Source organism: Myiozetetes cayanensis, unplaced genomic scaffold (genome assembly GCF_022539395.1).
Source record: "Myiozetetes cayanensis isolate MyiCay16 unplaced genomic scaffold, myiCay2020 scf17, whole genome shotgun sequence".
NCBI lineage: Eukaryota > Metazoa > Chordata > Aves > Passeriformes > Tyrannidae > Myiozetetes > Myiozetetes cayanensis.
In genome coordinates, this window is record NW_026087378.1 from 7,763,812 (window position 1) to 7,895,047 (window position 131,236).

At 57.9% G+C, this 131,236-nt stretch overlaps 14 protein-coding genes across 28 annotated transcripts; 7 read left to right on the plus strand and 7 right to left on the minus strand.

Annotated features, from left to right (window-relative positions):
* Positions 1-615: 615 nt before the first annotated feature.
* EIF4E1B (eukaryotic translation initiation factor 4E family member 1B) lies at positions 616-2,804 on the minus strand. Of its 3 annotated transcripts, none has more exons than XM_050311944.1 (7): positions 2,074-2,804; positions 1,840-1,925; positions 1,642-1,737; positions 1,442-1,505; positions 1,141-1,254; positions 892-1,062; positions 616-773 (listed from the first exon to the last, which is right to left on the minus strand). In XM_050311944.1, the coding sequence occupies exons 1-7, from the start codon at positions 2,103-2,105 to the stop codon at positions 659-661; spliced, it is 678 nt and encodes a 225-aa protein (XP_050167901.1). In that variant the 5' UTR covers positions 2,106-2,804; the 3' UTR covers positions 616-658. The 3 variants fall into 3 exon arrangements, with proteins under 3 accessions (XP_050167901.1, XP_050167902.1, XP_050167899.1); XM_050311945.1 differs by having other exon boundaries at positions 892-1,031; positions 1,840-1,928; XM_050311942.1 differs by having other exon boundaries at positions 1,840-1,928.
* Positions 2,805-2,956: 152 nt separating this feature from the next.
* Positions 2,957-7,173, plus strand: SNCB (synuclein beta). Its single transcript, XM_050312234.1, has 6 exons — positions 2,957-3,100; positions 3,245-3,372; positions 4,848-4,886; positions 5,237-5,355; positions 6,133-6,222; positions 6,419-7,173. Exons 2-6 carry the CDS (start codon positions 3,252-3,254, stop codon positions 6,449-6,451), a joined length of 402 nt encoding a protein of 133 aa, XP_050168191.1. The 5' UTR covers positions 2,957-3,100; positions 3,245-3,251; the 3' UTR covers positions 6,452-7,173.
* An 8,090-nt stretch (positions 7,174-15,263) lies between these two features.
* On the plus strand, positions 15,264-20,472 carry GPRIN1 (G protein regulated inducer of neurite outgrowth 1). Of its 2 annotated transcripts, none has more exons than XM_050312295.1 (3): positions 15,264-15,410; positions 16,971-17,064; positions 17,267-20,472. In XM_050312295.1, the coding sequence occupies exon 3, from the start codon at positions 17,307-17,309 to the stop codon at positions 18,690-18,692; it is 1,386 nt and encodes a 461-aa protein (XP_050168252.1). In that variant the 5' UTR covers positions 15,264-15,410; positions 16,971-17,064; positions 17,267-17,306; the 3' UTR covers positions 18,693-20,472. The 2 variants fall into 2 exon arrangements, with proteins under 2 accessions (XP_050168252.1, XP_050168253.1); XM_050312296.1 differs by lacking the exon at positions 15,264-15,410 and adding an exon at positions 15,835-15,903.
* Positions 20,473-20,785: 313 nt separating this feature from the next.
* CDHR2 (cadherin related family member 2) lies at positions 20,786-31,900 on the minus strand. Its single transcript, XM_050311933.1, has 33 exons — positions 31,795-31,900; positions 30,807-30,872; positions 30,304-30,362; positions 29,856-29,921; positions 29,622-29,764; positions 29,331-29,384; positions 29,026-29,115; positions 28,297-28,386; positions 27,852-27,974; positions 27,631-27,774; positions 27,431-27,506; positions 27,129-27,235; positions 26,819-27,049; positions 26,576-26,731; positions 26,183-26,350; positions 25,854-25,915; positions 25,520-25,760; positions 25,180-25,416; positions 24,832-24,901; positions 24,130-24,744; positions 23,796-23,867; positions 23,476-23,525; positions 23,210-23,361; positions 22,903-23,005; positions 22,739-22,827; positions 22,436-22,510; positions 22,244-22,321; positions 22,103-22,163; positions 21,870-21,994; positions 21,597-21,710; positions 21,350-21,427; positions 21,168-21,228; positions 20,786-20,973 (listed from the first exon to the last, which is right to left on the minus strand). Exons 1-33 carry the CDS (start codon positions 31,815-31,817, stop codon positions 20,854-20,856), a joined length of 3,999 nt encoding a protein of 1,332 aa, XP_050167890.1. The 5' UTR covers positions 31,818-31,900; the 3' UTR covers positions 20,786-20,853.
* A 497-nt stretch (positions 31,901-32,397) lies between these two features.
* RNF44 (ring finger protein 44) lies at positions 32,398-49,115 on the plus strand. Of its 7 annotated transcripts, none has more exons than XM_050312026.1 (11): positions 32,398-32,533; positions 44,266-44,446; positions 44,832-45,048; positions 45,536-45,703; positions 45,877-46,053; positions 46,239-46,400; positions 46,478-46,602; positions 46,760-46,847; positions 46,990-47,111; positions 47,220-47,319; positions 47,567-49,115. In XM_050312026.1, the coding sequence occupies exons 2-11, from the start codon at positions 44,340-44,342 to the stop codon at positions 47,627-47,629; spliced, it is 1,329 nt and encodes a 442-aa protein (XP_050167983.1). In that variant the 5' UTR covers positions 32,398-32,533; positions 44,266-44,339; the 3' UTR covers positions 47,630-49,115. The 7 variants fall into 7 exon arrangements, with proteins under 7 accessions (XP_050167983.1, XP_050167985.1, XP_050167979.1 ...); XM_050312022.1 differs by lacking the exon at positions 32,398-32,533 and adding an exon at positions 33,053-33,152; XM_050312023.1 differs by lacking the exon at positions 32,398-32,533 and adding an exon at positions 41,433-41,451.
* LOC126638515 (basic proline-rich protein-like) lies at positions 40,917-42,485 on the minus strand. The gene is made up of 2 exons (XM_050312470.1): positions 41,227-42,485; positions 40,917-40,932 (listed from the first exon to the last, which is right to left on the minus strand). Exons 1-2 carry the CDS (start codon positions 42,483-42,485, stop codon positions 40,917-40,919), a joined length of 1,275 nt encoding a protein of 424 aa, XP_050168427.1.
* Positions 49,116-51,681: 2,566 nt separating the features above from the next.
* On the minus strand, positions 51,682-66,356 carry FAF2 (Fas associated factor family member 2). 2 transcript variants are annotated; one of them, XM_050312012.1, is made up of 11 exons: positions 66,124-66,356; positions 60,146-60,214; positions 59,605-59,739; positions 58,832-58,908; positions 57,552-57,690; positions 56,178-56,263; positions 56,005-56,096; positions 54,443-54,620; positions 53,383-53,554; positions 53,050-53,193; positions 51,682-52,501 (listed from the first exon to the last, which is right to left on the minus strand). In XM_050312012.1, exons 1-11 carry the CDS (start codon positions 66,184-66,186, stop codon positions 52,319-52,321), a joined length of 1,338 nt encoding a protein of 445 aa, XP_050167969.1. In that variant the 5' UTR covers positions 66,187-66,356; the 3' UTR covers positions 51,682-52,318. The 2 variants fall into 2 exon arrangements, with proteins under 2 accessions (XP_050167969.1, XP_050167970.1); XM_050312013.1 differs by lacking the exon at positions 66,124-66,356 and adding an exon at positions 62,874-63,720.
* Positions 66,357-66,944: 588 nt separating this feature from the next.
* Positions 66,945-73,220, plus strand: CLTB (clathrin light chain B). 2 transcript variants are annotated; one of them, XM_050312106.1, is made up of 6 exons: positions 66,946-67,212; positions 68,747-68,793; positions 69,990-70,107; positions 70,381-70,492; positions 70,892-70,945; positions 71,415-73,220. In XM_050312106.1, exons 1-6 carry the CDS (start codon positions 67,029-67,031, stop codon positions 71,584-71,586), a joined length of 687 nt encoding a protein of 228 aa, XP_050168063.1. In that variant the 5' UTR covers positions 66,946-67,028; the 3' UTR covers positions 71,587-73,220. The 2 variants fall into 2 exon arrangements, with proteins under 2 accessions (XP_050168064.1, XP_050168063.1); XM_050312107.1 differs by lacking the exon at positions 70,892-70,945 and having other exon boundaries at positions 66,945-67,212.
* Positions 73,221-73,566: 346 nt separating this feature from the next.
* HIGD2A (HIG1 hypoxia inducible domain family member 2A) lies at positions 73,567-74,563 on the minus strand. The gene is made up of 2 exons (XM_050311977.1): positions 74,413-74,563; positions 73,567-74,236 (listed from the first exon to the last, which is right to left on the minus strand). Exons 1-2 carry the CDS (start codon positions 74,525-74,527, stop codon positions 74,070-74,072), a joined length of 282 nt encoding a protein of 93 aa, XP_050167934.1. The 5' UTR covers positions 74,528-74,563; the 3' UTR covers positions 73,567-74,069.
* Positions 74,564-74,692: 129 nt separating this feature from the next.
* NOP16 (NOP16 nucleolar protein) lies at positions 74,693-77,323 on the plus strand. Its single transcript, XM_050311937.1, has 5 exons — positions 74,693-74,829; positions 74,970-75,078; positions 75,726-75,795; positions 76,611-76,717; positions 76,969-77,323. The coding sequence occupies exons 1-5, from the start codon at positions 74,723-74,725 to the stop codon at positions 77,110-77,112; spliced, it is 537 nt and encodes a 178-aa protein (XP_050167894.1). The 5' UTR covers positions 74,693-74,722; the 3' UTR covers positions 77,113-77,323.
* Positions 77,324-78,084: 761 nt separating this feature from the next.
* Positions 78,085-85,433, plus strand: KIAA1191 (KIAA1191 ortholog). The gene is made up of 7 exons (XM_050311835.1): positions 78,085-78,195; positions 78,272-78,462; positions 79,649-79,775; positions 81,299-81,423; positions 82,638-82,744; positions 83,062-83,198; positions 83,654-85,433. The coding sequence occupies exons 1-7, from the start codon at positions 78,168-78,170 to the stop codon at positions 83,860-83,862; spliced, it is 924 nt and encodes a 307-aa protein (XP_050167792.1). The 5' UTR covers positions 78,085-78,167; the 3' UTR covers positions 83,863-85,433.
* A 1,070-nt stretch (positions 85,434-86,503) lies between these two features.
* SIMC1 (SUMO interacting motifs containing 1) lies at positions 86,504-94,768 on the minus strand. Of its 2 annotated transcripts, none has more exons than XM_050311831.1 (10): positions 94,647-94,768; positions 92,472-93,212; positions 92,014-92,231; positions 91,290-91,419; positions 90,753-90,898; positions 90,149-90,316; positions 89,534-89,662; positions 88,421-88,577; positions 88,259-88,343; positions 86,504-86,970 (listed from the first exon to the last, which is right to left on the minus strand). In XM_050311831.1, exons 1-10 carry the CDS (start codon positions 94,755-94,757, stop codon positions 86,750-86,752), a joined length of 2,106 nt encoding a protein of 701 aa, XP_050167788.1. In that variant the 5' UTR covers positions 94,758-94,768; the 3' UTR covers positions 86,504-86,749. The 2 variants fall into 2 exon arrangements, with proteins under 2 accessions (XP_050167788.1, XP_050167787.1); XM_050311830.1 differs by having other exon boundaries at positions 92,014-92,234.
* THOC3 (THO complex subunit 3) lies at positions 91,418-98,254 on the plus strand. Of its 2 annotated transcripts, none has more exons than XM_050311833.1 (6): positions 91,418-92,036; positions 95,467-95,623; positions 96,345-96,549; positions 96,879-97,040; positions 97,127-97,227; positions 97,533-98,254. In XM_050311833.1, exons 1-6 carry the CDS (start codon positions 91,917-91,919, stop codon positions 97,694-97,696), a joined length of 909 nt encoding a protein of 302 aa, XP_050167790.1. In that variant the 5' UTR covers positions 91,418-91,916; the 3' UTR covers positions 97,697-98,254. The 2 variants fall into 2 exon arrangements, with proteins under 2 accessions (XP_050167790.1, XP_050167789.1); XM_050311832.1 differs by lacking the exon at positions 91,418-92,036 and adding an exon at positions 94,855-95,052.
* A 1,085-nt stretch (positions 98,255-99,339) lies between these two features.
* Positions 99,340-115,069, minus strand: CPLX2 (complexin 2). Of its 2 annotated transcripts, XM_050311836.1 has the most exons (5): positions 114,928-115,069; positions 110,271-110,368; positions 101,607-101,714; positions 100,941-101,116; positions 99,340-100,770 (listed from the first exon to the last, which is right to left on the minus strand). In XM_050311836.1, exons 3-5 carry the CDS (start codon positions 101,635-101,637, stop codon positions 100,573-100,575), a joined length of 405 nt encoding a protein of 134 aa, XP_050167793.1. In that variant the 5' UTR covers positions 101,638-101,714; positions 110,271-110,368; positions 114,928-115,069; the 3' UTR covers positions 99,340-100,572. The 2 variants fall into 2 exon arrangements, with proteins under 2 accessions (XP_050167793.1, XP_050167794.1); XM_050311837.1 differs by lacking the exons at positions 110,271-110,368; positions 114,928-115,069 and adding an exon at positions 103,760-103,804.
* Between the last annotated feature and the right edge of the window lie 16,167 nt (positions 115,070-131,236).

A 131,236-nucleotide genomic window follows, 5' to 3' on the forward strand; every position in this document is an offset into this window, starting at 1 on the left:
AGCAAAGTCCCAGTGCTCTACAGACTGAGGCTGTGAACATGTAGGTCTGGCACCAGTAAAGCCTTGGGAAGCAAACAAGCTTTGTACCACCTGTGCTGCAGGTGTCTGTGGGAGGTGATGCAGCATGGGGACAATGCTGTACTGCAGCCCCAGCACCCACTCTGCAGGGATGCTGACAGCCCTCAGCTGTGGAGATGATCTTCCTGGGAAGGCAGAACCCCGTCTCACTGACGTGCAGGGCTTGGGAGAGATGGGAACCAGCTCACCAGGCTGAGCTGACCCAGATGAGCTGAGCTCCAGTACTCCCTCCCATGCCCAGGCTTGCGGGGCAGTGAGCAATGCCTGTGCCTTGGCCAGAGGAAGACAGAACCCAGCATCTATCCAGGGTCTCCCAGAGCTGAGAAACACCTCCACAGCCCCAGGGAGAGGGGCACTCGTCCCAGGCACTAGAGGAGACAGGGGAACATGCCGCAAACCACAGTGCTCTCAGCCCTGCTCACCCAGAAAGCGGGGAGAAGGCGGGGAGCAACACATCATCCCCCTTCCCATCCCCAAATAAGAGCCACCTGAAGTTTCCAGAGCCCTGGAGACACAGACCATATTCAGATGCAGCCATTCATTCTGAGACAATACATGGGGACCCCTGCTACCCCCACAGTCACAGCACAAACTTGGTGTTGGGGAGGGAGTTGCTCTTGGTGGCCGTGTCTGCGTGGGCCTGGTACCCGATGGTCACCTTCTGTGACAGGCCCAGGTGCTCCTTGTAGACACGCCTGCCAGAAGGAAGGGGCTGCATGAACAGGGCAGCACTTCTACCACTGGCTCCCTGCCCAGAGACCCCATTCCCCCTAAAAAACTGGTCCCGTACAGCCTCCCTTGAAGCTGCATTACCCAATGTGGGTGACTCCTTCCTGGTTTTCCGCTTCCCGGGTCCAGATGGCAATCTTGTCCCCCTTGGTGCGGATGTTGATGACGGCCCCGCACACCTCGTCGCTGTACTCATCAAACATCTCCCCAATGAGGCACAGCAGCTGCCAGGAGGAAAGGAGCCCAGGACAGTCCCTGCTGGGGCTCAGTCCTGAGGCAGCGGGAATGCCACAGCCAGAATCCCCAGGCCAGCCTGAGCAGGGCTGCACTCACCGTATCCAGCCAGAAACGGTCCAGCTCGGTGTGCCGCTGCTGCTTGGACAGGGTGACAAGCCAGCGCCCACCACACTTGTTCTGGCTGTCCTCCCACATGGGCTCGATGCCATCCTAGGGACGGGCAAGGGGATGGTCAGGGGCACCAAACACCCAGCCAAAGCTGACTCTGGGAGCTGTGAACATCCAGCCAGATTTCCCCTGCCATCTTACAGCCAGTGCACCCTGCCAGCCCCACCAGCACTCAGTGTGCCCCCATAATGCTGGGCACGGTGGGGACTGTGAGAATGGAGCATCATACCTTGAAGAGGGAATAGTCACAGCCAGATGAGAGCTTGCTGGCGGGCTGGATGTGGCTGTACAACCTATACCAGGTGGAGACAGAAGCCAGGTGAGAAAAGGTGCCTCAGGGACCTCCAGCACCCTCCTCTGGCCCAGACCTCCCCACCAGAACATCTCCAGAAGGGGCACACTGCGTGTGCCCACCCATGGGACACTCACGCCCAGAAGTCCTCCACAGTGCTGAATTTGGTGACGAGGCGCAGGTTTGCCTGCCACATCTTGCTCTTGTCATTCTTGAAAAACCACAGTGCCCATCTGGGGAGGGAAAGAGTGTTCAGCCATGCTGGAGACCCCCTCCAGCCCCAGCTCACCCCTCCCAGAGCTGGGAGAGGCTGCCCATGGCTGGGCTCCCCATACCTGTTCTGCAGGGGGTGCTTGTCCAGGATCTCTTCTGGGAGTAGCTCTTGCTGCCGAGCCCTGCGCCGGCGCCGCTTCTCCGGCCTCTGCTGGGGAAGGAGGGACAGCCCTGAGGAGCCCCATGGCCACCCCAGCAGGGAGCCTGCAGCCCCTCAGCCACACTCACACTGGGAGACCCAAAGGACAGCAGGGCTGCCTAAGCCTGCCTCCCCAGCCCCCAGGGCAAACACCCACCTGCTCCCCTGTAGCCATCCTGCCCAGCACATGCTCCCCCACACTGCCCCTGGCTCTTAAATGCCCACAGGCGGGAAGGATGAGGAGCTGCAGCTGGTGGGGCAGGAGGGTGGTGTCCTGGGAGGGGGTGTCAGGCCTGCCCTTCCTGGAGAGCAGGGAGATGGAGGATTCCCCTCTGGGGCAGGGAGCTGGGGCATGAGAGCAGGCGCTCAGAGTGGGATGGGATCAGGATGGAGATGTGGAATGGGGTAAGGTGGAGACCATATATGAGGGAGATTAAGATGGTGTGGTATGGGCAGGGCAGGATGGTACACAAAGAGGGTGGGGTAGCATCAGATTGGAGGGTAGGGATGGGATCAGGTTAGGAAAGGATGGAACAACATGCAACAGGAATGGGATGGAGAGGGAGTGGGTAGGGGATGGGATCAGAATTGGATCAGGTACGATGGGAAAAGAGTGGGATGAGATGGGAAGAGGACATGATGAGAAGGCCATCACTGATGGGAATGGCACAGGGACAGGATGGAATGTGTTGAGAATTGGAGAGGGATAAGGATGGGATGAGATAAGGATGGGATGGGATAAGTACAGCTCGTAGACAGGAGGCGATGGGATCAGAATGAGATGGGATCAGGGTCGGGAGGCGAAGGGACAAGGAGGGGGTGGGATAGAATGTGATGGGGATCCAAACAGAATAGCATGGGGATAGCGTGGGGTGGGATCACGACGGGGAGGATGGGGAGAAGGGCCGTGACGGGGTGCTGAGCAGTGCGGACTGGGAGCCCGCGGGCTGGGGCGGCGAAGAGCCGGGGGCGCCGCTGCCGTGCGGGGCGGTGCGGGGGCGGCGGGGCACGGCTCGGCACGGCCGAGCACGGCTCAGGCTGGCTCAGCCCGGCGCGGCGCGGTCCCCCGCGCATCACGGCGCAGCGCGGCGCAGCGCGGCCCCGGCACAGCCGCACTGAGCCCGCCCCGCCGCAGCCCGGCCCGGCCCGGCCCGGCCCGCCCGTCCCCGCCGACAGCGAGCCAGGTCGGGCGGGTGGCGGGGTCGGGGGCGCGGGACCGGGATGCGCGGGGATGGGATGCGCGGGGAAGGGATGCGCGGGACCGGGATGCGCGGGGCAGGCGGGCGCGGGGCCGGGGCGGGGTGAAGCCGTACGGCCTCTCCCCGCAGAGCCGCCATGGAGGTGTTCATGAAGGGCTTGTCCAAGGCCAAGGAGGGGGTGGTCGCCGCCGCCGAGAAGACCAAGCAAGGGGTGGCCGAGGCGGCCGAGAAGACCAAGGAAGGGGTCCTCTATGTCGGTAAGGACCGGCTTGCTCTGCCAGCCCCCTGCCAGCCCCCTGCCAGCCCCCTGCCAGCCCCCTGCCTGCCCCCTGCCAGCCCCTGCCTGCCCTCCTGGCTAATCCCTGCCCGTTCCTGCCTGCACCTGCCGGCCCCCTCTGTCTGCCCTTGCCTGCTCCTGCGTTTGCCCTTGCGTCCTCCTGCCCATCCCCCTGCCGTCCCCTCTCCGCCTCCACCTGTCCCCGACCCCGCTCCCCCTTCTCCCGCCTTCCCCTGCCCCTTCCCCGACACGACCACCCTGCGGCGGGGTGTCCTGGGACAGAGGGTCGGTGCCCGCAGTGCCCCCCAGCCCACCGGGAATCTGCAGGCGGGAGGGTGGGCTCTGCGGGCAAGAGCAGAGCCGGGGCTGGTCCCAAGGCTGAGGCCATGGGCCCCCCGGGGACTGGACCCCCTGTGGTCCCCGGTGGATGCTCTGGGGCAGGAGTCCAGAGGGACTGTGGTAGAGGTGATGACCCCTGTGCTGGGAAGTACCCAGCTTGGGGCAGCAGGGCTGGGACCACGTTTTTCCCCCTTGGAGAGGCAATGCCCTGGAATGCATCCCATGCCAGGAGATGCTCCCCTGCTCCCAGTTGGTGACTAAGGAGTCCCTCTGTGCTGTCCCTCTGTGCTGCTGGGGTCTGTGTCTATTTGGGGCCAAGTCCTAGAAGATACGGCTGGCAGGAAAAGCAGATCCTGGGCAGGCTGTGTGCCTGGCTGTGGTGTTGGGATGCTGGAGGCAGGAGCTGAGGCCACCCTGGCCTGGAGCAGGAGGCACAGGGCTGGGGCTCTGTCCTGTTCCAGAGGGCGTGAGCTTTGTGGGAATGCTGAGGTCCCAGAACTGTTCCCTTGGGCAGTGGTGGATGCCTGCTCTGGACCCACACTCTGCCCAGGGTGTGTGTGCTGGATGGGGGTCCAGCAGCCTAAGGAGTGCCCGGAGGCCCTATCCTGCAGGAGCTGCCCAGTCCCTGCCTTTCCTTCCATCCTAGACACCACAGCCCCATTCCATGGGGTGTCCTGAGTGGTGTCACTCTGCCTGTAGGAGCCTGGCAGGATTATCATGGCCAGCAGCAGCACCCAGCCCTGGGCACTCTAGCTGTGAGGCTTCCTGTGCTGTATTGGCACCAGCTCTGGGTTTGGATCCTGGCTCCTGTGGGAGGTTTCACTCAGCAGCATGGTTGGCGTTCAGCCTGCCTGGCTGGGCCCTGACACGGTGTGGGCCCTGGGGTCTCTGCCCTGCCAGGCATGGGGCCCACTCCTGAGGGTTCTGCAGGGACCAGAGAAACCTAGCAGGGAACCAGGCAGGTCCCCAGCCCCCAGGCTGCCCTGGCGTGGCTAGGCTGGCTTGTGGGCAGGATGATGCCCTGTCTCAGAGCCCTGCAAGGGTCCTGGCCACAGCATGTGGCAGAGCCTGGCCACTGGCCTCTCTAACCTGATCTCCATCTCTTTCTACCCACAGGGAGTAAAACCCAAGGTGTGGTGCAAGGCGTAACCTCAGGTACAGTCCCCTCTGTCTCCCCGCTGCCGTGCCCCTCTGTCCCTGAGAGTGTGGCCGCACTAACGAGATCAGAGGCTAATTGAGGGGCTGATGTCACTCTGCTAAAGCCTCTTATATAATGGGGCCCGCAACCAAGGATTTGCAGCGGCAGCTCACACTCCCTGCCCAGCTGCAGAGCAGTGTCCTGGCCCCCTCCCCTCCCCAGAGCCCGGGCAGGGAAGTGGGAAGAGCCTGACCCTGCCCAGTGACTCCCCACCAGCTCCCCCCGGATGGGGCAGGGCATGAAGTCACAGCTGGGCTCCCCTCCCTGGCACGGGGAGGGCACTGATGGGCACCCCTGGCTCTTGCAGTGGCTGAGAAAGCGAAGGAGCAGGCGTCCCAGCTGGGCGAAGCGGCGTTCTCTGGTGCGGGCAACATCGCGGCGGCCACCGGGCTGGTGAAGAAAGAGGAGTTCCCTGCGGATCTGAAGGTGAGAGCCCCGCTGGGTGCTGCCGAGGAGGCTGGCATGTGCCCACGTTTGGCGGGGAGCCCCTTGGCCACCCGCCAGTCCTGGGGGAGGGCCCCTGAGGGTGCCCAGGTGCCCTGTCTGTGCCCAGGGCAGGCGGGCATCGCGGCCCCGAGCGTGCGGGCCGCGTGTGCGGCCGCGTGTGCGGGGCGTGCGGACGTGTGAGCGCGCGGGCCCCGCCATGGCGGCCGGCGGCGCGGGCCTGCGGCGCATCGCTCCGGCGGCTGCGAGGTGACCTGACAGCTGCGGGAGGGGCAGCGGGTTCCAGCTTGCCGCCCCATGAGCTGTTGGCTTCCAGCTTAGCCCAAAATAGCATCAGCTGAAGAAATGAGGCCACCGCCGCCACCGTCGCTGCGCGGCGGGATCGGCTGCCCCCCTTTCCCTCCTGCCAGCCCCGGGGAGGGGTTACCCAGCACCGCCCTCCCCTGACAGGGATGCAGGATGCTCCCGGCAGCACTGCCAGCCTCTGGAGTTCGACGGGGCCTGCACGGTGGTGCCAGCACCCGTTGCCTGCCCGGGGCCAGGAGAAGCACAGGGATGTGCACACACAGCCCCCGGTCCCACAGACCTGTACATGTCACCTCCCAGCTAAGCAGGCTGCTGTGTGCCCAGGGTGCTGCTGGTTCCCTCCACATGGAGCCCCCTGTATGCTGGGTGCATTGCTGGTTTGGCAGGGGCAGGGTGGGTGGGCGCCACGTGGGGGGCTGTGCACATGGGACTGACCCCGTGGCTCACTCCCAGGCAGAGGAGGTGGCCCAGGAGGCTGCGGAGGAACCACTGGTTGAGCCGCTGCTGGAGCCAGAGGGGGAGAACTACGAGGAGCCCCCGCAGGTGAGGGGATGCGGTGGTAGGGTGGGCACAGGGCACTGTGGAGGGCACAGGGCACTGTGGAGGGCACAGTGTGACAGTGTTCTCGGCACTGGTGGCTACCGCTGTCTGGAGCAAAGATGGCATAGGGCTGGGGGAGAGAGGGGGTCTGTGCCCCACCTGAGCTCTCTCATTAACTCTTTCTTTACCCATCCCACAGGAGGAATACCAGGAATACGAGCCAGAGGCATAATGGACCCCCATCCTTGCCTCTTCCACCAGCAGCACAACGAACCGCCGGTAGCCCCCTGCTCCTCCCCAGCCGGCCCCGGCCGGTGCCTGTGCGCCGGGGAGGAGCAGGGGTGCCCCTGCCCCGTTCGCTCACGAGTTCTTCCTCCAGTTCCGTTCCAAGGGACCGTGTCCGTGTCTCCGTAACATGTCTAGCAGTGAGAAAAACCCGCTGTGTCCAAGCCCCCGAGCCCCGGTGTGAGCCCGAGCCGTGGGTGCTGCCCGCAGGGGCTGCTGTGTGTGTGCGTGTGCGTGCGTGTGTGTGTCCATGAAGCCCGGGTTTATGGCTCTGTATCCCTCCCAGCGCCATAAACCCCGGCTGTGTCCCGGCGTGTCTGTGTCTGTACAAAGCATGTTTACCTGCTCGCGGGCTGCTGTACATTTCGCTTGCACGCGTGTCCCTGTGGTTCTGCTCTGGTCATCGTGGAACTATTTTTTTTTATATATATCTCTATCTATCTATGGGTGGACGGGTCTTTTGCCTTTGTGAACCCCTGGCGCCCAAGCCCGCTCTCCCCAGCCTGCTGGGTGGTGACGGTGCCTGCGCCCCCCCCGAGGTCCCATAGTGCCGACGCTGTGTTGTGACGTGGCATGGATATTCCCCCGTCGCTGGATGTGCAATACGAGGGCAGCTGCCAGTGACACAGCTGCCCCCGTGTCCGTGAATAAAGCCAACTCTTGTCTGTAGCCCCCTGGTCCTGGTTGCGGGGTCCCTGGGGAGGGGAGTGGCCCCGTACTTTGGTGGTAGTAGTTTTGGGAAGAGGAATGGGGCTGGCAGTGAGGGAGTGGGTCAAGGCGGGTCTTCACGAGGACAAGGTACCTTTCTGTCCTCTGGCTGCTGTATCAGCAGCAGGTCACTGTGCCCCGGGCCTCCAGCCAGGCTCTGGTTGAGCCTTGGGGCTGTCCCTATGCCAACTGCCTGTCTGGAGGGCTTTGCATCTGCAGGTGAAGGCAGGGGGCCCTGTGGGGCTGAGGACCACAGGATGAGCCAGGATGAGGCTAGACACAACCCTGGGCTCCAGCACTGGTTTCCCCCTTCCTACCCTCAAGAGGTCGGGGATGTAGCTGGCACTCACAGCTCACTCAGCTGCACTGTGACCACCTGAAGGGCAGGTGGGTTTCACACACTGCTAAGGGATGTCCACCATGGCAGGGGGTCCTGTGTGCACCCCAGAGCACAGTCCTTGGGCCTTCAGCTCTCCTGGGGCAGGACCACCAACCCAGCCTACTTCCCCAGCCAGCCTCCAGCCCCTTGACTGCAGCAAGGCCGGTGTGAGGGGCTGGGCTGAGTCTCCCTGACATGAATATCAGATTAGATCCCCCACCCGTGCTGGCTCACCAGCTTTGCCAGCGAGGAGCGAAGCTGCAGCAGTCAGCACGGACACACAACAGGTTTGCTGATGCCTGCAAATCCCCACCCTGGCTCTGCTCCCCGTGCCTGCGCTGTTTGCAGCAGTGCTTGTAGCGTGCGTTATTAGAAGGACTGAGAGAACTCTTTGGGGTCTGGCTGTTCCCTGGGCTGCCCCCTGCCCTGGAGCTAATTGCATTTTTTTCTTCCCTTGTCCAATTGCCGTCCATAGGCAAGCAGACCCAAACCAGCATCAGCATGGCTTCCCTCAGTGCCAGAGAGGCTGTAAAGGGGCTAGGGCAGAGAGGGTCTGGGGGAAGACATCTCTCTCCCCAGGAGAGCTGGGAGCCAGAGAGCAAAAAGAGAACTTGATCAAACCAACCCTTTATAGACAGCACCAACCCTTTATAGACAGCAGGGTGCAGCACAAAGTGTCCTGGGCATCCCCTGCACAGCGGGATTGCGACCCTCATCAGGGCAGCTCTGGTAGGTACAGATGACCTCATGAAAGTGGTGAACACCTGCTCCAGAGTCTCTGTCCAGACCTTGGTTGTACTTTGCAGTCATGGCCGTAATTTTCTAGAGAGAGAGAAAGGAGAGCTGCGAGGCCGGTGTGTGCTGGGAGGGTCTGGGACAAGGCGGGGCAGAGGTCCCCATGAGGAGGGTGGAGGCAGTGCCAAAAGTACAAGCACCAGGCACAAGACCCCCAGCTCAGCACTGCACCCCAGACTCATCTAAGCAATCCTGGAAACGGGGCACATGGGAAGAGAGAGAGGGACAGGCACCCAGCAGCAACAAGGAACATTGCTGAGCACGAGGTTTTATCCAAAATGCATGAAGTTAGCCCTGGAAACATGAACCCAGGCCTTGTGCTGGCCTTCCAGGAGTGGTGATGGGGTGCTGTGGGTGGGTACCCCTCAAATACAGCCCAGAGCCTCTGCAGTGAGACAAGGGCCCCAGAGCCAGGGTGAGTGAGGCAAAGAGCCCTCAGAAACCTTGGCTGACTGCTCCATGGTGTAGGACAGCCCTGAATACAGTGGTGGTGGGAAGCTGGTTTTTGTAGCAGTCCCCTGCTTTGCTCACTCTTCTCTGCTGCCCATGATTTTCAGTGCCAACACCGTGACACCCAGTACCTTTGAGAGCATCACCTCCTCGGCTCTGGGGAAAGGTCTGATGCAGCAATGAAGGCTGAGGATGCAGAAGAGCTGCCCAAGGTCACTCCAAAGATCCTTGCTCCGTGCCAGCAAAGTGAAGGGCTTGGGCTTTCCTTTCCCCTAAATTATGTAATCTGCCACCTCCACCTCATGCTCCATCTCTCCAGCACAGTGGGCAAGATGTCAGTGCAGTGATGTGGCATCTCCCTGGGGTGCTGAATTTCTAAAGCCAAGGTTTGGCTGCGCTGCTGCCACTCGCACACCCATGCAGGGTCTGTCGGGAGCGTGTGGCACAACTGGTCTGTCCCTTTGCTTGCACCAGGGTGTGTTCTCCCTCCTGAGCTGATTCCTAACAGCGGCAGGGATGATGATGTCATGGCACACCTCCAGGATGCTGCTATCATAGGGATCTGCTTTTGGGAAGCCAACTATGATGCTGTGGCCCTGGAATGAGCAGGACAGTCCTGCTGGTCCTGGGCTAGCAATGTTGAGCACTGCCCTTAGAGTTGGGCTCTGCAGGACACAAGGGTCAGCCACGTTCTCTGTGGGTGTTTCAGAGACAGGCACTGACCACCACCCCTTTTTAATAAGAGGGACTGGGATGACTGGGCTCAATTCACCTGCTTGTATTCTTCTAGTGCCTTGGGACTGATCCCTCTGGGATTGTAAATGGCTCTGCCTGTGACCCCTACACAGATGCAGCAGGTTGTGCAGGTGTGCAGCCCACTTTGCCAAAGCTCTAGAGTGACACGGAGCAGAGATGGTGTGGGGAGAGGAAAATTGTGGGACAGACACTGAATCTGACCCTCTGTGCTGGTAACAGCCCCCTCTCAGGAGCCTGAACTGAGAAGCACAAATGGAAACCCCAGTGTGGCCATTCTTGATGAAGGTTTTGGCTGGGTAGAGACTACTACCTGGCAGGGCAGAGATCTCCTTGGCCAATGAGAGGGTTTCGAAAGGTAGAGCCTATGGGATAAGGGCTTCCAGCTCATCTTCCAGCTCAGTCTGTCTTCATCACCTTCAGAGCTCCTGGACACGATGTTCCAAGCACAGCATGCTCTTCAGTTCCTAAGAACCAATCCTGATAGAACACAGCTCCATTGAGAAACACAGTCCCTTGCTGGGCACCACTCCACATCCAGGCACAATCCTGCACCTCACACTGAGGGGGTGTGATTAGCTGGCACGGCATCAGCACAGGACAGGGCCATGGGAGAGCTCAACTCTCCTTATGAGGACAGAGGGCTCTGCACTCTCTGCTCTGAAGCACCTACCAGTTTGATACAGCTCCTAAAAGCAACACTGACACTGCAAAACCAGCCCCAAAACTCAGCAAAACTATACACACAGTAGCTGAGGAACTTCAGCTGTCTTGTTCTCTGCCACATCAGTGAAGCATAGGGATGTACGGAAAGGAAAGGGATGAGCAAAGGCAGGGCCGTTCCCGAGGCCACTGTGGGCAGCAGCTCAAGGTTCAGCCTCAGTTCAAAGCATCCTCCCTAGGGCAAGGAGCTGCTTCAGAGAGTGAAGGCTTGGAGGGAGACACAGAGTTGCAGCTGCAGGCAGGACTTCAGCTGTGTGACTTCCAGTTTATTCCCTCCTGGCAGAAAGCAATGGCCTCAGAAATGGGCAGCTGCAGGCACTGGATCGGGGCAGCAGTGCCTGGCCGAGAGCAGGAGCTCCTGGAGTTACAGCAGGGGGAAGCACCTCACCACAGCTGTGAGCTGGACCTGGGCTGAAGAAAGGGAGTGAAGGTCCTTCCTGGGAGGAGAGGTCTGTACCCTCAGGGTCCTACTGAGCTCTTGGGCTCAAACTGGCACTGTCAGAGCTTACCTGGTACCCCAATGTGTGGGTGCAGGTGTCTGCTATCCAGGACACCTCCCACTCCCCAGTACTGACATCAGTGGCCAGCATGTCAGTCTCAGGCCTTGTGGAGGTAGAAAAATGTGTCATATCCATTGATTGCTGTGCTCCAACCAAAGCACTTGTGCACCCCATACATCAGGGCCTCCCCAGCTTCCCTCAGGTATGAATGGCTTTGGCTTTCACGAGGTCTTTGCCTTGTGACCAGCACCCACTGAGCTCTCTGTCACATTCTGAAGCAGAAGAGACTTTCACTTCCTCCCTGTGTCTGATCAGGCCAGCAGGAATGGAGGATAAATCCCAGTGAGACCCCTGCCCAGCAATATGAGCAGCCTGAGGGTCACTCTACTCCAAATTCACAGTGCAGGCAAAGTGGTGAAGGGACAGCAGAGCACTGAGGCAGTGGTGGAATGGCAACCTCTCTGCTTGCCTGGCCAGTAGCTGCTGCCTGCTCCCCTGACTGCCTGCAAACACTGTTTACAGAGCTGGGACAAACCCTCACCTACAAACCCCTTCTTGACCTTTTCTACAGTAAAATGCCTCATTATTTTCTCCAGCTTATGTTCCTGTGCAAGAACAACAAAACACAGTTGTTACTGCAGGCCCCAGGAAAAATCACAGAGCCACAGTACAGCATCCGGCAGCTGCCCTGCCCTGCCTGATGACTCCAGGGAGTTTATTCACAGCAGCTGGGGACCCTGGATGGAAAAAAAGAGATATGTGAACTCCTGCTCCCTTTGCTCACTGCCCTTCCAAGCTCTTGATAATTTACCCCTTCCCCCAGCACAGCAGGCAGTGGCGGGAGCATCCCCACACCAGGCTCCTTCAGCTTGTCTCTGGCCAGATGCACCGACCCATAAACCAGAGTTCACCCCCTTCTCCCCGCCCCGAGCTGCTTTTCACAGTCTCTGTAGTGTTACTCACTACAAACGTCTCCCCCCACTCGTCAGAGCGCATCGCTGCGATACGCATGGAGAGGGAGGGCTGTGCAAATGGAGCGTGAGTTATGGGCTGTCGGCAGGGAAACGGGAGGAGTGAACTCACCCAGTATTTCCTTGGATTGATCCTCACACCCACCATGGCAACACCAAAAGGAACATCTGGAAAAGACCGGGTAAGGCAGACAGATGTTCTCTGCCAGCTCACCCGCTCCCCAGAGGGAGGAAGTGACTATGGCAGTTGTGACCCGGTTGGTGTCAAGGGGCCACGGCTTCTCCACACCACACATGGCTCCCCACTTATGCCATGCGGCCTCTGCAGAGTGGAGCTGAAGGCAGGACAGGATATGCACCCTGAGTCTATCACAAATGCCACCAGCCAGAGCTGAATCCATGACAACCCAGGCACAGTGACTGCATCTGAGAGGCACAATGCTTGACACTTCCTGATTAACATGAACATTCCGGGCTGCCAGTGGCATGTTCTGTAGCGAGACTTGCCCTCACACATCAGTGCCCAGAGAAACATCCTGCACTTCCAAAGCCCTTCTGATTTTCACAGCATCTAATGAGCTTTTCTGTCTCATAGCCCCATCCCAATGCCTAAGTCACCATGTGCTTTATGTTCCCCTTGTACTTACCCACTACAGTGCATTTTTGTGCTGTTAATGCAGCCAGGGCTTTCACTTCATCAACACGGATTGATCTGCCAAAATGAACCCCTGGGAAAGGAAAGAGAAGTAGTGAAGAGCCCCTGCCTTTCTACCACAAAGGCACAGAGGCACTGTGGGAAAGGCTTTGACTCTTCTGAAACAGCAGCATCTAATCACAATAGATGATTTCATTGATGATCAGAGAGCAGGAGCATCTCTAATATGGAGACAGGCTGGGAGAGTAGGGGCTGTTCAGCCTGGAGAAGAGAAGATTCCAAAGAGACCTTAAAGCCCCTTCCAGTACCTAAAGGGGCTCCAAGAGAGCTGGAAAGGGACTTTGGACAAGGACATGGAGTGATAGAGGGAATGGCTTTAAACTGAAAGAGGTCAAGTTTGAATTGGATATTAGGAAGAAATTCTTTACTGTAATGGGTGGTGAGGCACTGGAACAGATTGTCCAGTGAAGTTGTGGCTGCCTCTTCCCTGGAAGTGTTCAAGGCAAGGTTGGATGGGGCTTGGAGTAACTTGGTCTAGTGGAAGGTGTCCCTGCCCTGTGACAGGGGGATTGAAATTGGATGATCTTTAAAGTCCCTTCCAACACAAACCATTCCATGATTCTATGATTCTTTGTGTTGGTGCCTTCTCAGAGTTATCCCTCATCCTGTGCTGAGAGGCTGGACGTGTGACTGGGCTGTTGCCCACCCAGCTCTGGTTCATTGATGCCATGCTCAGACACAGAGCTTATGCCTCTCAGTGGCACAGAACAGCTGGCAGGGCTGGGCCTCCTTGTGCCTCTTTCTCTGCCTCTGCTTCCCAGTTGACCCTGGGGCCATATCCCTGTCTGTATCCACGAGTGTCCTGGATGATGTACTCGGCCACCAGACTGTGGTGTCCTGGACAGTGTCCTCTCACCCCACAGGGTTGAGGCAGGGCTGTGTTTTGGGGCATCTGGGACAGAGGATGCTGGCAGGGATCAGATACACACCCCCCCCCCAGCACGTCCACACCAAGGTGGCTGGGAAAACAGTGCTGGTTTTAGGGTGCTTGATGCTTTTGGATCTCCAGTTGATGTCCCCATCATCACAAGGCACTTGCAGCTCTGGACATGCTGAGAGTCCTCCTGCTGGTGTCACGACCCACGGGATAGCATGTAGCCAGAGCTGAGAGCCTGACGCTCCCAGGCATCCCCTGCCTCTGCCATTTGCCAGCACCCCACCAGCCCTGAAACCGGCACCTCTGCCCACCGATACTGTGGGCAGCCCGTGCGTGAAGGTGGCTGCGGGAAAGCCACTGCCTTCCCACCAGGGCAGCGCGGGAGGAGTCACATTCCCAGCCGGACCCTGCCAGCTGTGTTCCACAGCTCCCTGGCACAACGTGGCACCGGGGAGCCGGGCGCGGCGGAGCCCAGCCCGTGCTGATCCGTGTACCGGGCGCGTGTGTCTGCTCGCTCCGGCGTGTGCGGGCGCCGGCGGCTGTGGGGGAGCCCGGTGTGCGTTCACGTGGCGCTGCCCGTGCGGCGTGGGAGGTGGGCCATGGCGCCCGGGGAGGGGGTGCCGTGCTACCTGCGCCAGCACCCCCTCCGCCGAGGGAGAACGCGCTTTTCAGGCAGCTGCCTGGCTCCTCCCGAGCCGGCAGCGCGGGAGTGCGTTGCCAAGGCAATGGGGACCATCTTACTCATCCTCCTCGCTATTGTTCTCCTGCCAGCCCCGAAGTGCCCGGGCGGGAAGAGGAGGAGGAGGAGGCAGCCAGCCTGGGACGAAGGCTGCCTGTGGGGAGGGGAGGATGCTCGCCACGACCATCCTCCTCCCCCGCCCCCCCCGTGCCAGCCCTGGTGGGACGGGGACATGCTGGGTGGCAAGATGCCGATGGGGATGGGGAGAGCCGCTGCCGGTGGAGCTGAGAGCAGCAGGTGGAAGCAAATGGCAGTAGGATGCGACCCGTCAGCCTCCTGCCTGCGGCAAAATCCCAACCAGGGACCAGGGGTCGTTTGTCTCCTCCTCTGCCGGGACTTGCCCCAGTCCATGATGTCCCTTGGACGGGATAGGGCTGTGCTTGGACGGGATAGGACTGTGCTCAGGATTGGGTCTAATCCCACACAGGGCAGCACGGGATGTAAACCCATACCTATGCCCCACACCTCTTTGCTGCAGGCGGGCAACTGGGTCCAGTCAATGCTATAGAACTGGACCAGCAAGCAGGACCGAGGCACTTAGAGGAGGGGACACACTGGTGCGGTGATACACCCCCCACTCAGTCACTCCAGCCATCTATTGGGGTGCCCAGTGCTGACATGGAGGTGCCTCACTTTGCCCCAGGGAGGAGAATTAAATTTTATTTAATTTCCATATCCTGCCTCCCTATTTTTAGCCTTTGGGGTTTTGTTCCAGCCTGGCTGTTTACTGAAAGAAGCATTTCCAACCTCTCTTGTCTCCAAGCAACCAGGTGTGCCAGCTCCCCTAGAACCAGCCTTACCCTATAGATCTATAGGGCGGGGGACAGGTGCTAACGTCAACCACAGGATGGGCAACTCCCTCTAACCTTAGCACATGCCCCTCCAGGCCCTATAGATCTATTGTTCCTGTCTGTGTTGACATCCTCCGGTCACCAAGGGGACCCTGATTCTATAGGGTGATGGGGGGGGGGGAGCTTGGGGGGTATGCTGGATGGTTTTGGGGAGGATGCAGGGATGCAAGCGAGGCGAGCAGGCCGCCTTCCCCCCCGCAGCGCGAGCGGGAGTGCGTGGGAAGGAGTTAGACAAAGCCTGAGCCCGGGAGCAGAGGCAAGCGCTGCCGGGAGCGAGACGGGGCCGTTCTTCCCTCCCCATCCTCCCCCACCCTCGGGCGAGGGGTACGCGGGAACCCACCTCCATCCCGCCGCGGTGGCACGTTGTCCCGGTCCCTCGGGCTAGTTGGGGTGCAGCCCCCTCCCCGGTGATGCCCGGGAGGGAAGCGGCCGTCTCCATCACCAGGTAGGAGGGGGACTGTGTTCAGTGTCGCTGTGACCCCCACCCATGGGAGCTACGCTAAGGGTTGGGGACCCCCTGAACAGGCCGGTCCTGACCATATGTCCTGCTGCGCACGGGTGCAACACGGGGTGCCGGGGTGCTCGCCCATGGGACACACGGGGTGTTGATGCTCTGGGTGCCGGGAGGGGCGGGGGGGCTGTGGGACGATGGGGGGCTCCCAGGGCTGGCCGGTGGGGGTGACAGCGATGACACCGGGAGGGATGCGGTGTACCGGGACCCCAACGCCCCCCGTGTCAACCGGCTGTCCCTCGCCTGCCCACCGCTGCCGGGGGCGCCGGGGCGGGCGGCAGCCGGGGGGGAGCGGCCCGGGGCACGGTACCGCCCCCGCCGCCGCCGCCCCACGCATGCTCGCCGCTGCCGCCGCCGCGCCGAGCCGAGCCGAGCGGGACCGGACGGGACGGGACGGGACGGCACCGGGCGGGAGGATCCGCCGCAGGTACCGGCGGCCCCGGGGCGCACATGGCGGGGTCGGGCCGGGCGCTGCCGCCGCCCGTCCCGGGGCCGTAGCCCACCCCCACGCGGGGGTGCCGGTACGGGGCGGGCGGTGGCGGCGCGGACGGGTCGGCCTCCCCTGGCCGGGACTGCCGCGGGGGCGGCTTTGTGCGGGACTGGGCCGGGGAAGCGGGGCCGGGGCGTGCACACGCGTGTCCGTGCGTGCGGGTGTGCCCGTGGCCATGTGCTGGCGTGTGCGTGCCCGTGCGTGTGCACACGCGTGTGCCGGGGGCTCGCAGCTCCTCCGCGGAGCATCAGTGGCGGGCACGGCGCCACAGCCCCGCGGGAGCGGGATGCTGTCGAGGCAGTTCGGAGTGCGGGCGGCACGACCCCCTCGGGGATCGGGGTTCTGCGTGGGAACGTGCAGACGGGGCGGGGGTCGTCGCCTTCAGGCCCGGCTTTGCTGGGAGGGGTCTGTGCCTGCCTGATTCCTGCTCCTGCCTGCCGCCTCCCTTTGTGGGGACTAGCTCGGCTCCATCTGAGTCCACTCGGCTCTACCCTCTCTGGGACCCGCGAGGGGCCATGTCCGGAGGCGTGGAATGCCCCATGGCTGCGGGATGCATGTGCTCCCAGTTCCGCAGGGACTCACTGGCACTAGCAGAGCTGGGGGGCTCCCGGAAAGCTTGGGGCTTCCCACCCTGCTTCTGCCCCATGGGGCCAGGAAGGGTTAGGGGACAGTTGGATGAGACTGGACGGTGTTCCCCTCATGTGTGGCACGGCCGGGAGCTCAGTCACCCTCGGCATGGCATGTGGATGCTGAGCTGGGGGTTACTGTGGCCGGGGACACACGTCACTCCCACCTTTGGGGATGCTACTTGCTACAAGTGGAGGGAAGAGCTTGGGCTGCCCCATGCTTCTGCCCTGCCCTGCAGCCCCCCTTGGAACCCGGACCCAGCTTGCTCTCACCCCCTGCTGCAGCCAGCTCCCCACTGACAGGTGGGGGCTGCCAAGCCCCCCTGGGTTCTCAGCCTGGTGTCCAGGGCTGAACTCCAGCTGTTGCTCTCTCCACAGGGGTGTCTGGACCGTGTCCCCCACTCTGACAGCCACAGCAGCTCCTGGATCCTGCTCCTGGTCCAGCTGCACTGGGAGAAGGCTGACTTTTACGGTAGGCAGCCAACACCATTCCTCCCTTCCTGTATGGCCAGGCACCGAGTGCCACCACACAGGCTGTGCCAGGGACAGCGAGTGCTCCGGGTGGCCGCCCAACCTGTTGTCATGGGCGGCAGGGAGAAAAACAATCAGCAGTTGAGGTGGACTGGGGGTCCATGTGCTGCTCCTTCCTCACTGCCCCATCCTCTCTCTTGCAGACCCACAGCAGGACTAGCATGGGAGAAGCCTTCCCTGGGCATGGGCAGTGCTAAGGAGCCCGAGGGGCTGCAGGTGCTGAGTCGCCAGGCTGGGGCTGAGGACACCTGTGACCCCAGTGCCACCTCCCCCGGCTGCTCAACGGTGGGTGAGTGCCTGCCTGGCTCTGGTTGTGCCGTGGGAGCCCGTGCCATGAGGACCTGCTGTGTGGCTGAGTCAGAGGCTCAGGGCACCACGTTGGGCTCAGCAGCAGAGAAGAAGGTGCCATCACCAACGGGACCAGCTCCCGGCACGCTCCTCCAGGACACCGGCACAGAGCAGAGCGTGGCAGTAGCAACAGCGAGTTGTGGGGGACCAAGTGGCACTGCCCCTGCCTGTGGTCCCACAGGGATGGGGGTCCCCAATGCCCAGAAGGAGAATGCAGCCCCCACTTCACCCCTGCCCGATCCCTGCCTCAAGGCGACCAACAAGGACATTGGAAGTGCGCCGGCTCCTGCCAAACATGTCGCGTTTGTGGAGCCCACCACAGGCACTGGGACAGCTGAGCTGCCAAGCCAGGAGCAGCCTCAGGGTGGCATAGGGACATCCCTGGGTGCTGCACCGCAGCTGAACAGCAGTGAGGCTCCCAAGCATCCCCAGGGAGGCACAGCAGACCCCCCCAGCACCAGCACTGTGGGGATCGGGGGCCAAAGCGGGACAGAACCGAGCTCCACCACCCTAGGCCAGGGCAAAGCCAAACGGAGCTCAGCCCAGGGTGTGGATGCTGGGAGCAGCCAGAAGCCCCAAACAGCCAAGCAGCTCTACGAGTCCTACTCCTTTGAGGTGACCCCACCGCAGGATGCCGGAACACAGGACATGGGGACGCAAGTGGACAGCCGTGCGTCCCTGGTGTCAGTGGCCTTGAGCCCCATGAGCCCCCCGGGCGGGGCTGCTGCCTTCACCTTCCCCAAGAGAGAGATGGGCTCTGCAGCCCCACGCCTGGAGCCCTCCAAGAAGGACGCAGAAATGCAGGTGTCTATGCCCGTGGAGACGCGCTCAGTGGCCACTGGGCCAATGACACCAGTGGCCAAGTCTCCACAGACCTCGTATCCTGAGGTGCAGGTGAAGGGGACGGTGGTGGAGGTGGTGGAGGAGGCTCCGGAACCCATCCGGGAGGTGAGCTGGGATGAGAAGGGGATGACGTGGGAGGTGTACGGGGCCTCCATGGAGGTGGAGGTGCTGGGCATGGCTATCCAGAAGCACCTGGAGAAGCAGATCGAGGAGCACGGGCGGCAGGTGGTGGTGACCCCACAGAGCACCCGCACCGGCTCCGTCAAGGGAGGCTCCCGCAAAGGTGAGGCCAAGAGGCAGCCCAGTGTCTTTCGGGCTCTGCTGCAAAACGTCCGGCGGCCCCGGTGCTGCTCCCGCACTGGCCCCGCCATGGAGTGAGTTGCTGCCCATGCTGGCAGGGTGGGGGTGCCAGGGGGTTCTCTGGGCAAGTGAAGATGGGTCCCTGCCCCGCTGTCCTGAGACACCTGGTGCCAGTGTGTGGGGCTCCTGGGGCTGAGGCAGGTGGTGGTGGAGCACTGCACGCTGGGGCAAGGTATCTCCTTTGCTGGGGTCCCTACTGCCAGCCTGGGGTCCCTCCATGAGTGCAGCCTCATGGAGGTGCCCCAGAATGTGAGGCTGGTGCCCTGTCTCTGTGTTTGGTTGCTTTTTTCAGCACGAGGAAGCACGTGGCTCCTTCCAGATGGAGGCAGCTGCTCCCGTGCATCTCCTGCCTGTGGCACAGGTCTGGAGATGACTCAGGGTGGGTGCTGCTGACTCCCATGAGCTCTGGCACCCCAGGCAGCAGCATCACTTCCCGTGCTGGAGAGACACTGGTGCATCACCCTGCCATCGATTTGCCTGCCCAGGGCTTGGCCACGCTCTGACCAGCCCATGGCCATGCATGTGCGGGTGCCCACAGCTGCCCAGGGCAGGCACCATCCCCTCAACAGCCCTGTCCTCTCTGCCCTACTGCTGTGTCATGGGTGCCCTGGAGCTGGGAGGATGTGGCCACATAGGGCACTGTGACAGATCTCAAATGGGAGAGACTGAGGCCAGCCATGCCTGTGATGGAAAGCCGCTCATCCCTGTTGCCGTGGCTGGAGGCAGCTGGGGAGTCTGTCCCCATGGCTCCCTTACTTGGCCTGCCTGGGAGTGACCGTCAGAGCCCAGGGCATGTCCTCACCACGGCTGGTGGTGGAGATGAAGCTGCCCTGCTGCCAGGCCCATCCAGCTGCCCTGGTAGCACCGGAGATGCCCCACGTGCTGTGGACGTGGGCACTTGTCCCCGTGTGGGTTCCTTCAGCCCCACTGGCTGCTCTTCTCCGACGGCAGCTGGGGATGCAACGACTGCAAAGCGCTGCCACTTTTTACAGCTGGGGTTTTACAGGCTGGGGGGAGGGGGGCTTTTATTGAACTGTGTTTGCATTTTTGGAGCTTTTTAAGAGACACTTTCAGCCATGTGTGTCCTGCCTGGAGCCACCTCTTTCCCGGTGGCTTGTGGGGCTGAGACCCTCTTTTCAAACACTGTTCCTACATGGCTTGTGCTCTGCTGGGCTGAAGAGCATTTGGAGTGAAGAGTCAGTCTGCAGGGGTGAGCATTCCTGTGGCTGGGTCAACATCCCTGTGGCCGGCAGCACTGAGGTGTCCTGCTGAGACACAGATCCTGGCCCCCCAGCCTGGCTCCATAGCAAGGACCAGCTCCACAGTGCTGCAGCACCTGATGGGCAGAGGGGTGCTTGGGAAGCTGCACTATCCCCTCTGAGCAGAGATGCAGGAGGGCTCGAGGTGCCAGGGTCACCAGCGCAGTCTTTTTCCCTCATTAAGGGTCAAGTCTTGCCCCTCCAAACCCATGTTGTACATGCTGGACTTGATTTTATTCCTGGGGGGCTGCAAAAGGCTTACTGAAGTGCCAGCTGGCAGCCAGGGCCATGGCAAGTGCCCACTCCATGCCATGGTGCTCACCAGGACCTGGCTCTGCTCAGTGCCTTGGGCTGTGGGAGTGGTGCCATGGCCATGCCAGGAAGACCAGGAACCCTGGGGTATCCCACCCTACCCCAGTCTGTGCCCACCTCCAGCCCTGCACTGCCAAGCTGTGGCACGCCAGCGCTGCAGCTTCATCACCTATTTTCTTCTTTTTTTTCCTCTTCATTTCTTTTGGGGAGGGGGGGGGAGGGAGGAAGGGGCGGGAGGACCAGTCTGTCAATATGGATGTTGGGTAATAAAACCTTACACAAATCTCTGCATGGAGCTGCCTGCACCTCCCTCCCCTGGGGCTGAGAGGGGCCAGTGGGGCAGCCTGGGGAAGGGTCCTGGGGACAAGAAGCCAGGCTGGGCCCCACAGTGCCACTCACTTCCCCTCTGGCACCAGCCTGGCACAAACCCAGCACTTCATGCTGGGAGAGATGACTCCAAGCTGACTGAGCCCCCCCAGGCAGATGGGCTGATGGCCACACAACACCATGACCTCTCTGGAACAGGTTTATTGCCAGACACTGAACACATCATCACCAAAGCAGCTGCCTGAGTCCTGCTCCAGCCCGGCTGCACCCCGTGAGCCTGCTCACAAGTCCGTGGTGGTGAAGGTGGTGTTGATGTACACTGTTTTGGTGGGCTCCTTCAGGTTCAGGGCGGCCACCAGCACCTCCTTGTCAGTGGCGTCTGTTGGCTGCACTTTGACCTGCTGCAAGTGGAGAGCATGGTCAGAGGGGATGGGGGACAGAGAGGGGGGAGAGGGATACTTGTCCTTCCCAGGAGCTGAGGGCTGCCAGGGGGATGCAGAGGAAGGGACACAAGGGGTCACAGCAGAGAGAAGGGGATGCTGTTTGCTCTTGTCAGGACTCCCTGCTTAGCAGTGGCAGCTCTTTGCACACTTACCTTGACCTCAAAGTCATCATCCGCAGGTGCATTTACGGTGTTTTCATCCAGGGAATTCATGCTGTGGAGAGTGAAGGGTGTGGGTAGAAGAGGACCCAGGAGTGGTACGTCTCCAGGCACTGGAGAAGTGGGGGTGTAGGATGATGGCCCTGTGGCCTTTGGGACTTGCCCACAGAGCTCACCTGGTCACAGAGATGGAGTCCTCGTGGAAGCCCAGGTCGTGTGAAGGATCAAGTGGGTGGTTCAGTATGGGGTTGGCCCTGGTCAGGGATGGGTGGCAGGTGAGTGCTGTCCCATGGGGCTGTGAGGTCAGCCCGGGCCAGCTGTGTCCCCCAGGCAGGAAGGGGTGTGACAGCGAGCCATGCAAGCTCCTGGGTGTAGGCACATGCCTGGCCTCTTCCCTCCTGCTGCAGGGAGCCCCCCACTCACCCCTCGGCATTGTACTGGTTGGTCCCAGGAATGCCGGCTCCCTGCTGTGCTGTGGCAGGATTGAATGTGGTGGCCACCTTCAGAGCCTTCATCGCACTCAGTTTTCTCTTGTAGCTGCAAAGCCCAGGGATTGGGTGGTTGAGAGGGGCAGGGGGAGCTGGACCATGGGATAAGGTGGCCAGGAGCAGGATGGAGGGTAGGGATGGGTCTGGGGGTGCTGGTGAGGATGGAGGTGGTGGGGGGAGGCAGGAGGAGGTGCAGGCAGTGCGGTACCTCCTGGTGGTGAGAACCAAGACCAGGGTCATGATGAGTATGAAGATGAGCAGGAATGCTGCCAACCCTGCGATGATGCCGATCAGCTCCGTGTCCCTGGTGGGCTTTGTCACCTCCCCAGGGCCCTGGCACAGAGCAGGGGTGAGGGCATAGTCCCAGGCAGTGGAACCCTACTTCTAGCCCCACCTGGGGTTGGTGCCCTCTCCCCATGCCCCTTGCCCGGCCCCACTCACGATTATGGTCAGGCCCAGTTTCACCAGCTCAGCCAAGCCCAGCGCGTCGGACAGAATGAGTCTGTCAAGGAAAGTGGAGGCATAAGCAGCTGGGCTGGGCCAGGCACGTGGCAGTGCCTGTGCACAGCCCCCAGCACTCACGTGGTCAGCTGGTTGACATCTAGGGCAGTGCCATTGCTGTACACGAAGTACGCCTCCATCACTGACTTGGCTTCCACCCTGCAGGGTCACAGAGATGGGGTAGTGGGGTGCCAGGGTGCAGGGCATGGTGCCCTACCCCAAGGTGACCCCCCCAAATGCCGCCACCATGTCTTTTTCCCCACCACCACTCACTTGGTGTCAGGGGTGTCCTCCACGGTTCGGATTGCCACCACATAAACCGCTGCCTTGGTCACAGTGGTCAGGGCCCTAGGAACAGGAGAGATGGGGGGAAGCTGGGCCAGGTGTCCTGCTGTTCCGCTTGTGGGCATGGGAAGTAGCTGGACCCCCTGCAGACCCCTCCTCTGGTGGGGACCTGCCTGCCCCATCCCCTTCAGACCGTGAAGCTGGGAGACATGACCAGTGGGCCCTCGCCTGAATGTCCATGTTCCCCGCTGCAGAGCTGTGCACCCCCAGCCCCAGCCTGGCACCCCTTACAGTTTGATGCTTTCGGAGTTACTCTGGACGTCTTCCACCGTTGTAATGAACTGGAGGCGAATGCGGTAGGTGTTATCCACCGTGAAGATCTGTGTGTGGAGAGCAGGGGTGAGCGGGGCTGGGCAGGACGCAGGGTGCCCCAGGATGGGGGGGTGTGAACTCACATTTAGCACTGTCTGTGCTGAGTGCACTGGTGCCTCACCGTCCCGAGCCTCCACTGTCACCTGGTACTGCCCCTTCAGTGACTCATCGAGGTTGCTGGCCACCCTGTGAGGACAGGGACATCAGCAATCCCGCTGGGCTGCGCAGGATGTCCCTGTGATGACACTGCCATCCTTCAAGCTCCATCCTGCCTCCATGCCCAGGGCAGGACCCCAGGATGGCTTTGTCCCCTTCCCAGCCTGTGCTGGCCCTGCAGTGGGCAGGAGCTGAGCCACATCCCCCCACCCGAGCCCAGATCCGTGGCCTCACTGGATGCTCCCGATGTAAACCCCTTGGTCAAGCGTTGTCACCACCCTGAAGAGGTTCCCAAAGGGCCGGCTGACCCCGTTGTCCTCCAGGAGCACCACACTGACAATTGAGAAGGTGATGGTTCCCCCCAGCCCTGAGTCAGCGTCTGTGGCCTGCAGGGACGGAGCATGGCAGGAGCACGGGTGGGAATGGTCACCTCCTGCCCACAGTGGGGATAGGTAAGCAAGGTTCAATAGACTGACAGACACATGCAGGCAGTTCCTCACCTTCACGGTAGCCACTTGCAGGTCCACAGGGGAGATTTCAGGAACAACCACTGCCAGGGACAGATAGAGGGATGGTGGAGTCATGCTGGTGTGAAGCCAGACTTGCTGCAGACCCCATGCCCACACAGCCCTGGGGCTCCAAGCACCCTAACCCTTGGCCCCATAGCCTTCATGGAAACACTGAGTAATCCCAGCCTGGTCCCTGCACCACTCACAGCCCTGCCCCAACCTGGGGGAAGGTCCTCGCTGCCAGCAAGTGTGGCAGAGCACGTATGGGTGCAGTGAGGACCCCATGGGATGAACCACCCCTGACTGCTCACCAAAGGTCTCCGAGATGGCCTGGAAGACCGGTGTGTTGTCATTCACATCAGTAATGAGGATCCTCAGGGTTTCTGCAAATGTCCCAAAAGCAGAGCTCCAATCACCAACAGAGCAGCCCTGCAGCACCCTCCTCTGCTTTCCTCAGGAGCTCTTAACTCCCAGAAAGCTCAGGTTCCTGCAGCAGGGATCAAGAGAGCTGGGGACACCCTCTCCCGTGACCAACTGTCCAGCTCCTGCCCTTCTCCCCATAGCTTCTCCTGGGAGGTGGCAGAGGCAGGTCCCACCACCCACCATGCCCAATGGTGGAGGAAGGAACAAGGAGCGGGGCCCTACCGTTCTGGCTGTAGCGGTTGCCCTTCTCAGTGTACAGGTCCTCAGCCCGCAGCATGAGCAGGACCCTGTCACACACCTCGTAGTCGATGTCTGAGCTGTTGACCAGCAGCGAGCCATTGTGTGCCAGCACGAACCAGTCCCCACACACATCCCCAGCACTGCTGTCACCCTTGAAGCAGGTGACTGCCAGCCCCTCGAAGACCAGTGAGTGGTTGGTGTCTGGGTCGGAGGCGTTCAGCGTGTGGACCACACCCTGCTGCGTCCCGTTCTCGGCCACAAACACGTCCTGCAGTGAATCTGGCAGGACGGTGGGGGACTCGTCATTGACATCTAGGATGTGGACCACCACCGAGACATTGGCCTTGTCGCCTACGTTGTCCGCAGCCGTGTTCTCTGCCACCACTTCCAAGGAGAAGAACTTCTGCTGCAGGGTGTCATAGTCCAGGGGCACGTCAGGGTCTACAGACAGATCCCCGCTGTAGTTCCCTGGCCCCAGGCGGGATGAGCGGATCAAGAAGTTGCTGGAGCCACTGGTCCTCTGAAGTAGGAACGAAATGCGGGAATTGATCTCTGTCCGGTCGGCATCTGTGGCACTCACCTCACCCACGGAGGACCCTGAAGGAGGAGACAATCACTCAGTGGGCAGCAGGCACTGACTCAGGGCCACCACTGGTTGCACAAGCCTGGCCAGACAACTTTTACCTGGAGAGTCTTCAAAGACTGAGAACTCATAGGACTGGTTGAGGAACACGGGAACGTTGTCATTCAGGTCCTGCAGGAAACAAAGCCCGTGGTTGTAGCCCTTCCACGAAACAGGGTTCCCCACAGCAGGCTGGGGACAGGAGTGTGGGCACCTGCCTGCCCACAGGGAGGAGCTACACAAGCCTTCTACTGCCTTGCTGCATCATCTGTTCACTCTTCCTGCACAGAAAGCCTGGGGACACAGTACCTCTGCCACAGCCAGGGATCCCATGTCCCTGCCCTGCCCATCCATCCCAGTTCCAAGCCCCAGCCTGCCCCAGCATGTTCCCGCTTGTGCCCAGGGCTCACCCCCACAGTGATGGTGACGTTCACTGGGGTGCTCTGCTGTGGCTCGCCATGGTCATACACCTCCACCGTCACCACCATCCGTCCCCGCTCATCTTCCACGGCCTCGCGGTCCAGCGGCTCCTTGCTCTGCATCTTACCTGTGTCTGCATCGATGGTAAAGTTGTCGCTGAACAGTCCTGGCAGGATCTTGAAGCCCAGTTTGCTGTTGAGGTTGCCAGGCTCATCGTTGTCAATGGCCTGAAAAGGTCACCGGTTGGAACGGGGTTCTTGGACACCTTGGGGACAGTCCCTCCTCCTCTCTGACAGCCACATCAGCCCCTCCACCTCAGCTGATACATACCTGGATCTGTGTACTGATGTTCTGCCCCTCTTCCACTGAGATGAAGTAGGAGCCGATGATGACGGGCGCCATGTCATTGGCATCCAGCAAGGTGATCTCCAGCACCGTAGTGCCCACCTGGCCACCCCCATCCCTGGCCTGGAGGGTGGCGTAGTAGGCAGAGCGAGTCTCCCGGTCCAACAAGTTCCCATCCTTCACCAGCAGTGCCCCAGTCATGGTATCCACCGTGAAGACTGTAAGGCTATGGCATACACAGAGCCATCACCGGGGCTCAGGCCTGGAGCCCCCTCGCCAGGACGATGCCCCAGTCGTGGCTGGCTGTGCCCTTACGTACAGGTTCTCTGGGAGCAGCTGATAGGTGATCTGACCCCAGACACCGCTGTCTGGATCGTAGGCCTAAAAGACAGAAGAAAGACTGACCATCTGATCAATCTGTTTCAGCTCCCAGAGGAGTGATGAGTCTGAGACAACGACTGCCAGCAGTGAGCACCCCAAAAATGTGGCCCTAATAGGCAAGAGATCCCACACCTTGTGTGCCCACTGGCACTGACTCCTTTCTATGTGCATGGAGAAATCAGTGCCCACAGTGCAAGCTGTACTAGAACTGCCCAGGGCCCTGCTTAGGGGATATAAGCTGTGCCTGCTCCCTGCCCAGCTGCTGACCGTGATGTTTGAGGAGATGATGGTGCCTTCAGGGCTGTGCTCCATCACACTCAGGTTGTAGGTGCTCTGGGGGAACTCAGGGATGTGGTCATTGGTGTCAATGAGGTCGATGGTCACGGTGGCCGTGGAGCAGCAGTTTGTGGGGTTCCCTGTGTCATTAGCAATGATCTGCAGGATTAAGAAGGGACTGTGTCTCACACGGGTCCCCAAATATTACAGAGAGACCTATCACACTCTAGCCCAGCTGCCCTGCACCAAACAGGCTGCCAGGGCAGAGCCATGCTCTACTTTGGCTCCTGAACCCTTCAGGAGAAGGGCTATGTCCCCTCTGTGCCCTGGCATTTGCAGAGAGCAGGAACTGCCCCCCCGACAAGCCAGACCTACAGGTCCCACCTGCACCACCATGACATGGCTTATCTCGTAGTCCACTAAGGATGGGTCGTACACCAGGAGCTGGACCTCCCCTGTGCCCACGATCATTTCCGGGGACACATTGAAGGCGCTGGCATTTGGACCCTGCAGGCTCAGCTTAAAACTGCTGTTGATGCCCTGCCGGGGAGAGACAGAAGTGAGGGTGAGTGGTGCAGCCAGGACAGACACCTGCATGCTGGCCCAGCCCCATGGACAGGCTCCTACCTTATCTGGGTCGTGGGCAACAATGTTGAGGTTGGACACAGGCAGCCTGGTGGAGGAGTGCTCTATGATGCTGCCTCTGAAGTTGTCCTGGACGCTGGCAGAGAAGTCGCAGTTGGAGAGGGAGCAGTTGTAGAACTGGGGCTTGTTGTCATTGATATCAGTCACTGTGACTGTCACCAGGGTTCTGGTCTGAGCCACCTCGCCATAGATGTTCAGGTTCTTCTCACGTGCCTGGGCAGGAGGAGAGAGTGGGTTGGAGGGGCCCAGGGAGAGGAAAAGGATGGGGTTCCCCTTGCTGCCTCCTACTTACCATGACTTCCAGCAGCACTTCCTCGCTTGGCAGCTGTTCACGGTCCAGGGGCTCACTCACAGTGATGGTGCCCGTTGTGGCACTGATAGCAAAGGGAATGCTGGAATCTAGGACAGGGGGACAGTAGGAACCAGTGGCAGCCACTTGGAGAGGCAGGCATGGTCCTCTCTCTCTAACAGCAGGGCAGGCTGGCAGTGCCTGGGTGCCCAGAACCAGTCCCCTTGCTGCCTGACCACCTCTCCTGCCTGTCCCACCTTCCTGCTGCTCATCCCCTGCCCATCCCATCATGCCCCATCACTCACTGGTGATGCTGTAGGAGATTTCATCATTCACCCCCGTGTCTCTGTCCAAGGCGGTGACAGTCAGCACAGTGGTGCCCTGTGGGGACATGGCCATCAGGGCAGGACCTATGACATCTCCAGCACCCCCTGTGCCGGGTAGCCCAGACCCCCCAGGGAGGGCTGGGGCAGGGAGAGGACATTGGGGCAGGCAGGCTCCTGACCAGAGGGCAGTTCTCAGGCACAGAGCCTGAGTAGGGCTCATTGAGGAACCGCGGGTCCAGGTTGGGCACGTCTTCAATGGTCAGGGACAGATAGGTCAAGCTCCACTGGATGATCCAATTGTTGTGCAGCAATCCCCCGCCGTCCTGGGAAGCAGAGCACCTGTAAGTCCCAAAGCCCCCTTACCTGGCAGCCCTGTACCCCTGGCCCAGCTTGTCCCCACCTCAGCACGGATCTTGATCTGGTAGAAGGTGTTCTTGGCATAGTCCAGTGAGCCATTGAGCACTACACTCCCATTGGGCAGGATGTAGAAGAGCTGGCGATTCTCCGTGCTGTCTGGGATCACCTGGGTAGGGCACATCACCCTTTGTCACCCAGGCAGGGAGCAGACCTGTCCCAGAAGACATGGGGACTCAACCCCCATTCTTCTACCAGGCTTGACCCCCTACCACCTGGCTCATCCCCAGCCTGCAGATTCAACACCTTGCACTGGTTGTCCAGCGGGTGCAGAGCCAGACACACAACTTGGCCCTAACCTGAGACTCTCCTGCTCTCCCAGAGAAATGGGGCTGCCCTGGCTGTGTCCCCCACCACCTCAGCCCCAAGGGGGTGGCCCAGGGGTGGGGTTTGGATCTGACATGCCCCACCCCTCAGTGCACTCTGCTCACCTCCTCGATGCTGTAGCTGACTCTGGAGGCGTTCCCAGTGTCACTGTCATTGGCAAACACGCTGTAGATGATGCTGTGCAGTGTCGAATTCTGGGCACACAGGGGAGTGATGGTGGGAGAGCAGAGGGGTGATGCTGGGCTGAGCACCTGCCAGCCCTACTCTGGGGTGCTGTGACCCGGCAGGGCTGCAGGCACTGCCCAGTGCCGTGGGACACACACAGATGAGCTGCTGCCCTTGCTCAAGCTGGGCAGAGGCTGGATCCCCCCATCACCCTCCTTGGGGCTCCTTGGGAGCAGGGGCTGCACCCCACCCAGTCCTGGAGTTGCTGCATGGGGCCAGACTCAGCCCCACACCCCATCTGCACCCTGATCCAGTGTCACCCTGCCCTGAGGTGAGAGGTAGCTCGGGCACACCCTGATCAGAAGCTGCAAGGGCAGAGTCCCATCCATGTGTCAGCGCCTCAGGGTGACACAGAAGCACCCACAGGGAACTGCCCCAGCACGGAGCACTCCCAGGTGCTGGCTGCACCATCGCCCCACTCCCAGGCACACCATCAACAAATGCCCAGGTGTGGGGTCACAGGGTTCCTGGTGCACTGTTACGCCCAGGTGTGGGGTCACACAGTTCCCAGCACACTGTTGTCCCGCTGCTGGCACACCCATCCCACAGGAGCCACCCAGCACCCCTGCCCTGCTGCCCGTGGGAGCCAGGAGGTCCCAGGAAGGTACCTCAGGGACGATGGCGTTATACGGCAAGTTCCAGAAGACCGGGGCATTGTCATTACGGTCCTCCACGATGATGGGGAGTGTTAGGGAGACCTACCGGGTATCAGGGAGGACATAGGTTGGGTATGGGAGATGGTGGCCAGCAGAGATGCGTGCAGTTCTGGCACCCCATGCCCACCCTGGCTCCAAAAACCAGCCAGCATCACCCACCCACCTCCAGTCCCCTTCCTACTGAGCTTTGTTCATGGCCCTGTTGAGACCCTGCTCCCCTCCCACTGCAGACACCCAGCCCATGCCCCAGCACTTACCTCATTATTTACACCATCAGACACTGTGGCAGTGATGGTGAGCCTGGCCTGGAGCTGAGGGAACACAAGGCAGGACTTGGTCAGGACCAGGTGAAGCTCAGTCCTTGGATGGCTGAGCCCCAGCCTCTGTGTGGGATGCTCCTCCCAGACAACTCTCCCCCCAGGAGCTGGGTTTCGGGGCCACAGTACTGCCATGAGTAGCTCTCTCACAGGATTCATGGCTCTGCCCTCTGTCCCCATCACCCCAGACCCCCAGTCAGGCAGGGTCATCTGCCCCATCTCTGCCCACACCTCGCGGTCCAAGGAATTCCTCAGCGTCACATTGCCTGAACTGGAATCGACCAAGAAGTAGAAGGAGTCTGTCCCTCTGATTCCATAGGTGAGGATGTCGTCCTTGTCCAGGTCATAAGCCTCCAGCTTGAAAGCAAACTGGCCTGGGGGCACAGGCAGTGTCAGCTCCTGTCTGAGGAACCTCCAGCTGCTCCTTCTGCAATCCAGAGCCTTCCTGAGACTGCCCCTACTCACCCAACTCCAGGTCCTCAGGCACATAAACAAGGCTCATGTTGAAGATGGGGACTGTGTTGCCTGAAACTACAAGGAGCAGGAGCTGAGCACTGAGCTGTGCCAGCAGCCCCACATGTGGCAGCACCTACTTAGCTCCAGCCCCAGCTCCTGACCATGGTTTGGTTCTCCAGGGAAGGCAGGGAAATCCATCACCCCTCATATCCTTGCGCTCATCCCACACCTCCAGACCATGCTTGCCTTCCAGCTGCAGCCCCCTTGCTGGATGCTCTCCCCACTGCCCAGCCCTGTCCTGTTCCAGGGCAGCAAAATTACCCTTGGTTCTTCAGTGGGGTGAACAGCTGTTATGGGGTCCCAGCTGCTCTCAGGGAATTCAGAAGGAATGCTGGGGGCTGAAAGCATCTCCATGACCCCCCGCCCACCCATGCCAGATGCCAAGAAGAGTCCTTACCTGTTGCCAGGAGGAAGGGGAGCAGCACCAGTGAGTGCCATGCCATCCTGCCAGGAATCCTGTGGGCACACAACAGAGAACAAGCGGCTGAGGGCTGCCCTCCCCACATCCCTTCTGGGGAGCAGCTATCAGGGCAGGAGGGGTGTTGGTGGGGACAGTGCCTCTGCTGAGCTGGGCTGGTGAGCAAGCACCAGGCTCCATCCCACACCCCTGGGCACAGGCTCCCTGGGGACATACAGTAGGGGTGCAGTATTGACCTCCAAGTACTGGAGACCGTGAGTGTGCCTGGGGACTCCAGGAGCCTCCTGGCTGGAGGTTCCATTGCTCACGCCCAGTGTGGCTGCCCCAGGCAATGCTGGGAGTCCGAGAGCAACCCATGGCACCACTGTGGGGTCTCCCTCCTTGTGCCATGGGCTGTGGGCAGCCCCACAGCCAACAGACATGCCCCCCTCCCCCCAAAATGGCCCGTGGTGCCTTTAGGGGCTGGGGCTGTCATCCCTTACCTGTGGCCCTGTCGCTGGGGATGCTGCCTCTGCACTCGCATCCTGACACCGCCAGACCTTTGCCTCCTGCAGTAAACATGTTCATCAATCATTAACTGCAATTAAGGGGTGAGAAATCCCTCTCTCATCTTCCTTATTTCTTGTGGCTGTCCTGCCGTTCCCACCCAGCCCAGCCCCACGCTCAATCCCCAACACCAGCCCCCCAGGTCTGGGTCACCCAGACTGGGTGACGTCCCTCAGGATTCAGACACCTCATCCTGTGGCCATGGGACTCCGGCTCCCAGAAGGGGTGAAGAGCCTGCAGGGATGCAGAGGGATCACAAAGCATACCAGGAGACCAAAGTGAGGCTGGGGAAATGCTCTGCATGCCCATGTGCCTGGGCTGGGGATACCGGGGTCCTACCAGGACAAGGGGTGGGCATCAACCTGTGATGTGGCCACTGGGGTGGGTGCCTGGGGCCCTCTGCACCCCCCTGTCACCCACTCCCCTCCCCAGGGGCTTGGTCCAGCCTCCCTGACCTACTTCAGACCTGCTGGGGACAAGGACAGATTGTCCAGCTCTGCTCAAGCAGAAGAGGGCTGGGAGGTGGCGGGGGGGCATGGCTAGCACTGGGCCTGCTGGACCCCCACCTCCATGGCCCTGGGCCCCTTCACCCCTATTATCTAGGGAACCTACAGGGTCAGGATGCTAAGGAAGCTCTGGGGTTGCCCCAGGCACTCAGCCTGCTCTGAGGTCCCCATATCACCCCACATCTGGGTCAGGGAGCCCTCAGACAAGGGGCTACAGGGACTGTGACCCCCCTCCCCCCCAGCAAACCTCTCCAGAGCTGGTCCAGCATCACCCCAGACCCTGCAAAGGCTGCCCCGGCACAGCCCCACAGATCCCCACTGCCAGGGCTAGCCCACTATGCCCCTTCTGAGACCCCCGGGTCTGGTGCTGGACACCCCTCTGAAAACCGGCCCTGGCTGTCCCGGGACACTTCCACACCTTCCAGAGCTGTCCCGGGACATCTACAACTTCCTGAAAGGAGGTCGTAGCCAGGGGGGGCGGCTTCTTCTCCCAGGCAACCAGCGACAGGACAAGAGGACATAGTCTCAAGCTGCGCTAGAGAAGGTTTAGATTGGACATCAGGAGGAATTTCTTCACAGAAGGGGTGATTAGACATTGGAACGGGCTGCCCAGGGAGGGGTTAAAGTCACCATCCCTGGAGGTATTCAAGGAATGACTGAACGTGGCACTCAGTGCCCTGGTCTAGTTGACATGGTGGTGTTCGGTCATAGGTTGGACTCGATGATCTCGGAAGTCTCTTCCAACCTAACTAACAGACTCCGTGATTCTGTGATTCCTGTGTTTTCTGTGATCTTCCCCAGCACACCGCCGGGCTGGCGTGGATTGCGCTGCCATTCGGAGCATTACGGCTGGGCCGTCCCGGCGCGCGGTTTCGTTGGCGCCGCTCTTGGGCGCAGTACGGCAGGAGGCGGCGGGCGCGCCCATCGGCGCGGCGCGGGGGGGGGGGCCGGCGTGGCGCGGCCGGTTCCATCGGCGCGACGGGCGCGGGGGCGCCATGAGGCGGGGCTGAGGCCGGAGCGGGAGCGGCACCGGCACCGGGACCGGCACCGGCACGGACACGGAGCCCGGCGGGCCCGGCCGCCGCGCCATGCGAGCGGGCTGAGCGGCGGGCAGCGCCGCGGCACGGCACCGAGCGCCGGGGGAGCGCCTCCCGCAGGTACGGGGCGCGGCGGCGGCCGCAGGCCCGGGTTGCGCGGGGCAGGGCCGGTGACCCGGGGTGGAGGCGGCGGGCAGGGCCCGGGCCCGGGGAACGGGGAGGGCAGCGCCGGGGCAGAGGGGCGGGGAGGGCGGCGGGCAGGGCCCGGAGCGATGGGGCGGATGCAGGGCCGGCGGAGCGAGCGCGGCCCGGTGCGCAGAGCGGGCGGATGGCCGGGGCGGGCGGGGGCGGTGGCGGCTGCTCGGGGCACCGGGATACCGGGGGAGCGGCCGTAAAGCGCAGCTGGGCCCGGTGCGACCGCACGGCGGTGGGAGGAGCCCCCGGTGCCCACGGGGAGAAGGGGCCCCGCGGCGGGGCCTGCGCGGGGCAGCGGGGAGGGGGCGATCCCTGCCGGGGCCTGCCCCGGCCGGAGCCCCTTCTCGGGGGCTTCCGCGGCCCCGGCCGGGCGGGGGTCGGGGGCTCCTGCCGAGGCTGGTGCTGTGTCCTCGCCCTGTTTCGCACCCCGGGGTGCCCCGTCCGCTGTGCCCCTGCACCCCGTGAGCTGTGCAAGCCCCGCCGTGTGAGAGGGGACGGGAGGGGAAGTGGTGAAGCTCTTCGGAAAGTTGCGTTTGGGGAAGAGGTAGGAAACAAATGAGCCTGAACTGCCGGGGCGGTGATGGTGACACCCGGGGTGGAGGCAGTGGGACAGGCTGTGCCACCGGCCTTGCAACGTCTGTGCTGGCAGCGTGGGCTGTGTGCGGGACCCGTGGTTTCCCTGTCCCACAGACGACGTGTGGGACCAGGCTGTGGGCAGCTGGGATGGGTCCCCGCGTTTGCTCTCCCGAGCACTTGAACCCTGCGGCAAGGCGGGTGCTGTCCCTCCGAGTGGGGACAGCCCTTCTTCCCACGTTGCTCGGTTCTGTGCTGGTGCCCTGTTCGTCAGCTCTGCATCAGCCCTGTGCTCCAGCACAACTGACCGTGTGTCCGCAGCTCCGGAGCTCGTCCCCGTGCTCGCCTCCTCACCGTTCTGTGCCACTGCCTCGCTCTGTCCCTCTGCCACCTGTGCTCATGTCCCACTGACGCCCCAGGACCTCGAGGTCCCCCTCGAGGTGGGGCCTCGTGCCCCGGGGAGAGGGGCAGGGCAGAGACTGGCAGGGCAGGTGGGTCCCCGGGGCCAGGCAGGAGCCCCGGGAGGAGGAGCAGCTGTCGGAGGGGAGCCGGCTGCGTCTGATGTCACTGCGGTGCATGGCGGGTAATTATGCACGTTGCAATGAAAATAATAAGGCCGGCTCCATAGTGGTGTCTAAAAATACTGCTAATGCGGAGTGCCTGCCGAGCGCCTTTGTTTGTCACCTTTGGGTGGCTGCTTTGGGGCTGGCTGGGTGGCGTCACGCCCCTCAGCAGTGGGTTTGGTTTCACAGGTGGACTGTGGCCTTTCCATGCCCTCCCCCAAGTGGGAGTGGAGACAGGGCAGGTGTTGGCATGGGAGGTGAGGCAGGAGGCACCGGTGTGTGTGTGTGTGTGAGGCTCCAGTGTCACCCCCCTACAGATGGGCAGGGAGTCTCTGTGGGATAGCAGGGCTTTGTCCCCCACCAGCTTTGCTTGGAGTGGGTGCTCCGATGGGTGGCTGTGCTGTGTCCCAGTGACCATCCCTGATGTCCCCTGGCAGGTACCAGTGTGCCAGCGTGCCCGAAGGTGGACTGGCACAGATCAGGGTTTGGGCCCTGGTGGTGTGGTCTGTCTATCACTGGCATTGTGTGGACAGGGCAGAGCTCTCTGTGCCAGGGCTTCTAGATCTGCCCTCTGGGGCTGCCTCCACGATGTGTTCTGGCATGACCAGGACTGTGGCAACTTGCTGCTTTCTGGCTGAGCAAAGGCCAGGGGAGGGAGGGATACTTGACTGGAGTGGAGGGAAGTGGTGTGATAGATGCTGGGTGGCATGAGGGTGCTGGGCCGGGGCAAGGACTGCCTGGCACACTGATCTCTGCTCTGTGGGCTCTGCCTGGCTGCTCTCTGTGCAGCTCTGGCTGCTGCTGTGATCCCTCTGTCTGCTGCCAGTGCTGGAAGCTCCCACTGCGGTGGAGGGAGAGGCTTCCAGGGGTGATGAGAGCCATCTAGAGCCCACCAGACCGGCAGGGTGAAGGTGGTGTGTGGCAGGGCAGCAGCAGAGGGCCAGGAAGAGCAGGAAATGGGGAGTCTGTGTGCTCTGGTGTCTGTGACGAGCCTCTTCCGTTTTGTGTGTGGGGAGGTCGGAGTTGTGGTGGCTGTTCTTGGTTCTCAGTTGATGCTTCTGGTGGGCTCTGATTCCAGCTGTCAGTCATGGGAGCTGAGCCTTGTCCCTCTTCACTGTGGAGCAAGCGGGGAGGTGTCACCTTGCCTGCGTGCTGTGTTGCTTTGCCTTTAGGGTCATGGCTGTGTTTTTGGGGCCCCATGCTGGGCTCTCCCTTCACTGGAGGGGGAGAATTGCTGCTGCCTCCACTCTTGGCAGGTGCTAACTCCGTCCTCTGAAGCCACACATGACAGTGGTGTTCCCTTGAGCAGTGAAACACACCATCCCTACCTGCTGCGCCGCCTGGCTCCCTCTGACGAGTGAGGAACAAGGAGTGGGGAGAGGAGGCTGCGAATCCCCATTGATCTGCACCGTGGAAGCCGTGTGTTTGCGCCTGCCTGCCCGGGACTGGGGCTCTGCGAGGGGAATTGATCAAGCTGTAAAACCCAGAGCCAGCTAATGAAATAGGGACTATAGATTTTTATTTTAAATGGAAGAGAGTTTAGGGGAGACTTAATTATCCTTGGTTTATGGACCTGTTAGAGGAATGAAATAACAGCTGGCAGGTAGGGGCTGGGCTTTAGCTCACAGCACTTTTCTCCCAGGTGTCTGCAAAGCTGGTCAAGTCCTGCCACCCAGGGCAGACTGATGTGAAGTCACTCAGAGCAGAGCAGGACAGGGCAAAGTCGTGCTTGTCCTGCCAGCTGTTCCTGCTTCCCAGTGGGAGCTTCTCTGCTCAAAGAATGGAGAGGCTGGCCCTGGGCAGTTGGGGGCTGGTGTAAGAACAGCTCTCCTTGTCCCTGGGCTTGGTGTGGGCCTGTCCTCGCCCTGGTGGACATCAGGGAGTTTGGGAGGCTGTGTCCCTCCAGGTGTCATTTCCTGGGGCCTGACTGTCACTGACACCCCTGTACCTGCGCAGTGTGTGGGGTTTGTAAAGCAGAGCTGCAGAGCGCTGGGACTCGCTGGGCTCAGCCGTGTTGGACACCAGCTGTAACGCTGTCACTACAGCCACTCCTCCCATGTGCATCCACTCCACTGTCACGTGAGCCCGGCCGCGGGCACAGCTCGGGAGGTGGTGGCAGCAAGCAGCACAGTGCTGGTTTTCAGCAGAAAAGCCTGGCTTATGGATGCTTTTAGTTTTTCACTTCTGAATCAAGGAGCCGGTGCACGGCATTTTCCCACCATCCCTTGGTTCCCTACTTGGACCAAGCTGGAGGAACGTGGTTTGTCACCTGCCCTGTGTAGGTGAATGGTTGGCCAAGGGGTTTGCGTACCCATCAGGCAGGCTTAGCCCACGAGGTGCAGTCCGATGTGTCCAGAGGCTGCTAAAACACCCAAGTTGCTGCTGGTGCTGGGGAACCCTCCCAGAGACCCTCCGAGAGTGGTGTGCAGGAACTTGGGAGAGCCTGGCCCTGAGCCCTGCGGTCACAGAGCTGCACAAGGATGTTGCATGACTCCCTGAGACAGGTCAGTTCTGGAGGGGAGCGGCATGGATCCGTGCTGTCAGCTTGCAGGGGTGTTGGGAGAAGCCAGCCTGCTGATTCCCTGGGCAGCAGAGCTGCACCATGGTGCTTATCCTTTCCTTCGCCCTTGCACCTCCAAGCCCTCAGCATTTCAGGGGAGGAGCCATTTCCTGGAGGGCACGAGGAGCCCAGGGTGCCCATGTCCAATATGGGGTGTTTGGGTTTTCTGGAGCGGGGTAGTTTGGGAGGGCTCCACACTTTGCTGTGTGCGTGGCAGAGGGCAAGGCAAGCAGCGTCCCCAGCAAGCAGCACTCATGATAGGCCTTGGGAATATTATTTTCCAGCTGTAGCTTGGTCCCTGGAGAGCTGGCCTTGCTGGCTGTGGAGCTGTAGCTCTGGGCTTTCCTTGGCTACCCTGGAAAGCAGGATGAAGGATTTCAGCTCGACCACGCAGAGCAGAGAATTGGCCTGCAATGCTTTGTGTTAGGAGCTGCTTCCTCTTGTGTGAGCCTGTGTTGTGGTGATCCAGACCTCCAGCACCTCTCGCTGTTGCCCCTGGAAAGGGAGGGCTCATGCTCTGATCCTTTTTCTCCCCAGCCTGGCAGCACCAAGCTGTGGTCCCCTCCAGCAGGTTGTCTTTTCCCTGCTGTGCTGGTGGGGCTCCCTGGCAGCATTTGCATTTTGAGACAAGTGTTTTAGTTGCTTTTCTCTCTGTGCCCGCGCTTTAGGAAAGTGGTGAACAATAAAAATCCGCTGGCAAGAGCTGTAGCAGAGGTCAGGCAGCTCCTGTGCCCCAGGCTGCTCTCCTGTCACTGCACAGCCATGCTTTGTGCATGGGGGCTGTCAGCTTGAAAGTCATGTTTTTGCTCTTAAAGCCATCCCCAGGCACTGGTGTGGGGTTCTGTGAGTGATGTACTGGGGAGGTATTGCAGCAAACCTCCTTCGCATTTAGGGCAGTGGTCACTGCCTGTTTTGATGCATCTTGTAAGCAGCCTCTTGGCAAATTTTAAATCAAGGACAAAGGAGGGTAAGTGGTTGCTGAAAATCATGAATTTCTCTGAGCTCCTTTCTGAAAGTGATCGTTGCAGGTTGTCGGTGTCCCTGCAGGCTTCTTAAAATGCAAAACAAAGCACCCAGCCCAACTTCCTGACTGTCACTAGTGCTTTCAAGAGACGCTTCGTTTTGCTGAGTGGTAATGAAATTGGGCTTTGCCATCCACCAGCTCCTGGCTTTGCCTGTATCCCTTTACTGGAGCTGCTCTGCCTGAGCACAGCTGGGGAGCAGGGGGAAAGGTGTCTGCAGCCCAGCCCCTCCTGCTCTTGGCCCTTTGCTTGGCAGATGCCATTAGCACTGTCCATAGCATGTAGGAAGTGGGCTGGACTCAGAGAGTTGCTTGTGGAGAGGTGGCAAGTGGGCTGGGGACTCCAGGGATGCTGTTTGGGGATGGGAAATGGGGCTGAATCCCTGCTCCCTGGGTTGGCTCTGCCCAAGGAGAGATTGGGTCTGTTTTAGCAAAGGGCTCTTTGAAATGAGAACTGAAAGGCGAAATGCAGAGGAGTATGGAGTCCCAAACTGCAAGCTCTGTTGGTAGGAAGAAAGGGAAGGACTGTGGAGGCTGCCCAGGCAGCAAGTTGGGGATGGACCTAGTGGCATTTGCTCTTCTCTCCCCACCTGTGTGCAACTGAGCTGTGGAACTGGCTGCTGCAGGATGCCAGGGCAGACAGAGGTGAGCGAGGTTCAGTGGGCTTCTGGAGTCCACCCAGGTGAGAGGAGGACACAACCCATTCCTTGGTGCTGCTCAGCTACAGACGTGCCTGAGCTGGACCCAGTTGCTGCACCAGCAGCCTTCTGGTCATTCTGTTCAAGTTGTGCTGATGTTTCTAGGGCAAACAAAGGAAAGTGGAGATATCTCTGCAGATTATTTACCCTGTCCTAAGGAAATTAAGGCTTGTGCAAGCTGCAAGCTTATTGTTTATTTGTGAGTGTTCTCCTCTCTGCTTTGAACTTGCTAGATGGTGTCAGCTGGGGAAGATGTGTGTGGATGCTGTCTCTAAGGTCTTGGCTTGCTACAGGCTCCGGCTCTTGGGGAGGAAGGTGCTGCTAGTCCTCCCTCTGCAGTGCAGCTCAGCCGTGCTATTAGACATCAGAGAATCCACGTGGGAGAGATCGACAGGAAACTGGGCGTTATCAGTTCCGCTGCCTGTGCAGCTACTCGCTCATGTCAGCATCCTCCACGTGTGTGTGGCTGGAGGCGTTTGATGGGAGTGCTGTCAGCCCGGGGGTGGGAGTGGGTGGCATGTGATCAGGCAGAGGCGTTCTGCCTCCGCTGCCAGTGAACTCGGCTACACCGGCTGTGTGGAGCAGGGGGGGAGCCCCTCGCTCCCCTGTTGCCACAGGGGAGAAGTGCTTCACCCTGCCGATGTGAGGGTGTCCCATGTCCTCTGGTGCTTGCACTGGGCCTTGGGTAGCATGGGGACACTCCTACTCCCCGCTCCCCACAGCGCAGGGAGCTTTTGCATGCTTGGTGCTGGTTTCTTACCACCTTTTTCCAGGCACTGAGAAGAAGAGAGAAGGATCTGGGGCCTCTTCATCTCCCTGGACTTGTGTGAGAGGCCAGGGAGAGCATAAAGGCAAGGCATTGGCATGCTGAGTGTCAGGGAGAGCATGGGGGGCAGAGCAAACCTCCAGTGGGAGATGTGCTCTCACCACTGGATCACCCTTGCTAATCCTGTGTCAGACCTGACCTATATATGGGGCAAAGGAGGCAGCACGCCTGCAGCAGCAGATGGTATCTTTAAGAGCCTGGGCTTGGGAAGGCTTCATTCTGCTGGCCCCCAGCTCTTCGGAGGGAGAGGATGGGCCACCCGTCGGCTGCAGAGCAGCTGAGTTCAACCTGAGCAGCCCCTTGCAGGTACAGAGCTTTCTAAGGCTGCTGCCTGGCACTGGGAATGTCACACGTCTTGGTGGCTGGGCTGGGTACCTTGGTCCTGGCCCAGATGTGCTGAACCAGTGTCTGTGGCCAGCCTTGCTGTAGCATCGCTTGGGCTCCTCACATGGCTCTTCAGGCAGAACTCTGGACCTGGAGCACTGTGATGTTGGTGGCTGTGTCCCTGAGACAGCGAAAGGCAGGGTGGGCTGAGCCACTTCTACATGCTCTGGCCCTGAAGCTGCATGTGTGGTGCCCTGTCCGTGCTGGCAGTGTGGCCGTGCCATGGGAATGATCCAGCCTGGCTGGGCAGGGAGCAGGAGCAGCATGTGAGCTGTGCTCCATCGATGGCTTCTCCCAACGCTGTCCTGAGGACATCGATAGCTGCTGGCCGCGGGGGAGCTGGTGACGCTGGAGCGGGTCCGCAGGGAGTGTCTGCACAGATATCCACCATCTGTGGCCTCTGCCTGCTGCTGGTGCTCTGACTGTGTCCTGGCAGCTTTGTGAAGGTGCAGTGCTGCCTCTGTGCACAAATAGTGGCAAGGTCAAAGGGCAGAGTGCTGTTTTCCTTCTCTCATCTCTAGTCCTCAAATCTTGGAGCGAAGAGGCTGTAGTAGAGCAGACCTGGAAGGGTGGTTGTTCAGGTCTGGGCTGATTGTGTCCTTTGGCTGTTTCTCCTGGTGTGCCTGTGTGAGCACATGGATCTGACTCCATGGTAGGTCTGCCCCACTGTGCTGCTTTCCTGTCCTATGTGTCCCCTGCCATGGGGACAGAGGCAGTTGGCCATGGTGCTGTTGACAGTCATAACAGAGGGAGCTTGCCCCTGGATCCTCCAGGTCCTTGAGCCTGGTGTGGTTCCTCCTGCATTACTGGATTTGGGGTGAGGAGGTAAGAGCTGTGAAACTGGCCTTGAGAGGGGCCTGGAGGGATCTCGGCACAGGGCTGGGATGGGGCAAAGCTGAATCCAACTGCTCATCCACAGTGATGAGCTACTGAATTGTTAAATCGTCAGTCTGAGGTCTTCTTTGAAAGGGGTGATGCTACAAATTAATTAGCTCCCTTTTGGTTGTTAGCACTTTAAAACCCAGCTGTCAGGGGAGGGCTGGTTTATAGGCATTACATCAGGGCTGCCGGCTGGCTCGCTCGCCTACCTGGGAATTTCTAAGTGTGCGTTGTAACCGGGGGAAATTTGGCTCGGCTGCAGCATCTGGCTCTCAGCGAAGCTGCTGCGACGCGCTGCCCTGAGCAGGGGGGTCTGACTGGCACTGAGGGGAGTTCCGAGGGCACACGGGGAGCTGCTGGCTCGTCTTGGTGAGCGGCCCCCGAGGAGCCGGCGGCTCAGCCTCCCGGTGTGTGGTTCCCAGGGATTCGGTGGCACAGCCTCCCGTTGTACGGCTCCTGGGAGCCAGTGGCTCGGCCTCTCAGTGTACAGCTTCCAGTGATAGCCACAAGCCAGGGGACTTGCTCAGGTGAGCTGTAGGTGTGCAGGAGATGGTCGACGTAGTTTCTGCTCCTTGTTTAATAACTGTGAGAGAGTAGGAGGCTTTTCTAAAGCAGAAGGGGCTTTTCCAGTGCATGGAAGTTTGTACAGGGTGAGACGTCCTGGCAGAGCTGTTGGTGCGGGCAAGGGCTTGATGTGCAGAGCAGGAGGGGAGCAGCTCGTCCGTGCTCCCGTCCCAGTGGGGGAGGTGGCAGAGGGGCCGAGCTCCTGCTTCCCAGTCCCCTTGCCTGTTCAGCCCCCCAGGCTCACGGAGCTGGGGCCCTGTGGGGGGGACAGAGGCGCAGGTAAGATGCCCCCAGCCGCGGGGGCCGTCCCGGCGGGATGAGGTGGCTGCTGCCCGGTGCTCCCGGGCGGGGGTCGCTGCCCCGCGTGGCGGCCCCGCGCTCCAAGATGGCTGCGGACCGTGACACGCCTGGTCACGTGGGACGCGCGCGCGCCGCGCCGCCCCCCCATCCCCCCCCCGGTGCCCCGGTCCCCCCGCCCCGCGCGCGCCCCGGTGCCCCCGAGCGCGGCGATCGCTCCGGCGCGTCCCGCCGGCTCTTAGAGGACACGCACCTGCCGCGGCCGCCCCGCGCCGCGCACAACAAAGAGGCACCGGAAACAGCGGCGGCGGGGAGGGGCCGGCCCGGCGGGAGGCGGGCGGGAGGGGAGGAGGGAGGGCCGGCGGCGGGCCGGCGGGGGGGCAGGCCCGGCCCGGCGTCGGCGAACAAAGAGCGGCGGGAGGGAGGGGGCGGGGGCGCCGCGGCGGCACCGGAGCGGCGGCCCAGGCCATCGCTGCAGGTACGTGCGGGCCGGGGGGGGGCGTGAGCGGGGCGGGGGCGGGGGCCGCCCCCCGGACCTTCGGCGGCACCTGCCCCGGGCGGCGGCGGCGGGGCCCGGCGGCCGCCTTTGTTATTGCTTTTGTTTGGCGCCGAGCACATGGCCCCGGAGCGGCCGCTCTTAAAGCCACAGCTCCGTACCCGCACCGACGCCGGCACCGGCGGGGCTCTGCGGCGGGGGCCGCGGCCCGGGGTGCGCTGCCCGGGGCCGGTGGCCGCGGTGCCTTCCCGGGGTGCTGCACGGCGGGGCGCCCCGTCGGAGCGCTCCGGGATGCGCCGCTCGCTCTGCCGCGTGTCGCCTTCCTGGAGATCCGGGAGCCGAGCTCGGGTCGGGTTTGGGGTCGGGGTCGGCCTTCCAAAGGGGCTGCCGGTGCGGCGGGGCCAGCGGTGACCCCGCTCCCGGGGGAGCGGCGGGGAAGGGGTTTCGGGGGAGCTGGGGGTGCCGGGACGGAGCCGGCGGCGGGGTGGGAGCACAGTCGGGGCGGGCGGCTCCCCCGGCAGCCCCCAGCCCAGCTCTGCCCGAGCAGATGGCACCGGGCGTGAGCGCTGGCGCGCTGCTAACTTTGTTCTCGACGGGGCCCGGGAGCCGCCTCCCTCCGCCTTTCCGAGGGGCTGCGGGGATCGCGGTGCCCTTCGCTGCCGGGCTGCCGTGGCCTCCTCGGGGTCGCGGCCACCCTGCCAGGGGTGGTCACTGACTCTCAGCCACGAGTGCGAGGGAGGGAGCCCGGTGTGCCCGCGTGGAGCAAGAGGGTGGATGCCTTCGGGGTGCTCGTTGTGGCAGGATGGGGGCCGGGCCACCACCGCGTCCGCGAGTCGGGGATATCCCGCCTCGAGGTGCCGTCCTGGGGTGCTCAAAGCCCAGGCAGCCCCCAGTGCTCCGGAGGTCCCGCGAACAGGCGAGCCCTTGTGTGGCTTCAGTGTGCCTCTGGGGAAGCCCTTTGCTGTGGTGTCTGGTCTAGAAGGTGCCTGCTGGGTCACGCAGGACCTTGATACCATGTGTGCTCCGAGAGTGAGGATGTGGAACTGAAAGCAGTAACACCTCAGGGAGGCTTCTGAGGAGTGGGGTTAAACCTGGGCTGCTGCTGTGCCCCAGTCTCCAGCCCACTCAGGGGAACACGGCAGCCGAGCAGAGTCTTGAGGGGGACAGAATAAACCCCCTGTGGGGCAGACCCCTCCTGCTCTGTCACTCCCCCTTCCCTGACAGCAGTCACAGACAAGGTTCCTTAGAGTTCAGCCGGTGGCTTTTGCTTGTTTTTCCTTTTTCCTCTCAAAACAAAGAGAGAAATTTGCTTTCAGCTTTCACAGTAGTGTAGTAGGTGGAAGTGAGGTTAAGAAGAAGACTTGTGTGTGGCACAGAACTCGCTCTGGTGACATCTCACTGTGCTTGCTGATGCCCATCACCCAAAAGTGACATTTCAGCTTCTTGCTGCTGGGCTGACCCTCTTTCAGCCTCCTCCTGAGGCTGAGCAGTGTTCCCCAGGATCCAGGTGCCCTTCCTGCCCCCAGTGTGCCTTTGCCATGAACACTGAGGAGGAAGTGGGGCTGAAGGAGATGGTTTGGGAGGGCACCAACCTGCAGGCAAGCTGGATTTAGGACCAGGTGGGCTGCAGTGCCAAGGCCATGGCTGCTTCCACTTGCTGACCAGGGCTGTGGAGGCTGAAGGAAGGTGGGCAGTGGGAGGGTGCCCAAGGAGGGTGTTGGACACACATTGAGCCATGGAAGGTCCTTTTGGGACCCTGGAAACCAGAGCCTAGGGAAGCACAGTCCCACGTGCAGATGTCTCTGTGCAGTGCTAAGCTTCACTGGGACTGGGGGGGGCTGAACTGTGTGGTGGGAGGGGCTCTGGTAAGAGGACATCAGCCAACCAGGGCTCTGTTCCCAGTCCGACTGACTGTGTTTCCACTGTCCCACTGTGTCTGGAAGCAGCTGGGGAAGCAGAGCTGCCTGCCTGACTTTGACACAGCCCATGCCTGTCCCCTGCTTCATGGAGATGTGCAGCTGTGCCCTGTGTGCAGCAGGGAGTTGAGGTGCACAGCCCTGACATAGCAGGGCCGTGAGCCCCGCTGCCCTTGCCAGCCCCTGTGCCCGCCACCAGGGCAGCAGTGTCATTCCAGAGTAGGTTGTGAAGGAGTGCAGCAAGAGAGAGCAACCCCCAGACCAGCACTGGAGCTTATCTTGGCCAAGGACATGCTGGAAACCCCCCACGCCACCACTCAGGCTCCCCATTGGCCATTGAGCAGCCGGGATGCTGCCGCAGCCGCAGGGCTCTTCACTACTTGCTTTTCTCTGTGCCAAAAACAAGCTCTCTCTCCCTCTGTGTCTGTGTCGTGCATGGGGGGTAGCTCTGGCCATGCAGTGGAGGGACAGTAATGGGGGGGTAGTGTGGATGGGCTCTTCTGTAGCCAGCTCCAGGAGAGAAGGTGGCTGCAACAGCAAGAGCCGTTGGCATTACAGTCCCTGTGGGGAGGGAGAGGCAGGCTGAGCTGTGGCGGGACAGTGGTGCTGTGCTGGTTTAATGTCACTTGTGCAGGTCATGGTAGGAGCCAAGCAGGCTGCAATTCCCCTCCCACCCCTTCTAGCAAGTCCATGGGTGCAGTGGTTGCCCCAGCCCTGCTCGGTGCCTCCTTTCTTCCCTCTCCCAAAGCAGATGGTGAGGGAGTGAGCTGGGGTTGTGCTGTGCCGGCTTGGGGCATGGGGAGGACTGGGGGCTCCTGTAGCCCTGTGCAGCCCCCCCAGCAGAGGTTGGGGTGCCGTGACCCAGCTGTCCTTCTCACAGGATCCAAGGTGCTGGTGTCTTACCCTGCCTGGAGCCTGAGGTCCCGTGTGCCCATCCGCCTCCCGACGTCACCAATGCGACCATGGGAACTGGCAGTGAATAGGCGGCCGCCCTCTGCCCCTTTTGCCCAGCGCCGTTTCTCGGGGGGACCCTGCAGCAGCCCCGACCACCTCCGGCGAAGGTACGGGGTGCAGTGTGGAGCCCTGTCCCCCACAGCCGGTGGGGACGTAGGGTTGGTTCTCTGGCCCTGCTGGGGCAAGGCACCGTCTCCCGAGGGACTTGGGGGGAGATTGACAGGGAAGCACATCCACTTGGCCTGACTGAGGGGTCCCTGGGGAGCAGAGGGTCCTTTCTGTGCTGCGGACACTGAGAGGGCACTCGCAGAGTGAGCAGAGAAACTGTTTGTGGAGCTGCCCAGCCTGATGTGGCCTGGCACAATGCCCTGAGCGTCTCGCCCTGGGCACTGCGTTGGCACTGACCCACCTGTAGCCACCCTACCTGGGGCTGCGGTGCCCCTGGCCTGGGGGTCACTCCTGCTCTGTTTTTCTCCTGCGGTGGCCCCGCAGCCCCCCTGCCAGGCGTCAGTGGGGACGACGCGACAGACCTCTGGCTACCCTGCTGGGCCAGGATGAGCCCCAGCTGCACCCTGCCTTCCCCCAGCAGCCGCACATCCCTGTAGATGAGCCCCGTGCCTACGCTCTTCCCAGCTCGCCGCCACGAATGCTTCACCCAGCTGCTCACCCGCCCCACCAGAACCCATTCATGGTGGATCTGCATGACCAGGTAGGTACTGCAGCCCCAGCCCCACTCCTAAGTGTGGCCCTGGACTGGTGTCTGGGGTGGTGACATGTCCCTGGGTCCCCTCTGACCACTTGCTGCTGGGAGCACACAGCCCTGAGCCTGTCGGTGTTCTTGTCCTCTGAGCACTTAAATCCTGGGGTCCCTGTACCAGCTTGGGTGTGCCCAGGGTGGTCCCTACTCCCAGGGACTGGGGATAGTCCCCTCATAGGGTTGTTCATGTTATAACTGTCACTGTCATCTATGGTGGCAGCGCTGGCTTGGAGGCTGTGCCAGCTTGTCTGTGGGGAGCAAAAACTTTGTGAAACTGAGCCTGCGCTCGGCCCTCTTCTCTGGCCACCACCAGTGGGACAGAGGTGCCAGGAGTTGTGTTCCAGGGCTGGGTGCTCAACACCCTGCTGTCACCCTGTCAGGATGGGGACGGCTCAGCCAGGGCTGTGTCCTGACAGTGCCCTTGACGCCTCATCCTCAGGTGCACCAGGGACCTGTCCCTCTCTCCTACACGGTTACCACCGTCACGACGCAAGGCTTCCCCATCCACGCTGGCCAGCACATCCCTGGGTGCAGCACCCAGCAGCTCCCAGCATGCTCAGTGATGTTCAGTGGACAGCACTACCCGCTCTGCTGCCTCCCACCCCCGGTGAGTCATGGCAGGGGACACCTGGGGACAACCTGGACGGTGGGTGCCCAGAGGTTATGTGGGTACTCAGGCCCACTGGAGTGCAAATGTCTGAGGGCACAGGGTCTGTTGGAGGCCCTGGGGAGGGGGCAGGGGTATCTGACCCCATTTTTTCTCTCTGTGTCTCCCCACAGCTGATTCAGGCATGTGCCATGCAACAGCTTCCCGTCTCCTACCAGACATTCCCCCCCATCATCTCCAGCGACCATTACATCCTGCACCCGCCCCCGCCGCCAGTGCCCCCTCACCAGCCGCCCCACATGGCCCCCCTGGGGCAGTTTGTACCTCTCCAAGCCCAGCATCCACGCATGGTGAGTTGGGGTGGGGGTACGGGTTTGGGATGTGATGCACCCAATGAACACCACCTTGGGGTCTTGTCCTTCTGCAGCCCCTGTGGGTCTGAGCTGGGGGTGGTGGGTGAGGGTGCCCAGGGTCCTGGCAGTGTTGGGGAAGTGTCGATGGGATGCTTCTCCCAGCCTAACTGTTTCCCCCGCAGCCTCTGCAGAGGATAGACAATGATGTGGACCTGCGCGGGGAGCAGCACCCCATCGCAGGCTTCACATACCCCCCGTCTCACCACGCCCCCACGCTGTCGCCCTCCATGCCGCTGCATTACCTCCCCCACGACCCGCTGCACCAAGAACTGCCATTTGGTGTGGTGAGTCCCTGTCCTGTGGAGGGGTTGGGGACACTGTGGGGCTGGCACGGCTCTGAGTGCCCTGTCTCTCCCTGCAGCCATACCCCCACATGATGCCCCGGCGGCTGAACACTCAGCGGTACCGGCTGCAACAGGCACTGCCCCCACCGCCACCCCCTCCACCGCCGCCTCCGTACTATCCGAGCTTCCTGCCCTATTTCCTGTGAGTACCAGGGGGATACTGTATAGGGCAGGGGTGGTGCTGTGGGTGGGGCCCACAGTGGCATGGTGTTGGCACAGATGGCTCTGCCCCCCTGGGGATGTCAGGGTGGAGGTTGGGGTTTGTGGCCCCACACCGACTATCCCATCCTTCCCCCTAGCTCTATGCTTCCTGTGTCACCGACGGCCGTGGGACCCACGATCAGCCTAGACCTGGATGTGGATGATGTGGAGATGGAGAATTACGAGGTGCGTTGGCTCAACTTCCCCACAGGATGATGGGATTGAGGGCTGGGGGTTGTGGTGATCACTCTGCCGGCAGGGGAGAGCCTGGAGCGGTGCTGTGCTGGGACGTGAGATGAGCTAAGCCATCCTCTGCATCTCCTTCCAGGCACTGCTGAACTTGGCCGAGCGGCTGGGGGAGGCCAAGCCACGGGGACTCACCAAAGCAGACATCGAGCACCTCCCGTCCTACCGCTTCAACCCTGAGAGCCACCAGTCTGAGCAGACCCTGTGAGTGAGCCCGGGGTGCACGTGGGAGTCTGTTGAGGGGCTGGGGGCCAGGGCTGGTGGTGGGGCCATGGCTGGAGGTGGGGTCCTACTGATGGCTGCCTCCCCCAGGTGCGTCGTGTGCTTCAGTGACTTTGAGGCCCGGCAGCTTCTCCGCGTCCTGCCCTGCAACCACGAGTTCCACGCCAAGTGTGTCGACAAATGGTTAAAGGTACTGCCTGTACCCTCTGTGAGGAGTGTGGTGGCTTCTTGGAGTATTGAGGGCACCAAGTGCTGCCTTTTGGGTGGCCTCAGTGCCCTGCAGCACAGGATGGATGCACTGGGAACTGGGGCCAAGCACTCTGCCGGGCTGGATTAGGCACTCCCGGGATGTGGTTCCAGCCCTTGCCGGTGGGGTGTGGGTGCAGCTGGTGCCATGGGGTGTCTGCTCACTTGCCCCTGTCTCTGGTTGCCTGCAGGCGAACCGCACGTGCCCGATCTGCCGGGCGGACGCGTCGGAGGTGCAGCGGGAGGCGGACTGAAGCTGGCGGGCGCTGTGCCGCACAATTCGCTAGAGGACGAGGTTGCCGGGCCGGGGCGAGGGCCGCTGCCCGCTGCTGGGGCCTGACCCTGCGCTTACCCCCCTCCCCAAAGCCTCTCCTCGGATGTGGTGAGCATTGAGCAGTCCGGGCTCCCGGCCAGCCCTCCTCCTCCCCGCCGGGGCACGGACTCGGCCGGACGCCTGCCCGCTGCGCTCCCAGGGTCCCGAATCGTGTTGTGCTGGAGGCGGGAGGCGCGTGGCCGTGCCCTCCGCGCTCCAAAGACGCTGTTGTTGCTCCATCACTTTTCCAGGTCTTTGTACTCTGCTAGGGAATTAGTGGTTTTTCCCTTTGTCACTATTTTTTTTTTTTTTTTTTACAATATTTTTTTTCCTGTTTCCATTTCCGTCACAATTTTGGTTCCATGACCGTTTTCCCCAGGGGTGCGCAGGCGGCTCCTCCCCTCAGCGTTGCTCGAGGAGGACACAGGGAGGAGAGAGGAGGGAGCGCTGTGGGTTTGATGCTGCGGCACCCCAAGCCGGAGCGCTGGGCCGGCCCCGGGGACGGCCAGAGGAGGTGCCTGGCGGAATGTGGCCAAGGTGGGACACCAGCAACCCTGCAGCAGGGCCGGGGCAGGAAGGCAGGAACGTCTGTCCCTGCTCTCATACGCAGCCCGGCTCAGCCCTTTTCCTGCCTCAGGTGCCCTGGGAAGCCCCAGAGGGTTATGGCTGCTTAGGGTCTTTCACCAGTGGGAGGACAGTGCTGGCACGGCCCTGGCCCCTCTCCCTGTTCATTCCCCTGTGCCTGGCTGGTGCAGCTCCCGGGGCCAAGTCATGTGGCATCCTATGAGGCAGCCAGGCCTGAGGGGGCATGCCCGCCCTATCCTGTGGCCATGGGCTTGTGGTGTCCCCGGTGTGCTGCCTGGCCCCTGGCTCCTGCTCTCGTTTCCCTGTCCCGACTATGTAAATCAAGGTAGCCCCGTGCCCCGTCCTGCTGGCTGGACGGTGTGGTGCGGTGTCCCTGGCCGGTGGGCAGCAGGGGCTGGCTAGGCTGCAGCGGGTGCCCCCCCAGCCCCCGGAGCAGGGAGTTTTATTCATAACCTCGTGGTGTATTTTCAGTGCTACCCTGGCCCTGCCCCGGCTGGCGCTGGGGGAGCTGTGAGCAGCCCCCCTGTTGCCATATCCCCCCTGCCCATGCGGGGCCGGGTGACAGGGCTGGGGGAGAATCTGCCACACCGCCGCCTGGCTCCATCAATCCCGCGTGGCCGTTGTTTTGCATGATTAATTAGCGAGGAGGGTGACGGGAGGCGGTGGCGGGGGTGGTGGTGAGAGCACCGCCCTCCCCTCGTGGCGCATCGCTGACGCCTGGGAGCCTCCGAGCGGACGCCAGCCCTATGTAAATGTTCACAAATATGCATGCATGTCTGACCAGCTTGGAACGTGGTCTTGGCTACGTCTAGCCGGCTGTGGGGTGAGGGGGGGTGGGGAGAGGGGTTTTTGTGCTCAGCTGATACTGCCATGCACTGTACTGCACATGTCCGCAACGCCACAGCAGGACCGTGAGACTTTCAGGGCCGTCCCTGCGGGGTCCGCGCCCCTCCAGGCGGGAGGCGGTGGCGGGGGTGGGGAGCGCCCGCGGTGGCGGCGTGTGCAGGGGGCCGGGGTGGGATGGGGCCGCTCCCCGCAGGGCGGGGGGCAGGCGCGGGGCTGGCCCTGGGCCGGGTGCGAGGCGAGGGGCTGTGCCCGGCACGTGGGTGGGCACGACGGCGCCTGCAGGGCAGTGCCAGCCACCAGTGGGGCCGGCCCTGGTCACTGCCTGGTTGGGCACGGGGCCAGCAAGCGGCGTGGGGCGACAGCCAGTCCCCTCGCTGCCCTTTCTCACCTCTGTGGCAGCCATGCTCCGGGGGGAGCGTCAAGGCCGAGGGTCCCGGCCTGGCGCCACCAGCTCCGCCGCGGCACCGCTGGGCTCGGTGCCCCTTGGGCAGGACCCCGGCCCCCTCCCCGTCCCTCACTCAGTGACAGATAACCAAAGGAGTCCCCGTGCCGCGCGGTGGCCTCGCGCCCCCGGAGACGCCCCCCTCCTCCCCTCCCGCCCTCGCGGTGCCCAGGGAGCCAGGAAAGCCTTACGGTCCTTTGACGGCGACTCGAAAGCTCACAGCTCGTGTGCTGCAGAATTTATTCCAATGAGCAGCTAAAAGTATCATTTAAAAAAAAAAAATGACAAAAAGAAAAAATGACAAAAAAAATACTAAAAAACAATTATTTAGGGTGTTTGTGATTGCTGACTGCGCTGTAGATACCACTGTTTACCAATGAATTCCTGTGGTGGGATAGTGGACTGTTTACTGTTCTATTATACCAGTCCCCGGGCCCTCCGGTGGGACCCCCGCGGCCCCCGCGGCTCCCCGGAAGGTGCTAGGACGTGTGTTCTGTGTTAGAAAGTTTTTATATATATATATATATATATAAATATATATATATAATTTTTTTTGCTCTGTTACTTGCACATTTTACAGTTACCTCATTTTTCCCATGTATGTATTTGAAAAAAGGCTAATATATAGAAAAAAAAGGTTCTTAAAGCTCTAAAAGTGTTTGTTTTTTTCCATTCCATTGGAATCATATTGGTTTTGTAGCATTTAACATAACTAGTATGTTGTATTATATATATGTGTATTATACTGATTGAAATTTTTAACAGATTTGTACTTTTTTTAAAATGAAAGTTGCTAGTTCTGCTTGACCAAGTAGTGCAATCATTATTTTTTTTAATGTTGTGGCTGATTTTGAGAGGGATATTCACTAATAAATGTATGATGTATACCAACATGCTGTGCCCAGCTCTTGTCTCCATGGGGGCTTCAGAAGGGATGGTGTCCCCGGGCTGTCACTGCAGAGGTGAAGGGAAAGCAGCTGGAAGAGCCCCAGAGAGGGGCTTGGAGGAGAGTCCAGGGGAGCCTGAGGGTGGAAGCAAGAGCTGCTTCCCACCAACCATACCGTTCCCAGGGCTGGAACGGGAACAACGATATGCACTGGCAGCGTAGAAAGCCAGCTCTGTCCTGGGCCGCACCCAGAGCAGTGTGGGCAGCAGGGCAGGGGAGGGGATTCTGACCTTCTGCTCTGCTGAGACCCAACCTCGAGTGCTGCATCCAGCTCTGAGGTCCCCTCCACGAGGACACAGAGCGCTTGGAAGCGTGGCCAGAGGAGGCCAGGGAGTAGATAAGGGGACAAGAGCACCTGTCAGGAGACAGCCTGAAAAAGTTGTATTGTTCAGCCTGGAGAAGACAGGGTTGTGTGGAGAACTTGCAGCCCCCTCCAGTATCTGAAGGAGCTACAAGGAAGCCAGAGAGGGACTCTTCCATCAGGAACAGTAGTGACAGGACAATAGGGAATTGGTTCACACAGGAACAGTAGGTTTAGATTCGATAGTAGGAAAAAATTCTTTCCTGGGAGGGTGAGAAGCCCTGGCACAGGTTGCCCAGAATTGTGGCTACCCCATCCCTGGAAGTGTTCAAGGCCAAGTTGGACAGGGCTTGGAACAACCTGGTCTACTGGACAGTGTCCTTGCCCAGGGCAGAGGGTTGGAATGGGCTTATCTTTGACATCCAACCATTCTGTGATTCTAAGGCAGCTTGGCTACCTGTCCAGAACAGGTGGGAAGGGAAGGAACAAGCTCCTATCACTGCCCCTGTGGGCAGGAGCTGATGGCACCGCTCCACAGCCATGACCAAGCCTGTGGCAGGGAAGAGCCCTGTACCTGCCCTCAGCTGTTTCACCCCCTCCCCCTGGCTCCTGGAGGTTAGACCCAGCCCTAAGAGCTCAGGGCCAGCTCTCTCCCAGCCTCAGCCCTGAGCCAATGCCCCAGGAGGCTGGAGAGCAGCACACCCAGCCCTGCCATGCCCCACGCTGGGCACTCTTCTCACACAGCACCTCCCCCTGGCACAAAATCACCATTTCAAGGCCAGAAGCTGAGTGCACCCACAGTTCCATGAGCCACAATGCCCAGAGCAGCTGACCCCCTCCCCAGGGCACAGGCAGAAAGCATGGGCACAGACATGCTAGAGGCAGAGTTTATTACACTACGCAGGCTAAGAACCCTGGGCAAGACCCCACACGGGTAAGAATCGAACCAGCTCTTTATCAAAAAGTTAATACTATAGTCAACCCCATTCTCCTTTGGTCATTACAAAGCAAGAGAAATATTAAAGAACAGTATTTATACAGAGAGGGAAGCTGAAAAGATTGTGTCCAGCCCTTTCCCCCCACCCCACTCCCAGCACGTTCCGGTGCTCGGTCCTGTGTCTCTCGGGAGCAGCAGAGTATCAAATCTTCACACGATGTCAGGTTGTCGGGGTTTTATTATTATTGTCATCAATAAAAGCAGTAATTACCAAGAGCTGCCATTCCTGTTCCTCCCCAGGGAAGGTGGAGGGGCAACACCAGCTCCCCCCTCTCTGCCCCCCCGGTGCAGGGGATGGCCGTGCGCACGCGTCCTCTCGCCAGCGCACACACGCAGCACAGCTGGCACGGGCCATGTGGTCTCTGATCCCTCGTTTGTACGCAGTCTTTTAAAAAAAATATTGTATTATAATAATAATATGAATTTCTCTTTCCGTTTTGTGTCTTCTGGAAAAAAAACAAAACAAAAACAAAACCAAAAACAAAATAACCAAAAACAAAACCAAAAGAAGTGTCAATCGTCCGTGAGGTCCTGCACAAAGAGGACTTCCGTGTGGCTGAGTCCGGCCTCCTGCAGCGTGGGGGGGTTGGGCCACTCCTCTGTAGGGAGGCAGGGCAGGACACGGCGAGGGAAGTTGGCCTCAATCTGGAACTTCTCAGGGCTTTCTTTCAAGGAGAACAGGAAGTCATGGATCACCTGGGAAAGAAGCACAGAAATAACTGCCAGCTGGGGGAGCAGTGACAGCCACACGGAATCCCTGGCATCTCGCAGGGGAACGCTACCAAATTTGCACCATCACTGCATTGTAGACCTGAGACAGCCATTTCCTTGGCACACTTGAAACTGGAGTTGTCACAGAGCACCCAGGGAGTGCAGATACTGTTTCTGGCTTTTCCCACACCATTATTTAATAAGGAGCAATGGAATCATACAAAAATACGTGTTGGAAGGGACCTTAAAGATCATCTAGTCCTACCCCACCACCATAAGCAGAGACACCTTCCACTAGAAGTTTCAGCTTTTGGTGAGAAGGAAAAAGTTTCTTTCATTTTTTCCTCTCTCCCAAGCTGGTGGGACTAGGCCCCACAACACCTCTCCTTACCCAGGAGCAGCTATGCCTGCTAAGGCTCTCAGCAAAGGTCACCATTTGTCACAGTGCAAGGGAACCAAAGCTTTGCTGAGCCACATGGAAGTCTCCTGATTCCCTCACTCTGGAACACCCATCAGCTCTGCCCCAAGCTCACCGTCAGTGACTGTGTGAAGTGGAATCGCCGCTCCACTCTGGAATCGTTAGGCAGCTTGAAAATGATCTTGACGCTCTCCGGGTCATCGGGATGTGGCTCGGGAGGAAGGCATTCCGACTTCCGCTCCTTCTCCTCCTGCAGCGTCTGCAAAGCAAGGAGGGAGCAGGAGCAATGGCTGTGCCCTGAGCTGACCTTTATGCCTGTCCCCTCAGCAGAGCTGCTCTGGGAGGCTTGAGTGTCCCTCGAGCCCCGCACAAGACCAGCAGCTCTGATGTGACGAGCAATTCCTCCCGCAGGGCACGGCAGCCTCTCCAGCAGCCCCTCCGCTCTCACCTGTCGCCGCCTCTCCTCTGCTAGCTTTTGCTGCTGCACTTCCTCCTCTTTCTTCTTCTTCCTCTCCCGTTCCTCCTTCTTCTTGCGCTCCTTTTCCTGGTCCGCACGTAAGGATGCCAGATATGCCTCGTCCTGCTGCTGCCTCAGGACTTGGGTTTGGTTTCTCTCTTCCCTGCAAACGCGAGTGGGAAGGGATCAGGGCTCATGGGCCCTAAAGTGAGGGCTTGATGAGCTGAGGGTAGACCTGAGGGTGCAGGGACGGCCTCAAACTCATAGGAACACACAGCAAGTAATGCCTCGGAGTACCGGGAGCTCCCAAAAGGCAGAGCTGGGTCCTCACAGCCCCTCACACACAAACTGCTTCCCCAGGGTGGGTGGAACTGAACTCAAAAGGCTTCTCAGGCACTGCAGCTCAGCGGAGCTGACAGACGGCACAAAAGCAGTGCCCAGGATTTCTGTCTCATACTTGAAACTCTTATGAGTTTTATCTCCTTCAGGTAATTCCTTGCACTTTTCAGAAACCAGAACGTGTTACCAGGTCCCCACAGAGACCGTGGGGCAGAGGAGGAGCAGATGGAACGTGGGATCCTACTTTGGATGCAGCCTGCACATCCCTAAGAGTCATGAGAGGCTTGTGAGGCCCCACTAGAAGAGCAGCCAGAGCTCATCACAGACAGCCTAGGCAGCAGCACACACCCACCAACCAGCTGCAGACACCAGCTCTCCTGCCTGCAATGCCTTTGCTCCCACTTGGATCCTACTGGTTAGTGTCCAAGCTCTCCCTGCAAAGCTCCAGCACACCAAAGGTGTGCCCCAATTGCAGAGAACAGAGCACTCACACCCACCTTTCAGTGGTGGGACTGTGTACCCAACACATCCATGTCCCTGGCTATAGGGTGGCCTGAATTTCTGGACTGATTATCCCATTGGGAAGGCGAGAGCTGGGGGCCATGTTACAGATCAGGAGATGCTGATCAGGGTGTCTGGCAGGAGGAAGGGGACAGAGAGCAGAGCTTGCCTCAGCAAGGTCTGCGTGACTGGAGCTCAGGTCCCATCCTACCTTTCCAGGCGTTCAGACACCAGGTACGTCTGGTTGGCATCCATGATGAACATCAGCTGGTTGATGAGGTCATCAGCCTGGATGAGACCTTCCAGCCGCCCAACCACGGTCATCCTGCGGTCCTTCAGCATGATCACGGCCAGGAATGGGTACGTGTTCTCCCGCAGGGCCTGGGACACTGGGAACAGCCACAAACATCACTGCCACCTCCAGAAGGGTCAGCAAGGGGTACAGCACAAACTCTTCCCATCACCATGGGCCAAAGAAAGCAGCTTCCACAGACAATCTCTCCTCCAAGGCAGAAAAGGCCTCAGGCTCTGTTTTGTCAAACTAAACCCTATCACTTAGCAAAGGGAGGAAGTGCCTTGGAACACAGGGACTGAAGGGAAAAAACAAGCCTTCAAGTAACCAAAAAGGCACTTTAACTCAAGCAGGAAGGAAGTAAATGGCTCTGAATGTCCATTCAGAATGGGACAAAGCCCTGGATTTAAATGGCAGGAAGAGAAACACAGGTCAGACTCAGTGAAACGCTAAGGTGATTAGGGATGGCTGGACTTCAGAAGATGGTAATGTCCATTCTGGATATTTCTAAACAAACCTAGGTTGGTTTTGTTGGAGCCAGGCTCTGTCTGAAAGAGGGAATGGAGCAGATTAGAGGCTTTAAGTTACTAATCATGTATGGCTGTTGATCCCTTCCTTAAAACATCCTGTAACTTGAGCCATCATTACCAATGGAGACCTCCAAAGGAAATCAGGGCACCCCACAATCCCTTCCAGCTCTGCTTTCCAGGCTGTGACTCCAGAGCACTGCAGCAACACAACAGCAGTAAATCAAAGACTGTCTCCACAGAGAGCCATCCTCTCAAGGTGCCAATAGCTGGGAGCTGAACTGTGGAGCCAAGAGTGAGCCAGATTTAGTCCAGAACTCCTGGACTCCCTACCATGAAACAGGAAGGGTGAAAGGGACACAGGAGGCAAGAAGAGAACTTTGGGAAAAGACTCCAATTACAGCAAAACCTTACCAAAATGCTGTCAAGCCAGGTACCAACAGCTCTAGAAAGACTTAAAAGGACCTCAAAGTGGACTTTTGAAGAGACACAGAGACTGGATGTGAAGATGACTGTCTCAGAAAGAGAAAGAATGCACCTAACAAGTCTGTCCTGGCCTCAGGCATCACAGGAGCCAGTGCTAAGGACACAGCTAGTTGGATATTTGTTTCTGCACTCAGTTTATCCCCAGCACACACCCACCAACTCCCACCGACAAGGCATTGAAAGCAGCTTGAATGTCCACAGCAAAGAGCACACAACTAAGACTGACTCAGAAACATACGGAACAGAGGAGGTGAACATCACCATGTATTTGGTGGCCCTGGTGGCCAAACAGGCCCTCTGAGATATCCCACAGAAACCAATATGTATTTTGCCACGCAATTCCAAAATATCTCGCCTGCTTGCACAGAACCCAACAGGTGTGTTTGACACCCGTAAATTTGTCAAAGGGCATTTGGCTTGTTCCAGAGACAAGAGGGAAGAGGTAAAGCCCGTGAGGGACACACTCACCTCTGTATCCCTCTGGTTTGTTGGTTGAGCAAGCCCAGAAGAGCATCCTAGTGTTGATGAGGGTGATGACCTCGGGTGCACACAGTGTATTGCTGGGGGATGAGAAGAGACTATGTTAGTGAAGCTGCACTTACAAGTATAAAAACAACTATTTGGAAAGCTCTCCTACCCACCGGCAAAACTCATCTGTGTCTTGGTGGTCATCTCCATGAAGATAAACCAACAGGAAGCGCAGCTCCCGCTTGGCATCGTTCAGTGCCTTGGCATAAGAGGACAGGAAGTGAGGTTACAGGGTCTCTGGGCAAGAGGAAAGCAGCACCCACAAGGCTTGTGTGACCCAAGCCATTACTCTGCCACCAGTATGGTTTTAACAAAGCAGCAGTGGAGGGTGAACCTCTCAGACCTTCTGGATAAACCCTCATTTGAGAGGGCGACAGTGGTGTTTTTTCACATCCTCTCAGGATGTGAACACTGAACTCAGAGTGAATCCAGGTAGGCAACCAAAGTGATGGACACCCCAGCTGTCTTGCCAGACTCAGCTGGCAGTGAAGAACCCTCCTTCACCCCTCAGACTCACAGCAGCCAAGGCTGAGGTTTCCACTCGAGTCTGTACAGGACACAATCTTCAGATCACACCAAATGAAAATTCTACTAAAAAAAGGTAATGCAACAATGCTGCAGGCCCCCTCAAAAAGCCCTAAGGAAAAATACATCCCTTTTTTGCATCTACAGTCTCTGGATTCCACCCACCCAAGAGCACTTCTTAACAAGACCACAGGATAAGTGCACAATAAGCTCCCTGTTTTACTGGTACTGAGTTTCGGTAGCCTAATCATTTCAGGGTTATTTAAGTTTGGATTCCTGGCAAGACGGAGGAGCCTGGAAGAGCTGCGGAGGCGATGAGCTCCATCTCCGTGCAGCGCAGAGCAGACACGAACTCCACATTCTTCCCTGGCACTTGGGAAGCAGTGCTGATCCAACTGTCTGCTGCGATGCACTACAGAAGGCCCTTCCCTTGGCCAGGCTGAGAGAAGTTGTGGAAGAGGCAGTGTCCATGGGGACACTTCGTCTTCTACAGGGAGCACCCCCAGATTTGATATATGGAACACTCATCTCCCAGAATTTCTTGGGGGCTCCCTCTCAATTTTGAGGCCCTGCATTGTTCTGAAGTTGCATTATGATACAAGCCCAGGCAGTCAATTCCAATTTGGTGAACAGAAGGACAGACTCTGGCACAGCACACCAGTTTATAAAAACAAAGGCAGGATTACAAAGAAAAACCGTCGGCTACAGTCACACAGACGGTCGAGGAACAGCCAGAGCAGCTCTGCTTTCCAACTTGGCAGGCTTGGCAAAACATCAAGCCTGGCAGACACTGGTTTTCTAACACACTTGTTCACTACCTCTCCATTACCCTATTAAGAGAGTTTGGGACAAATGCTGGGCTTTAGATGAAAAGCAATTTTGCCATGTAGGCCCTGATACCATCTGGCAAAATCCCCACTCTCCACCTCCCCAGGATCTATGCACCAACACGTGACACTGACCTGGCTGTAAGTTCCCTGGTAGAAGACAGGGTGTATCCTCCCATATTTTTCCTCAAACATATGAATAAACGAAATAATGTCACCCACTGGGTCAGTGACCCGACTACGAGGATCGGGGCGTATAAAACGCAGAGCAAACCTAGGAAGGAAGCAAAGGACACTGCAAATTCAGCTCACTGACTTTCTGAAAAACAGGTTTTCTTTTCCACAGACAGACACTGGGATTCATAAAGAGGAAAAAAGTCACAGCTGAGACGCTTGAACTTTTGTAATCTCAACCTAAACTGTCACCTGCTCCAAACTGATACCACTGCTACAGAAACACCCCCCAGTCACATATCTCGTGCCAGGCACCAGCAAGGATCGAAATTCTGTGATTAAACAGTTTCAACTTCCTCTGAAGCGTCAGACATAAGCCACACCAACAGTAGGAGGTTCAAGGAATTTAGTCAAAGATGGGCTGTTAAAAGCCACACGGTTTTGTCCAGATAACATTGAGAACTGCATTTCTGCTTATGCAGAACTAACAGTTCTGGGGTGCAAAGAGCTGCAGAAAGAGAACATTAAACCAGGAGCACAGTGAAACCGTCATTCCTCTGAGGCTGAAAAAAACTTCACTGAAAGGCAGATATCAGTGTTGTTTGGTTCTACTGATGCACAGAAGATAAAGACATTTCCAAAGTTCTGTGTAACAGGAAAAGAAAGGTAAAACAACAGGGGAAACTGCCAAAGCAGTGCAGACGACAGGACTGCTGGCTATTTACTACATTTACCATTCCCTTTTCCCTTTATCAGTGTAAGGAGGCAAGAGGAATTAGCCCTGTGGGGTGGTAAAAGGACAAGAGGAGACAGACACCAAAGGGGAAAAGGCAGAAGTGTTTACAGTTTGGGTTTTGCCAAATAACAGAGGGATTAGGGCAGGTTAACCTGCAGCCCAGCCCAAAGGGACACAATTCTGATGTTTGTACAAGAATATCAGCCAGCAGGACACTGTTTTGCAACCCCTTTGTGCGGCACTCAGACTGCAAAGCTGTGTGGAGTTAGAACTCCAACTAAATACTTCATTTATAGAGCTGCAAGGTGCTCTTTTTCTCTGCAGTAAGATTTATTTGTTACTAAACCACGTAGGAACTTTACAAGGCTACAGATAATGCCACTTGAGCAAACAAATGGAAAATCTGCCATGAGACTTCAAGATGCAAGTGACAGAGGTACAGCTGGATCTGAGCTAGCATGTGCCTTCACGCAGTCAATGTGAGTCAGCACAAACAAGTACTTACCTAAATATATCAAGTAATGTGTAATAGGTAAATCGGAATGGAAGCATTATGAAGTAGTAACCCCATCCTAACAGGCCCTGCAACGACAAATAAAGAATTAGAACAGTCTCCACACCTGGAACAGCCCCACTCCAGCAAAGTGCCCACTGGCACCAAGCATCATGTTGGGTATCGGTGTTCCAACCACGGAAAAAAACAGCTCAGCAACAGTTCGTGGCTTCAGACATGTCAAATCAAATGTGAGTAACGTGGTTCACTCAGAATTCAATGTGACACATCTGAAAACTGGCCTCACTGACTAATGCTTTTGCTCTGTGCTGATTTTCTTAACTATTCAAAGAGATTATGGCACTGAGTCTTACAGGTGCTCCAGCAAATTAATTTCTGAAACATTAAAGCAAGTAATTGATGCTGTATTCTAATTAATACACATTTAAGGGGAGGCTCCAATAAGAAAAACATTATCACTGCCAGATGGAGGGGACTGTCCTTTGTTCCAATTGAACTGATCAAAAGGCTTTACTACACCCCAGCAAATGGTCTATAACACAGAAAAAGGTCCTCACACTCAAGTGTGAATTGCCACGGGGAAAGCCTCTGCAGCAGCAACAGAGGCCGAAGGAACAGCTCTACATTTTGTTTTCAGAAGATAAAATATTTAGAAAGGAGATTACAGCATGCAAAGAAAACAACTCTTTTCCCTGCTTGCAAGTTCTGCTATTCACGAAGAATCACCCAAGAAGCAGGACAAAATCCACTGTAAGATAACTTGCCCTTGGCTGTGGCCTTGAGACAACGTAGCTGTAGATCCTGTGGTCGGCTGTATTGACCTGCAACGGCCGCGATGGAGGAGGATTAAAGACACTTGGGACACCCTCTTGCTCATTCAGTCGGTCCTGCACAGCTGCCTTTGACACAAGAAAGAGCAAAGGGAGGTTTCAAACATTTCATCTTTTCTATACTTTGGACACTAGCAGTGGGTATTCCCTGTCCAGAGCCTGGAGCACTGGATAAGCACAAACAGCAACCACCAGTGCTCTTCTCCATATGGAAAGCCTTCTCCACAGCAGCCAGCACACAGGCTCCATGGGAGGCCACACGAGGTGCCAGTCAAGGGATTGTTTGCAGCTGTAATGACTCTGCTGCATTTGGCTGAAACCTCTCCAGATGCGTGGAGATGCTGCTTTAAAGAGCTACTTGAGTAAATTCAGGGGTGGACAGATTCCTCTTACTGGTAGGGCTCCCCCTCCCCACAGAGGGCTCTGTTTAATCCAGCTACTTGGAAACTGCTACAAATCTTATTTTCAGTGGTACCTCTATGTTCCAGTTGTGCTGCTCCAGTGTGTGGCGACATTGGTCCATGGACTCTATGCCAGTCAAGTCCTAAAGAAGGAGAGTAAAAGCAGATGAGTGCCAGGGAAGTGTTGGATTTTTACTGTTCTTTGCAATACGTGAGCAGAGCCGGGAGTTACCACAACACTCATTTTTAAAGTGCTCTGCTCTTAGAGCAGAGCAACCCGAGCCAATCCAAATCTGTAAACACACAGGAGGTCTCAAACAGGCCTTTGCCCTCTTCCAGGATCAGCCAATTCCCAGTGTGCCCAAGGTCTGTTACTACAACTGCACTCAGCACAGCCAAGAGTTTAATGCAATAATGCCCACAGGTTCCACTCTGGAAGGATGTGCTGGGCCAGTGCCCTCAAACCACCTCACACTCGAAATACAGACAAAGCATTTCTGAAAACCCAAGATAACCATGACTTCACTCTCTGCCAGCATAAACAGAGACTAAAACCAAACTGAGCCAAGCAGCAGTGAAGGCAGTGTTTCCAGCATCACAGGGGAATCTGTAGTAAAAAACCCAAACCTGGTTCAACACAGACAGGCCCCAAAACAGAAAACACAATCCAAATACCCGACAAACTTCAAAGCCACTGGGCAATTTTAACCCCGTGTCAATCTGAATTTCTTCACAATAGATCAAACAATTGTGTCTGTTGTTACAGGAAGCCACATCAACACCTCCTGAATGAAGACAAACCTTTGTTGACGTGAACATCCCTGTCACTGTGCCACAGAAACACATCTCTCCCCACAGCACTCGCTGTAAGGTGTCTGAACAGACATTTTCCTTGCCTGCTTTAGAAGCCCAAGAGGCACTACTGACAGGCTGACCGTTTAAAAATGCACAGAATTGGCTTTTTTACTGGAGAAGGATGATGCATCTATTCCCTTCCCTGCCCCCATTCATACATTCCACATGCTATTTCCACCCAAGTAACACAGTGGACAAACGCCTTATTCAGTCTCTGGCTCAGTTCAAACTTCTGAGCATTTCTTGGCTTCTTTGTCACTAAGTCTCCACAGAGCACCACCTTCTCCTCAGTCTCCTGGGCAAAAATCATTGTTTCATTCTGCTGCATAGAACCAACCAGACTGTTTAAAGCATTGCTAACTGTGACTGCAGTAGTTCAGAAAAAAGCACTTCAAAGTCACTGCCCAGTGGTGTATAAATATTTATTAAAAAGTAAGTCTGCAGCAAGTCTTGCAAGGGAACATTACAGAATTGGATTTCATAGAAGAAATGAAGTTCACTGAACTCAGCTGTTGCTGTCAGAATACCTTTAATTATCACTCAGCTTCAGGATTTAGTGTTTTAGTTTAGCTAGCTTGCTTTAAAGACTAGCTTCAGAGTAAAATTTAGGTTTTGTATGCTGACTTTATTCTTTTTTTTCTTCTGACTTTATTTATTTTTTTAACCTTCCTACAGAAGGCACTTAATTGCCTTTTTAGGCACATGCAATTTACTCAATTAATTGATTTTACAGTGGAGTCACAAACCTTCTGATCACCATTCCTCAACACCCTGAAAATTCTGCTGCTGGTTGCAAAGTTGACAAGATTCAGAAGCTCATTCACACCTTTGTTTCTAAATGCCAAGATTAGCTCTCAGCACTAATAACATGACTGAGCATCACCCCCTTTTAAATTATGCAAAACGCTTCAGCAGTTTTAGGTCAGAAAGCGGGAGAACTATCAACAAGCATTTAACAAGCACTGAATCACTGCAGCATTTGCAAGACCTCCCGAGCTCCACAGAGACACCACAACCAGTCAACCTCACCCTTCCCAACCATCGTCCCTCACCAGACAGCTGCTGGTCATATCTCAGTCTGAGAACAAGAGTTCTCCAGGGAGATGAATTTACTGTCTTTTTTCCTTAGCATGTTAATTCAGTTGCTCTCAACACAAAGCAGAAGTGACAAAACCACCCCGAGCACACAGTGCACTCGCACCCTGAGCGCTCCCACCACTCATCAGATCAATGAAGCTGCACAATTAAACATCGCAGGAAAAAATTGCCTGTGCAAAGGCAGCTTTTAAAAGCCAGCACCCTGTTGACTGTTACTCTGACCGGCTCCACAGGACACAGCACAGTTCAGAATGACCCGCACCCCACGTAAGGAGCAGCAGGACAGTTCAACCGTCAGCTCAGGCAGCTCTTGCTGGCAAACACTGATACTGGTCATTATCACCCCAAAGACATTCCTACTGCTGTCCCAGGACCTTCCAAGGCGCTGCTTCACCTCAGTTATGGAAACTGATCAGAAACTTGAAACACATCATTTCCACTGCACCACTTCACAGCGCTTCTGGTGAACCCTGTTCAGCTGCAAACTGAGTTACGCACATGTCAAAAGAGCATGTTCTTAGTATCATCAGCGCTAAGAGAACAAACAGTATCTTCAGACCTCGCTGCTGGTCTCCTCCTTACTGGGGTCTCTCAGCTGCCTCAGAGCACATACATTATACAGACAGTAAGTAATAAAAAGATAAAGTCTCCAGTAGTTAAAACGAGTCCCATTAAACCAGCACCCTCAAACCTTCAAATAAATGTAGATCCAACCTCAAGACAGTGGCTAATATTTAGAAAACAAAATATTAAGTTCCACAAATGCCAGGACAGTTCAATAGTGCCTTCTCAGACACCACTCAAAGGAGAGTGAAGCAGCTGCTGGAGAGAATCATTTGCATCTCTCACCTTTGAGACTGCCCAGAATCTTCTCAATACTGAAGCAGTGGAAAGTACAATTCCATTCTCCAGAAGCAGAAGGAAGAGCCCGGAGTGGACAAAGGTTGTAAACTGGACTTATGAAACTGTTGCCTCTGCAGATACACTCTGATGTTGAAACACAGCACGAGATGCAAATCCACAGGACTAACTGGCACTGCTCTTACTCCCAACCCACTGCCAAATTCCAGAGAATTATGTTTCCAAGGGTAAAGAACATCTGATTTCAAACTGGAAAAAAGCCTTCACCAAGAGTTTCTCGTCGCATTTTACAGCAAATGCCTTTATGAGGGTTTTGATCGATACACCGAGCAGGAAAGATGCTGGAGTTTCATGTTTCCTCCTTCCCCTAAATCAGAGTCGTACCCAGCCCTGAGCATTCTGTTTTCCCCAGCTGAAGTCAGAGATAGTATCTTGAGTGCCAACTCTTTCCTTTGCAAATAACACTCCATTACTTTACATTAGCATATTATAACATCAGACATCAGCCCAAATGTAATGGGCACAGATCAATAATCACATCCTACAAAAGCTGCTCTGCCATTTCTTCCATCTCCCAAATGAACTGTATCTCCACAGCTTTCTTAAGCCGCTCACATCAAGCTTCTCTCTACTGATGTCAAGACAGCAGTCTTGACAGATGAAAAATTTAGATGCTTTTATTCCTTTACATTATTAGCCAATGCTTCAGCAGCAAATGGGAGACTGAAAGCCTGCAAGAGGCTTTGTTGCTTTCAATTCACGTTTATCCCAGTTCTCTCTCCCTACTGGTTTTTTTTTTGGTGTTTTTTTTTTTGGTTTTTTTTTCCCACTAACCTGCCCCAGCAGGGTGCAGACAGCTGCCCTATTCCAGCCCTGCCCACAAGAAGGAAGCTGCTGGTTTCAGCATTCTGCCAGCCAAGCTGTTTGTAGAGCACTACAGAACCCATCACACACACCAGTGGAATTAATGCAGAGCAGGCACTAACACAGGACTGTGCCCAAAGGCTCAGGCCAGGACACGGCAGCAGGGACTCACCTCTGCCTGGGAAGGAGCCATTTCCAGCAGAAGGAGGATGAACACTTGAGGGCAACAGCATCTTCACCCCCAACAGCTGTTTGCTGGGTGACTGGCAGCTCTTGCTCCATGCTTCCCTCTGAGTCTCCATTTAACTGAGAGCCTTCTGCTATTCCTTACCTCATCCCTGTCATCCTCCCTTCTTTCCCAGTCCACTCTCCTGCTTTAGTCACACTGCAGTGGCACATGATCTTCTATGGAAGTACAATGCTCTGCCACCACGGAATATTGTATAAATTACTAATGATGGTACATCACAACAAAGTGTAGTTATCTTTTAAAACAGTGAAGTGTTCCCTGAAAAGACAGCAGGGATCCCTGAAGGGTTTTCCACTGACTGCAGCAATGTACAAATTATTTTAGTGAGATTCTTCCACCCTCTCCTGACACCAAATGCTCTTTATCAGACTCCAAGAGAAAAAACCCTCTTCCAGGTGGACTGATTTACTTCCAAAGGAACAAGCAGGACCACACACCTGAGTCCCTTTTGGCCAGGTGTGAAGTATCAGAGGAGAAGGAATCACCAGTGGAGTCTGTGAGTACCAGAGTCCTGGTGAAAGCTGATCCCCCACACCCCAGGGGACAGAAGAACAGGGATCCTGGTGTCCAAGCCTTCTGGACCGCAGCTTTCACATCAGGCTCTGGACAGCAGCTGTCTCCTAACAGAAAACCATTCCCCCCTTTACAACCTGAGGAGCATTTCCCTCTGCCTCAAACCAGGGCTGGACAAGCAGCTGGAATAAAACATGAATCCTTCCTTCTCCTCCCCCCAGTCCATGGCAACACCAGGTAGCACCGGGAAACAGGATTCTTTAGTTTCACAGCTGCCCACAGGGGTTTGAAAATAGCAACAGGGGCACTGGTGAGAGCAGCTGGTCCTATCTGTCCAGACTCAGCACATGAGTAAGCACTGGGATGTCTCACAACAAGAGAATGGAAGCTGAGAATGGGACCTCTGTAAATGCTGCACAAACCTCACCTCCCCACCAGTGGTTAACACTGCTCCGCTCCCTGGGCCTGTATTTAAACTGACTGCCCAAGCTGCAGCAAAGATTTAGAGGGGATGTGTGTAAAACAAGTTACCTCACAGGCCCAGTCACTGGAAAACACCTCAGTGTATTAATTCACCAATTAACTCAGGGGGGTTGTGAGTTCCCCTGACTCAGAGGCAAAGGCCTGGCACGTCCCTGTCTGGAATGAAGAACAGCTGCCCCATCTCACCTGGAGAAGGCAGGGCCGGATGCCTCTGGAGGCCCTTTAAGCCCTACAAGCCCAGAGTTACATCACACCAAAAACCCAAAGCACAGCCTTAAAAAAAAAAAAACAAAGAAACCCACAAACAAATATAAAGCAACAAAATCAAACAAAACACTCCTAAAAGTAAACTCTGTCTCCGTAAGAGAACCCTGCAATCCAAGAGACGGCACGTGATGTCCCACAGCTCAGGAACAAACACAGGACACCTGAAGGTAATTTTCACTGCTCAGCACGTTTAATTACTCCCCACTGAGCTCCAAGTCTTTCAGCTGCCCAGAGCTGTTTTCTCCCCAATAAACCACACGTGCAGATTGGTTTTATGATCACCCAGCTGCTGCGCAGCCCCGAGGCCTCGGCAAACCAGAGGTTAAGCGACTCAGCCCGTGTTGTGTGGCAGATACAGACCAGATCATTACAGTCCCCGGTGGCGTTACCGAACCGTGGGGGGCAGGAACGGCGTTCTCAGGAACCACGTTCACAGAACCGCGCCGGACAACCCTCCCGAGGTGACCGAAAACGCTCTCCCGCTGCGACAAGGGAATTTCTCGTACTAATTACACCGGCCGGGACTTACCGAGGAGTTTTTCCCGTGGGGGGTTTATTCAGCAGCCACGTCCCGCCTGCCCGGGCGGCGATGACAGAACACTCCCGGTGAAGCACTCGGGGCACGGGAGTCTCACTCGCCCCCGCCAGCACCGGGACCACAGGCCTCTCTCCTCTCCGCCTCCCCTGAGGCCCGGCCCGACACCCCCGCACCGGCGGGGCGGCTCCAGGACGGGCCTACCCGGCTCTGCGCGCCCCGTACCCCCCAGCGCCGGCGGGGCGCGCCCAGCCCAGCCCGCTCCGTGCCCATGCACCGCCTCCTGCGCTCCCGCCGGCCGGCGCGGGCCCCCCCGGACGCGGCACCTGGAACTGCAGCAGCTTCTCGGTCTGTTCCGCCGTCAGCTCCCGCTCCTCAGGCGCCGCCATTTTGCCGCCGCCTCTGACCCGCCGAGCCGTCACTCTCCGGAAGTGACGCCGCCCGCCCGCACTTCCGCCCCGGCGGGGCGCCGCGCGGCCAATGGCTGTTTATCGGCCGGAGCCGCTCGGCCGCGATCCGGAGACACCCGAACGGCTCTCGGGCTAGTCCGGAAACGCCCGAATCCCATCGGAGGGGTTAGCCTCGCTCGGGTGTTCCCGGCGGGCGCCCGAAGAGTTTCGAAGCGTGCCGAGCGTTGCTCGGGTGTTCCCGGTGGGCACGCGAAGAGTACCGAAGCGTGCCGAGCACTGCTCGGGTGTTCCCAGACCTGGCAGGGGACCGGGGGGGGGGGTTCTGCCAGTGGCTGTGCGAGAGGGCTTTGAGCCCGAGAGGGCTGGTGGGGGTATGAGCCGGAGACCCTCGGGAGCCGGTTGTGTTCCCTCTCCGCGGGGGCTGCCGGACACCGGGTGGGCCCTGCCCGGTACCTCTGGTCCCGCCGGGAGGATCCCGCCCGGCACTCCCCGTGCCCTGCGCCCAAGATGGCGGCGGCCGCCAAGATGGAGGGGGCCTTGAGAGGCCCCCGCTCCCACCCGCAGCCACGAGCCCCCGTGTGGGGAGCCGGCGCGGGAGACTGCGGCCCGCTGAGCTCCGGGCGGCCGGGCAGCCCCGGCCCGCCGCGCCCGCTGCAGGTGGCGGGGAGGCGGTGCGCGACCGCGGGGCCGCCCCGGCGCTGATGTCAGCGCGGCCGCTCCGCCCGCCGCCGCAGTGACAGCGGCGGCTCCTCCCGGGCACAGTCGGGCCCAGCCCAGACAAGCCGCGCAGCCGGAGCCGGAGCGGCGCGGGCGGGCCGGACATGGCCGACGACTTCGGCTTTTTTTCCTCGTCCGAGGGCGCCGGCGCCGAGGAGGACCCGGCCGCCGCCTTCCTGGCCCAGCAGGAGAGCGAGATCGCGGGCATCGAGAACGACGAGGGCTTCGGGCCGACCGACGGCGAGGCGGCCGCCGCCCCGGGCGGGCAGACGGCCCCGCCGGAACAGGGTGAGCGCCGGGCGGGTGCGGCCGCGGGGACCGCCCGGCTGCGGCCCCGGCGGGCACGAGAGGCTGCCACCCCCGTGGGGGAACGGGGGCTGTGCCCTTCCTACCCCAAGGGTGGGGAAGGGTCCCCCGGGCCGCGCCCCCGCGGGGCTGGGGTTCCCCGTGGGACGGACGGCCCCCCCCGGGGGTGATGGGGTTTGTCCTGCACTCCATGGGAAGGGGATGGGGTGTCCCGGTGGGCCCGGCTGGCAGCCCAGTAAGGGCTGTCTGCGCCTGTGCTTGGGCCCAAAGGGCTTCTAGAACATCAGGATATGGCGTGAATGCTGAGCTGGGATGTGCTGGCTGTGGGGCAGTTTTTCTTCCACGTGCCCAGGCTGGGTTCCCCGGGCTGGATGGACTCCCATTTCCATGTCTCAGTGCCCCCAGCTGTGGCAATGTAGAAGGCATCCAGGCGGAACTGAGGAGCACTGGCAGCCTTGTCACTGTCCCTGCAGACAGGGAAGCCCTTTGGGGTGCAGAATGGAAGAGATTCCCATTGGGAACACTGTGGTCCCAGGCCCTGCAAGTAGAATGTGCTAATCCTGATCTCTTGCCTTCAGTGTGCAGGGGCTCAGGGATTTGCTCTCTGCATGGGCATGGGGTTGCTGCCAGTGGGCTCTGATTCCTTCCCCTGCTTCAGCCCCACAGGGTCTCCTCGTGCTGGCTGTGGAGCAGTGGTTTCACTGCTGTGCTCACAGGGCCGTGGAGGCAGATCTGGGCCTTGAGAATTGTTGACAGCCACAGTGATAAATGCAGTCAGACAGGCTGGAGCTGGGTGTAGTCGTAGGGGTGAGCACCATGGGGACAGAGCTGCACTGTGGCTGTGCCTGTAGCTGGCTAGCCAGGAGAAGGCCTGTGCTGGTCACTGGGGAGAGCTTAGGGCCTGGAGTGTGACTCCTTCAAAGCCTCTTCTCTCCCGGCAGCGAAGCCCCCTGCCTGGGGCTGGCATTGTGACCCTGGTGTGCAGCTCTCTGGGGCTTCAGTGGTGCTTCATTCCCAGCCCTGACCTTGCAGGTCATCCCAGGTGGGCTCTCAAGGACCTTGACCTGCATCCATGCCCTCCTCTCCTGGTGGAGCACATGGAGTATTTCCATAGGCCCTGTCCCTGGGGAGCTGCCTCAGCACTCAGCCGGCAGATTCTGTGTCCATTGGCAGCCTCTGCAGGTGGGGGTCGGTCAGGTTGTGTTTCTTCAGTCAGAGCAGCAGCCTGTGTCCATGCCTGGAAGTTTCCCTAATCTTTAGATAAGATAAAACACCAGTGAAAGCACCATAAAGACATAAATGCCTGGAGAGGCTTGTGTGGGAGAGAGAGAGGTGCTCGCTGGATCCCACCAAGGACAGGGCACTGGGAGTGTTGTGAATGGGTGTGCTGGGCTGGAAATGGCACAGACAAATTCCCAGGAACTAATTTGCTTCAGTTTTCATGAACTCTAGCCCCACCGAGATCACCTGCAGCTGCCATAGTTGTATTCTTCTTTCTCTCTTCCTTTTTCTCCAGCTGGTTTCCAGAATGGAGGAGCCACTGTCAACGGAGATGTGTTTCAGGTGAGACCTCAGCCCTTCCCTGGCCCAGGGCTGCTAAGGGAGATAGGGTGGATGTGGGGCCAGCACTCTGCTGCTCTGCCCCCAGTTTTGACTGGAATTTGCTATCCAGCTGCAGAACAGCTACGGTGCTCCTGGAAAGGTCTGGGTCTCCTGGGGGAGTCCTGGCTGCTCCATTCTCTTTGAAGAGAAGATGTGTCCCACCTGCCATGACCTGCCCCACATCTGTTTGCAGGTGGCCTGTGCCATGAAGGAGTGCCTGGGTCCTAAGAGCAGGTGACAAATCCTCCATTCTCCACGGAAGGCCCCTCTCTCCAGCCTGGGTAGCTTCTGGAGATATCTAGGGCAGGCAGGAGCATCTCTTGGCAGAGGCCAGAGCCAGGGCAGGGCTGTCACGGAACACGTGCTTTGCTGTCTTGGCAGCATCTCCCATGAAAATCACTTGCCCCATGGCCAGAGGTGTTTGGGGGGGAGCCCACCTGTGTCTCAGCTTCCTCTGAGAGCCCAAAGCCCAGCTCTGCTGGCTACAGGAGACCCTGTGCCAGCATCTGACAAGTCCTTCACCTCCCTTGGTGCTTGGCAGTGGAGCGTCTGCACGGCCCGTGCCTGGCTTACAGGTTGATAATCACATCAGTAATGGGACAGACTTAATTAGATTGGAGATCTTGGAGAAAGCCATAATCCCATCTCTGAGCTTGGTGTCAGCATGACTGGGCATCCCGGCCAGGAAGGTGTTATGGGAGGTGCTGAGCCAGCACCTCCATGGCCTGGCGGGCCGTGTGGGCAGCTCGGCACAGGAGCGAGGGATGCAGCTCAGTCCCGGGGCTGACTTGGCCCTGCTGAGGGACAGGGAATCCCTGGGAATCCCTAGGAGTGTGTCCCAAGGCCAGTGGCTGTCCTGTGCTGTGGAGCTGCCCAGAGGATGCAACAGCAATGATGGCAGTGAGCAGCAAGGCAAGGAGGGGAGTGCTGGGAAGTATTTTTAAGTGGCACGGCTTAAGGATAGGAGCTGGAACAGCAGCTTGAGCAACGCTTTGGGGGACTCTGTCCCAGATGTTGCAGTCTATCACCCTTCCTACCTCTGATCTTGGCTTGTCAGTGCTGGGAGTGTGGAATCCTGATCCCTGCCAACCTTGGAGGTGGCTGGGCTGGGCTGTGGGAAGAGCTGGTGCTGATGGCAAGGTGCTCATGTCCTGCAGGAGTCCAACGGCCCCACGGATGCCTACGCAGCCATAGCCAAGGCCGACCGGCTGACCCAAGAACCTGAGAGCATCCGCAAATGGAGGGAGGAGCAGAAGAAGCGCCTGGAGGAGCTGGGTGAGGACCCAAGGCCATGTGTGGCCACGCTTGTGGCACCTCATAATGTGGCAGTTGGGGCCCTTGGGTCCCTCACCTTCTGCATTCCAGAGAAGTGTTTTGTGCCCCTGCCAAAGATCTGCTGTCCTTGGAGCAGTGGTGCCTTTTGGCCAGTATTGGTGGGGACTGGGGACAGGTCTGGGTGGCTGCAGCTGCCCTGCCTGATGAGGGGCTGCCCAGCACACCCAGTGGGTGCCAGTGTGGCTGATGGGCTCTGTCTCACTCTGGCCTTAGATGCAGCATCAAAGGTGACTGAGCAGGAATGGCGTGAGAAGGCCAAGAAGGACCTGGAGGAGTGGAACCTCCGTCAGAATGAGCAGATGGAGAAGAACCGGGCAAACAATAGGTATGTTGGGGTCAGTACGGCCATGAGACTATGATGGGAGCTGCTGTTCAGCCAGATCTGCCTTTCTGGATAGTCTGGGGGCCTTTTTCCCCACAGTGGGGCCTAGCCCTGCAGGACGGAGCTTTGCCAAGCAAGGGGAGAGGCCCCAGGGCTTGGAGTGGCTCTGGTGGCTGTGCAGAGCCACCTTGGCTGGGATCACCCTGGGATCACCCTGGGATCTCGGTGCCTCCTGCCCCTGCGTGGGCCTCACAGGGGGGCAGGATTGGGCTCCGGGTTCTCCTGGCGCTGCGATGTGTGGGTCACACTCTTTGGGAGGACTAACCCCCTCTGTTCTCTCTTTCTAACCCTCTGCCTGCCTGTCGCTCCGCTCCGCTCTCTCTCTCTCTGTGCCCGGGGTAGGATCGCTGACAAAGCCTTTTACCAGCAGCCGGACGCCGATGTCATTGGCTACGTGTATGTGCCTCTTACACACCGTATCCTGCCCTGCAGGCTCTGGGGGTCCCCGCCCCAGCACTGGCTGCCCAGCCAAGGGGAGGGGGGTCTGGGAGGTCCTGGGCTCTGGTGAGGTCCCAGAGGGAGGACGACGCAGCTGAGCGTCTCTGAATGGTGGAGTCTTAGGAGGCAAGTGGAGCTCCTGGAATGCCCCTGTGGGAGCTGTTTGAAGAGGCAAAGCTGTGGGCTCTTAAGCCTTTTTGGGGCTGTTGGGGGATGGAGAAGTCTTGGGAGCACATGGACATCCCAGCACCTCTGGATGAATGATGTCTTGGGTGAGCACAGCCAACAGCAGCCTTGAGCATCGCGTGTCTCTGGCTCCCAGAGGACACTTAGCTCATTGTTTGGAGCAAGGGGATAGGAAGCAGGGACACAAGGGGAGAACCTCCTTGAAAAGGGTTCCGCCAGTGACAACGCTCAATGTCTGCAGGGCCTCGGAGGAAGCATTCCTGAAGGAGTCCAAGGAGGAGACCCCAGGCTCTGAGTGGGAGAAGGTGGCCCAGCTGTGTGATTTCAACCCCAAGAGCAGCAAGCAGAGCAAGGATGTCTCGCGGATGCGCTCGGTGCTCATCTCCCTGAAACAGACGCCCCTGTCCCGCTAGCTGTGCCTGGCACAGGCGGGAGCACCGCGGGCACGGCCGGGATCACTGAGCCGGGCGGCTCCAGGGGCCGGCCCAGCATGGGCCTCCCGCTGCCTGCTCCCTGGTCTGCGCCTCAGCTGTGCTCGAGTCACTGGTTGTAACTCTCCCCATGGTTTTCCTTTGCTTAAAAGGTGCATCGGTCTCTTTTTACACTTATTTATAAATCACTGTGGCATTTCCCTGGGAAGCGGCACTGGGTGGCAGAGCTGAGTTAAGGAGGAAGCCCCGGCCCGGGCTCTGCAGGAGGTTGTGTGCGGGGGTCTGGCTGAGAGAGCAGGGAATATCCCACCCTGTGTTGCCCACCTCACCCCTGTGCTGGGAATAAACCTGCCTGTGGCTGTCCTGGCAGCCCTGTGTTCGGGCCTCAGTCCTATCCCTGAGGCAGGGATTCCAGTGGGGTCCGGCCTGGTTGTGCACCCCAAAAAGCTGATGGGGTTCCAGTGTCCATGTCCCATCTGTCCTGCAGTGCTGGCAGTATGGTGCTGCAGAGCACTGGGGAAGGGCCATGGAGTGAATGTGCAGGATGTTTTCTGTCCCTCTTTTGTGACCACCAGCAGTTGGGAATGTGGGATGCCAGGCTTTGAGAGCCCCTGGCTTTGCTCTGCTCCTTCCTCTGCTATTAGAAGGGGAGATGGAGGCTGTGTGGTTGCAGGGAAGGAGGTAGGAACGTCCAGCTGCTGTGGGTCAGGGCAAGCTCCTCCAGCTTCCTAATGCAGGAAGGAGGGTTGGGCAGAATTCTGGTGCTGGGGCTCGTCCCTGAGAACCTGCACATCTGTCTGCAGCTGCTCTGCTCCCTGGCTTTGCCCACCTAAGGCACTATGGGGAGATGCCTCAGTCCCACTCCCTGCCTGAACACTGGCTTTCTCTCCTCTGCTTGGCAGGGCTGGCACCAACCCTGGGAACCTGCACAGCTCCTGAGTAGCAGGAGAGGGACAGCCTTGAGCTCGTGCCCAGGGTTTGAGAGCCTGGGAAAGGCTTGCAGCAGCTGGAGGGACATGGAGCAGAGCCCACAAAACACTTAAGCCTCACTGCAGGGCCCTGCTCGGCTGGAAATCAAGTATGCAGAGCTGTCCTGCCCTGCAGTTGTGGCTCCAGAGCCAGGAATGTCACCTGTGCTGCTGCTGCAGCCATCAGGGGGATGGTTGGGCACCGGTGGCTCTGGGGCACAGGCTCAGCAATGGGCTGGGAAGGGAAATGGGTGCGTAGGGAGTCACTTGGTGTTGTGTGTTGGGATTGTGCCCCTCTGCCCATAGAGCTGATCACTCCTGCCCGGTCCCCCTGCCCTCCAGCATGTGTAGGCAGCTCTGCCATGCCGCAGGACACCTTGGGACTTGGCTGCCTGCCTCTGCCTTTCCCTGCAGAGCAGTGGGAAGCACCTCTGGCTGCTTCTGGGGGGACAGTGTGCCCCCCATCCCGTGCTGTTCCTCCAGGCCCTGCAGGCAGCCAGGCCCTGGGTCCCTCAGCTGCCATGTGCTCCATGTGAGGCCAGGGCAGCTCCCAGGGAGCCGTGCCCACAGCTCTTCTACGTCCCCTCGGCTTTGGTTTCTGTGACTGTCCAAATTATCTGTTACAATAAACCGACATCTCCAATCCTACGGGGCACTGTTGTCTGTGCGTTAGGGACACACGTACTGTGTTCAGGAGAACCCACAGCCATGAGGCCTCCTATGGGAAGGATGGGGCTGGAGGAGCAGCACATCCTACAGGAAAAAAACAGGAGTGAGGGGAGGGGAAGGCTGAAGCAGCAGCACATCCCAGAGAACTCAGCCAGGCCTGCTTTCGGAATCACGAGTTCCCAACTTGTTTTCACAGGGATTTTCATTGCTCATGCCCTGTTTGCATCACCACAACTCCAAGGCAGCTGTGCCCACTCCCTTTCCTACCTACACTGATTACTGTTGTGGCTTCTCAATGCTCTGCAATCCAGTATCAGTCACAATCTTGCTGCAATTCACTTTATTACTCACCAGTTGCAATCGAACAGGTTACACATCCTCCCCAAACTGCTCCCCTGCTCTGTCCTGCCAAGACCGAGCCATAAACAGCTGTTCCTTCCTACCTGGGCAGCTCATTTCTCAAATGCTGGTGCACTGCCTGACTGAAGCCACACCTCAGCGCAGACCACAACCCAGAGGACATGATTTTAACAGGCTGTGACAGCACCAAGAAGGGATGAGTCCTGACAGGGGTAACGAGCCTTAGTGACACAGCGTTGGTGTGGCAGGATAAGCCCTCAAGGAATCAAAAAAATGCCATGGCCCAAATTTCAGGATAATCACAGAGTGTATTCACCCCATTTCCAGTGCTCTGGACTACAGAGCCTCTTCAGCAGTGGCTCCACCAAGACATCCCGACAGTCCCTCAGAAAACTCCCATCTGCAGCCAGGATCCATCCGGAGGTGGTGGGCGCTGGCCCGCGGCTGCAGCTCCTCTCCTGTCCGCGGTCACTGTCTGGATTTCAGGGCCGTGACCACCATGCCCCCCAGCAGGGCCGCGAAGGTGAAGCCCTGGGCCAGGATACGCGCCCGCATCATCAGCTGGGACCGGCGGATGTTGCCCCTCTTGAAGCTGATCAGGCCGTAGGTCAGGACGCCGACAGTGCAGAGGCAGCCTGAGGGAAGGTCGGGGCTGTGAGAGAGAAGCGGCTCCCCCCGCGCTTCCACAGCACCCCCACACCCGGGCCGTGCCCGCCCGGGCCGGGGCTCATGAGGGACCCACCCGTCACCGGCCCGCACGCCCCGGCCCTCGCCCCTCACTCAGCACCGTCCCCCCCCGTCCCGCCCTCACCGAGGGGCACCAGGGGGTTCTCGCGGGTCTTGCGCAGGAACTTGTCCCCGAATCCCTCCTCCCTGAACGCGGGCAGCACTGGGGGATCCAGCGGCGGGGGCGGCCCGGCCGCCATGGCGAAGGTGACAGCCGCGGCCCCTCCCGGCTGCCGTACCCCCGCCCCCGGCGTAGTGCATGCCGGGGGGTGTAGTCCAATGTAGCACACCCACCGCGCGGCTCCGCGGGCGCGGGACTACATTTCCCGTGGTGCCCCGCGGCGCGGCCGGCAGCCCAGGGGGCCCTGCCGCTCGGACACCCACGTGGGCCCGCCATGCCGAAGGCGAAGGGGAAGAGCCGGCGGCACAAGTACTCCTACAACCTCAACCGCAAGCGCCTCTATCGCAGCGCCCGCCGCCGCGCCGCGCCCCGCATCGCCTGGTGAGCGCCGGGGGCACGGGCACGGGGGGCACGGGGGGCACGGGCCGAGGGCGGGCGGGAGTGGGCGCCCCACGGGGGACCTGCAGCGCGTGTCGGTGGGGAGGGGGAGCACAGCCGTGATGTCCCTTGTCCCCACGCAGCTCGCACATCCGCCATGCCTGGGACCCGAGCAAGTCGGTGGCACAGAACCTGGCCGAGATGGGCCTGTCCCCGGACCCCAACAAGGCCGTCCCCATCCCGAAGAAGCTGGTAAGTGTGGTGGAGGGTCCCGGCGGGGGCTGCACCTCTGTGGGGGCTGTGGGGGGTTGGAGAAAGCAGCGTGGAGAGCAACCAGCCTCAGAGCATGGGGCAGGTGGCTCTGGATCCGTCCCCAGGAGGTGGACGCTTTTTCTTTTCTTGATCTACGTCCTTTTCTCACCAAAATCCTGGCGTGGGAACGTGCGACAGCACTAAAGAGACATAATGGACTTTAGAACAAATTTAAATAACATCATCTCCTGGGACTTGACAGAGACAGGTGTGGTTGGAAACGCCGTAGCCAAGTTGCTCCTGATAACAAATAAAGGCTCTTTGTGCCCAGCAGTGCCAGCGTGGCCCATCAGCATCTGTGAGCAGTGCTGCCAGGTGGAAAGTGGCCCCACAAAGGTCCCACTCAAGGGAAAAAAGAGGAGTGACCTTGTTTGTTATTTGTCTCTGTTCAGGCAGCGTTGCTGAGATGACAGGCTGGCCTACGAGCCCCTTTAATGTCACAAATAAAGCTCTGCTTAAGCTGCCTGAGATTTCCTGGCCCCTGCAGCCGTGTACAAGCTGTCTGGAATTTTGGGAGCAACGTGTGGGGACAGAGCACTCTTCCAAATGGACTTTTCTTGAGTATTCTTTTGTCTCGTGTAACACAGGGGGTGGAAGCGGAAAGCAGTGGACAGCAGTCAGGAAAGAAAATAGTGCGGAAGCCGTACGTGGTGAACGGTCAGTGCTGCATGGGGGGCTCTCCCAAGGCCCTGGGGGTTATTTTATCTCTCTGTGCTGTGCCAGGGGAAGGGAAGGGTGTTACTTCTTGTCCAGCTTGTGGGCCTGTGGAGGAGCACGCCCTGGGCAGCAGTTGGCTGGAGCAGGACCATTCCTCTGGATCTGTCTCGTGGATTTCGTTTTCAAGGAGTAATGTCCATAAACTAAAACACAACAAGCTCCACTTCAACATGAGGAAAAACCTTCTCCCCATTCAGGGTGGAAGAGCACTGAAACAGCTGCCCAGGGAGGGTGTGGAGTCTCCCTCTTCACAGACATTCCAAACACTCCTGTGTCACCTGCTCCAGGTGACCCTGCCTTAGCAGGGGAGTTGGAATGGGTGATCTCTAGTGGGCCCTTCCAATCCTAATGATTCTGTGATTCTCTCCTGGGCTCTTGTCACTGTGAAACGTGGTGGTGTGTGGCAGCAGGGTGACGAGAAGCCATGGCTCAGTACCCAGCATGTTTTAGTGGTGGGTTGGGTAGCTCTAGGCAGTCACACTCTACAGCCTGGGCAGAAAGGGCCCTCTCCTCGTGGTGTGAGCTGGAGAGGAGCTGGAGCACAGGCCTGGATGCCTATAGCCCATGCAGAGGGCTCTTGTCTTGTCCATTTCCCTGCACCATCATGCTGGGAAGTGTCCCTGTGCACGTGAACAGCCAAGCTGTGCATTAGGAGTCTGCAGCACGGCCAGGCTTGACCTTGGGGAGAGGCTGGGGGACCTCTGCGGAGGTGTTGCTTCCTTCCCTTCTTCATGCTGCCTCTGTGCTCTGCCTAGAGATGGAATATGAGGCCAGCCTCCCCGAGAAGAAGTCGAACACGCTGTCCCGGGACCTCATCGACTACGTGCGGTACATGATACAGAACCACGGGGAGAACTACAAGGTATGGCCTGGCTGCCCCGGGGCAAGGAGAACCCAGAGAGTCCTTGCTCCTGGATCTTCTGCAGGATGGGAATTGCTAATCCTCTGTCCTGGATCCTGTTCTGCAGTCAGCTGATTGTTGAGGGAAAACAGTGCTCTGAACCGTGGCCAGGCCCCTGTCTGAGTCAGGCAGTGATTGTGCCGGCGTGGGTGGGATGGGCTGGTGTTTGCTCTTGGGGCTGCTCCTCTGACTTACCCTTTCCTTTGTCGCAGGAAATGGCTCGAGATGAGAAGAACTACTACCAGGATACCCCCAAGCAGATTAAGAGAAAGATCAACGTGTACAAGAATTTCTATCCCGAGGAGTACAAGGAATTCATGGCATCACTTAAGCCAGAAAAGATGGATGTGCAGTGACTGCCCTTTTTCCTCAGGTTTACCTGCAAGTGCAGGCTTGACATGACCATTTTCTGAACTGTAAAAAGCCTCTGGAGGTGGAGGAAGGACCCTCATTAGACAGAGGTGGTTACAACCAGCCATGGGCACTGACTGTGCTGTGCTGTTCACTTTCTGTGTGGCAGCTGGCACTTCTTTTGCTTTGCTGAAATAAAATATTCTTTCAAGCTGGTGTGAATGTCTCGCTCTGGGCCCTTGCTTGGTGCAGCCCTGCTTTGGAGAGCTCCTGTGACGTTGGCACTGGGCATGTGCCACCCTCCGTGGTGACAGGGCTGAGGCCCAGCGGGTGTGGGCAGCACTCAGACCTTGGCTGATTGCCCTGTAGGCAGCAGAGGTTGGAGTGGGGCCATGTGCTGCTTCCTTCCCCTGCTGGTGACCTTCCTGCCTGCAGTGTGGGAGACTGGGCTGGGGTCCCTTCCCTGCTGAGTCCTGCTGGCAGGCAGGGCTTCCTGCTGTCCCTGAGTGCGGCTCCATCCCCTTCTCCCGGGGGCAGTGGAGCAGGAGGCAGAGCAGGCAGGGCAGGCAAATGCCAGCGGAGCGCAGCTCCCACAGAAGAGCCCATCTTCACCCCTGTGCAGGGCTGTTTGATACCTGCCTTCATCTCTCCTAAACAGGGCTTTAAATACGGAGTTGGGAAAGTCGAGAGCTGTGCTCAGCCCTGGGAATGCACAGGCTGAGCTGGTTATTCCCGCTGAGTGCTGTAGTGGCAGGGCTGTAGCAGCAGTAACTCTGATTTCCCAGGAAGGAGAGCCCACCTTCTGAGTGGGGCGAGGGGACGGCCTCGCTTGTTCGTTTGATGTTCTGCGGGGCTGCCGTGAGGGCGCGGGGCCCTGGCGAGCTCAGCCAGAACTACACCTCCCAGCGCGCCCCGCGCCCCGAGCCAGATCTCGCGAGGCCGGCGCGCCTATAAGAGCGCCTCCGCAGGTCGCCATCCCCTCAGCCGGTGGCGGTTCCCGGAGGCTCCGCCATGGCCCGCCCGGCCCCGGCCCCGCCGCGCTGACCGCGCCGCCCCCGCCATGAGCTCTGCGCAGCCCCACGCTCCCGGTAAGGCCCCTCCGCGCTCCCCGCCGGCCCCGGTGTGCCGCGCTGGCGGTCGCTGAGCGCCGCGCTCTCCCCGCAGCGCTGGAGCCGGGCGGCGGGGCCCGCCGGGCCGGGATGTCGCTGCCCCTCGGCGTCCCGCGCCGCGCCTTCAGCTACGACGATGCCCTGGAGGACACGGCGCCCATGACGCCCCCGCCCGCCGACCTGTGCGCCGGCGTCCTGTGGAAACAGCCGGTCATCCCCGAGCGCAAGTACCAGGAGCTGTCGAAGGTACGGGCCGGGCCAGGGGTGCCCCCGCAGCCCTGAACCCCTCCGGGCATCCCACTCCTGGCATCCTGTCCTGCCCCTCGCAGCAGGACCCTCGGGAGGGGCTGGGGACAGAGCCCGGCATTCCCTGCCGTGGGAAGGGACAAGCTGAGCATCTTCTCGGTGTTTGTGGATAAAACGGATTTAACCGGGCGTAATCAAACCAGAGCACAAGGGTGGGTTTAGGTTGGATGTGAGTTCTTCCCTGTGAGGGTGGTGAGGCCCTGGCACACGTTGCCCAGAGAAACTTTGGCTGCCTCATCTCTGGAAGTGTTCAAGGCCAGATTGGACAGGGCTTGGAGCAACTTGGGATGGTGGAAAATGTCCCTGCCCATGCCCAGGGGTTGGAATGTGATGACCTTTAAGGTCCTTCCCAATCCAAACCATTCTGTGATTTTTGTGCTTTGAGTGAAGGACCAGCCCTTTTAAATTTAGAAGTGATTTTCTAAGTTTGAAGTGACGCTAAATGTTGTTAACTCGAAACACGTAACTGATCCCTTTGAGCTTAATCTCTACACCTCCTTTTGTTTTAAACTCTCCTCTGGAAGAGAACCCAAAGTTGTAGTTTTTCACAAAAAGCAAGCTCTCCAGCCAGGGAGCTCCTGTTTGAGGAGGAGGAAGTCTGTGTTTCACAGGATTTCTTGTTTCTAGCATTTATTTTCTGTTTCTTTGCTGAGGTCTCGTGGTAGAGCTGTGACCTCTTGATACACTGAGCAAGAAACAGTTAAAAGGAATGAGGGGAAAACAAGGTGTTCACACCAGGCTCTCCTCTGTGAACAGCTTGTGCTTGAGCTGCCTGTGGAAGGTGCTCTTGCCCAGTTGACCTTGAAGTCCAGTTTGCATTTAAGAAAAGTACAGATGTTCTGGTTTCTCTCCTGTTGACCTTTCTGTACTTGGACTAACAGCTTGTTGGCTCTGAGCCTGGCAGGTTTTCAGATGTTGGATTCAAGTTGCTTGTGCCTTGCTGTGAATTCTAAGGTTCGAGCTCTCAACATTCCTGGGCTGTAGTGAGCATAGCGTAGGGATTTGTCCCATGGGATGAAGGCAAGAGCAGCTTGGCCTCGTGCCTCACTTTTGTGTTTAGGGATGTGTCCTGGCCAGGTGCTGAGATACTTTCCCATCTCAAACTGTCCCCTGCTGCTTCCCACAGGTTGAGGAAGGGGATGCAAACACGAACGCCCCCGTCATAACTCCTTCGTCGTCCACTGAAAGTGTGAACAAGGTGCCTGTGGTGAAGGCCAAGGCCACTCACGTCATCATGAACTCCCTCATTACAAGTAAGAGCTCATCTCTCACACGGTGGCTGGTGGGGAGGGGTCACCGAGTGTCCTTGATGACTCCTGGAGTGGCTGAGGAGCTCTTGGGTTCAAAGTGACTCTGCTCTTGAACTGTGTGAGTTCTTTTAGGGGGATGCTTCTAGAAGGAAGCCAGGAAGTAGGGAATAGGCTACACTTAGTGCTTCTGTGTTTGCTGGGGCTGGAGGTGGGTGATGTGGGAGGAGTGCAGGGTATGTTATGTGCTGACAGGACACTGCAGTCCGTGTTGCTGGAGTGCAGAGGCTGCTGCTGTTCTGTTTGCTTATTAACTTGCTATTTCTGAATGACAGGCAGAGCTCTGACATTAACCCAAGCGGTGAGAGCTGACACCCCGTGCTAATGGAGCACTTGCTGGCATTTATGTTAGTTAATAGCAGCAGCTGCCTTGCTGACAGTAACACTTTGAAAAAACAAACCTCATAAATCATGATGCTTTAAAATAAAATTGGGTCAGTTATGTTTGCAGAGAAGACGTGCCCTTTTGCAGCAAGGGGAATTATGCTCGTGTTAATCTGTCCCCGCTGCCTCTTCTTTCAGCAGATGGGATCTGAGCTGCCATCTTTTCCTCCAAGCAGTGCTTCCAAACACTTCTAGATTTTCAGGCCAGCATTTTGGAACCTTTGCATTTATTTCTGTCTTGGCTCAAAAAATAACCAACACATCAGAAAATAACATCCAAGAATATGGACTTTCTTCCTGAAAGCAACTCCTGTTCTAGTCAAATGATAAATGCTAAGCTGGTTAAAACTACGATGGTCTAAAAATGTTCTTGTGCAGTAAGAAGTCAGGAACCTTGACTGCATCTGCACCTTCCAGGAGACAGAGTTTCTCTGGATTTGTCATATCTACAGTGCATTATCCTTGCAAATAAATTTACCATGGGAAGTGTTACCTGTTTTAAAGAAGACATTGGGCCTTGCCAGTAACCTTTTTGTGCTCTGATTCCTTTTGACATTTTTCCTAGTTCCACTAGGGAGTGAACATCTTATACTGGGGGTTGGAGAAAGTGCTTGTGTTTTTCAGAAATGAAGCTGATATTAGTTTACTAGGTGCTGACTTTGTATTTGGCTGGAATAGCTTATTTCACCTAATCTGGGTAATCATTGGGAGTCTTTAACACCTGTTTTGCAAGCCTCCTTTGAATATAGAGGGCAGTTTAAAATATCCAGCTTTTTGAGGCCTCCTAGATTTAGGAAGTTGTAAGTAGGAGTGATGCAGGATATTGGGTGAGGTGGGATTAATTACAGGTGTTACATATGTAATATATCTGGTTGGGATAAATCAGTGTTCATCTGACTTAGCCCTGTGCCTCAGGGTAGTTTTCAAGTCAGAATAGCTCATAAGCTTCATTTTCTTGTCCAAGCTCTTTACAGTGTGTAGGTACAAGTGATGAAAAGAGGGTTTGCATTTGGTTGCTTAAGTTGCCTTTGCTAGAGCTGCCTGTGGTGGCCTTTTTGTGTGAATCTGTGTTGTTTTTGTTCCAGAGCAGACTCAGGAGAGCATTCAGCGCTTTGAGCAGCAGGCAGGGCTGAGGGAGGCTGGCTACACCCCCCACAAAGGCCTCACCACTGAGGAGACCAAGTACCACTGGGTGGCTGAGGCAGTGCACGTAAGGCTTGTTTTCCACTGGATTTCTCCATGTAGGATATGTGCTACTTTAACATCTATCTGGTGCCATAACTTCTGGAGCTTGTTGCTTGGACTCTCCTTAAGCTGCTTCCTCTGAAGGCTTTGAGCTCATTATGTACAAAAGGTTGCCCAGTTGTATTTTAAAGTTAGCATTAGCCTTTGTAGTTTTGAAACAAAGTTTTTATTTTCCTGAATTCTGTCACACTTCACTGTCATGAAATCGCCACCGTTGTTTTTCCAAGTGGGGACATCCCTACACAATCTTGTTTCCTGCTGTACCTTTGAATGGTGCCCTGCAGTTGAATTCTGTAACTGTTTGTCCCAAGAGAACTTGTAAACTGTGCATTTCCGATGTGGAAGTTACCAGATGGGATTGGTTTTGCTTTTTACTGAAAACAAAGACAAAGGTCTTGAAGGAACATGTTACTGTGGGCAACTGAGCTCATCGAAAATCTTGCAGTTGGAATTTAATAGTCAACTCTCCCAGTGTCCTCCCACGAGGTCAAAGTTTCAGTAACAGCACTGGTGAATTGCATTAGTGTGGCTTGAATAGCCACAGGAAACATTACCAGGTGCCTGTGTATTTTGTGTTTGAACTATAACTGCCCTTCAAGTGACTTCTTCAAAGTTCAGTTTGTACTGTTCAGCTTGCAGTAACCTGGTTTGCATACACGCAGTTCCTGTTTATTTTGTGCCCAGGGTCATGTCTGTTCCAGAGCAGTGTTTTCATCCTGGTGGACATGGATTGCTTCACAGGGTCTGGTACTCCTGGCCTTTTATCTTGTGTGAGAACTGGTCTCACTCTGGTTGGAGAACTTGTGGGACTGAAAGCTTTGTTGCTCTGCAAAGTGCTGGAGACAAATGGGTGCTGTGGCAGTTAGAGCTGTTACCAGGTAGCTGAGCTGAAGCAACCTCTGCTGTATTCACAAGCTCCCTATGAGTGCTGGTGTTCTTTCCTCTAGCCTGGAGGATGTGTCTTGAGCATAGTGAACTTCCAAAATGCTTATATTTGATGTGGAGAGAAGCTTGAGGGCTGTGTGGAGGTATTGTAATAATGTGTGTAACTTTAGGTTATAAAGTGACACTTTATCACCTGTGATAGAAACAATTGTCCGGTTTTGACAATAAAACTGGGTGTTGTCCCTTATGTCTTGTATTTAAGCTCTGTTGCTTCTGTGTTTCTCTTCCTAACAGAAGCTAAAAATGCAGAGTGGAGAGACTACAAAAGAGGATAAACACAATTCTTCTGCTCAGTCCACTCCCAGCAGCACCCCCCACTCTTCTCCCAAGCATAAAAACAGGTACTCTGTCAGGCCACTGCCTCCTTTGGTTTCCTACGGGCTGCTGAGGTGGGAGCTGCTGAATAACCTTATCCAGTGAGGGACTGTATGGGATGAAATTCAGAGCCTCGTGAGGGTATGTGTTGGATAGATCCAAATGTTGGAAGCCTGTGGAACTTGAGCATGCATATCTTACTTTGGGTGGTAACCTATTAAAGTTGTTTAAATTGCTCCTGTTCACTGCATGGGAAGTTCCTGGTACAGTGAGGTCACTTGAAAGTATTTATTCTCATGTTTTATATATCTCAATGATTTTTTTTTTGGTTTTTTTTCCTTAGGGGTTGGTTTAGTCAGGGATCCTCTTCTTCTATCACTGGCTCAGACTTTGCCATGGAAGCTGGTGGGGACAAGTTGACATCTGAAAGGTGGAGCTTTTTTGGACCCAAAGCCATCCAGAAATCCACCACTGATCCAGGTATGTCCTCAAAAATCTGCTGCCTTGGAGGGAGCTAAAGGGGAACTATCACACAACAAACTTGCTTGCTCTTTCTAGAGTCTTATCCTGCTTGCCTTGTTACTTTCTGGGACCACCTTGGGAATGTTTGCTATTTATATAATTTCTGTGCCGAAATATAAAGCAGTTGGGTAAAACCTGTGCTGAGGATCTGGAAGCAGGAATAACTTGCACTGCATTGCAGTGAACGGGCAGGGTGTGAAGGTGACAGTATTTTACTTTCTTTGATGTGTGATGCCACCAGGACTGCAAGTGCCAGACACTGATGTGGAATAGGCTTTAGATGACTTGGAGCTGCTGGAATTTTCAGGCTTCCTGTGGTGTGGGGCATCAGTGCTGCTGCTCACTCCTGGCAGCAATAGGAAAAGGACTTGACTGGTTTTCCTGGCTCTTACTGTGATTTTTTTTTTCATCAGGAGGATTTACCATTCAGTCCTATAAGGGTGCCCAGAAGCCATCCCCAATGGAGCTGATGCGTGCTCAGGCTACCAGGATGCCAGATGATCCAGTCACCTTCAAGCCACCCAAAATGGACATTCCAGGCACAGATGGGAGGAAACAATCTCCACGTTCCCACAATATCAAACCTCGGGATCTGAATGTGCTCACTCCCACTGGGTTCTAGAGGAAATCTGGTGGTTTTAGCAGGATACAGGGTGTCTTAGGCTCTGCTTCCCTGTCCCATGTGCTGCAGTAAAATAGGAAAGTCTCTCTTCCAGCTCTTCATCTCAGAAATGGAAACAGTTGTGACTGTTCTTCTAAAGCCAGTCTTGGAAAAACCTCCTGCACTAGTCCTAAACCAATGTAAACCATCCTGTTTGCTGTACTGCACTGGTTTGGGCTGCCAGACTGCTCTGGATGTGCTTCCCGGTACACCACACCACAGTGGAACCCTGAGCCACGTTTTTGGGGACAGGAATCCACGTGGTGTGTGAGCACCTGGCTTGTCTGCCTGTAGTCTGGTTGTCTTGTCCTCACTGCTGAAGGACCCACAGGAGGGTGGTGATTCTGTCTGGCATATACAGAGCTCCATCAGGAAATCATGGAAACAAACCAGGACTGAAAACTGGACCACTGACTGCCAGAAGGAAGTTAGAGGATGTGGTGGGTCAGTTTAAGTGTGGCGTTCCCTTACTGTCCAGTGTGACCATGCAGTTCAACACCTATTTCTGCTTTGTTCTTGGAATGCTTTTTTAATGGAAAAGTGGACCAATGACCTTTCTAAGATGCTCTCATTGGAAAGGCAGGGAGTAGTAGTGAGGAAGAATTTCTTCTCTTCCAACTCTTTTCTAAAAGAGTTCCTCTAAAAAAGTGGAAGTGACCAATACTGGTGTGGCTTGAACCAAGTAATCCTCCTCTCTTCTTTCTGCAAGACAACACTATCCTGCCTTCTAGACAGCAAAATTCCAGGTGTTCTGGCAATCTGGGTGCAGCTTGATTTGTTTTGTTTTTGTTTTTTTTTTTCTTCCTAGAATCATGTAGAAGTGTATTATACAGCGGGAGCACTTCTCAGATATTTTATCAGCATTAATGTGTTCTGCAGGACTGAGGGAGGACTGAGGGCAGATTAAGGCTAAACATTCCTCCCTGTTATGGTACAGCTGGATGTAATTCTTGGTCTGGGCAGAGCCAGTTACTGGGAACAGCTAACACTTGGTTCCATGGGAAGTGGAAGGAGCTCCTGGCTTCCATCTAATCCCTTAAGCATGATAGGCAGCATTGCTCTGTAATCCTCACCTGTCCCGTGGCAAATGGGTCACCTCAGGTCTCCTCTTGATCTCACAATTGTGTTGTAGAGTCCCTCAGCCAGCAGCAGCCTTACATCTGGAACTGGAAGCATCTCTGTTGCCAGGACATTACACAGAGGTTTCTTAACAGCTGGTAACTGTTGAGCTCTGGGATTTCTGCCTTCTTAAACCAAACATTCCTCCCAGAGGGTGAGGCTGGGCTGGCTGCTGGCCCTTCTGAAGAAGCACATTTTGTGGCACTGCTTTCTCTCAAGCTTCAGCAGCACTGCCAGTGATGTGTTGTGTGAAAGTCCCCCACCCAACCCAGCAGTTCTCACTGTCACCACTCATTTGCACCTTGGCAATCAAGCTCTCATTTGACATTAATTTATTTGTTGTCTGTATTCATGTCTCCTAATGTGTATGTTTGTTTTGTTTGTTACAGGAAAATAAAATCCTTGTGAATGGAGGTCCATGGTGTGTGTTGGTGCTGGCAGAGCATCTGTGGGAGAAATGTGGGTCAAGGTTCTGCTAAATAAGGCTCTGACAGCACCTCTCTAGGGTGAAATGTTTGCTCACAAACTCCCCTTTGACAGGGAGACCAGGTTTAAAGCCAGGCTCAGTTCTGCCCTAGGGCAGATGAAACTAAACATGAAGCCTTTGTGTTTTCTTGGGCTGTTCAGATTCTCGTTCCTGGGATTGTCTAAAGTTGCCTGTGTGCTGTTTGCACTGTTGGCAGTCTTCACTTTTCCCTGAATGACTTATCCCTGGGTTAGGGGAGCAGTGTCATGTGAAGGAGTGTTTTTTTTTACACCTGGCAGTTAGAAAGAGGCTTCCTAAAGAACAAGAAGCAGACTTGTGAGCTGCAGGTCAGACTCTTCTGAACAGTTCTGGGCTAACTGAAGCCAGGCTTCTGTATGAGACCACTGATATCAGGAGTAGTGTGTTCCCAGCTGTGACTACTTCTTGATGCTCCTACTCTGGTCTCCGCATTAGGACCCTGCCAAGTGTGGTGGGCAGCTCTCACTCCCAGCCTCTGTTGCTTCTGAACTGAGATCTTCTATAGAAACACCTAATTGTTCTCTGACCTCACCTGTGGTTTTTGTTGATGGCTGTGGATTTGAATTCAATATTCGTGCTGATCATAATGCCCATGCCTGCACTAGAGTTGTTCTGGAAGAAGTTTTTTCAGCTCATGCTGCCATCCAGCCCACCCTCTTCCTAATCATTTTTGGCCAAGTTATATAGATTGATTTGCATTGGAGCAGAAATGTTCCTCTACTGAGGACTGACTACCATGTCTTGGGGATCTCTGCACCATGAATAATGTCCTCACTGCACCTCACACCTGTTGGTTTTTTTTTAAAGATTATCATCTTTACCTTAATTATTGACCAGATATTTGGGCATTTTGCTTGCTGTGCAAACTACTGTCAGAGTTTATGGCTGCACGAGGCTAATGCTGTCCCAGGGTATGACTGACAGAGGTCTGCACTTCCTTAAGGCAGGGCTGGCACCAAGATGAAAGACTCTCAGCAATTATAAAATATAAAAATAATTTATTTTTTAAAGTGTACAATGTGCCTGATAAAACTGTAGAATGATGCAAATTTGAACAGAAATTCTGAGACCATTTTTTACCATTGGTAAACCAACCATTTTTCCAAAGAACTCTGTAAACCAACCCCCATGACACTGAAACTGCAGCATGAGATGGGGGTTTGGAGGGTTTTTTAATCGGGAACTTCAAGTTCTTTGTCCCCCTTACTGCAGTGGTTGTCTCCATCAGGCAGTAGCGACAATGAAGAACAACTCTTGCAGCAGGAACAATTTCTCCTGGATTTGCGGAGGAAAAGGCTGCCCCAGGACCTCCTGCATTCGGCTGATGAAGTCCTCCATCTTCAGCTGAATGTCCAGGTTGGTGATGTTGTCACTCTCCTGGAGCCTGGGCTTGGCTCTCTGAACTATCAAGTCCATGCGGTCACTGAGGGAGCTCCGCAGGTGCTCTGCAAGAGGAAATGCTGGTGGGGAGAGGCAGCACACAAGGGGCTCCCTGACCATGCCAGAGGCAGCGCTGTGCCAGAGTGAGAAGCAGTTGGGAATGGGGCTGATCCTCTTGTGGTTATCCCTGCACATGACTGTGGGAAGAAGGAACTGTTCCCTCCTGGAGCTCAGTCTGCGTGTGGAGAGAGTGCAAGAAATGGGGAAGGGGCAAGGCTTGTAGAACCCTTTTCTCCTGTGTGAGTGGCAGAATGGGCAGCTGCAAAGGAGTCTCCAAAGAGCTCAACAGCAGTAACATTAATTGTCTAGGGCTTCAGGGAGAGTGAGACTGCACGTGTGATGGTGGATTCCTCTGTTCTTTCATGAGAGCCTTAACCCTGGGCTAAAGCAGCTGAAGTTGGGAAGAGACTTGAAGAATTTTCTGGTAAAATTACTTGAGGGAGTGTTTTGTGCCATTCTCCTGGGATCAGAAATGCTGCTGTTTCTATGCCTACTGTGGGTGGTGCTCCCTGCCCAGTTTACTAAGTGCTAAAAGTGTCCTGGGTTTACCAAAGAGAGCGTCCAAAGGAGGCTGGAAGGATGATGAAGGGTTTACAGGGGAAGCCACACGAGGAGTGGCTGAGGGCACTTGGCTTGTTCACCCTGGATAAGGGAAGATTGAAGGGAGACCTCATTGCAGTCTACAATTTCCTTGTGAGGAGAAGAGGAGAGGCAGGTACTGATCTATGCTCTCTGTGACCAGTGAAGGACTCAAGGGAACGGCTGGAGCTGTGTCAGAAGGATTAGGTTGGTTATTAGGAAAAGGTTCTCCCAAAGAGTGGGCTCCCCAGGGCAGTGGTCAGGGCCCCAGGGCTGACAGAGCTCAAGGACAATTCTCTCAGGGACATGGTGGGATTGTTACAGGGGTCCTGTGCAGGGCCAGGAGTTGGACTCAATGATTCTTGTGGGTCCCTTCCAACTCAGGATATTCTATGATCCCTATTCTTCCATCCACTGTGTAGCAACTTAGACAACAGGTACCCCCTTGTGTGTTTTCCGGTGCTGGGAAGCGCTTCCTTTAGGAGGAAGGCTATTTTGTAGGGGCCAAACTCGGCAAAGTAAGTTGGGTGCTCTGATTGATGCAACATCCCTTCTCTGACTGCTAGGATTAGCTACTAGCATGGATAGAGGCCCATTGTCTTTCAAAGACTTAGTGGTTGTGAGCTCAAGAGTGATGAGGAGGAAGGGCAATTTGGCAGTTCTACTGCAGCCTCTTGATGAGATTGTTTGTTAAGGCCAGAACAAGCTGCTTACCCCGTATCACACTTTGGTAACTCATCAGCAGCAAACTCAAGTACTGCAGCATCTCATCCCACCTTTGCCATGTTGCTGTTTCATCCTATGACAGGAGGCAGTATTTGATTATTACAAGTTTTCTCAGAAGAAATCAAGCAAAGTAGAAGATAGACTGGATACCTCGAAATGCAACTGCACGGAGCAGTGGCTCAGGAAATACAGGATCTTCTCCAGAGACATGGATGAGGTTGAGGGCACATCACAACTGTGCTGGAACAACAGCTCTAGCAGTCTGCAGCGCAGGAGCTGGCTCTCCATGGTGTTTAATAACGTTTCCCTGGAAGACAAAAGGGATTTACTTTAGAGAGACAGCACACCCTGGCCAGAGACAACTGTTCCAGCATGTTCCTGGTGCACTGCTGGTGCTGACCCAGTGGGGTGACTGCAGAGGCTGCCCAGCTGTGCCTTGGAAGGAAGACCACCAGATGTGGTGGGAGACCTTTGTTATGTGACTTGGCCATGGCTGTGTTTTTATCCTCAGGTGTGACCTGTGGCAGCTGGAGGTCAGTACAGTCTGTGAAGCAAACTGAGCTGCTTCACTTCACCCTGCCCAGCAGCCTGTGTGGCAGTGATCCATTCCTGCTGACTTGCAGGGAGCACAGCCAAGCAAGGGTGATGTGGGGTCAGGGCCAGCTGGATCTACATCTGTCCTGGGCAAAGTGACAGCTTGGTTAGACTCAGTTTGGTTTGATTAGATGTGGTGTGTGCACAGGATTCTGCTGAAGGGGTGTGAAGGGCTGCCTGCTGGGCATTGCAAGTGTGGGTTTGAAATGCCTGTGGGTCCAGTGGTCTTGTGTTTACACCAGAACCAGTCAGGCCCTTGTGCTTTGGCTTCAGATACTGCATTTCTTACAGAAGCAAACAAAAGGATGTCAAGGCAAAGCTGTAGGAACTGCATATTTCTGACAAGCTACCTGGTTGCCCAGGAGAATCAGTGATGTGTTTGCTAGTACTTGACTGTGCTGATGCACAGTGCTGCTTTTCAGACCCTTTTCATGTTTTTAAGGTCACACAACTTTAACATGTGAGAGAATTGACTGTTTTCAGCAACACGCCACCGGGGTAGATGTGTTCAGCTAGTGATGTATCTCCATGGGAGATATAGCCATGCTCTTGCTTCCTGGCCTGTCTTTCTGTACCCTGTAGTACTTTGTGCATCCAGACTGGGATCTAAGTTGGGAATAAGACCATTGCTCACACAGCCAAATGCTGCCTCGCATGTGCTTGTCTCACCTTTGTCTCCTCAAGGGGATATTCAGAATAAACGGGAATATCTCATCTGCAATCCTACGGGAGCTGCAGGTGGGAGATCTGTCCACTTCCACTGCGATGAACAACATCCGCTGGAGCAGGAGCATCACCCTGTGTCAGAGAGACAGCACTGGCAGAAGCTGCTTCTTGCCTTGCCAAGTAAAGCATTGGGGATGGCCCCCTAGTTCAGCCTCGTGCTGTGCAGTGAGGGACACGGGAATGCAGCAGGTTAGATTTGGTGTCTCTTGGTGGCTTTTGAATCTGATGCTTTTGCAAGCAGAGCGAATCCCCAGATTGAACCATGGGAGGTCTTGGGCTGTAGTGAGTGTTGGTGGAGCAGCATGGGGCGGCCTGAGCTGTGGCTCAAGAGCTCCAGACTTACAAGACATGCAAGGGGATGATACTTACTGAGCCAGTCTATTAGCAGGTGACAGTCTTTTGCTCACCAAGTCTATATCTAACCCAAAGGAGAACCAGCAAAGCTGATCACAGGTACAGCCTAGCTTCCCTGACCTGACAGGGAGCGAGAGGCTCTGGCTTCTCCTTGACTTGGGTCCATGATAATGCCAGTAGCGAGTTAGCACTTCTGGGGCTTACTTTTGGGCAAAGAAAGCTGCTGGAGCCTGTGTGCTGGCCAGACTTGGTGAAGATGAGCTGTGTTCAGCCCTGGCTTCTGCTGAAGACGAGGGAGTTTCTTGCGGCTGCTCCTGGGGCTGACAGAACCCAACTCCTGTGATTGCTGCAACCAACCATTTGACCACTTCCCTAGGACAGAAACAGGAATTTTAATACGGATGGACCTGATTTTGCTGTTCTGACCTCTAGATCCACTTGGAGCTTGAAGAAAGACCCTGAGAATGAAGAGTATGTCCCACTCAGAGTGAGCAGCTCAACAGAAGAGCTCTCTTGATTTCTACACTTGTCCACAGGACTGCTGCCTCCTTAGTCCTGTCCTGAGCAATGCAAATCTCATTCCTGGGAAGCCTGCTAGGTTGCAGCTGCAAATGCTTTGCATCCTCTCTGGTGGTTTGCTTTTGTAAGTCTCCTGTCATTTATATTTGGCCCTACACTTCCCTCTGTCTCCTAAGTTTGCTTTTTGTAAAGTCTGGAAGTCTGACCTGGAGTGCTGACAAGTGTTCCCTGGGCCCCTTCCTCTCAGTTTGTGGTTAGAGAACAGGGAGGAGGAGGAGGTGTCCCTTACTTGACATTGTTGAAGCACACGTCACATGAAAGCACTTTCTTGGCAATCGACTTCTGCAGCAGGTGCAACCTCAGATTCTTCTGCAAGTCGTCCTCCAGGGTCTGCACCACGTACTGCAGGAAGAGGAGCCGGCCAGGGGGCTTCTCCTGAGGGCACAGCAAGAGTGTATGAGCCTGAGGGAGCCACGGGGTGAGGGGGACCAGGGAATTTGGCTGTCTCAGGAATGGGCTGATGTACAGGACCAAGGAACAGCTCCAGGATGGGTTGCCTGGCTCAGGCAATGCCCTTACGGGCATTGCAGGACCTGTTTTACCACTGCACTAGCACTGTGACCCACAGAGACTTTATCTGTTGCTGTGCCTTCTGCAATGGGACAACTTGCCTGCAGCTGTGCAGTGGGTCAGGGACACCTGAGGATAAATACGAGATACCCAACTGGCACTCACTGCCCTCAGCAGCTGCAGTAAAGGTGCACATTGGACTGGCCTGTTCTCTGCAGCAGAGCACAGCCACATGAGGCCATTAGGCAATGCTTACCCTCAGGCACTGTGTCCTGGATGATCCCTGCCCTGATGTGACACACACAGTGCCAAGTACCTGGTCCTCCATGATGAATTTCAGCAGCGTCCAGTCCCATCCCACTGTGGCAGCGTTGGCTGGATGGAGCCTGCAAGGACAACGCTGTCCATTTGTGCTGAACTGCCTGACCATCTGTCTGGAGGCATGGCAGCCCCTGGCCCTTCCCCAGCCCTCCCCAGCCTCACTTGCTCAGGGGCCTGACCTGCCTTCTCCTCTCCATCTTTGCCCTCAGCCTTTCTCCTCTCCTGACCACATGAATTTTTTGAAACCACCTGGCTGGGCTGTACTCCATGGAGACGCCCAGGACTCCTGGGCCTGTGGCCTCACAAAACATTGTTTCTTTCTGTAGGAACCCCTGAGGGAAGTGAGGGAGCTGCTCCATGCACTGACAGCCCACTGCACTGCTGCAGCCCAGGGAAGGCACTTCTGCCATGTCACAGCAGAGAAAAATGAGATCGGCCCTTCACTGCAAGGCAAACACGCTCCTCTGTCCCTGAGAGCTCTCTGGTGTCATGGGCTGCCCTTGACCCACCCACAGAGAGCCTGGGGAGTGCTGGTGGTGGCAAGAGGATCATCCTGGATTAGATGGGAAATCACTCCTATGAGCGAGCACCCGTATGCTGGGCAGACCCCTGGGAGCACCTAGTCAGCCCCAGGGCACCAGGACAAGGAGAACACCTACATTTGGATCTTCATCAGCAGCATGTAGGTGTCCTTCAAGATCTCCTCTTCATGGGCATTCAACAGGACCTGTCTGATCAGGTGGGAGATGATATCTTTGGGGGGACAGTGCTGGCAGGAGACGAACTCATTCAGGAGATGCAAGGTGCCCTCCAGGAAGTTCTCCTCCATGGTGGTGCGCACCATGCTCAGCTTCCCTCTGGGGATGAGCTCAGGTTTCTGCTGTGTAGGAGGCAAGGCAACAGGTGAAAGCCAGCTCCCCCAGCATGGAGGAATCCAGCTGTGATGTGGAGTCCACTGTGAAGGGAACTGCAATAACCAGAGCCCCCAGCTGCCTGGCAAAGCTTCCCACAAAGGGCAAAGGGAGCAGGGGCTGCCCTTGCTACATCCTCTACCACAGGGCCTGCTCTGAGCAGCCTCCAGCTGGGCTTGGCAGTGGCTGCTCTAGACCCTGTTTACCTGCTGTGTTTCCTGGTTGGGTGCTATGCCTTGGAAGAAGAGGTGCTGGACTCCACTCCTCCTGAAACTGTGCAGTTTGTCCAGCCAGGCCTTGCTGTCAGCATCACTCCTGGCTGGGGTCACTTGCTGGGTTGGTTCGTGTGGTAGTAAGTCATTTGTTTCCAGCAAAGGCCCTTGGGCCTTCCCTGGGGTTATGGAAAGTGCTGGGGCAGGGCTTAGCCTTGGGGGGAGGTCTCTTTCCTGGCAGAGGGGGGGAGGTTTTTCCTCTGGGCCATCAGCTTTCCAGCTGCTGTTGCTGTCCAGGCTGGGGGGGGACAGGGACAGCAGGTCTGAGTCCAGCTGCATGCTGGTCAGGGAACCCAGGTCACTGTTAAAGCTGGTAGCGCTGCAGTCCTGCTCTGAGCTGCAGGAGCTGTGGCAGCTGGAGGCAGGAGAGTGGCAGCTCCTGTTCTCCGTGCTTTCTGCTGTGTCCGTGGTGGCACTGGGCTTCACGGGAGTGCTGTGCCAGGGTGGTGCAGGGCTTGGCTCTGCCTCCATTTCTTCCTCTGGGGTGAAGCAGAGCCGGGGATGGGACGTGTGTGCTGCTGGGGCAGCAGGCGCAGTCCTGGGGTCCTGGTCAGCACTGCAGGTGCAGTGGAGGACGTGGATGTCCTCAGTTGCATTGATGAAGAAGATATTCTCAGGCACGCTCAGCCGCGTCGGGTCTGTGCTTGTGTCCTCACAGGTCAGATCGATGACCTCCTGTGGGGAGAGAGGAGCAGTGTCAGTGTCATCCCCTGCCAGGAGCCTTTGCTATGGTGGCACTGTACCCCTGCTCAAGAGGGAAAAGAGGCTCGCTAGCACCAGCCCAGGAAGAGAAACCAGGGGCAAAGACCCCATCCGAGGGGATGGGGCAGGCTGTGGGGGCTGGTGGCTCTGAGCTCTGGGGTCAGCCCACCCTGGTAGCACCACTCATCCTGAGCCCAGCTCTGACTGAGGCTCTTCTTCCCTGCTTTCCCCAGGGTTCCTTATTGCCAACAGCCATGCCCTCTCCTCCAAACGCCTCTTGCCTTGGGCTAGAGTGGTCCTGGCTGCCTGTTTAGCTCCCTCCCATGAGTGGGAAATGCAGGTCCCGTGGGATGTCCAGAGAGGGCAAGGGAAGCACCGTGAGCACTCCTGTACCCTGTCCTCAGACACCAGCAGAAGCAGCACAGGATCCAAACCCTGGCACCCCTTCTGTGGCACAACCTTGCCCTCTATGAACACAGGAGTGGCAGGGAACTGCCTCTTCCTCTTTGGTATCAATCTGGAGCTACAGCAGCCCTGAGACTTTGGGGACTCCCAGCCAGGACTTGCTGGGTGAGGCAGCACTCGGTGTTCCAAGGGGTAACAGGACCGGGCAGGACAGGCAGCAGGCAGGACACACCACTGCCCAAGATCTCGGTGTGCCCAGGAGGGGTCAGAGCCTGTTTGCTCTTGGGGACAAAAATGCCCCTCAGCGTCTCAAAGCAGGGAACACGGTTAGCGGACAATTTAAGCCCGTTTCTTTCCCCCTGACTCAGACCCGCTGCCTTTCCCAAGGAGGGCTCCTGGACGCTGGAGGAGCTGGGCAGGGCGGGAGGCCGCGGGGCCCCTGCCGGTCACGGTAACCGTCGGCGGCTGAGGAGCTGCCTCAGGAACCCGGACAGCGGAGCGTGGAGCGGGCCGGGCCGTTCCCTGAGGGGCTGAGCCTCGAGCCCTGAACCGCCGCCGCACCGCACCCTCCGGCGGTAAAGGGGAGAGGGGCAAGACAGGTGAGAGGCGCGGCAGCCACACCACCGCATCCCTGAGCCAGGTCCCGCCGGGGCTGTGCCCTACAGAGCTGGACCCTCCTCGGGCTGCAGCGAGGGTACATGATGCTCCGTGGTGGGGACCGGCGTTTTCTGGGGGAGGGGGGGGGACGTGGCTGAGGAGGCTGGGACCGCTAAGGGGGTGCGCTTGAGGACCGGGGCTCCGCCGGCCGCAGGTGGCCGCGGGGAGCCGAGCCCGCCTGGGGAGAGGCTGGGACATCCCGGGGATCCCCGGGAACACCCGGCCGGGGCTGCGCGCCCACCCCTCCACTGCCCCCGAGGCTTCTTGTCTGCGCGCGGCTCCCGTCCCCGCCCGCGCTCGGCGCGCCGCCATCTTCGAGCGGGGCAGCGGCGGCCCCGGACTCACGGCGGGGGCGGGCAGGGAGCGGCTGGGGCGGCGCGGCCGGGGCGGCGGCAGCGGCGGCGAGCGGGCGCCCTCCGAGTCCGAGTCGCTGAGGAGCACCACGGTGTCGTCCATCCCGGCGGCGGGCGGCGGTTCCGCCCCGGCCGCGGAGCCCCGGCAGGCGCGGGGGGGCGGCGGAAGTGCGGGCGGGCGCGGTGCCGGGGCGGGGCGCGGAGCCGGCCCCGCCATGGCGGTGTCCCCGTACGTGCAGGCCATGCAGGAGCTGTTCCGCGCCAACACGCGGAGCCGCGAGTTCCCCGCGCACGGCGCCAAGGTGCACTCGGTGGCCTGGAGCTGCTGCGGCCGCCGCCTCGCCTCCGGCTCCTTCGACAAGACCGCCAGCGTCTTCCTGCTGGAGAAGGACCGGCTGGTGAGATCCGCCGGCAGCGGGCGGGCGGTGCCGGGCGGGTCGGAACCGGGAGCTCTTGGGCACACTGGGCCCGGGTGTTTGGGCAGGTGTGTCGAGCCGGGGGGTGCGTCCCGGTGGTCGGTACCGGGTACTCGGTGTGGATCGGAACAGGAGCATCGCCAGGAGACCCTGCCGGCCGGTGTCAGAGAGCCGGGAATGAAGCTGGAGCGGGAATGAAGCTGGTGCCTGGGGGGAAGGCGCGGGGGTCTCCTCCATCCCGGCCAGCCGTTGGTGGGAGCGTGGCCGGGGTGGCGATGTAGCTCCGGGCTGGGTTCCCGCCCCATCCCGACGGGGATGCAGCGTGCTGGGATGTGAGGCAGGAGCGGGAGCAGAGGCAGGCGCATCCTCATGCCGACGGCTGTCGTCTCCCCCCAGGTGAAGGAGAACAACTACCGGGGCCACGGGGACAGTGTGGATCAGCTCTGCTGGCACCCCAGCAACCCTGACCTCTTCGTCACAGCGTCCGGGGACAAAACTATCCGCATCTGGGACGTCCGCACCACGAAGTGTATCGCCACTGTCAACACCAAAGGTGAGCCCCTGCCTTCCCAGGGGGTTTCCCAGGTGGGTCCCGGTAGGACCTTAGCTGTGTGGGACCCGTCTGCAGCGGCACAGACCTTTGGATCCTTTCTGTGGCTATTTCTGCTTGGAGCCTCTTTGGTGGCTACTTTGTGTTGCACTCATCATAAGGGCTCATTTACTGCAGAGTAGGGACTGGAGAAACTCTTGAAAGTATGGTTCTGGCTGTTAAAATGTCCTGTGTTCTTGTTTCTGGAGTCTGTGGGCTGTGAGGCTGGAGACTGGGGAAAAGGCATGTTTACAGAGAGCCATGATGGAAGTAAAAGTTTGTGTGGATTCAGAAAAACAACTATTTTGAGTTCATGTGCTGCCTAACCCAGATACTGCCTCTGCTCTTGGAAATATCAAATTTTGAGTTGTTGGGGTTGGAAATGGCATAACTGCAATCTGCCTTGTTTTTACCATCATTTAAAGGTATTTATTGTTGTCTTCTGCTTTTTCTGGATCTTGAAGATCACTGGATTCAGAGGATCTTGGGGTTGACCTTGTGTGGTGATTGGTGTGGTCCTACTGTTTTGAAGCTGTAGTTCTTATAAGTTTGATTTTCAGTAATTCTATATTTGCTGGACAGCTGCCGTGCAGGGTTTGTGTGTTACACTGCAGACATGGCAGTCTTTCCTATCTGGGAATGGTTTGGAGTGGAAATGGGACCTGCTGCCTTTCTGTCCATTCAGGTGAGAACATCAACATCTGCTGGAGCCCTGATGGACAGACCATCGCCGTGGGGAACAAGGATGACGTGGTCACCTTCATTGACGCCAAGACACATCGCTCCAAAGCTGAGGAACAGTTCAAGTTTGAGGTGAATGAGATCTCCTGGAACAACGACAACAACATGTTCTTCCTCACCAATGGGAACGGCTGCATCAACATCCTCAGGTTGGTGCCCGTGGCTGCAGGTGGGCTGGGTGGCTGGGCTGGCTGCTGTCAGGCTGCAAGTGCCTTGGCTTCTTTTGGGGAACTGGAGTCCCACACCTCAGTGGTCCCCAGCCCTCTGGTGGGAATGGACTTGCCTGGAGCTGAGGTTGCCCCAGTTCCGGGCTGGGCTCCCCGAGAGGGACCCTGATGCTTCACCTCATTCACTGGACACTTGGTGTTTCCTACCCTGGCTGGGTTTGCTCCCAGTCCTGGTGTGCCTTGTGCCTGCCCTGCTTCAGACAATCTCTGCTTCTCTCACTGCTCCCTGCCCTCTCCCTTCACCTCCACAGCTACCCAGAGCTGAAGCCCATCCAGTCCATCAATGCCCATCCTTCCAACTGCATCTGCATCAAGTTTGATCCTATGGGGAAGTATTTTGCCACGGGCAGCGCTGATGCCTTAGTCAGCCTTTGGGATGTGGATGAGCTGGTATGTGTGAGGTGCTTCTCCAGGTAGGTAGAGCTGTTCCAAAGCTGTTTGCCCCCTCTCTGGGGACCATGTGGAGTGGCTCACTGTCTGCTCCCCTTGGTTGCTGCAGGCTCGACTGGCCTGTGCGGACACTGAGCTTCAGTCATGATGGGAAGATGCTGGCGTCGGCATCAGAAGATCACTTCATTGACATTGCTGAAGTGGAGACAGGTAATGGTTTCTTCTTGGGGAACAGCAGGGAGGGAATCAGATGGAGAAGTGCTGGTGGAGCTGGGAGGGCACTGGGAGAATCTGTCTGTTAAGGAAGAACTTTGCTGTGCAGAGCAGAGTGCCATGAGGGGGAGCCTTTGCCTCGTTAGTCGGTGGCAGGCATGCTTGTCATGTCTGAGCCTTGTCACTGGGTGATTAAAAGGCGCTGGAGCAGCAGTTGTGCTGGAGAGAAAAAGCAGGTGCTTGGCTCTGGGGCAGCGAGTGGTGGAGGCTCTCCAGGCTGACATGGCCCCTTTTCCATGCAGGAGAGAAGCTCTGGGAGGTGCAGTGTGAGTCCCCTACCTTCACAGTGGCCTGGCACCCGAAGAGGCCACTGCTGGCCTTCGCCTGTGACGATAAAGATGGCAAATATGACAGCAGCCGGGAGGCTGGCACCGTCAAGCTCTTTGGGCTCCCCAATGACTCCTGATGAAGCTGCACCTGGGGATGCAACACCTGCCTGCTCTTGGGACTGGGAGCTTAATGTAGGTGGGGCAAGGAGTTGGCTCCCCTCCTTGGCAGCCTGGCAGGGCTGTGACCTCGGGCTCAGTTTGGTGCATCCTGCTCTTGGGAGCATTTGTAAATAGGGAGCTGTGGGCTGGGGATGATGGGGGTGCTGGCAGGGCCCCCCATCTGCCACCTTCTCTCTGGGGAATGGGGAGCTTGTTCCAAAGGCAAGTGGCCAAAGAAAGTCGGTCACTGAAGGTGGCTGCTGAGGGGCCTTCCATGAGAGGAGCTCCACTCTGACCAGTCTCCCCAGCAGGGATAAGCTATGTGACTGTCCCCTTGTCCCAACAGCCTGGTGGCGAGGGCAGCCCTGGGAGCACAGCCTGCCCCTTTTCTTCCCGGACATCCCATGCCCCTTTCCTGTGCTGAGGCAGTGAGGGGAGGGTGAAGGGATGTGAGTTGGGAGACGATTCCCCAGCTGGGGCTGAGTTTTTTTAATACTTGCTTTTTCTAATTTTGATAAATCCTCTTCCTTAACAAAGGTGCCTGTGGCTGCTTGCAGGGGGGAGAACTGGGTTGTTGAGCTACTCTCCCTTCCTCTGCCTCCTTCCCTTGGCCCAGGCAAGGCCCTGGCTGAGGGGTTTGTTGAGGGACTGTCCCCTTTGTCCCCACTGCCTGTCCCCGCTCTCCCTCTCCTGCGCTGTCACACCAGAGGGCGCTGTGCCCCCACACTGGGGACAGGTGATGGTGGGGACACTGCTCAGCGGATGCGGGGGGACATCCGCAGGGACCTGCTCCTGCCTGGCAGCACCCCGTGTGCGGAACACGCTGCTGGTCCCACGCCACGGCCACCAGCCCCGGGCACAGCCCTTCCCTGCGCCCCTTCAGGGGTGACCAGCACTGCCTCCCCCCTCCACTGCTCCCTAGGGAGGGCTGTGGGGACTTCTCCCCCTCTGTGCCGTCACAAAGCATAGTCTGCCTGCAATGGAGACCTTGCCTGCAAGATCTCTACCGTTTTCTACCCTCGTATTTTCATCTGACAGAAGCTTTTCTGGGTGACTGCTCTGCTGATGGCGCCTGGGTAACAGTGGAGCTCTTTGCTGGTAAATGATGGCAAATGATGGCTGAGGCTGGCTGCAGGCTGACGCCTCCAGGGCTGTGCCAAGCCAGGGCACTGCCAGGGCCTTTACCTCTCTGCGGGGACATGAGGTGCCCCATGCCCATAGCCTCATGCCTCTTTATTAGGGGACAGAAGACTGTGACCCACCAGAAACAGCCCTTGTACTGCAGGGTATCCCCCATCATTCAGTGAAAGAAGTCCTAGAGTCAGGGGGAAGGGGCAGAAGCCCCCATGCCATGCCTGTGGGACCACCAGCACCCAGCCTTTTTGCCTTGTCCCCATCCCCAGAGAGGACACTTGCAGAGTGGGGAGACAGCAGGACTGAACAGGACTCTGGGAGCCACATGTGGTCACCCCTACACCTGTGGCCTGGCTTGGGTGCTGCCCAGGGTGGGCCCTGTGGCCTTACCGTGTGTTGTGAGCTGCCTGGTGTCAGCCTTGGGGTTAGTGGGGTGAGGGAGCTGACATGGGGGCCCAGGGAAGCAATGGATGAGAAGAGGCTGGAGCAATGTACAAATCCCTTTATTTTATTAGTTTGTCAAAGACTAGTTCGAGCAGGATGGTCACAGCATGTCTGTGGGGCCCCAAGCTGCCCGCCGCCTCCCTGGAGGGCCCTCGTGGGCGGCTGGGGGCCGTGGCTGAGGAAGCACGGGTAGGGGGGAGCACGGTGCGGCAAGGGCCGGGCTGGGATGAGGGTGTGCCCCTGCCTCCCCTCGTTGGGGTACAAGCAGCAGCTCCTGGGACATCCCGGGGCGCTTGCCCAGGGATGCCGTCCCAGGCCCGGGGACCCGTGTGTCCAGCGTCAGGTGGGGGGCAGCCGGGCACTCCCAGCCCTGGGCTGGCCCGGCAGCCCTCGGCCCCGCGCTGGCTTTATTGCAGGGGGCAGACTGGGGGTCCCGGCAGCGCGGCGGGGGGCTCTCGGCTCAGCGCCGCGGGTGGCCCCCGGGGACAGTGGGGACTCAGGGGTGGGAGTCTGAGCAGCGGACACGAGGACGCATGGAGCGATGGGGCGCACCCTGGCACAGAGACACTAATGCGAGGACGGGGGCCAGCGGGGCCAAGACACAGACGAGCGAGCGGCGGGGACGGGGGGACGGGACAGGGGGTTCCCTGCCCCGCACGTGCCTTTGTACACGGTTGGCGGAGCGTGGCGCCCGCTCCTCCCGGTGCTGAAGTATTGCAGTCTAACTGATATGGCTTTAACTATGGGGCCAGAGATGCGGGGAGGGGGGTCCCCTCCAACCCCCCGATGCAGGGGCACACCGGGCAGCCCCGGGGGACCCCCGTGCCCGACGACCGGGGATGGGGGAGCTGTGGGCAGGGCGCCTGGCTTTGTGCTTTGGGCTTGGCCCAGGGCGGGACGGGGCAGGGGGATGGCAGTGTTGGGAACGAGGGCAGGCGAGCAGAAGCCTGCTGGGGTCCCCTGGGAGGGCAGAAGGGGCAGGGCAGGGGGCACAAGGAGCCACCCCGGGGGGGCCGGTAGGGCCTGGGTGCCCCCAGCCTGCCACGAGGTTACATCAGTGCATTTGGTCCCGGTTCGCCCTGTCCGGCCAGGGCTGCTCCCCTTTGGCGTGGTGGGGGGGCCCTGCCTGGACGGGACGGGCGGGTCAGGGGACAGGGCAGGAGGGGATGGGAGGGGGTGTAGGGACCCCCTCTCCGGGGCCAAGGGAACTGATGGAGGGGTCGTAGGGGAGAGGGCGCCCATGCCCCAGCACCCTATGGCAGGGTTGACGGTGCTGTTACTTCTTGAACATATCCTGCAGCGGGCCAGGCAGGTACTTGAGGACGGTGTCCAGGATGCTCTCCTCCTCCTCCTCCTCCTCATCCCCACAGCCTGCTGGGATCGCCTTCTTGGGGCGCGTCAGGCTGCCCTCACACGGCTGCTCCAGGGCAGCCTTCTCCTCTGCTTCCTTCTCCTCCTTCTTCTTCAGCCCATACTGAGAGGACACAGACCCTCAGCAGGGCAGGCACAGGGCACTGCCTGCACTGTGCCCGTGCCCGTCACCACTGCCTTGGGCCACCCTCCTCCCAGCCATGCCAGCTCCCTGTCCCAGCCCTACCCCGGGTGCCAGGAGCAGGGGCAGGTGCAGGAAAAGCATGTGCCCACCTTGTCACGGATCTGCTGCCGGACTTTCTCCCGCTCGGCTTCCATGCGGGCGTGCTTGGCTTTCCGTTCCTCTTCCTGCTGGCGCAGAGCCTCCTGCCTCTCCTCCTCCTTCTTCTGCGCATCGGGGTCCTTCTCCTCCTCTCCCCCCAGCATCTTTCCCATGTCCTTGGTGGCCCCTGTGGCATCACAAGACCACTGGCTGGTCCCCAAGGGTGCTGCAGCTTGACGCTGGCTGCTGAAGCCCTGCAGAGGCAGGCAGGGCAAGGACCCCCTCCCCGCCACAAGGACGACCTGGGACATCCCCAGGGCCACCCATGCCAAAGTGAGCTGCAGATGGGCTCTAGAGGCTGTGGGGATAGGGAGTGCCATGGGCTGGCTGCGCTGCCCTAGTTCAGCATCAGCCGGGGGAGATGCTGGCAGCTCCTTCAGCACCCAGGGGACCTGCTGGGGAATCCCACTTAGCGGCAGGAGAGCCAGGATTCCCCAGCCAGCTGCTGACGGTGCTGGGAACAGGAACCCCAGAGGGCTTCAGCAGCAGCCCCCCACTGCTGGTGGCTCTCTGTGTGACTCTGTCCCCCAGCCATGTCCCTCCCACTGTGATCCCAGGGTGTCAGGCCAGCACTGCTCCTGGAGAGGGGACACTGAGGGGCAACAGCACCCACTCACCGCCCAGCGCTTGCTTCATGACAAAGTCCATGGTGCCGGTGTGTGTGTGTGGCTAGGCCAATGCCCAGCGCTCATCCACTGCTGTCCGGGATTGCTGACCTGGGCCACCTGTGTGGGCAGAGAGGGACAGGGTTTGGGACATGATGCCCATGGTTCCTACTGCCCAGGCACAAGGAATGGGACGGTCCCTGGGGCTGCACTTTGTGCCCCTCTGCATCCCCAGTCCCAAATGCCTTCCAGAATGGACAGAGGGAGTTTCTGGGGTCTGCAAGCAGAGAGTGTGCTGTGCCTTTTTCCCTCAACCCCCTCCTCACATCCCTGCTGGCCTTGAGGACCTATGGAGGGACCAAGACAGGGACTGCAGAGGGATGTTCCACCTCACCACTGCCCTTGGTGTGGCAGCAGGAGCCAGGGGTGCTGCCTGAGGGTTTGTGGGATGGGGACCCACCAACCACCATCCGCTGTGTGCCCCTGCTTTGGGGGGGGGGGGATGACAGCCCCTGCCTGGGGATGCCAGCGTGGCGCAGCCAGACATGGGATGCTGCGTGTGTGCGCGTCTATCGCAGTGTGAGTGCTCTGCAGAGGGTTAGTGCCAGGTTGTGGCGATGTTTGGGGGCTGCAGGGGTTGCAAGCAGCAGCCTGTCACTGTGTGTGTGATCTGTGCGGGTGCTGCAGATGGGTGACACCGTGCAGGGGCACTGCGTGTGCAGGACGGAGCGGGTGCGCTGTGTGTGAGCTCTGTGCAGGCGTGCAGGCTGTGTTTGCTCGAGAGGTGTGTTTGCGGGTGGCTGCAGGCTGTGTTTGCATGGGGTGTGTGTGTGCGCACACGCGCGATAAGTTTGTGGGGCTGCAAGCTGCGCGTGCCCCCACGATGTTCGGGCTTGCAGCCTGTTTGCAGGCTTTGTGCGTGTGCGAGTGTTGGGGTTTGTGGGCTCTGCGGATGTGTGCACGCAGGTTTGCGGGCTGTGTCTGTGTGCTGGGTGTTTGTGCTGCGTGTGTGTGTGTTTGCACACTGGGGGGGTGTTGCAGGCTGTGTTAGTGTGTGTGTGGGGGGCTGTGTGTGCAGGTCCGTGGGTTTGCAGGCTGCACAGGGGGCTGTGCACACAAATTTGCAGACTGTGTCGCGTGTGTGTACGTGTGGGGGTGTTGCAGGCTGCTTGTGTGCTCTGTGAGTGCGCGTGTGTGGGGGATTACAGGCGGGCTGTGTGTGTGGGGGTTGCCCGTGGGGGTGCCCATGCCCCCCACGTGCCCCATGTGAGTGGGGGGCTGCAGGCTGTGCTCAGATACTGGGGGTGAGGTTTGCTCTGTGTGTGTGTGTGTGTGTGCATGTGCCCTGAGTGTGCCGCAGCCTCGCATTTATCCCACCCCAGATCCTCGGAACCCCAGGGGGCTGGAGGGTCTTCACGAGCTGTGACCCTGGGAAGTTTGTTGCTGCAAGGGCTAGGGCACCCCGCGGGTGAGGGGGGGGGGCTTCTCCGGGCGACACAGTGCTGAGACCCGGGGCCGCAGCGGGGGGCTCAGGGGCCACCGGAGATGCGGAAACACTGGAAAACACCGGGAAAACGGGGCCGTAGGGAAGGTGCAGGGGACACGGGGGACACCGGAGCACCGCAGCCGCGTGGCGGGGGGTCGCGCAGTGATAGTGAGGTATGTGGGGGACATCGCGAGGTGCAGGGAAAAGGGCAACACGAGGGAAACACAGCACAAGCGGGGCACACCGGCGGGCACCGGCACACCGGTGACACCCGAGCGGGGACACCGCACGGGCTGCAGCGACGCAGGGGACACGGGGGGGGCGCCGGGAAGGCGGGGGACAGCGGGGACACGGGACGTAGCTGACACCCGGCAGGCGGGAGACACCGAGACCGCAGCGGGGTGCGGGACCCCGTGGGGCTCCGCGGCAGGGGCGCAGGCACAGGGAAGACGCGGGGGGAACCCGGGAGCCACGCACCGGGGGCGCAGGGGACACCGGGGGACGCGGAACACGGGGAGGGCAGGAACCGCGCTGGGGGCGAAGGGGTCGCGCAGGGGACGGCGTGCCGCAGGGACCCCACCCCATCCCATCCCGGTGTCTGCGGCGCGGGGCCCCGCCCGCCGCCCGGGGCCGCCCGGTGCCGCAGCGGCGGCGCTGTCCCTTCAGCACCGGCACTCACCGGCTCCGCCGCCGCTCGCAGCTGCCGCCGCTCCGCCCCGCCCCGCCGCGGCCCGGCCCCCTCCCGCCCCCGGCGGCACGCGTGGGCCCGCCCGGAGCGACGGACCGGCCCCCCGCGGGGGCGGGAGGATGCGGGACCCTCCCGGGAAACGCTGCACGACCCCCAGGGAAACGTCCCCGGGAGCCCCGCATCGCTCCCCAGGATGTGGACGGGCCCCCCACCCCGGTCACCACCCCGCGCTACCGCAGCGGAGGGACGGGGCAAGAGTCTCCTGCTCGGGGTTAATAATTCACCGCCGCGGCAATTAACGGGCGAGACGAGGCATTAATCAGCCGGAGCTACTCCCCAGTCCCGCACTCCTTGCTCCCTCAGTCGGTACCTAGACCCAAAGTAACACAATCCCCTCTGCAGCGGTGTGGGGTGGCTGCGGGACTTTAATGAAAGTCCCTGATAAATCATTTCGCCCCTCCTCCCCCTCCCCATTCACGATGGCATCGAGGCTGTGATGCCCACAGAGCTCAGGACCCAATTCAGAATGGGGTTTCCGTGCAGGAAATGGGGGGCACCTCCCTGCCTAGCCCCCCTGCACCTGCTTGAAGGGAGACAGGCTCCTGGAGCCCCTCCTATGTTTCCCCCCCTGGCACTGCGGGACAGATCTCCCACAGTCGTCCCGATAGGGCCGGTGTGTGCTCACCCTGCAGAGGGGCAGCCGGTGCCTCCTAATTAATCCAGCCCTGGGTTATTAAAGACAAGACGAGCCCTGTGCAAATGAGATTAGTGGTGCTCAGAGCCAGGCTTTGGGATAGCTAATGTTTAATGGTGAGGTTCTGGAGTAGCAGCCCTGTGGGGGCCCAGAAGAGTGCTGGAGAGGGTCTGGGTGTAGAGTCCTTTCAGGAATCCCCTACCCTTACACCTGGGAGGTTGTGGGGAGCTGGGACAGGCTGCAGCTACCCCCACAAGTGGTGTGGGCTGTGGAGATGCTGTTGGTGCTGCTGGGCACTGCCAGGGCTGCTGCAGGGAGGTCGAGGGCGATGCAGGACATGGGGCAGCAGTGGGGAGCCATCCTGCAGCTGGGGGGGCCAAAACTGGCTTGCAAGCGCCACCTCCACAGGGATGCAGCACTGACAGATCCGTGTGTGTGCACCCCGTGCTCCTGCCTTGATGCACGGCAGCTGCCACGGATAAGTCTCAGCACAGGGACAACACATTAAGGATTTGGCCCTCTTGTTCACCCCCTTCACTGCTCCCAAAAATACCCCCTGGCGTAGCACACCTCCATAAGCTCTGAGCCCTCAGCCTGGCATCGGCCAACAACTCCTCTTTCCACCTCCAAAGTAAAAATGCCTCCTGCCCTCGTGCCCAGCCCCGCTCTGCCCGCTGGCAGCTGGTGGGACAGGCATGTGGGCGGCAAGACAGGCCCGTTCTTGGCCCGTCCGTCTGTCCATCCATCCGTCCTGCGGCAGCCCTGCTCCGGGCGTTGACGTCAGCGCTCCCGGCAGCCGGGCGGTGGGCGGGCGGCACCGCTCCTATTGTATTAAAAATAATACAGCGGAGCACAAATTCATTACAGATAAGTGTGACAGCCAGGAGGAATTAACGAGCCCGTCTCTCAGCGCCTGACAAACGCCTCCTTTTGTTCCTGGGATGGGTCCTTGAGTCTTTCAATCTTTGGAGATGCCTCGACTCATTAAGCACATCCTCCCCCAGTACTGGGGACTGCTCCCAGTACGAGCTGTGGCCAAGCTGTCAGGGACATCCCTTGTGTCAGTGTCCAGCGCTGTCGGGCTTGCCCTCCTTGGGAGTCAGTGTCCCGGAGTGCTGTCCCCACGTGGGGTGCAGGGTGGCCAGGGAGAGGTGGGCGAAGCAGCCCCCGTCCCTGCTGCTGCGGGAAGCACGAGGCTCATGTGAGCTGAGGCCAAACGCCCCGGCACTCCAGCTGCCGGTGCCGGCGTCGCAACCACAGCCGACGGGCTGGCGGGCACCCAACTCTGCCCTGCTGGCTGGGCTCCCATGGGAAGAGCAGCCAGGGGCTTGTCACCAGCCCTGGGCATCGCCTCCATCCTCCTGCCCCTCACACCCCTGCGGATACTCCTGCCCCTGGGACAGGGATGAGCCCAGGGACCCCCACAGTCCCAGAGCTGAGCTGTCTCTGGCCAGTGCTGGGGCTGCTTGTGCCCAGCACAGGCACTTTTTGGGCCCAGCTGTTCCCTGGTATCATCCTGGGCAGTGTCACCTGCTGGGTGGCTGTCTGGAGCTGCCTGGGGAGGCAGGAAGCGAAGGGACAGGGAGGAATGGGAGGGACAGGGCAGCACTGTGGTCAAATGGAGGAGGAAGCTCTCAGCACTGCCAAGTCCTGCAAGTTGCCTCTGTGCCAGCTCACTGGGGCAGCACAGCAGGCGTGGAGCTAGTCCGGGAGCCAGCGCCCCGGCACTGCCTTGCTCGGCTCCACTCTGGCGCCCAGGGAAAGGGCACGGGGCTGGCTGGTGCCGTCACATCGCCCACAGCATCCGCCGCCAGCAACGCCTGAGTGGCACCTGCCCATCGGCATTGTCCCCAGCTCCCATAGCCAGACAGGGACTCTGCAAGGTCACAGCCTCTGGGCAAAGCTCCCGGGCAGAGGGAAGCAGGTGCCTGAATACCTGCACCCATCCCTGCAGCACTGCCAGCCCAGCCTGCTGCCACCCATTAGCATAGGGCAGTTATTTCACTTATCCCCCCGCCCCCCCAGCTATGCAGAAAATAATTATTGGTCCTTCTCATCGCACCAAGGGATTAAAAGTGGTTAACTCCATTTCCAAAGGCTTTGTTATGTTGGTTTTCCCTCAGCTGCTGCACAAGGCGATTTCCACAGTGCCACTTAGGCAGCTTTTATCAGGTTGTCTTCTGGAGGTAATTGGGTTTTTCAGGAGCCTGTTTAAAATTCGTAACCCAGCCTCTTAAACAAAACAAAAACAGCAACGGGGAGAAGGGGAAGAGACAGCACGAAACACACAGCAGCTGCAGCCTCTGAAGAGCAGCCCTGGTCCCTTGGGGCTGGCACCCGGCAGGGACAGGGACAGGGACAGGCACCAGCGTGCTGAAGCATCAGTCTGGAGACGGACCCTCCAGTGCAGCAGCTGAGAATAGACTGCAGGGACAGCCCCTGCTGCCCCTCCCACTGGTGACACTGCGAGGTGAGGGGGACCCTTGCCAAAGGGACCCTTATGCTGCACTCAAGGAGAGTGTGAGGTGCTCAGAGCCTACAGCGTCCAGCCCCTGGGGATGCCAGGGCCACTGCTCTGCCCCTGCATCAAGTCACAGCACCCTCAGCACATGGGGGTGCCCCCCCAGCACCCACTCACCCACTATCACATCCACAGCAAACACGGGGTGTGAATGCGGGTCTCACTGTGGGGCTGGCTGGGAGCCTCACCATGAGCCCTGGGGCTGGCAGGGAGGAAGGCTGGCTCTTGCCATGGCTTCATCCCTGATGCTCCTGACTGTGGGAGTAGCACTGTCGGGAAAAGACTGGGGGTGGCAAGATCCCCTGAGCTGACCAGAGAGGGACAAAGCAAGCAGGCCAAAACCACCCTCACAGGATAACTTCTGCTGGCCCCATGCCCAGAGGGTCTCCCTTGTTCTGGGTTTTGCTGGCTGGCTAGGGGAGGCTCCTGCTGCCCTCCCCATGCCCTGCTCTGTAGGGGCACAGCACTGCACCCCTGCAGCCAGAGGGGCTCCAGGCTGATGCTGCAGCTCTTCCTGCTCTCCTGCATCACCTCACGGGTCCGTCTGCATTAATGCCACAGCCCCGTCGGCATCTGCATCGCTACCACAACCCCATCGCAGGAAGACCTGTCTGTCCCCTCCCTGTGGGGTGGGGGTTTCACTGGGCACCCCCAGCTCGTCCCTGCCCAGCTCTGTGCCGCAGGGCGCGGTGTGGGCTGGGGAGTGAGTGGGTGGCGGGGAGCTGCCGCAGCAGATGGTCGGTGGGGCCGGATCACGGCACCGCACGCAATGAGGGACGTGTGTGTCCCCGGGGGGGCCATTCACAGGAGCTGGTTGTGAAGTGGTGCCTGCAGGGCCCCAGCATACACACACCTGCTCGTCCCAGGCATGGCAACAGCAGTGTGCGAGCCAGGGAGGCTGCGGCTGACGGAGGGATGGGGCGAGGAGTGGACTGAGCCAAGGGCTTCCAGCTGTTCCCAGCATGCCGGAGAGAGAGGGGTGCTCCCAGTGCTGCTCCACTTCCGAGTTCCCCAAAAAAGACCATCTACACCTACATCTGTCTAAGAGAGTGATGGAGGGGCTGAATCTCTCAGCGAGAGTGCCCAAGGGGACAGGGAGTCAGCTCCAAGCTCCAGCTAAGAAGCATCCACCGCTGCTGAGGTGGCAGACACTGCATAGCTGAGCACCTTGGCTTTGCCACCGCTGTCCTGTGCCCTGCAACACGGAGCTCAGCTCACCCAGTCCCAGTCTCAAGGCCACCCAGAGCCTCAAGGAAACCGTGTCCCATGAGTGGTGGGGGATGCCGGGATGGACCTGTAAGTGCTGGGGGATGCCGGGATGGACTCTGCCACCTGAGTGCTGCAGTGGTGACTCCTCATCCCCGCAGTTCCCGACTCCCAGCATGTGTCCGGTGCCTCTGTGCCATGCATTATTAAACAGAGACGCTGCAGCCCCTCGCTGTTTATCCTGGTGTGGCTGTGCAGGGACAGGCTGTGGGAGCCACGGTGGCTCACTGCAGTCTCAGTCAGAAGATTTAGTCTCACTGCAGGCCTGGCCAGTTCCCCAAACAGGTTTATGACCCCTGGGCTTACTCACCTGGTGGCTTTCAACCCCCCACCACACACAGGATGGATACCACCTCCCTGTAGAAAAGCCACTACGCATTCAGCCTCGGTGCTATCACCTACGCCTTCCCCTGCCCACACAGCAGGTACAGCATTTACATCCCAATCGCCCATACAAAGGCACACTTGCGCTGAGTCCACCCCATCAATATTTATGGCAGGCACGCACACCCGCACAGCTCTGCAGGGGCCAGTGCAGAGCAGAGCTGGGCACAGTACACCACACACTGCTTGGGGAGCAGATAAAAGCCCCCCTGAGCCCCTGCGCTGTCTCCCCATCGCTCCAGCCTGTGCACACACTGATTTCCAGCCTTGCTGCGCTGGCAGGGATGTGCAGGGCCTGTGCAGGCACCGATGACCAAGGTGGTCATGATGTGTGGGGAGTGGATACCCAAGGATCCTCTTCCTGTCTCTGTCAGGATGGGATTTGGGCACCTGCTCCCCACAGAAAGCCTCAGAGTGGTTATACCCACCCTCATTTCCCTGACAGTAAAAAGTGTGAAGGACAAGGGCATGACTGTCTCAAGGCTGGGCAACGAGGTCACAGCAGAGTAGGGCGAGCCCCCACCTTGTCCCCCCTCCAGCTGAAACATCCTAAAAAATGAGACCCTGGGCACTGCTCCCCTGAGGTTCAGCCTCTTGCTGACACAGATTTTGGATCCTGAAAGCTCTTAGGGGCTCCTGAGTCGAGGGCAGAGACTGGGGTGCTTTAGCCCCTCTATGTACCACCAAAGCTGGGGAGTGGGAGGATGAAAGGAGCAGAGATGCCACCATGTCTGGCCCTGCTCTACCCAAACTGCCAGCCTGGCTCTGGGAGAGCATCTGCCTTCTGTGGGGGACTCATTGTATCCCATGAGAGGGGAGGTTTAGGAGCTGAGATGCCCCATGCCCCGGGCAACAGAGCTGAATTAGGGGCACAACACCAGGGACACCCTGTCCTCCAGCAGCAGCAGATGGCTGCACGGTGGGGGGCTCCATGGCAGCGTGGAGGGGGACATCTGGGTGCTTGGGCTCCAGCCAAGTTGCAGCTCGGTGGGAGCAGGATGAGCCTGCATTCATCCCCTGGCTTGGGACACTGGGAGGGGTGAGATCCCCACACCAGAGAGCGGCTGGGATGGGGAGGGGGCTTACTGCCCACCCCATCTGAGACCTCCCCCAGCCTGCCTGCGCTCGGGGTTTCCGCTGTGGCGTGACGCCGGACGGGCACGGCAACGCTCCAAGAGCTGCTGGGGCTCGGGCCAGAAAATTCATTCTTGGCTGCTTTCAGTGGGGTTTGGCTCGTACCTTTCCCATCTGGGGGCTTTCAAAAGAAAAAAAAAAAAAAAGGAGAAGAAAGAAAAAAACCTCCTGTCCCTGTGCCAGCTCCACAGTCACTGTCATTTGCCATGGTCCCCAGGCAGGACCGTGCCCAGCATCTGTCCAGAGTCTGAGCTGGTCTTTACTCCTGTGGCCTTGAGCTGGTCTTGAGCTGGTCTGGGTGCCTCTTGCCCTTCACCAAGGTGTCACGAGGATGCCCATGACAGACCCCACCTCTCCCCATCTTGTGTGACCCTACTGGCTCTGCTGAGGCAGCCCCAGGTGGTGCCTCTGCACCCCCCATTCATCCCATGGCTGAGCTATGGCCCCCATAACACAGGGAGTGAGAGTCCCCACAGCCCCCCGAGAGCCACGGCACTGCCTACCTTGGTGTGTGAAGCACGAGGTGTCTGCTGCTTCGGCACCTAACGCAGGGGGACAGGGACCTCGCGGGGGTGGCTGAGCATCGCAGGGACAGCAGGGCCTGCAGAGACACCGACAGTGAGAGGATCAGCGCCGTGGAGAGGCTCCAGGAATGGATGGCATCAACGAAGTGGAATCACTTGATGGGTGATGGACAGAGCACACCACTGTCTGCTGCCCTTTCTGCCACTCGAGTGGGAGTGGGTCTGTGTACTCCCTGCATCTCAACCTCCAAGGATGGGAGCAACCTGCTGCCAAGAGCCACCATCTCCCTGCAGGTGGGAGCCTGGTGGGGCGTGCAAAGGGTGACAGGCTGCAGGAGGTGGCAGCTTGTCAGGGTCTTTGGTCCTGTCCTGAATCAGGGACACCCACTCTGCTGCTGGCAGAGGGCTCCTGGATGTCTCTGCAGGCTCCTGACAGTTTGGATGCCCTCATTAAAAATTTAGAGAGCTCTCAACTCTTTGAGGGTTTTAAAATTTCACATTAACTCTGCCGTTCTTTGGAGAACATAATGGCAAGTTAAAAGAAGCCGCCAAACAAAAGCCCTGCTCAGACTCGACAATCGAAGAAAGCCTGACGTCGCTCTGGGCTCCCCACTTCTGCTGGACCTCAGGAAACTTCTGCCTGGGCATCTTGTCCCTTCCTTGAATGTCCTTGAAATCCCCCTGTGATGCCTGGGGAGGTGCAGGGGGTGCTCCTGGGGGATGCTGGCCTGGGAAGGGTGCTGGGTGCCATGCTGGCAGTTTCCGGGGTGGTCTGTCCCTGTGGTGTGGCTGGTGTCACGGTGATGGGTGTCATCAGAGTGATTTCTGCTCTGTGACTCGAGGAGCAGATTCCTGGGGAAGTTACACATTCATCCTGACTTCAAACAAAGGCTTTTCCTCCACCCTGGGAAAGGAGGGAGGCTTTGGCAAATTGAAGATAAATATATGACCCAGGGGAGCTGGGGGAAACACAGGCAAACAAACACCGACGCTGGGGAAGAGCAGGGACTGGGATGGATGGAGCCTGCATTTTAAAAAGCATTACAGAACAGGGATGCCTCATTCCAACCCCAGGAGTAGGAGACACTAATAGCCCCTGGGAACAGGGTTTGGTGAGGTTGGCTGTGGGAAAGAGGCAAAGAGTCCCCAGTGGGACCCCCAAGGAGATCCCGGAATGGCAACTGCTTCCCTGGGAAATGCAGCGCTAAAAGCTCAGCCTGGAAAGGGCTCAGAAGCAGTGTGAAGGTGACCTTTGCTGGGGACAACTGCTGCCTCCTTTGGGATATGGGAAGGCTCTGGAGCGGGGTAACATGGGCTGCAGAGTGCTGCAGGGATGTGTGCCTGGGGGCGTCTGGTTTCCAGACAGCCCAGTGCCAAGGAGACAGCTGGGCTGGAACAGAATCAGTTTGGCTCTGCTGGCCATGGCCTGGGGTAGCAAATCAGGAGATATTTGTTGAAAACCCAGAGGGTGGGAAGAGCAGGGACCCCCTGTCCAGATTTTTGAGAGGATGCAGAGAGTCCTGGGGGTTCCTGCTCTGATCCCTGCAGGGTATTTTTTATTTGAGCCAGATCAAAGTTGGTTTTTTTCTTCCTTTGCAATGTGCTGAAACTCCCAGTACCAAAAAGATGCATCTCACCTGGACAGCTGCACTAGCTCAATCTGTCTGTCTGTCCAAGCAACCAGACACCAACCGCAGCCAAACACAGAGGACAGGGAAGAGAAGACCAGGGTGATGTGCCAGAACACCCCCAGCTCCAGGGATAGCGTTGCCCCCAGCAGCTGGCAGAGTTGTTTTGATCCAGCTGAGGTCTGGACACAAGACAGTATCCAGGGAAAACTTAATGCTCAAGATGAGACCATTAGTGAGTCCACAGCTCTTGTGATTTGGCACCTCCAGCTCTCAGCACCCTGCTTGAACAGCTGAGCTTGTCCAAATGTCTGGAAGGAGGGTGGGCTGGGGAAGGGGAGCAGTGGGGTGCACAGGCTGACAAACTCAGGGCACACATCTCAAAGCACTTACACTGCCTAAGGGAGGTGCTCTTGGGAGCTGTCTTGGGTCTGGCATCAGCTTTGTGTCTGAGCACCAGGTGAGAAGGAAGGCTCAGACTCGTGATGCTTGGGGAAAGTATCTGCCAGCAGTGCCCTGTCCCGGCCCTCATGCAGGGATGCAAAGGGCTCAGGGTGCCACACTGCACTGGGCAGCCCCCAGAGGCATTCCCCAGCTGGGGTCCTGTACCTGAGCCAACCTGCCTTGCCTTCCAAAAGCAGATCCTCAGCCTCAAACACCTCAATGCCTCTTGCATACTTCATCTTGCCACAGGACAGGGCAGGTCTGGGTCACACTGTTGTGGGGCTCTGAGGATTTGACTGAGATGAGCAATGTTTCTGAGCCTCTGGTGAGTGTCACAGCAGGAGCTGGTGACACCAGCTAGGGATGGATATGATGGTCTGGCTGTGTACAGGAGGAGCAGGGACCTTTAGTGCAAAACAACACAGTAAAGGTGACAGTGGCTCCTGGTGAAATACTGGGTGACCTAGTGAGACACTGGTGCTTGGGGGCACAGCTTGGAGAGCCCATAGCTGGATGAGGAAGATGGTCCAGGTCTCTGCAGCCAGGAAGAGGGACCAGGAGAGGCAGAGGGGAAAGCTCCTGGGACGAGTGAGCAGAGAGCGCTCACGCGAGAGCAGCCTGCAGGAGCACAGCTTGTTTACCCTGGCTGAGCAGGCCTGATTGCTCTCTATAAATACACCCGGCGAGTAAACACCGGGGAGGGAGAAGGATCATTTAAACTCGAGGATGATTCTGGCATAAGAACAAATGGGAAGGTCTGGCCAGGAACACACAGAGGCTGCGGGCAAGAGCAGAGATCCTCTGGCTGCTGGGAAGGTCCTGCTCTGGATCCAGCCCTGGCTGTTGGGGCAGCACATGATGCCTGAGGGTTTGGGCTCGGTACTGGTGGAAGTGGCAGCAGCCTGGGCTGCAGTGACCGTGCCCACCTGCCATACCAGACCTCTCAAGCTCTGGGCCATGGGGGCACGGTGGTGCCCAGTGGCAAGAATAGAGATGTGCTGCGCTGCCAGCGGTCACTGTCTCTTCTCCAGAGTGTTTTTCCACAGTACCAGACCTGCCCTGGAACCTCTCGGTGCTGGTGCTTAAACCATGCTGGGCAACTCAGCGTGGCTCCCCTCGGCTCCCAGTACGGCTCCTCATAATCAGCTCCAGGCCTGATGGTCTGTGCCTGGCAGCAGCCTCTGCAGAAACCCAGGGAAGAGCCAAGGTGTGAACCACAATCATCCTCCAGTGCTGTGAGGTGTTTGGAGCTCTGTCTGGTTGGGGTCATTTCAATACTAATGTCATCATGCAAGGCAATCGAAGAAACCAACACTCGGCCCACAGCCAAGGGAGACTTTGAGACATTTTTCTGTGCCAATTTGTCTCAGCTGATCTATCTCCAGTTTCCCCAGGACAGTGAGGGATAGACACGAGGAGCAGTGCTGCTGGATGGGGACTGAGCTCCCTGTTTCCATGCTGGAGCTTGTCGTGGCAACCCTTGGGGTGCTATAGCCTCAGGTGGACAAGGACAGGTTTGTCAGGGAGGACACTCCTCTGCATCCTGCGTCTGGCCCATCCTTCCTCATCCTCTATTTGCCCAACCCAGCACCTCAGCTTGACCTGAATCGCTCTGCTTCCTTCACCAGCTCCAGTTCCTTAACCAGTCACAGTTCCTTCGCCAGCCCCAGCCAGCAGCTGCCACTGATGGTTGCACAGAGAAGCCCTGAGCCATGAGCCCTGTTCTGAGTGAAGGTGCCAGCCCTGCTTTGCCACTCTGACTCACCACTCTGCCTGCCTCGGGCAGCGGCTGCCCGGTCACGCTCGTGCCATGCGGGCAGCAGTGCCACCGCGCGCTGCCAGGCCCGGATCACGGCAGCCACCTGCCCGGGTGCTGCAGCCTCGGCGATGGGGGCACAGCGGGGAGAGGGGCTGGAGCGTGGGGTTGGGGAGGCATCTCGTAGGGATAGTGTGGAGGGGAGAGTGGTTTGGTCCCAGGGGATTGGGGACAGGAAGATGGAACGCTGCACGAGTGGCTGGACTTAGTGCGGAGAGCAGGATGGAGGAGGGAGCCAGTACTGGGGAGGCATGCGAAGAGCCCGGCAGGAGCTCCCCTCAGCAGAAGGGTGCACGGAGCCTCCCGGGTGCAGGCAGGGGTTGGCGGGGGGAGCAGGTCGCCGACTCTCCCTGCCCACTCCCCGCTCTGGGCCTGCCGGATGATGGCCAGGACAAAGGGGCTGGAGGGGGGATGCAAAACACAGTCCGAGGGTGACAGCCTTTCTGCTCCTATCCCCTCCACACCGGCGCGTCCCCCCTCCCCAGACTGCGGGTGGGCAGTCCGGGGGCGCGCCGCTCAACCCTGCATCTCCCACCCGCATCACCTGCATCCTTCCCCCCATCCCGCATCACCTGCATCTCTCCCCGCATCCCGCCCCGCATGCCGCATCCCGCCGCTCCGCGGCCGCCGCCCCGTTACATAAGCCGCCGGCCCCGGGAGGCTCGTCGGGCCGATCCCCGCGCCCGTGCCCGGCCCCCCCCGGGCTCTGCGGCACGGCGGGCCCGGCCCGGCCCGGCCCCGCACCCACCTGGCTGGCTCGGCGCGGCTCCGGTGCGCCCCGTCCGCCCCCGGCGCAGGGAAGGAGCCGCCGCCGGAAGGGAGGCGGGAGCCGTAGCGGTTCAGGGGGGGCCCGGTGCTGGCTCCCCCTCCGCCGCACGGCCTCCCGGGCGGGGCCGCCTCCGTGCCCGCCTCCGGACCGCCCCGCGCCCCGGGCGGCAGCCCCCGGCCCGACCTTCAGCCCCGGTACCCGGCGGTTCCTTGCGGTACCCGGCGGTTCCCCTCTGGTACCCGGTGATTGCTCCTCCGGTACCGGGGTGTCCTCCCCGCTATTCAGCCATCTCCCCCTGCTACCTGGCTATGCCCACCCGCACCCAGCATCACCCCCCAGTACATAGCAACCCTCCCAGTACTGCCTGTGCCTGCAGTTGCACCTCCAGTGCCCATAACAGCCACCCCCAGTACCTGACCATGCCTCCCATTTCTTGGCCACCCATTTCCCCAGTACCCAGCAACTTCCCTGAGTCCCTGGCCATCCCTCCTGACCCTCTGGATCTTCCAGTCACCCACCATCCAGCAATTCCCTCCAATATTCATTCTCCCCCCATAGGCCCGAGTGCTTCTCTCCCTCAGAGTTGTTGATTCTTCTCCCATGGCACTGCCAGCCCCTCCAGAGGAGAGGTCTCTAGACAGAACACCTCTGGGTGTCTTGGAGTGCCAGTGGTGCTCCCCAAATCAGAGACCACTGTTGCACATGACAAAGTCCTTGCCCAGGCTCTCTTACAGGGTGTTCCAAGCATGGGGTGATGAAGAGCTCTGAGCCTGCTGGGGTCTGCAGGGCTCACATGCAAGCCAAGGGGGAGCAGAATGGGGGGAGAGGCTGGAGAGGGGGCTGCTCTGGGAGGCTGCAGAGCTCTGGGGTGGGGATATGGGCAGGCTGGCCATGTGCTGTTGTGTAGGGCAGGGAGTGGTGGAAAGAAGGAGTGGGGCAAAGAGCAAGAACTTGTCCACAGAGGTTTTAAGAAGCCAAAACTCCAAGATCCCCACTGGCCTGAGGGGCTGGGGCTCTTCCTTCCCCTGCCCAGTCCCTCTCCAAAGGCTGCTAATCCCATGTTCCTAGCAGACAGGCAAAGCCCATTTTCCCTTGGATTTTATTTTGCATTTGTGGATGTGCAAAACAGCTCCCACTGAGCCCTGGGGATGCTCTGGGGTTGGTGCTTTCTGGGGTGGGTGCCTCTCATTGTAACTAGTTTTTGCGATCTGTTTGGCCTTTGGGATCTCTGATTGCCCTCTGAACAGCGGAGTCCTGCCCCTCCCTCCTGACAAGGGGGTGCAAGACAGCTGTGCCTTAGTGTCTGAGGAGGGCTCAGCATCGTGGCCCCAGGGGAGTCTGCTGCTCACATTTCCCACCCTGGGGAATCCTTCCTCCACCAGGCATCATGGCAGGGTCAGACGCAGGTCAGCTGGGAGCCACCTCCGGTTATCCCTCCCTGCTCCCGCCGTGCTGCTCCTCACATCACACAGCTCAAGCTCACTGCACCACTCCTTCTTGCAGGGCTGCTGCGGGATGGAGAAGCTGATGAATAAATCAATCCCCCTTGGTGCTGAGGCAGCAAAACTTGGATGTGAGCAGAGGAGCAGCGCCGAGGCTGACGGCTGGGGTGGCACCTCTTGTGAATTCCTCCCATGCAGCCGCCGCAGACTGAGCTGCTGCAGCCAAGTGGGCAGCTCTGATTGCCTTCTCTCCATGTTTTATTTATTAAAGCACTCAATATGCAGCTCTCTCCTGCTGTCCCACATTTTTCCTGAATTCTCCCGCCTGGAAATGGGAGCAGCAATTTGGAGAGGGGCTGTGGGGCTCTTCTAGCTTCTCCTGGGCTCAGGAGGCACTGGCCCCTTTGCCTCCCTGCCATGGGCTTCCATGAGCCGATGGCATCACCCTGCCATGTGGCTGTCACTCAGCTGCCTCTGTGCCAAGCAGAGGGGTCCCTCGCTGTGAGCAGAAGGACAGCACTGTGCGACTGACCTTTTCTGAGCTCAGGGAACACTTTTAAGGAGCATCCAGGCTCTCAGTGCTCCTTCTGCGCTTTGCCAAGAGCAGGTGTCACGAGCTGATGCCAGATGCTGCAAGAGGCTGCTGCGATGCCTCCATGCATGGTAGAGGTTTTGACCCGGCCCTGGACAACCTGTGGTCGCTGTCTCTGGCCCCATTCTGGTTCCCGCTCGCTTTCCTCCATCGCCTCCAGCTGCCTGTGCTGGAGAAGAGGGAGCTGCAGGGTGCGTTTCTCCTGCCTCGCTGCTAATAAATAAGCCCCAGTAATGAGTTGGGCTCTGGCGGGCGGGCAGGTAGCGGCAATAATCCCCCAATTAAGTGGACGAGGCAGACAGTTAAGTACAGAAAACCCACAAATAAATAAGAAGGAGAATAACACAGGAGCAGGGAGGAGCTGTTGTCTGGGTCCCTCAGCCTTTCCCCCGGCAGTGCCAGGAGCACTCTGGGAAGTGTAGTTCTGCCTTCCCTGCCGACATCCTCTTCTGGAGGGACGGAAATCTTGGATCTCACGCTGGGCACCCCGTGAAACACCAGAGCAGTCAGCCCCTGGGGATGGGAAGCAGGACAGGAACATGGCTCTGGTGGGAGCCTGTGTGTATGGAGCATCTCTGATGGGAAGGGAGCCCACAGGTCCTGACACAGAGAAAACCCTGCCAGGCAGAGAGATTCTGGGGCTGTCTCCATGCCACCAGGGTGGGAACTGAGGGGATGGAGAGGCTCCAGCCATTGCATTCATGCTTTGCCTTCTCACCCCTGCCATGCACGAGTGAGCATCCCGGCCCTTCTGCCTCCTATGATGGAAATACCAGCCTGGAGAACCTGGTGGAGGGTGCACAATGCAGGATGGACCTGTGCAGGAGCTATGCTGAATGGTGGCACAGCACAGGCTTCCTCCTGGAGCCTCAGATGGACACACAACCCTCACTGAGAGCAAGAGCAAATGCCTCCCTGGCACTATCGATCGCAGCCGTGGGCTGTGCGTGCCTCACGCTGAACTCACAGGGACGATCAATAGTCGTTTTTCTCCCCAGCTGTCCCTTCACCTCACTAATGGGAGCCACCAGTCCTTTCACTTCCCCCAAGAGGCCAGGAGGAGAGGGCCATGGGTGGGCTGGAGCAGGACCTGCTTCTCCTTTGCATTCTCAGGATTAGAGTCTCCAAGGGCTGCGGTGCTACTGCAACCTGGGGAGCTGGTGACTGCTGAGGCCAGAGGGACCATAGTGCACACTGGTCCCTAGCTGGGAATGCTGGCACTAGGATAGCTGCAATAAGTAATAAGCAAACACTTTGGAGCAAAGGCCCCCCAGCCTGTGGTGTGCAGGGAATCTGCTCCCTGTGGTGACAGGTTTCACTCTTCATGGCAGTTGGCACGTAATGCAGGAGGAGATGCTCAGCTCCACAGCTCTTTCTGTGGCACCATAGGTGCCCAGGAGGATGTACCTACCATGTGTGGGTGGGAGAGGGAAGCCCCTGGTGCCAGGGGCCTGACTGCAGTGCCAGGGGACACAGTCCCATCCTGTCTGGTGGCAGTGCTGCTGATGGTGTCACCGCGGGGGTTTTTCCTGTGCTGGCAGCAGAGGGGGGACTCAAGAGAGGCATAATAATAATTCCCACGTGAAGTATAAGAAAAGAATCTATTTCAGTATTACCTCCTCCGCTTGGTGAGCCCACAGCCAGGCCTTTATCAGGAGAGGGAAGGCAGATAAATCAGCCATTCCTTTTAGGCAGATGAGCTTATAACCCTCATGTGGCACCAAACCTTGTTGGGAAAAGGTTCTGGTTCCTGGTGAATGCTGGTGGCAGCCAGGATGCAGTGTGCCCACAATCCCACCAGTGGCCAAACACAGGGCAGGGAGTGACTGGCAACAGCTCAGCTGCCCAGACCCCTGCAATGAATTTCCCAGAGACAGCAGCAATTCCCCAGAATTTTCTTTTCTGCTCATGTTCAGGCAGCATCTGGGAGCTGAACTCCTCCAGTGGAGAAGTGGAAAAAAAGACAGAAGGGAAATTGAAGTGATCAAGGATTTGATGCCTTTCACTTTGAACCCAGGGGCTTGCAGAGCTGAGCAGCAATGGGTAAGGGGCTCCGGTGTGACAGCAAGGTGCTGCTGCAGGATGGAGCCTGGACTGGGGTCCCTTCATCCCACTTGCATTTGGGAAAGCCAAGCCAGGCCCGCATGTGCCCTCTGTCCTACTTTGGAGGGCAGGAGCTGCCCTTCATGGCAGACTGCAGAAGATCGATGTGTTTTTGAAGGCAAATGAGAGTTTTTGCCCTGAAACGGCACAGGCACCTGCTCTGAATGCTAAGTAGCTCCTTGGAAAGTAGTTTCAAAGCACAGAGGGTGGTGGGATGCAGGAGCAGAGCACTCAGCCCCTCCTATGGCCCCTGGGGACTGCACTGTCCCTTCCTGAAAGTCACTATAGAGAATTAAACATGTAGGAAAAAAATCCCAAGAAGTCTAGTTGATGGTTCTGGGGGTCTGAGTGGTGCCATCCCCCCTCAGGAAGTCATTGCCTGTTTTTTAATGGCCAAGACTGACTCCTGAAGACCAACTCCCCAATCATTGTGGGGGGCTTGCAGCAGTGCCTTTATTTTGGAGGCAGCTGCTGCTGGTGAGACCAACTGCACTGATGGGACAGGAAGCAGAGAAGTGCAGAGGACCAGTCCCAGGGGTGTCACTGGCTGTAGTCCTCCCTTATGCCTGCACTGCCCCAGCCACCTCCAAACTGCTGCAGTGCCAGCCCTGTCCCAAGTCCTCTTATGGGGGTGGCACAGCAGCATCTTGTGTGCCCCCAAAACTGCCATCCCATGCCCTGGGGTCTTGCAGGGAAGAGGGCTGGGACTTGCACAGAGTCAGACCCAAATTGCTCTCTTCACAGATCCTCCCACCCATCTCTGCCAACTAATGGAGGTGATTTTCACCTCCTTTCATCTGGAAAACCACCATCAAAAGTCGTATAACAACTTCCCTGGCAGCAGGAGCATTGAAGAGATGCACTTGCACATTCACAGCAGGTGATTCTCTGTGTTGCTCACCAGAGGAGGATTGCTCTGAGTTGGGATGCAGAGGAACACTCAGGAACACCTGCCCACACAACTCACACCCAGCTGGGCACAGGGATGTGCAGCGAGGGCAGATGTTATCCACCCTCGGTCGCTGCTTCTCTTCCATCCTTTCTCATGCCTGCCCTGTGAGAGGTGATAGTTGCAGAAATAGCCCAGCATCATCCCTGGGAAGCAAACATCCCAGCTGAGGGGAAAGAGTTCAGGATGGTGGATTCACAGGGATCTCTCCGTACTATGCCTGAGCACAGCCTCTCCCTGTGGCAAAGATGCCTGGGAACATCTGTTGATGGAAGCACCTCTGTCTGGGGATGGGAGCATCATCACACTGAGGTGGATGCTGATATGGGCTCCTCAGGAGCTGCTGTAATCTCATTCCAGGAGCAAATCACATTCCCAGCAACCAAGGCCATGTTAAGTCTTAATAAAAATGGTAATTCCCAACAGATTGAGTTGGGAACAGGGAAAATGGTTGTTGCTTCCCCTTGCAAACCTTTGCTGGTGCCCGTGGGGAGTGTGGTGGTGCCAGAGGAGGCAGAGGGCTGTGCTAAAGGATGCAACTGCATTTGGAAAGCAGGAGCATGGGGAGCTTCTGCAAAACTGCAGCTCCTCACGTCCTCTGGGATCTGGCCTCGGCTCCTTGCCTGCCTATTCCCTGCCCTGACGCTCACCCGAGCCGCCCAGCCACGAAAGCCAGAACTGTTTGTTTGCAGTTTCCTAGGAGAGAAATCACGTTAAAAAAATTAATTACACACCTGAAAACAAAATCTGGCTGCTCAAGTGCACATCAGGGATAAATGGTGTGCTCCAAATGAGACAATTTACAGCTTGGGTAAGTAATGAAGGAACCCAGCCGGGCGTGAAAGCAGGGGGGAATAGTGACCCTGGGTGGATGCAGGGCTCTTTTCCCCCTGCTCCTCTAGTCCCCCAACCCCTTCATCCCTCTGACCTCCTTTTCATTGCTGCTTATTGAGAAATCCCAGTTTGCTCGGCACAGCTGTCTGGAGTAGCTCCTTGTAGCCCCAACCTGGGGAGTTCAGCAGGGATTTTGAGCCCTTGTAGAGCTCGGAGATGGGAATGGCCCCAGAGAATGGGGAATATGGGGCAGGTGAAGGAGCAGAGGGATGTGCACTCCAGGGAGAGAGGGGCCATGTGGGACATACTTGCCTCTGGCATCCTGGTGAGCAGAGGTGTCCAGAGTGGTGAGGGCCACACCGGCCCCTCTGGCATCCCCCAGCCCACACTGGCCTCTGCAGTCCTCGCTGTGCGGTGCGTGGGCGGGCTGGCAGCGCTGCCGAGGAACGGGCAGCAATCCAGGCTTGCCGGTGAGAAGAAAATAATTTCTTTCCCTTATTTTTCCCTCTACAGTGTCCCAGCCCAGCCTGTGAGTGCAGGGATTTAAAGGGGATGTGTCCCAGGGCCATTACTCCTGGGTTAACGGCAGTGGGGATGGTTGATGTGGCTGCATCTGTGCAGCAGAGCTGAGCTCTCCCTCATGCGTGGGCTGCTGGCTGTGGGTGCTTCCTGACTTGCCTATGGTGAAGGACCGGCTATGGGGACTATTGCTACCCTGGGGCAAAGCTAAAGTGTGGGCAGCACCCGCAGGAGGCCAGAAGATGCCCTGTCCCCCTCACTCTGCCCACGGGGAAGCTTTGAGCACAGCAGCACCTCAGGAAGCCATAGGAATTGACCACCCTCCACCCACATTCTTCCCTGTCCCCTGTGTGCTGCCCACCAGCTCCAGCAAGGGGCAGGATCCTCCCAAGCTCTCCAGTCTGCTGACACACGATGGTGCGTGGGGCTGGGACCAGCCTCCCTTCTCCCCTCTCTGCTCGACTCCCACCTCTGCTCAGAGCCGGCTCGGAAACCAGCCAGCTAATGATGCGAGATGCGGAGCAGATGGGGGACCTGACGCTGTACTCCCCAGCAGAGGATTAAGCATGCAAATGGATGTATAGCGACGTGGTGCCTCTTGGCCTGCATCCTTTCCACCCCCACCACACGTATGGCATTTCAATTCGCAGCCCCCAGGCTCCCTGCCCACAGCACCCCGGGCCTGGCCTGCAGCCACACATGGAGGGCAAAGATGGACGGACAGACGGACACAGGACTGCGGATGGTCCATGCAGCCCTGCCTGGGTGCAGGATGGCCCCTCCTTGAATTGTGAACCCCACCATGTTCCTGCACCGTAGTGGCAGTGGTGTGGATGAGCTGCATTTGCTGCATCATTTCCCCCTTCTTGCACTCCTTTTGTAGCATCAGTGGGTGCTGCTGTCCCATGCCCTGTTTAGGGGGAGATGCTGTGCAGAGATGTAGAAGCAGGGATGGGACAGGGACACAGATGCCACAGTTGCTTGGTTGTGCTGATTTCAGAGGCACAGCCAGGTGCTACACCAGGGATGCTCTGGGATGCTGGCAGAGCTGTTCATGCCCTGGGGAGCCCCAAGAGTCAGCAGTTTAGCTCCTGCAATACCCATGACCACTTCAGCCTCAGGAATGTTCTAAAATTTGAGCTGGCAGAGGCAGGACAGACTGACTGAGTCCTACTCCACCTCCAAAACCTGTGCAGAGCTGGAAGGTGCAGGGAGGGTTGGGGCTTCACAATGCATGACCTCACCATGTGCCCCAGGGGAACTGGAGCAGCCCCAGTGGAGACCAGTTCAGCTAGGAGTGGGAGCAGAAAGGATGCCCTGCTTCAGCCCAGCCCTGCAGCCATAAAACCTGACTCCCCCTAAAAAGACACAAATTATCCCCTTCCAGACATGGGAATGAAACTGCCTCCACCTGCAGCATTGCTCCCTTAGACCATCTCTGCCACTGCAGCAGCCACTGCAACGCTGTTATCTCTAATGCCTGGGAGCAGGAAAGAGATTAATATTCATCACAAGGGAGCGGAGCATATGGAATATGAATAATGCTAATTGTGTCTGTATAGATTTAGCGTAAGAAGCTTCCATGCATTAAGGAGGGAGGGAATTAGTTCTTCTCTGAACCGTTTCAGACTCATTTGTGGCAAAGGAGTGCCTGCCTGCCTGCCTGCCTGCGGGTTTGGAGACAGGGGGGAGGATAAAACTTGTGTCCCGTGTCTGAGTGAGGGAGAGGCTCCAGACTCAGGGTGACTGTGCAGGTGAGCACATGCACCCTCTGCCTCTCAAAAAAAATGGGTAACGGAGCAAATTTGGTCACTGCAGATGCCAGGGAGGAAAAGGGGCTGCCTGCAGCAATGTGAGCTCCATAGCCATGGGCTGCTGCAGCCAGAGACCCCTCCAAGCTGCCTACACTGGAGCCAGCTCTGAGCCTGCCCTGCCCGGGCTGGTTTTCTATGAGTGTGGTCCCGCTGGGCTCCTGGTCCCTGGAGCCAAAACGCAGTAGTGCAGTGTTGTCGGGTGGTTCCTGCTCCCACTCTGGGTGAGTTCACCTGCCCCCAGGTGAAGGCAGCTGCCGTGTGTGGCAGGCAGGGAGCTGGCAGGAGGCAGTGCCCTGTGCATGGAGGGCTGGAGTGGTAACGAGGTGCTGGGGGTGAGAAAACTTCCTACCTTAAATACTCATCCTATTTGCCTTCTGGGGACAAGGGTTGGTGCGCTGTATTAATCGAATCAGCTCATGGCTCTAGTGAGGTGAAGAGGAGAAGGCTCATTTGCTCAGCCAGGCAGGGAGAGCAGGCTGGGCACTGCAGGTCCAGGGCTCCAGTAGAGCCCCCCTCGACCCAGGCAAGTGTGACCCCTCCTCATGTGGCATGGACTGACACGTGGCAGTGTCACCTTGGCCATGGGCAACCAGTATGAGCAGGGGGATCAGGGTTGCCTCCTGCAGCACATAGTGCTGAGCTTCTCCCTGTGTGTCCCAGTGTTGCAGAGGGGGTCCAGGCTGGACATCCCTCCTCTGCTGTACACCCCAGAGATGGTCCCGTGGCAGTGGGGAGCTCAGGAAGGGCTTGGTCATCACTCTCCTGAGAGCCAGAGCTGGCCAGGGAGATTTTGCAGCCCCAGTAGAGGATGGAAAACACCTGAGGTCTGGCTGCTCCCTGAGATACCTTCTGGCATCCCCACAGGTGCAGTGTGAGGATGCCTTTCCCAGTGCTCTCCAGGGCCAGCAGCCGCAATTGTCTCAGGTTCGACCATTGCCCTCTTCCTTCCCTCCCCTCCCATCACTGAGAACGTGGGATTCCTCTTTCTGCACTTTGATCTCTCCAATTTTTAGCTCATTCCGTCTGCTTTATAGGCACTAATCCCTCCGCAGGCACTGGGGAGAATCCACCTACACTCCATGCAGTCTTAAGTCTTATTGTATAAACAAAATCTCAAACACGAAATCCCTAATCCTTAATGGTTGGAGCCTCTGATACCTGTTCCCCCGTGTCCTGCCCGACAGAGGCTGGAAGAGGGGGAAGGTCTCTGCTGTGTTTACTCCCATTCTCAACCACAGCATGGATTAAACATCTGTACATGCCTTTAACCTTGGGTTTTTCCTTTTTTCCCAGCGGTCCACCCTGGTGAGCTGCCCCGGCCCCCTCCCTGCTCCATTGCATTTGTACAGCTTAGGGGATCAAACTGGGTGACATTTGGAGTTGGGATATTTAAAATGCAAATTTCCCCTTGATGGATAAGTGGAATTTGCTCCCTCTTATGAAGGGAACCTCTGGGGAGAGCCGAGCACTACGGCCAGCCTGCTCTGAATGCGAAATCCGGATGGGGGGAATCCCTGCCTCCCTCCAACCTGGCACTTCTGGGCAAACACTGCTGCAATAACCACCCTCATGACCGCAGAGGTGTCCACATTTCCCCCAAACACAGCAAGAGGTAAGAGCTGCAGGGCTGGCAGGGAAACCTGTGGTGTTTCTGGGTTACAGCCAGGGAAGGAGAAATCTTGGTGGCCGCCGGTGTAATCCCAGAACTGATGTTTTCTTCCTCTGCACCCGGGGTGTTGCTGATGTATCATTGTCTCTCCTTCCCAGCTCAGAAATTAAAGCTTTCACCACTTTTCTTGCTGCAGAGGAACAAATGTGTGTCTGAGAGAGAGATTTACACTTTGCTTTCCCTTCTGGAAATGGAGCGTGATTTTCCAGCGACTGCAGATGCTGGGCCTGTCCTGACGCATTGAGACGAGCTGTTGGGTGGGGGGGGGAAGAAGGAGCCCCCCACCTATCCACCCTCCCAGCCTGCTTCGTCAAACCAGGTGGGTTTACACCCCAGAGGGTTTGGTTGAGAGGGTTGCAGTCCTGTACTACTCCCTCTGCACTCCCTTACGTGCCTCGCTTTGTGTCCCCCCTCTCCCCCGCCCAGTGCAGGCTCCAGGCTGGGCTGATTCACCTCCTGGCATGGCTGTACTTGAAACCTGCTAAACCCCCACAAAGGGAGGAGAAGTGAAGCATATTTAGGGAAAAATGCTCGATTTGCTGCCAACCCTTTCCAGAAGGGGACTGCAGAACCCAGACTGCAGCTGGTTTAGAGGATTATGGGGGCCAGGGGAGGTCAGGGGATGCATAAACTACAGCAGGGATGGGATGGAGAGAGGCAACCCCGGGCTGGAAAGCCCTGGGAGGGCTGGGGGAAGTTCACCAGTTCTGGAGCCTTGCACAGGCAGCAGCTTCTTCCCTCCTCTTTCACCCAGCAACAATTTAAAGCAAAGGGGAAAAACATAAAGCAGAAAAAGTTCAGGCAGCTCTTTGAGCTGGTCCCGGGCTCCTGCAGTGGCTGGGGGCTTCCCACAAACCATGATGCACCGAGGAATATCTAGAGCGTCATAAATACACTCTGGGAATGAAGGAAAAGGGATTTGAATTTCAACTTTGATGCATAATGTGCTTTCTCTAAAAAAAACCAAACCAGCCTTCTTGGCAGGGACCAGACAACTTCACACTAAATCTCCTGCAGGAGCATGTTGCCAGTTGCAGAGATAAAACCTCAATGAAACACAATTAGCTTCCACTTGGATTAACCAAACTCGCCTCTCTTCTCCCACCCAGCCACCCTGTCCCGGCGTCGGGATGGCGATCGCTCAGTGCCAGCCTCCTGTGTCCCCAGCCCTGCTGGGAGCGGGACGGCTGTGCCCCGGGGGGAGGATAACCCTCCCTTCACGGCTAAGGGGAACTGACAAGTGATGAATACACGAAAGCCTGAGCGCTGCAGGGCAGCCCCTGCCGTCTCACCGAGGACGGCGGCTCATCAGGGCTGGTTTGCTGCGGTTCTCCGAGATTTGGGGACTGGTGGAGAGCCTGAGGCAGGGGATTCATGTTGTCCCCTATGGTCCAGCCAGCTCGGGGTTGGGGCATGGCACTGCTGCCTCCTTTCCCTGCTCAGTGCCAAAGGAGGAAGGAGCATGCAGAGGGGACCTGCTGGCAGCAAAGGTTGCAGAGAGATTTTTATTTTAAGCAGGAATACCTTGAATATTGATTTTTTTAAGGTTTATAAGCTGAGATATTTTCTAGCCTTAGTGTTTTTAGGCTTAAGCATCACTCATGGCGGCAATGTCTCGCCCTTGTTTGCCTCTAACTCCCTGGGTATCACTGTGAGCCCAGACATGTGTCAGACTCCCTTGTGCCCTGGGCACTTTTTCGGAGCAGGTGCTCACTTCCAGTCTGGGTCAGTGCCCCAGAGCAAGGCTGGCAGGGACAGATCACAGAGGAGGTAGGAAAAACCCCTTGGAGCCATCCCGGGGACAGGAGCACTCCCCAGCCCCTGCAGCTTCTGCCCTGCAGGGAGGCAGCTGACAGAGGGAACAAGAGATGCTGGCAGGGCTCTGAGGGGAAACCAGCCTGTTAATTAAGAGCTTAATTACCCAGTAGCGAATGGTGGACTTAGCTCAGGCTTGAAGCAGGCCAAGCGAGTGAAGTGCCCTCAGGGAGGGCCGGGGGAGGTGAACCGAGGGCAGGTTTCGCTTTCTGCCGTATTTGTGAATATTTGCAAGATCTGTACATGGAGAGAACAGAATCCTGCAGCCTTCTCAGTACCCCTGTCCCTGCTGTCTCCAAGGTGCCAGCAGGAGGACATGTGATGGGGATCACTTGTCCCTCCAACAGTACAATGTACCCCAGGGAAGGAGTGGACCGTGGAGGAGCATTTCTGATGGTGAAGGAGGGAGGGGAGTTTGCGAGCTGGAAAGGGAGAAGGATTTCTTTGGTGTGGTGTGTTTTGCTGCAGAAAGGCAGTTTCAGCTCCAAGGGTAAGGGAAATGAAACAGAAAAATGCTTCCTATTAAGCAAAAGGGATGGAGAACCCTGTGTAATAGTGCTGTCTGCAGGGCCTTCTCGCTCCGCATTTGCATCCAGCGCGGCCTCGTGCCAGCATTTGGAGGGAGCTGTGCTACGGCAAGATGGGACAGAGGGGATGAGCTCCCAGTCCTGCAGCTCTGGGTTGGGGAAAGCCACATCTGACCCCATGGATGACAGGCAGTGCCTAGAGAGAGGATGGGTGGATGCCTCCACATAAATCCCTGTGATTCCCCGGGCAGGTCCCATGGGGAAACTGGGATGTCTCAACCCACAGTCTAGACTGAGACAGGGGCGTAAATAGCTGCTGGGTGGGGGTTGGTCAATGCCTGTAGCCAGCTCTGAGGGTTTCCTGACTTCTGGGACATGGGCAGTGCTAGCCCATCCCCTTGCCTTCCCTGCATTGGGGGGAATGCAGCAGAGAGTGCTGCAAAGCCCAGCAGAGACCCCGAACCCAGCAGGCACTCTGAGCCTGGGGCATGGCTGCGGTTCTTCATCAGGGGATGCTCCTTCTCTTTGCTATTAGACTTTTTAAAATCCCAAGTAGGCCCAATGTCTGTGTGGCAGGAAGAACAACATTCATTCTGGAGCTTTCCCAAGTAATTCATCCTCTGAGAAATTAATTATCAGCACTGGCGCTGCGTTTAATCAGCATCAATCCCTGTGTGCATGGGGTCGGAGGGTGTTGCCGCCTCTGCCTCCAGCGGCTCTGGGTTCCTGCCGGGAGGGAGGAGATCTGCTCTTGCTGGGATGGGAGCTGTGAGCAGGGAGAGCAGATCCGGCTGGGAGTGTGCAGTCCCAACAGCTGTACAAACACCCCCAGGGTAGCAACGCCTGTCAGCCATGCCCAGGCCAGGTGGCTGGGCTGTGATGGGGCAGCCTCTGGTGCTGAGAGCGGCTTAGACACCCACACAAGAGTCCCAGGGTGCCCATCGGGCTGGGAGCAGGAACAGAGCCCGGGAGGTAGGAGTCTGCAACTCCATCCTGCATCGAGCACAGCAAACCCACGCAGACAGAGTGCAAACCCGTGTGTGTGCGGGTGTGCAGCACACTGGGAGGGCGGATGTTGCAGTGTTTGTGTGCTGGGGGACACAGGGGCATCTGTTCCAGCAGAGCTGCTCTGGCAGCTGTTTCCCTGACAAATAGTGTTTGGTTTGGTGGTAGAGCCTTAATGAAAGTGGGGAGGGGAGGGGAGTGCCTGCCTGAAGGATGCTCTGGGGGAGAAAGGAGAAGAAAAGGACAAAGGGATGTTGGACATGGCCGCTGGCGATGGCCAGATGGCTCCTCACAGGACTTACATCTTGTTACCTTGCTGGGGGCACCCGGCTCTCATCAGGCAGCTCTGCATGACATGAGGTCTGGGGCTACTGGGAGAGGGTGCATTACTGGTGGGGCAGAGGGTCTGAGGGCTCCCTTCAGTCTGTGTTCTGGATGTAAGAAGGTGCTGGCTGGTGTGTGGGCTCAGTCTGTGCTGGCTGGGTGTTTTTGGGCCATGCAGCTCCCGAGCTGGAGGGCAGAAGCTGGAGGTGCTGCCTGTGTGCAGCACAGGCTGCCATTGATGGGGCTGGGACTGGCTGGGGTGAAGTGATGCTCTCTGGACACATCTCTGTTTTGCAGCACCAGCAGCTCCAGGTCCAGCAGTGTCACCCACACCACTGCCTGGGAGACTCCAAAGCCCTGGGTCCAGCAGGACCTCAACTAAGTGTGGACTTTTTGGAGATGGGGGATGATGAGGGGCTTTGGGGACCTCTGGGACCGTTGTCCTGGAGAAGTTGCAAATTTCTTGGTGTGGGTACATGTTTCTGTCATACTTGTGCCCTCTAGTGGCTTTGTCCCCTTGGCAGTTCCATGGCCACCATCCTGCGGTGGCCGCGATCAGCCTCGCCCTCCACCACTGCCGACCTCGGCATCGACGGCTGTAGGGAAATGCTGTGTGACAAGGGCTCTGGTCAGGCCAGGAAGGCATCTCAGCACTGCCCAATGCCTTTCCCCATGGTCACCTCCTTCAGGCTGACAAGGAGTGCTTACCCTTGTTTTCAAGATGCTTTGGCATGGAAATGTAATTTTTACATCTGGGGGGAGGCAATGGATTCCAAACCCTTCTCGGAATCTTGATTCCCCAGCCAAAACTGTTGGGTGACTGACCCCAAAATGTATTTTATTCCAGAAAATTTAAGCTTGAGATTTCTAACACGAAGTTTCTAATTTTTGACTGCTTGAGGCTGTTCTCTACCTCCCTGTTTTCTCTGTGTTTAATCACATGACAGCCTGAAAAAAAAAAAACAAACCCACACTTTTTTCTCATTCTACTGATGTTTCTCTTTTATCTAAAAGAAATAAAGCACTCCTTTGCCTCTGGCCCACGGCAGCCACCACATCTCAGCTGTGCTCCTCAGGGATGGGATGCCTGGATGCCCTGCGGCTGCTCCTGTGTGAGGCTCTTCTTCCTCACATCTCCTCTCTGCATGTTTTTGGACCCTATCCAGAGCTGTGGCAAGGATGGGAAAGGTGGTTTGGTGGGAGAAGCCCAGACAGGCACTGTGGGTCCCTGGGGTGGCTGATGGAGCAGGGTGACAATAGGGTACCCTATATAGGGCAGTGTGAGCTCCTGTGTCCCCTGTAGGGACAGGGGGATGGGGTCATCCCCATGCACTTGGCAGCCATCCCTGCCTGGGCTCTCTCCACTAGCAGGGGGATATTTCCTATCTGAGAGAGCAGATGTTGGTTAGGAGCTTCCTAAGCAGTTTCTCTTCCCTTCCAGAATTGCTGCTTGGAGAGAGAATTAAATTCCCTTTTGTTGTCAGTTTAGAGGAGAACAAAACCAAATGTCACCTGGAGAAATTCTTGCTGCTGCACCCCCAGGGGATGGAACTGCTGCCTCAGGACCAGGATTAGCCCATCACTGAGAAAGCTGATGGTCCCTGAGGGGATTAGACAGATGATCAATGCTGGGATTAGCTTGTATGGTGGCTGTGGTGACAGCAGCGACCTGGAGCAGCAGCTTCACCCTGCCTTGCACTGAGCCAACCCATCCCCAAACCATTCCCGTGGCATCTGGGTCTGGTCCGTGAGTGGTGTCATGCTGGTGAGGGGCTGGGGACAATGGCACTGCGGCCATCACTGCCACAGATGTTCCATGTTTTGGATTTCTCCTCCTTCCAGCCTCGTTAGTATTGAAATTAAAAGCAAGTGTTTGTGAATTGGTAGCTGTTCTCCAAGACCCTAATTAGCAAATCTCTCCATCCCCTGGGGCTGCAATCTAATAATCAAAAAAAAAAAAAGAAAAAAAGAAAAAAAATCTCAGCACCCAAACAAGCCCCAAACCTTGTTTGATGGATTAGGAGTGCTACTGGAACAGTAGGAAGTGGCTCTTCCTGCTTAGTATGGTAATTAAACACTTCAATTGCAATTATTTTTGCAATTAGATAAGTCTCTAATTGCTGTCATAGGTGGCAGGGCTTTGGGTGTGTGTTTGCCAGTTCTTCCTCCCTGAACTGGATTGGAGAGCGGATGCTACTGGCGATTCAGGCCTGCCCCTGCTTAGTTTGTTTGGGGAAGACAAATTCTCCACAGTGCTCAACTGTGAGGACTTGTCTCCTGTTGCTTTGTAAAGATGCTGATGAGGCAATTTCTCGGTCTGCTATGGGGAGCTCAGCCCAGGGTCCTTGTAGCTCCTTATCCCAACACTGTGTGAGGGAGGACTAGGAGAGAGAGGATATTGCCTGCCAGGGCATCACCTTGCTGAGGATGTTTCCTTGCTCATTGATGCTTTGGTGGGGCCTGGCACTGCCCTGGCTGGGTGCTGAGGCTGCAACACCACTTGTCCCTCGTCCTTCCTTGCTCTCTGGAGGCCATTTGCTGTCTGTAACCGCTGATTGCTGGGAGAAGGGTGTAAGCCACGGATGTACCAGTGGTGGGTGCTGACACTCAGTGCTGTGGTGGCTGGGGGTGTCGAGGGGTTGGGGGCTCAGGCAGGGTGAGCTGTGCCAGGTTGGGGAGCTCTGTGTCCGCTGTG

Excerpts from the sequence above, each read along its gene's own strand:
- EIF4E1B (XM_050311942.1), bottom strand. The coding sequence starts at position 2,105 with ATGTGCTGGGCAGGATGGCTACAGGGGAGCAG. Across the intron at positions 1,506-1,641 it reads ACTGTGGAGGACTTCTGGGC|GTTGTACAGCCACATCCAGC; the intron begins GTGAGTGTCCCA and ends CACCTGGTATAG. Across the intron at positions 774-891 it reads GAAGGAGTCACCCACATTGG|GCGTGTCTACAAGGAGCACC; the intron begins GTAATGCAGCTT and ends TCCTTCTGGCAG.
- KIAA1191 (XM_050311835.1), top strand. The coding sequence starts at position 78,168 with ATGAGCTCTGCGCAGCCCCACGCTCCCG. Across the intron at positions 78,463-79,648 it reads AGTACCAGGAGCTGTCGAAG|GTTGAGGAAGGGGATGCAAA; the intron begins GTACGGGCCGGG and ends TGCTTCCCACAG. Across the intron at positions 83,199-83,653 it reads GAAATCCACCACTGATCCAG|GAGGATTTACCATTCAGTCC; the intron begins GTATGTCCTCAA and ends TTTTTTCATCAG.
- CPLX2 (XM_050311836.1), bottom strand. The coding sequence starts at position 101,637 with ATGGACTTTGTCATGAAGCAAGCGCTGGGCG. Across the intron at positions 101,117-101,606 it reads CATGAAGCAAGCGCTGGGCG|GGGCCACCAAGGACATGGGA; the intron begins GTGAGTGGGTGC and ends GTGATGCCACAG. Across the intron at positions 100,771-100,940 it reads GGCAGCAGATCCGTGACAAG|TATGGGCTGAAGAAGAAGGA; the intron begins GTGGGCACATGC and ends GTGTCCTCTCAG.
- THOC3 (XM_050311832.1), top strand. The coding sequence starts at position 94,870 with ATGGCGGTGTCCCCGTACGTGCAGGCCATGCAGGAGCTGTTCCGCGCC. Across the intron at positions 95,053-95,466 it reads TGCTGGAGAAGGACCGGCTG|GTGAAGGAGAACAACTACCG; the intron begins GTGAGATCCGCC and ends GTCTCCCCCCAG. Across the intron at positions 95,624-96,344 it reads CGCCACTGTCAACACCAAAG|GTGAGAACATCAACATCTGC; the intron begins GTGAGCCCCTGC and ends CTGTCCATTCAG.
- SIMC1 (XM_050311830.1), bottom strand. The coding sequence starts at position 94,757 with ATGGACGACACCGTGGTGCTCCTCAGCGACTCGGACTCGGAGGGCGCC. Across the intron at positions 92,235-92,471 it reads CCAACCAGGAAACACAGCAG|CAGAAACCTGAGCTCATCCC; the intron begins GTAAACAGGGTC and ends CCTCCTACACAG. Across the intron at positions 89,663-90,148 it reads GCAGCTTTCTTTGCCCAAAA|GGTGATGCTCCTGCTCCAGC; the intron begins GTAAGCCCCAGA and ends TCTCTGACACAG.
- SNCB (XM_050312234.1), top strand. The coding sequence starts at position 3,252 with ATGGAGGTGTTCATGAAGGGCTTGTCCAAGGCCAAGGAGGGGGTGGTC. Across the intron at positions 3,373-4,847 it reads GGAAGGGGTCCTCTATGTCG|GGAGTAAAACCCAAGGTGTG; the intron begins GTAAGGACCGGC and ends TTCTACCCACAG. Across the intron at positions 5,356-6,132 it reads AGTTCCCTGCGGATCTGAAG|GCAGAGGAGGTGGCCCAGGA; the intron begins GTGAGAGCCCCG and ends GCTCACTCCCAG.
- CLTB (XM_050312106.1), top strand. The coding sequence starts at position 67,029 with ATGGCCGACGACTTCGGCTTTTTTTCCTCGTCCGAGGGCGCCGGCGCC. Across the intron at positions 70,108-70,380 it reads GAAGCGCCTGGAGGAGCTGG|ATGCAGCATCAAAGGTGACT; the intron begins GTGAGGACCCAA and ends CTCTGGCCTTAG. Across the intron at positions 70,493-70,891 it reads AAGAACCGGGCAAACAATAG|GATCGCTGACAAAGCCTTTT; the intron begins GTATGTTGGGGT and ends TGCCCGGGGTAG.
- HIGD2A (XM_050311977.1), bottom strand. The coding sequence starts at position 74,527 with ATGGCGGCCGGGCCGCCCCCGCCGCTGGATCCCCCAGTGCTGCCCGCG. Across the intron at positions 74,237-74,412 it reads GAACCCCCTGGTGCCCCTCG|GCTGCCTCTGCACTGTCGGC; the intron begins GTGAGGGCGGGA and ends ACCTTCCCTCAG.
- CDHR2 (XM_050311933.1), bottom strand. The coding sequence starts at position 31,817 with ATGTCCCGGGACAGCTCTGGAAG. Across the intron at positions 25,916-26,182 it reads TCATCTCCTCAAACATCACG|GCCTACGATCCAGACAGCGG; the intron begins GTCAGCAGCTGG and ends TCTGTCTTTTAG. Across the intron at positions 21,229-21,349 it reads GACTCCATCTCTGTGACCAG|CATGAATTCCCTGGATGAAA; the intron begins GTGAGCTCTGTG and ends CACTCTCCACAG.
- GPRIN1 (XM_050312295.1), top strand. The coding sequence starts at position 17,307 with ATGGGCAGTGCTAAGGAGCCCGAGGGGCTGCAGGTGCTGAGTCGCCAG.
- FAF2 (XM_050312012.1), bottom strand. The coding sequence starts at position 66,186 with ATGGCGGCGCCTGAGGAGCGGGAGCTGACGGCGGAACAGACCGAGAAG. Across the intron at positions 53,555-54,442 it reads GTGTCTGAACGCCTGGAAAG|GGAAGAGAGAAACCAAACCC; the intron begins GTAGGATGGGAC and ends TCGCGTTTGCAG. Across the intron at positions 52,502-53,049 it reads ACTTCACACAGTCACTGACG|GTGATCCATGACTTCCTGTT; the intron begins GTGAGCTTGGGG and ends CTTCTTTCCCAG.
- NOP16 (XM_050311937.1), top strand. The coding sequence starts at position 74,723 with ATGCCGAAGGCGAAGGGGAAGAGCCGGCGGCACAAGTACTCCTACAAC. Across the intron at positions 74,830-74,969 it reads GCCGCGCCCCGCATCGCCTG|CTCGCACATCCGCCATGCCT; the intron begins GTGAGCGCCGGG and ends GTCCCCACGCAG. Across the intron at positions 75,079-75,725 it reads TCCCCATCCCGAAGAAGCTG|GGGGTGGAAGCGGAAAGCAG; the intron begins GTAAGTGTGGTG and ends CGTGTAACACAG.
- RNF44 (XM_050312021.1), top strand. The coding sequence starts at position 44,076 with ATGGGTGCAGTGGTTGCCCCAGCCCTGCTCGGTGCCTCCTTTCTTCCC. Across the intron at positions 44,447-44,831 it reads CCCGACCACCTCCGGCGAAG|CCCCCCTGCCAGGCGTCAGT; the intron begins GTACGGGGTGCA and ends GTGGCCCCGCAG. Across the intron at positions 46,054-46,238 it reads AAGCCCAGCATCCACGCATG|CCTCTGCAGAGGATAGACAA; the intron begins GTGAGTTGGGGT and ends TTTCCCCCGCAG.
- LOC126638515 (XM_050312470.1), bottom strand. The coding sequence starts at position 42,485 with ATGGTATCAAGGTCCTGCGTGACCCAGCAGGCACCTTCTAGACCAGAC.